The sequence below is a fragment of the Thunnus maccoyii genome, chromosome 10 (genome assembly GCF_910596095.1).
Source record: "Thunnus maccoyii chromosome 10, fThuMac1.1, whole genome shotgun sequence".
Taxonomy (NCBI): domain Eukaryota; kingdom Metazoa; phylum Chordata; class Actinopteri; order Scombriformes; family Scombridae; genus Thunnus; species Thunnus maccoyii.
In genome coordinates this window covers 10,106,447-10,250,625 of record NC_056542.1, presented here as the reverse complement: position 1 = coordinate 10,250,625, position 144,179 = coordinate 10,106,447, and the positions used below count along the sequence as shown (strand labels likewise).

At 39.9% G+C, this 144,179-nt stretch overlaps 5 protein-coding genes and 3 long non-coding RNA genes across 16 annotated transcripts in view; 3 read left to right on the top strand and 5 right to left on the bottom strand.

Moving 5' to 3' along the window:
* Positions 1-11,460: 11,460 nt before the first annotated feature.
* Positions 11,461-14,644, bottom strand: LOC121904902 (uncharacterized protein C1orf232). Its single transcript, XM_042422697.1, has 4 exons — positions 14,564-14,644; positions 13,308-13,385; positions 12,891-12,997; positions 11,461-11,891 (listed from the first exon to the last, which is right to left on the bottom strand). The coding sequence occupies exons 1-4, from the start codon at positions 14,642-14,644 to the stop codon at positions 11,525-11,527; spliced, it is 633 nt and encodes a 210-aa protein (XP_042278631.1). The 3' UTR covers positions 11,461-11,524.
* Positions 14,645-32,016: 17,372 nt separating this feature from the next.
* Positions 32,017-41,558, bottom strand: LOC121905732. Its single transcript, XR_006098458.1, has 3 exons — positions 41,413-41,558; positions 34,820-34,932; positions 32,017-33,251 (listed from the first exon to the last, which is right to left on the bottom strand). It is a non-coding gene; the product is annotated as an uncharacterized LOC121905732 (long non-coding RNA).
* Positions 41,559-45,490: 3,932 nt separating this feature from the next.
* On the bottom strand, positions 45,491-58,805 carry dhdds (dehydrodolichyl diphosphate synthase). Of its 5 annotated transcripts, none has more exons than XM_042424198.1 (14): positions 58,723-58,805; positions 58,241-58,320; positions 56,990-57,106; positions 56,743-56,885; positions 54,338-54,454; positions 54,110-54,211; positions 53,866-53,980; positions 52,516-52,623; positions 48,806-51,681; positions 47,455-47,472; positions 47,222-47,251; positions 46,894-46,941; positions 46,595-46,651; positions 45,491-46,124 (listed from the first exon to the last, which is right to left on the bottom strand). In XM_042424198.1, exons 2-9 carry the CDS (start codon positions 58,301-58,303, stop codon positions 51,439-51,441), a joined length of 1,008 nt encoding a protein of 335 aa, XP_042280132.1. In that variant the 5' UTR covers positions 58,304-58,320; positions 58,723-58,805; the 3' UTR covers positions 45,491-46,124; positions 46,595-46,651; positions 46,894-46,941; positions 47,222-47,251; positions 47,455-47,472; positions 48,806-51,438. The 5 variants fall into 5 exon arrangements, with proteins under 5 accessions (XP_042280132.1, XP_042280134.1, XP_042280133.1 ...); XM_042424200.1 differs by having other exon boundaries at positions 58,711-58,791; XM_042424199.1 differs by lacking the exon at positions 58,723-58,805 and adding an exon at positions 58,485-58,697.
* Positions 58,806-63,843: 5,038 nt separating this feature from the next.
* On the top strand, positions 63,844-86,882 carry ago1 (argonaute RISC component 1). Its single transcript, XM_042424348.1, has 19 exons — positions 63,844-64,364; positions 70,667-70,853; positions 73,660-73,780; positions 75,169-75,350; positions 75,937-76,073; positions 76,428-76,562; positions 76,838-76,925; positions 77,109-77,256; positions 77,431-77,550; positions 77,690-77,812; positions 78,004-78,137; positions 78,429-78,613; positions 78,836-78,995; positions 79,408-79,498; positions 82,810-83,004; positions 83,163-83,297; positions 83,388-83,489; positions 83,656-83,855; positions 84,131-86,882. Exons 1-19 carry the CDS (start codon positions 64,340-64,342, stop codon positions 84,237-84,239), a joined length of 2,577 nt encoding a protein of 858 aa, XP_042280282.1. The 5' UTR covers positions 63,844-64,339; the 3' UTR covers positions 84,240-86,882.
* LOC121905819 lies at positions 75,258-87,873 on the bottom strand. Of its 2 annotated transcripts, none has more exons than XR_006098479.1 (3): positions 87,785-87,873; positions 83,755-83,832; positions 75,258-75,343 (listed from the first exon to the last, which is right to left on the bottom strand). It is a non-coding gene; the product is annotated as an uncharacterized LOC121905819 (long non-coding RNA). The 2 variants fall into 2 exon arrangements; XR_006098478.1 differs by lacking the exon at positions 75,258-75,343 and adding an exon at positions 78,995-79,087.
* On the top strand, positions 87,796-124,628 carry LOC121905817 (protein argonaute-3). Of its 2 annotated transcripts, none has more exons than XM_042424347.1 (19): positions 87,796-88,676; positions 106,900-107,071; positions 107,325-107,445; positions 107,720-107,928; positions 109,939-110,075; positions 112,900-113,034; positions 113,198-113,285; positions 114,164-114,311; positions 114,556-114,675; positions 116,717-116,839; positions 117,769-117,902; positions 118,736-118,920; positions 119,388-119,547; positions 119,773-119,863; positions 120,063-120,257; positions 120,391-120,525; positions 121,096-121,197; positions 121,848-122,047; positions 122,185-124,628. In XM_042424347.1, exons 1-19 carry the CDS (start codon positions 88,658-88,660, stop codon positions 122,291-122,293), a joined length of 2,583 nt encoding a protein of 860 aa, XP_042280281.1. In that variant the 5' UTR covers positions 87,796-88,657; the 3' UTR covers positions 122,294-124,628. The 2 variants fall into 2 exon arrangements, with proteins under 2 accessions (XP_042280281.1, XP_042280280.1); XM_042424346.1 differs by having other exon boundaries at positions 88,589-88,676; positions 116,717-116,860.
* LOC121905820 lies at positions 98,561-104,265 on the top strand. The gene is made up of 2 exons (XR_006098480.1): positions 98,561-102,421; positions 103,036-104,265. It is a non-coding gene; the product is annotated as an uncharacterized LOC121905820 (long non-coding RNA).
* Positions 124,629-142,294: 17,666 nt separating the features above from the next.
* si:dkeyp-97a10.2 overlaps positions 142,295-144,179 on the bottom strand; it is a 6,768-nt gene continuing 4,883 nt past the window's right edge. For all 3 annotated transcript variants that reach the window (XM_042424521.1, XM_042424519.1, XM_042424520.1), the window contains exons 5-6: positions 142,940-143,036; positions 142,295-142,636 (exon numbers count right to left, since the gene is read on the bottom strand). In XM_042424521.1, the coding sequence (XP_042280455.1) occupies positions 142,576-142,636; positions 142,940-143,036 (158 nt within the window). In that variant the 3' untranslated portion in view covers positions 142,295-142,575. The remainder of the gene's footprint in view (positions 142,637-142,939; positions 143,037-144,179) is intronic.

Here is a 144,179-nt window from a genome sequence, read left to right as displayed (position 1 = left end):
TTATTTTGCACTATAAAGAGACTAAAGCAAGCTCTGTATAGTAGAGTTGTTGTATTTGTGAATCTAATTTTAGTCATTAACTTAAATAACATTCTTGAGGCAAACTTACTCATTAACAATAGTGAATCATGGTAGAAACAGTATTCCTGTCCGTGATGTTCAACATCAAGCCAGACTAAAGAAATCATACAAGTTTGGCCTCGACACATTCTCTTCTTATAAAAGACAATGTTTTGATAGGAACACAGGACGTAGACTGCTCTCTTTTGTAGTATTTTGCCTCGAGCACAGCATGAGTGAAGGCCACAGCTGAATCTGAATTGAATCGTCTAAAACATGATACCCAGCCTGTACCTGACACCTAGCTTTAGGACTGGGTCATGCCCTATGACAGTAGTGTGTCCTCCTGGGGAAGAATGACTGATCCAGGTGTCTAATTGGCCAATTAGCGTGTCACTCACACAGGTGTAAAACGTACTTGAAAGGAACAATTAGTCACCTCATTAAAAAAGCTCCCCTGGTTTTCCGAGGTGTTGGATGAAAGGATTAGTCCTGCTGTAATCTTTTCTGATTCTCCACAAGAGAGACACATCAGACACAGAGCACTAGAGAGACAAAAGGTTAAAGATTTTTTTAAAGGGAAGCAAAGATTACACTTCCCTGAGGATTTATCTCTACTGAAATGGTTGTAGAGCAAGGAGACTGGGATTATTTGGGAACTCTAGGCATCAAAATGTTTGGAGGGAGACATCTACAGATCAGATTAGATTAGATATTAAAATGTTTCCACACTAGAGGAGAGCTTTCTACTTTTCATGTTTATTCACAAATCCGTGGATCCCAAATATTGCACTTGATAGATTGAAGTTCAAGCTAAAGTTATGAAAACATATTCTGCAGATTTACCTCTAATCTAAATTATACTTATGGACTTGTATTTATTAATGTATACATTAATTTATTATTCAAATGTTTTTATTGGGTTTTCAAACATTTACATATAATTCCAAAGTTGCATCCCACCCACATCACCCCTAGGAAGACTGGCCAACACACAAAAACACACTAACTATACTAACTCTACATGGTTGTGGTGATCAGTTACAGGCATTACATTATATTTTGTGTAACATTGAAAGTATTGTAGTAGTCCAGGAATGGTTGCTATATTTTGTATCATTTCCAACTTCAGATGAACCATCACCTCATCCACCAGGATCTACTATGTGTGGGAGGAGGGGATAGATTTCCAATAATATAGAATAAGGCTTCTTGATAAAAGCGACAGAAAGGTGCCAGGGCTTGAGACAGAGATTCAAATCACCACATGCTATGCCACAAAACTGACAAATTACAACATATACTACACTGATATGTGGATGATATGTGGATTATATGTATGTGTGTGTTTGTACTGGATTTGTTTTGTTTTTTACACCAAGATTTCATTATATATATATTTTAGCATAAAATTTGACATTAAGGTAAAGCATTAAGTACAGTTTTATCCGTCTTTTAAAACCACATAGGTTATTTTACTGTTTTACATCCACATAAAGAAGTCCCTATAAATACAAACAGCATTGTCCAACAATAGCTCAACCTCCTGACAGCATCCGTCAACTCCTTATCAAGTAGCAGCGTCGACCCTACCACCCGACCACCTCTACACCCAGGCAGGCTGCGACATCCTGGATTCCCATGTCAGAAATAGAGATGGACAGGAGGAGGACGACGACTCCGAGGAGGAACAACATGCAAAGGAACGCAGGAATTTCTGTCGGGGGGTGAAAAGTAAAAGAAAGACCAGTCGAAGGAGAGACGGAGAGGGCTTTAATGACATCTTGATGACAGGCTGGATGGGGGTATGCATGGCTCCTGCAGAAGTGGAGGAAGAGAAGGGTGTAAGACGAGCCATATGGGCTTCATAGATGTGAATAGATGCCTTCTCCTTTACGCTCCAACTCTGCGTGTCTCCATACCTGCACTGATCATACATGATGAGAAACAGGAGCATTCAGGTCTCCAGCTGTGCATCAATTTGTGTAATTTCCGACTTGGCTGGTTATGTTACGGGCCACTGGTTCCCCCTGGGTAGATGTACTGACCATGGAAGCATGATCAGTGTGTGGTGTATGACGGCTGTTCCTGATGTTGCAGGAAAAACACTAAGAAGATCATTTCTTTTTTTCCTTTTATATCACTTGAATTAAACATGTAAGTGGTCATTTAAATGCAGAGTTTCATGGGCTTTGGGATTTTATTAATAAGTTAAGTACAACTATAAAGGGTGCAATGTGCCTGAAACAATCTAGGTTGTGTGATGTGTTGTTAGATTACATATAAAGGTGGGTGTTAATTCCTGGTCTGAACACTCAAAGATGAGGAAAAACTGTTGTTATAGCCTCCTCCTGGCTGCAATGACACCGCCTCCTTGATCTTTCTCCAAGAACTCTTTGTCTTTTAAGTGTCTTCTAAATAGTTTTGGTACAATGAATCATTCAGAAGTGGAAATCACCTCGAAGGAATTCATAGTGTTGCACTCAGTCATACAGAAGAAATGTGACCAAAGTTGTGAAATATGAAAAAAAAAACAGAGCTTGGGAGAAAAATTTATACCCTTGCAGGAATAATTTGGGAAATATACCCATTTATTTCATTGGCAAGACTTGAATGAGAAGATTTATTTCCACTTATGTTTTTATGAGTAAAGTGGATGAAGCTTTCAGCAGTAAATGAAGCTTAGCACGAAGATAATAATAGGAAATAGCTAACCTGGCTCTGTTTAAAGGTAACAAAATCCACCTACCAGCACATCTAAAGCTCACTAATTAACAAGTTAAGTATAATTTATTTAATCAGTGCAAAAACTTTGAGTAAAAGGAACAAGTTATAGTTTTATTGGGGTTACGTGTCAGACTATTTCTTGGCCAGGAGCAGTGACCTCTTTAAGTATCTGATAAACTAACTTCATATTTAGCTGGCATAGAGATGTGGCAAATTTGTGCTTAAGGTGGACATTGTTGTTGGATTGATTGTTTCTGTAAATTACATAGCATCTGAAATCCCATTTCTGAAATCAGAATTGAGATTTCAGACACTGCTAGATGATCCAACAAGCACTTTGTTTTAAACAGATTGAGGTTTTAAGCAGCTGGATGTACTGTTTTACTATTGAAGACGTTTGGCCATTTATCCATGGATCCATCAGATGAGTCTTCATGTTTTCAAGAATAAAACAGCAAGTCCAGTCACCTTTGATTTAATACTTCTAGATATCCTACTGCCCGAATAACCAACGATCGTTTTTTTACTTTGTGATTTTCAGAGTCACCAGAACACTCTCATCTATTAGAAATACAGTTCATGACACAAGGCAATCAATTTATGTCTCCATCATTCTCAAAAATGTCGTTTTTGCTGACACATTTTTTGCATGCCTTTTCTAGGCCTTGTTGGAGTTGATCTGTTCTCACGGTGAGCTCTGTGTGTGTGTGTGTGTGTGTGTTTCTGTGTGTGTGTGTGTATGTTTAGGCTTTAGAGGTTGTAGCTTCAGGTCGGGAGCAAAAGCAAAGAACAACAACCCCAAACAGCTGTAGAAACAGTAACTTGAGCCTGACAGGGACTCTGTGGAAAGCTAAAGAATCGATTAGCATTCCAGCAACCACAATACCCAAATATACAATGTAAAGATATCACACACGCCAGCACTTTTATTGTCTGAGTGACCACAGCAACCAGTGGTCCAAAACAACAACCTGACAATCCGGCTTTGAAAAGCAGTATGATTGATGTAAACTGTAACCCTCTGGCATATCGCTCCCTTAAAAATAACTCCACAAACTATAATTTCGGAGTCAGAAACATCTCAGATGTTCAGTTATATTTTCTGTGTCATGTATGGAAATACCAAGGCTCATGTTCTACAGGCTCAGCGGTCCTCCCAGTAGGTGGCCCCTGTTTAATGGAAATAATCAATATATCCAACAAATACAAATATGACTACACATACAGACTGAAAATGTATTGACTTGTGGTCATGGGACAACCCTGTAAGCGCTGAGCTCTTGTTAGAGTGTGTCTATAGCGGCAGAAAAATCAATCTATTTACAGCAGACAGTGACAGACCTAGATTTGCAGATGGGTGATCAGATTTCAACAGAGATGGAGATAGATGATGGGTGGCAGTGTGTGTGTTTCTGTGTTTGCGTGCCCGTGCCTGTGTGTATTTGTGTTTTTGGGGGGGGGTTGCATTGTGGCCACGGGGTGGCTTAGCAGAAAGATTACCCTTCTTCTGAGAAATAAAGGGGGTAGGAGGCAGGTTTTCTTTTCTAAGGGGGTCCCAAATCCGTACCTAAAGAGCCACGAGATTACAAAACCGAGATTGAGCCTGCAGATTACAGGGATGAAACGTCCCGTGAGAACCTCCCTTAAAGCGTGGTGAGGGATGCAGGATTGTGGGTCTTTGAATAATTCACCTCCCTGCCTCCCATTACAGTACTCTAAAATACCATAAAACCTTTCAGAGAGGCCCTACAGTAAATTATCACCACTTTCCTTTTTAAAAAGCATCTGAGACTCTGATTTTAGTAACATTTTGCAGCGAGTTGTACAACATTTTCACTTCAAAATGAGATATCCCCTATTCAACATGATTATATGTTGCCGTTATGTGCCGTTTTAAGCTCTTCACCTTCAAAATAGTGACAGTTCTGAGGATTAATTACCTTATTTCTGAATATTAAGTGACAAGCATTTGCTAAAAAATGAAAAAAGAAGTTAAAGTGTGCTTTTTAAAAAACTAAACCCTTCCATATTCTTTCACAGGGATCCACACATGGTCACTTAAGGATTAATAAGGCTAAAGGTTGCGAGACAGAGGTCATAATAACCCAGCAGAGAATTAGATATGCTTCAAAAATGTAGTCGCCACCTTTTATCTCTGCAGACATTCTGCAAACACTGCCGATTAACACTGACGACTGCCTTGGCCACATGTTTGTTTGGCTTTTAGCTGATAAAACTATCAGAGTCTTGTCTGGCACAAAGTTGTTGCTAATCTCCCACTCTTCTGCTTGAAAATGACCTCTGTGCAGTTGTGAAGGCAGTAAATTATGACCACAGTACTTATGGGACATTAGTATAATTACTGTAAACAAGAGAGACCATTAGAGAAGAGATTAGCAGCCTCTAAGGTATATTTTATATTGTTTGCTCCTGAGCTGGAGTTCATGTTAAATCTACAAAGAATAATGGTTTACAACACTTTAAAATATTGCAAGTAGAACTGTTAGCGATGTTCAGATTAATCATTAAAATAAATGGAGTAAATTAGCAGAGTAGAGTGGAGACATGGAACAACACTAGCTTGTCACTAACTTTGCTGTTTGGCGCTGGGCAGGTAGTGTACAGTCGATTTATCAAAGCTTTTCTCCTGAAAACATCTGCCTGCTACTGCTGGAAACAAGGTTAATGAGAGTAGTGAGACTAAACCATAACAGTAAAGTTGCAGGCTTAAAACCAAAACAATGACCTTAAAAGACGCTTTAATTTGAGGGTATCTACATCAGATGTACAAACTGTAGTCCTTTATACACACAGTCCTTCTACTGTGTAGAACTGATGAGGAAAAAAAAAACTTAAAAAGACAAAATATTTAACATTCGGTTGCAAATAGAGGTGTGCAGTACATGTACAAACAAATCTTTATCATACTTTACTGAATCACCGTCGTCACTGATTGAATCAGTGAGCAGTGGAGCTCTACTCACTGGGGACTGAGAACACCGTTATCATCTCAACTGTGATTCACACTACGTTACCTCCTCCTTAAAGCATATTAAAAGACAGTGAAAGCTACAGAAACAGCTTTAAATAAAAGGCTTGTGAGCTATTAAACTTAAGTGTAGTGTTTGTAGAGGTTAGTTTTGTACTGAACTGAACGTGACGGCTTGGACTAGCAAAAGAACGTACGACTGAACCGAAGGCGGTCAAAATCAGTGCTGAATACATTCACTTCCTCATGTACATTTGAACAGTGATGCAACTGGTTATCTTAGGTAAAAAAGTGAAACAATTACACACTGCACAAAGTTCAGTTCAAAGAATCGAATCAGCAAAGTGATTTATGATTTCCACCTCCTTTGCAGTTTCAAGTCTGCAACCCAGAGAGATTAACAGACTCTCCTGGTGACGTTCTGCCAGACCTGTGCTGCAGCCATTTTCACTTCTTCACTTAATGTGGATGTGAACCCCTTCAAACACAGTTAAAGCTAAAAATCTGCTGACTTTTAACATTATAGTCATGATTTCATGGTAAACCCAATGTGACATCCAATGGGACAGACATAATGATACAAAATTGTGTGTCTCCTTGTACTTTGAGACTGCACTGTAAACGTACTCTATGTGTGTGCGCATACTTTCCACGTCCTTGCCTCGAGCAGGTGTGGCAATTGTAGGTAGAGCTCAGACAGTGTGTTTTTGTATGTGTGTGCTACTTTACTCCCGCAGGTTGGTTTCCAGATGGGACTGCTGCTGGAGAGTGTGAGTCACCGTGTCTGTTAAGAAGCCCGGCGCAGCATCATCATACCTGAGTGCTACCAGACATGTCTGTCTGTCTATGAGGGCTTTCATGTAAAGAAATGTGTGTGTGAGGTTGGAAGTCAAATATCACCTTTCCTGTTTGCTTTTACAGCCACTCTTCCATAATTTCACCTCTACATCTTCACTCAAACAGACGTCTAATCTCAGATTTTTACAGACAAAACAAGCTGGGGGAGACGACACCTGAGGGCCAAACGTTTATGCACCTTTCTCGGTGACTAATGTTATTTCACATACTTAACAACCTTAAGACCTCGGGTTGTAATCTTGAAGACAAACCTCTCCAAATCTGGCACAGTTCGGTCACTTTGGCTGCATAATTTATGACTTGTGTTGACCAAGAGGAGTCACAAAGGGACATACGTTGGAAATGCAACATCAACTTACAACATAATCACATGGTAGTCTGACCCAAAGTCATCATATTGCGCTACGTTCCTAAAACGGACCTACTGACCTAATGTGGGTTTTTTTTTCTTTCTTTTTTTTCCCAGTATACCATCTACAAAGAAAAGAGTTTTGTGGATAACCAAATTTCCCTCAGAGGATTGAGAAAGCATCTACATATAGTACAAATCTCATTTTAAATCTTTTTTTTCAGTTTGTCTAAACTTATCAAACTTATCTTGAAATTTTAAAAAAATACTGAAGCTATCAAAGAGCCTCTACACCTTTCTACCATTACCTTGTTTCCGTAATTACAGTCAATTACTGCCACATATCATCCTATTCATAAAGATAATGCTACTTAAAAATGTCTCCCATCTTGATGATCCAGCAGAGGGAAGGAAAAGCACTGTGGACAATGTGCAACAATTAAAGCAGGCTCACACCATGTTGTGAGCTGCTATTGTTTGAAGTAATTACAGTGTGCACAACAGAGCCCAGGGCAAGGTGCGAAGCAATTTACTCATCGTTGTTCATCAGCAGAAAACAAGAAAGTACTGCGTCTGAGTGATGTCTTTGCGTAGGAGGAGGAGGGGGGAAATGTTTGTGCTACACCAGGAGCCGAAAGTGAGCCAAATGGCAGAGGCCACGAGAGGCAGGGTTAGTTACACACCTGTTTGAAAACTCTACAAATGATAAGACTTTGTTCCACAACTTCTAAAACGTGATTGAGAGGATCAAACAGGCGCACACAGGTGTTTTCTTTTTCTTCCTGCCAGTCTCTTATCAAGCAAAGTAAATGTCTTCCGTTGGTCATGATAAGCAGCTCATTACTTTACAGCTCTTGAGACACATTTTAAAAGCAGCTCCCACACATGACAGACTTCATCAGCGCATTTGTGTCTCAATGCAGTTTCGCTGTAGTCTGCCAGCCAAAATTGCTGAGTTCCTGATGTGTTCATGCTCTACAAACTCCATTTCCACTGAGTGTCGCTCATTTGGTGTCAAAAAACTGCAATATGGACCTCAGCTCTGCACACAAGCATCAAATAGTCAGCAGCGTTCACCCAAACAAGACACTCTCATGACCCTCTCCTTCAGTTTTTGTGGAATACGTTTTTCTTTCTGCACTAGTTTTATGGTCTCTGACACAGAAATTGTGTGAGTTACATAAATATGTCCAAAAAAAGCTGAGCATGTCAATGTGTGTGAGTGGGGAAAGATATGTTCAGACTCAAACTGAGGCTGACAACTGTGGAAGTCTGGACAGACCTACTGAGACTCACCGACTTTGAGAGGATTAATGATGACAGCCTGAAATCTGACTGACACTGGAAAGACATGGAACTAATGGGGGGTTTGGTCAGCTAAAAAAAGCATGAACCTGAGCTTTGGGTGCATTTGCTCACGTAATCTTTACCTTTTATTAGGGGGTGTTGTCAAATTCAAATGGAAACATCAACAAAGGCCCCTAAAGTGAAGAGGAAACAGTATTGTACCTGAGGAAGCATGGCACAGTGAGAGGAAATGTGTGTAGATCAGGGTAAAAAAAACAGGAAATAAAAGAGGAGGATCAGAGAGAGGTATTTTAAAGTAAAGACAGGGAATTTAACTGTATTTTTATAAAGGATGAGTTTGAGTTTGATAGAGAGGAGGGCAGTAAAACATATAGTGAAATAATGGATACAAGTGTTTTACAGTCAATTGGTGAAGGGCTCCCCCTGCTGGTAGGAGGAACCAAAGACTGGATACAGATAAAATTCAAGCATGAATTTTTCCCAAATATTTTATTTAAATTTTAAATAGAAATGTACAACTCAGATAAAATGGTAGTGGACAATTGAACTGGCAAAATAATCACAAACTAAAACACAAAAATCAGAAATCCGCAACCTAAATAAAAGTCAGTAGTTTCAACATAACTGTCTTAAAGAAGATGGTCTTACTCTACTCTCACTCACTCAGGTGCACTATTTGTCTGTCAAATGCTTTGGGAACATATCGAAGAAAACTGAGAAAAACTAAGAGACAGTCAGTAGAAGGGACGCATAACATACAGCCCTGATAATTTATTTAATTTCAAAGATGTTTTATTGAAATGTGAGATACTGCCCTTTTGAAACAAACCAAACAAACTGTTTGAAAATGAAAATATGAAACACTGTTCACTGTTGATGCTGTTCATGAAAAGGATTTAAAAACAAAGGACAAACTCATCCATGTTTCTGAAATATTATGCGATAAATATTAAGAGCAACAAAGCAAATAGTTTACAATGAATTTAACATTTAAAAAGCTGTAACTAAAGCATTTCATTCTATTGTATTGTAGGATGAGTGCGACTATCTGTAGCACTAAAAAGTCCATACATCACACTAAGCAGTCATAATGCTTTTCCCTCTTGAAACACACTAATTAATTAAAAAGTCTTATTGGTTCATCCTGTTGTCCTGTTGTCATCCTGGTATATTATGTTTGTTATAGTTGTTGTGTCCTCTTTATAATTTGAGAAAAATAAAAAACAGATCAATAATCAGATAATCTATTTACTGTTTATTGTATAACATAACACATGCCTGATGGTCTAAAGCTTATATAACAGACTGTTGGTCAATCATTGAGTTGTGATCAGACCTATATGGTCCATTTTATCTGTATCACTGTCCCTGACATTGATTGTATTGTGACTTACCTGTAAATCTTAATCAATCATACATCATCCATTTTATATCACCAATCCTCTGTTAATACTGCTGCACCAAATCCCTCTGGAGAGAGCTCAAGACTTACAATACTGTCTGAAAAACTTACAACTTAATTTGTATTGTAGGAGCATTAAACTGTCTTGTTCTGTCTTGTAAAAGGGTTTAATTTTTCTACCAGTTTTTGAGGAAAGACGATTATATTTAATTTTATCCTGTTTGGCTGAAGAAAGAAAATTACCTTCATTCGTTCGTCCTTTGTCAAAACTTAGTGCAATAGTCTTTATTATAGGATACCAGAAAACAAAACAACACAATACAACATACAAGACACAACCAAAAAAGAGAGAAATTAATATTCAAAGCCGCATTTTTCCATGTCACAAAATTAGTAATGTTGAGAATTCACACTTTGCACATTTCAGTCTCAGTCACAATCGCAAAATTCAAGTTGATTAAGTCGTCGCGTCAGTGTACCTGACGTTATTTTACCACACACACATTCATGATTTACACATTTGATATAATTGTGTAGAACATTTCCCATTCCTGATGTCTGAGGAAAAAACGAAAGTATTTAGTAAATTCTTACAGAATATTATGTAATAAACATGTCGCACTGCCAAATCTCAAATCCCCTGCCCTCTGAACAGGTTAAGTGAGATAATCCTCAACTAATCCACATATCACTGTCTTTAATCTCTTAATCCAGTTTTCGCAAAACTACAGATTAGATCAAGTTTTCTGGCAGATGTAAAGGCCCCTTTTTGTGGTTTAAGAAGCACTTTTGGTGAGTCAGTACAGCCCTAAGAAATAAGATTGTGCATACCAAGTTCAACACTGGGTAAAATAATGATTCTGTTATATTTACCTCTACAAGAGAGGTTACTAGTTACCCTGTTGACTACAAGCTGTGTCTCAAGATGGTTAAAAGCCAACTATTAGTTCTGTGTGCACCTTAGTTTCATCAATTAGCCTAATTCCCTTTTAGTGCAAACAATTTTAAAAGTCCCCTTTGTGACGCAATCCTACAACTGAAGACACTTTTTTGTCTTTAACAGTGTACAATAAACTATAAAGCCACTTGTTAGTAGCCTTTATTCCAGAGTATTTTAACCTTGTGTCCAGGATTGGGTTGCAACAGCTATTTGTAAGTCCATCATTAGTTTTGTGTGTAAAATCTTTACTAAATTCTTAGTAAGTGCTAGCTAGTTTCAAACTAGTGATTTACTAAATCAGGTTGCACCATTAAAACTTTTGGAATGTCTTAGCTTGTAAAGACTTCAGTAATGTGTAAATGTGTAAATTAAAATGTAGCATTAACAGTTTTAGGAGGGCAGATGATTAAATAAACTTCACTTTCTTAAATGTTGTTTTATCTATTTATGCATATGCATTTCAGAGTTTATCTGATTACACTAACCTAGCTAACTGACATTATTTGAGAGAGTCCCAAATGTATTGGTATTTATTTTATATTATTTGCTCTTAAAAGTGCAGTTTATAACATTTCTCTTTTTTTTTGGCGTCCTAAAATTGTTGGGACCTACACATGGGCAAGAAAAAGTTAAAAACTCTGGAATAATGTAATTTTTTATAGTGTTTCTCAACCAACATCAAGACTGTACCTTGTGATGTGGTGAGATGGAGCAAAACTTTAATAATAGAGAATGCAATAAAAAGGGACTTCTACAACACCTGCCCAGTTTAGTTACAGTACACCCTCTTCCTATGTAAAATATACCTTCCTCCTAAACTTCCCCTATATCATCCTCATCCCACACAGCCACATATTGTTTATATTCTCCTGATTCCTTCTTCACAGGCAGCTAGTTGGTCTTGGTCATACTCTTGGACTTCAGGTCTGCCAACTTGTTGGTGACAAAGTTCCACTTGAAGGAAGCGTCTTCGCTCCCTCCTCCCAGTGAGACGTATTTGGAGAAGCTGTTGTTGCTGCTCCCTCCTCCTCCTCCTTCACTCTCCTCTCCCTCTGTAATCTGCCCATCCTGCCTTTCCTCCCCTCCGGCCGCTATCACCCCTTCCTCACCCTGCCCTGCAGTCGCCTCATTTGCAGCAGAGGCAGCAGCAGCTGCCGCCTCTGCCTGCTTCTTGGCAGCCCAGTTGGCTGCAAAGCTTTCCCAGAATGCTGTGCGCCTAGCGGGTCGTGGAGGCTCCTCCGGCTTTACTGCAAGTGGACTGGGAATTCAGAGAAAGTAGAGGGGTTAGATATGAAAGAAAATCAAATACAAGTGGTGGTTTTGGCTTTGAAGGGTTTAAGGCTTCTGATCTTAGATTTTATTCTAGTGCTGAACTCTCTACACTCTACCAGGCTGAGGTTCAAAACATTTTTAGTTCAACATTTCTTGGAGAGAGAGCTGCACTGAGGACAGAAACACCAAAGCTCAGCTGGCAGACAGATTGGTTAGAAAGAGGGTTTGACCACAGTAAAAAAAAAAAAGGCAAGGGGTGATAAAAGAAATAGTACTACTAGCAGCCTCGTAGATGCCAAGGTCATAAACCAATCCCAGTAAGCATCTAGCATTTAGTGTAGTATAGTGAAGTATTTCAATTAAAATGAGATAAAACTTGGTTGAAAATTTACAATTTTTTGGAGGACTTTCTTACATATAATAACAGTTGTTCCAACAGCATTTCAGTGACTATTTCAATGTGTGTTTAGCATCTGTTTCACATTATAGAACCATTTCAGTGTTGTTGAAATAATGATGATATGTAACTTAGATGTCTAAAAATCTTTAATCTCTACACCAAATTCAGCCCAGTTTTAACCTTGACATTTAGATGTCTTTTGTCCAGCGAATCACCAAATCACAGGGTAACTGGGATATTAAGTCTTTGTAATTCATATTTTAATCTACATTTTAATCAGAGATCTTTATTCTAGGTTATTTCAGGTCGAGACAAGTTGTCAGTTAGCTAACTCTTCCCACTTAAGTTTAACTTAACTACACGTTTATTTCAGCCTCCTTGAAGTGTTGCGTAACTGGATTGGGGTTGATAATTAAACTCCACTCTGATCTCTGTCATAATTGCAGAAAAGAGCTCTCAGAACAAATACTTCATGCAGAGACTTCAAAGACACCTCATAGTCTTGTTTTCACCTACACAAACCTTACAGATGGTGATAAGTGCAGGGCGGACAGATGTCAACACAAGAGACAGATTTCAACTCACTGGTCAGCGACTGGCGGGCTCTCAGTCTCCTCTAGAAGCTGGTGTTCATCGTCTTTGTTGAAGAGAGCTGATAGCCTGTTCCAGCTTTTAGTTCCAGCCCCCTGCATCTGGACACACAACCAACCACACACACAGGGTCAAAGGTCAAAGTAGGTGCAGATTTGGAGGCTTTTAGAGCCTCAGCTGAGCATAGATCTCTGTGATACTTATAGAGGAAGACCTCTTAGCATTTACTATTATATTCTTTCTTGTGTCACAGTGTAGTTGTTACATACAGTGAATTTAGTTAGCAGCTATGCGGCCATTTTATAAACTGCATTTGTCTGTGTGAAGCCTGTGTTTTTTAGGGTTCACTCACATTCTTAAAGTATTTTCTTAATTTTAGAAATATAATATCCCAAAAATCAACCCACGTACTTTCCTGGCCAACTGGGAGACGGCATTGGGTCCCTCATCTTCTTGCACTGGACTCATATCATTCTCCATCTCACAGACCTGCAACAGCAAAACAAAAGACAACATGCATATATTTAACCTGTGCATGCAGAAATGTACACAATTTATTCACAACGTACTGTCACAACATAATGTTAATACAGATGCACAGGATTGGTGCACATAGGATGCCATCTAGTGCATATAGTGGGTACTACAACAATGTCAACATGAAAACACCTAAGGAGACTAATATACACAAAAAAAGATCATCAACTAGATATAGAGTTGATTTCTTGAGCCTAAATTATTGGCAGTTTTCTTTTTCTTGGAAACTTATCATTCCAGTTTTCGGATTGTTTCCATATTTTTTTGGTTTTCACATCAGTGCATGTTCTGACATGAAGAAAGATCATAGTGATTCACTTTAGTTGTCTCAGATTTCACAAGGGCATGTGGAGCAACGTCCACTCAAATAGCAGTGATAACAACTCTGCACATCCATTTAAATGGAAACTATCTCTGCAAACACACACACATACACAGTATTCCCTGTCATCCCTGGCATTGTGAGAGATCGCAGTTTGAAGCTGTTGGCTGGCTCGGTGAGTACACCCCGCGGCCCTGGCTATCTGTCTCATCCCCCCCCCCCCTTGTCAGTCAGTCAGTGGAATGCCAACTAATCCGTTTGTTCAGCTCCCGTGCAGGATCCAGTTTCTCAGCACTCTAGAGATGTGGGTCAACGCAACACTGTCTGTTTCACTGGTACCAAACCCTGGATGGAGTGCAGGTGTTGCAATAAGACCATGAAGCAATTGTATAATGCTCGTTGCATAGCTTTCATGTACAGTACTTCCATTACAAGTTGCTTTTTTGGTGCTGTGAAAACATCTCATATCTGCTAGTGGACTCCATTTGTGACGCTGGAAAGAGAAGAGTTCACGGTGGAGCTGTATGCCAGTAATAAACAATGCCATACATATAATATATAAATGCACAAGAGGAAGCATTGTTAAGGCCTAACATCAGCCTTTAAGTTCCCTTTGCACAGAAAACAGCCTGAATATCAAGCTCCTCTTCCCTGCAATGAATAAGAAATGATCAGCAAAACAAAACCTGATGACTTTCTGACTTCAATGCCAACAGCCACATCAACTCTCTGATAGTTTTCCATATGTACACAAATCACTAAGAGGAGCGCAGGTGGAGTAAGACAGGAAAAAGTTATGTTTCTGTACCTCTTCAGCAGTGTCCTCCTCATACTCAGGATTAAGAGTCTTCATCACTTTGCTCTTATAAACCTTCCACACAGGATTCATTCTTGCACAAATAGATGCTCAATAGTCCTGTGAAGACCTCTCTATGCCTTTATGGTCCACCCTCCACCAAAGTCTCCACTTCCAGCTTCAGCTATCTCAGTTGGGCCAACTTTGACCTGTGTCCATGCATAAAGTTCTCAGCAGGTCTTAGACAGAAACAAAGCGCGGGGAACTTGTTCAGCAGCGAGGCCCGCGCTGTTTCATACTGCTTCTCCTGGTCAGATTATGTCTCGTCTCATCAAACCAACAGGGTTGACAGCTGCTTTCGTCCCCACAGAGTGTCTGAACAGGTAAAGCTGGGAAGCTGTGCTGTGCATGCGCCCACACAGTTGCACACACTAACACACACACACACACACACACACACATGCACACAACCGGCGTCACGGTTCAGAATCCCTGCCTTGGTTACCTGGAAACAGGTGTGGATTTCCTCATGCATATTTCAGAGAGTCTCTTTTCCAGAGCCAGCTAGGTCCATTGTCTGCCAGCGTTGGTAAACTGGCTCCTGTAACCCTGATGCATATGCACGCACACTCACACAAGTACACACACATGCACAGTATGGTCCTGTTTATAATGTAGAATGAAAGCTTATTTGGATGATTTTAAAACTACAGCAGCTCAGTGCCTTGAGCAAGTTCATGTGTTCATCATGTTTCAATCAAAGTTTGCTCTTAACTCTTCTTAATAATAAAGAAGAAGAAGAAAAAAAATGCATTAATCTCTTGTAATCTGACCTGTAGTTTCCCATAAATTTATTCTGTACACGTTCATACCTGCAATTTATTTATGCAAACACACTTTTATACCATCTCACCACACTTATCTTCCACTGTTACCTGGCCACTTCCTTGCAGTCCTCCCCTCTGCTCTCATTGGTTGTCCCAGCATATCAGTCAAAACATTAATCAGATTCATGAACACCGCAAGGTTTTTTGTGACTGGTCGCTTGGCAACCTGAGAGGGCTGGCGAGTGTCGTGTAGATAAAGGGAGATATATAAAGCTTTGATGACTGATTGGGTTTCAACAGCCACCCACAACAAAACAACCCACTACAGAAATATACAGTGTTTAGACACATATGCTAATATCTGAGAAATAAATGTAATGGTAACTAAATACGTCTCAGTTATCTCTTTTATTGCAGCAACGATAACTGCATGGCAACCCCCCCCCCCCAAAACTATATGTTGACTATAACAATTGTCCATTTGGTATACATTTACTGTATGTCAAGCCTTGATGATAATCTTGATTATACAGCAGAGAAATCTGATCTGAGCTCTCCTGCTTCTGGTTTTGATTACCATACAGAATTAGACAGTAATGAAGCTGTAAGATTGTGCAAATCCATAAGATCAACAGGAATTATGAATGCAGTTCTATGGACAAGGGTTAGTTTCATGTTTATACACACATACTGATGGATGTTGGTTATTTGAAGAGCAGCCAGTTTGGTTGTATTTGGAGCACATCAGGTTTCAGATTGCAAAGGACACGCCCAAGTTTCACCAGAATTAACACAACAAAGGCAGTGGATTGTTATGGACGCAGCATGGCCTCTTTACTGACCTACATGTCTTTGTTTTAAGGATTATGTAATACAACTTTTGAATAATAAAAACAGTGCACCAGTGGAGATTTCATTACAAAAATAAAAGAGCACACGTATGAAGGTTTAGAGCAGGAAATCATACAGGACTTTTGCATCGGAAATATCCGTTAATACACAATGAGGTCACGATGAGATGAGGTTGACACATGTCACTGTCTCACTCACTCTGGATATCTGTATTTACATATTATTATCAAACCTCTCACTAGAGATCACAGTTTACTAAGCTGCCTAACCTGCAGAAATCCTGAAATCAACTTTGAGAGGCCAAATTCTTCCTGGAATCCAAATAGTGTGCATTTAACATCAGTAAAGATACATGAGAGAGAGGAACATGGTACACATGGCACACATTTGTGTTTTCTGGAGATTTTAGCTACATCTTATGGCCTATCTTAACCATGTAAGACAAGATTTTTTTTTTGTCAAACTGTTATTTCCAAGGTCAAGAATGACATGATGATGATACATGGTGCAACAATTGTGAGGACAATAAGCCTAATTACTTTGTTTTGCAGTTGCACAGTGCCCATATGAGTATAACATCAACATGCCCATATGAGTATAACATCAACATTACATTCCAATTTAAATACATACACATGCACACAAGAGAAGATGACGGGTGTGTGTGTGTGTGTGTGTGTGGGGGGGTGGGGGTGGGGGGGGGGGGGGGGGGGGGGTTGTAGACCATGGATGCTGTGCTAAAGGAGATAATTCATGGCCATAAGTCCATAAGTTCAGATAAAAATACAGCAAGGATGCAAAAACTCTAGAGATACAAGGTATAGATAGATGTAGTACAATACATTATGTCGAGAAATGGTGTTATTTTCCTGACCACATAATATATATATATAATATCAGAGTGGAACTGGAGACTGGAACAAAAAAACATTGAAGTTTTTTGGATTATTCCACTACGTACTCATTAATTAATTTCTAAGTATCTAATTTTCTTGTTATGCACACACCTTGCTCATATTCTCCAATCAAAGTCTGCAAAAAAAACAATTTTCTTCTGATCACAGACTGCCGTCTCTAACCTTGACGCTGCCACTTCCTCTTTGTTTATACTATCATGCCCATTGTGATCATTTAAATTAATAATTGGCAGAAGTATCCTTCGCTATAAACTCACTAATTGGCAAATTCAGAGCTTAAATATAGACAGTGTATCAGTGAATCCTCCATATATCCTCTTCTTTCCTGGATTTTGTTTCAATGATTTCTTATATTCATTTGCTTATTTATTACTGATAAGTTGTTTTCCAGATTAAAATCAAATACTGTGTAATAAATACTGTCACATACTGCTGCAGGTCATTGCCTCAAATCACCATCAGGTGGCTCAAGAGTCCTTCACAATGTTGAACATCTGGTTTTGGACATAATGAAGAAGCAAAAATTGCCTTTATTTTAAATGTGCCATGATTATTAATATAATTTATCATCACATAACAATCTTCTGATGCTTGTATAAAGTAATGAGGGTTTTTTTCCGCATCATTTTAGTAATGAAAGACAAAATACAACAGTAAATACATAATTAGCAAACATTTAATTAAAAATGTTTAAGTAAAAGTGTCATGATAGCAGTCAGAGGTTCTTTTTAGGAAATTCAAAGCTACAAAAAAGGAAGAGGCTTCATTATTTGGCAGTTTAAAGTCTCAAAATTGTGATCAATAAGTTTGATTTTATGTTTCTTGACAACCTTCACAAACACAAATTATCAACATTACGACCATCATTGTATTGTCCTCTGTCGAACAGTCAGCCATTCTGTTTTACAATATTTGGCCAAGATGCGTCATTGTTTGATTTCTTCCTGTCCAAAGGTCTCTGTGAATGTGGGTCAATACATTTGTTTGTATCATCATATTCTCTGTACACGAGAAAACCATTTGTGTTTGAGTGTTTCCTTGAGTGCTTGCATGTTTGCCTTTCAGCTTGTTGCCATCCACAGAAGCTGGCAGCGGTGGAGAGTTGTCTCCTTACACATTAAAGTCACTTGTTCTATGAATATTAGCTGAAGATGGTTTTGATTGCAATTGATTGCTGACAGTGCTGTCTCTGCATGCAACACCTGGTAAGACAAAAAAAAAAACAAATCTGGGATTGGTTTCATGACAACCAAGATGCTTGCTTCTGCAGAAATTTAAAAAATCCTCCTTTTCTACCGCTGATCTGAACCAAATGCGATACAGTTACTTTTGCTCATGCCTGTGGGGTGCCTGAGTCTCTATATGTGTGTGTATACCCAGGGCAGTGCATCCTATGCAAGGGATGCAACCTTTTTTAGTATTGTGTTATTGCCCTTGCCTTCTTTTTTTGACCACTAGGAGGCGACAGTTAAACAATCCAGTGCTCCAGTGGTGAGCTGGTGAGCTGTGGAACATAATGTACAGAACACAGTGTACATGTACGTTACTCCATCACTGTTTATCCTACACATGCAGAGATGCCACATTGTCAACATGTTCAAAGTCACCTGTGGGATCAACAACAGCTGAGCCCTTTCTGAAGAAAGTCTGCATTATCTTCCAAACTATATTACATCTTAAATGCAAAAGCACATGAGCGGTGTCATTTTGAGAAGATTCAGTTTCATATTTTCATACTTTTCATGTGTTTTCATACATTTGACTTGTATTTTCCATGCCGAGGATATCATTACCAACAGAAATAATAAAGATTTTGGCCAAGTGAAAGCTAATCCGATGGACAAAGGGATGTGTCCCACACAAGAAGGCTGCAGCAAATCAATTCAACCTCTTTTGTCGAGGCAGACTTCCCACCAGCACAGAGTGAAGCACTATGTGGGGTTGCTGTTGGAGGGGAAGGATGGTAGTCTTCGCTGACCTGTCACATGGACAGATTCTCCTCACCATTGAATCTAGACCAGAAGCCACAAAAATAACCAGAGGCATGTCATTAAATAAACCAGAACATATTATCACGAGTCTTGAAAGGATACAATTCATCATTCATTGAACTGAGTTTTATAGCTCCCATTAGCTCTGTGTCCTTATAGGGATGACATCAGCGTCAGTTGGTTGCAATCTGCAACCTCACTGCTTGATGGCACTAAATCCTACACATCTTTAAGTATTTGCACACCGAAAGAATACAAGATTTTGATATGAAAACTTACACTCTCAAAAGAAACCTATCGTATGTGGTGGGATAAGTATTCAGATCCTTAAGTAAAATGTCAAATTAGCAATACAACAGTGTAAAAATACTCTATTACAAGAAGGTACAAGTCCTGCATTCAATATTTTACATGAGAAAAAGCATATAAGTATTGCCAGCAAAATATACTTCAAGTATCAAAAGTATAAGTACTCCCTGTGCAGAAAAATCTCTCCTGTGAGTGTCTTTTTACATCATATTACTGGAATATTTTACTGATGTGTTTACAGTATGTGCAAGCAGGATTTGTGGAGCTTATTCTAACTTCTATACATGCTGTTGGGTAATTTAATTAATAAAAATTCAGCATATTTTGTGTGTAAACTAACTCTCCAACGTAACTAATAATTATTGCTGTCAAATAAATGTAGTAGAGTAAATAATACAAGTACAATATTTCCCTCTCAACTGTAGTGGAGTCGAAGTAAAGTAGCATAAAATGGAAATACAAGTAGCTCAAAACTATATCATTGTTGTGTTGTCGTGTGCTACTTAAATAAATGTGCATAGTTATATCCATCAATACAAATGTGTTACTTGGGATGCTATAGTGTTCTATACCCTAAACCCTAATCTGAGTGTAGTGAACGTGCACTATAGGAACTCTATAAACATCCATAGGTCAGTGCAGGTGAACCAGATGATCCTCTGACATAACACATTACACTCTTTGCTAATTTGGAGTCTAGGACCTTTGCGGCAGGCAGCACCTCACATCTGTGCTCGTCCTTCTCCTCAGCTCCCCCTCTACAGTATCTTGTCACCCCAAGCCCACATGCTCATATCCGCTGGTGTCCATGTAACACTCATCCATTTAAGAGTCTGTTGTTGAGCCTCCTGTGGCAGCTTGGATTGGACGGTGAAATTCCAGCAGTGTGTGTTCTGTATGTGTGTGGCCCTGGGGAGAGATTAAAATGATCATGCATGTGTGAATGCTAACTGGACAGAATTTTTCCACACCAAAATAGATCTGGATGTAAAGGCAGAGCCACCCTGGGAAGATGAAAATTGGCTGATCCTCAAACACAGTATGAGCCATGTGCTGAATGGGTAAAGGGGTGCGACATGGACCCTGTTGCCCTTTGCTCTATTTACACTGAAGGAATACCTGACTGAAATAAAGGTTAAAGCAAATGTGACTGGAAATTTCAAGTTGTATAAATCTGACAGTCACTCTCATCCAAAAGCTGATTGATCATTTTGATGATGTAGTGACATTACAGTATACAGGTCATTAGCTCAGATATGGTCGATCAGCTGCTTGGCCTGCTTTACTGTATATGTACAGTTTGTCCTTTGGTTGATGCAACAGACCACATTAAATAACTTGTTTGACATTCTGATAAATATCCTCATTCACTTGCTGAGAGTTAGATGAAAAGATCTTTGTCTGCGCGGTAAATATGAAGCTGCAGCCAGAAGCTGGTTAGCTTAGCTTTGCGTAAAGCCTGGAAACAGGAGGAAACAGCCAGCCTGGCGCTGTCCAACTGTAACAAAATCAGTCTGCCAGCACCTCTAAAGCTCACTGATTAACAAGATATCCCATTTCTTTAATCCATGTGAAAAAACAATGTGAAAAAACAACTTGTGGTTTTAAGTTGCATCATTTTTAATGGACAGACATGACAGCAGTGCTGATCTTTGCAACTCTCTGCAAGAAATTTCCACCAATTTTGAACTATTCTTTTAAAATTAAGAAATGTTTGCTACCTTCTCTTCACAGGCTCAATACTGTACTGTATATCTGAGAGTGTTTAATCTGATTTACTGTTAGAGGCCTGAAGAGAAGAGGTTAAAGTTTACAATATAACACAAGGAGTAAAGATTGGATTCAGAAACAAAAAGTAAATTTGAGTAGCAGAATTTTTCTTCTTTCCTCGCAACTCCTCAGACTTATATTTAGCACCACTGTTCTATTGTATAAATTCTGTCTTGATCAAGCATTAATCGAAAGGAGGTGCATGAAAAAAAATGATGTATTGGGGCATAAAGAAGTTCTGCAGAGAAATATTCCCCACAGTAGGATTAGGATCATAATCTCTGTCAGACCAACTCAAATCATCCACAGTTTATCTTAATTTTTGTTTGCTGAAACTATGTCATGTCTCATGACAAGTCAAGTGGGAGTTGAACCACATGCAAAATATTTGCTTATACAAATGTAGAAACAAATGTAAATTACATACATCATGTGGCTTAATGGTAAAGTGTGGCGAAGTGTGTCAATCCAAACAACAAAGAATAGTCTCACTGAAAAAATCAAAATGAGATTAAAAAAATGAAGGAAAACATCGACACAGACTTACTCCTACATCTTCTCTGTCTGTTTCTCAAGTCACATTTTTTCTCCATAAACAAATCTGACTATCAAATATGTACATTTACATTGTATAAACAGAGATTTCTTACTCATTATGTTGTCGATCACCTTATTGTGCTGCAGTATACAGCTTTATGAAGACTTATCGGTCACCTGCAAAAGGCAAAATGGACAAATGACTTCTAAAAAATGTCAGACTAGCACCATTGGAGAACACAGGTCCATTTGTATTAGTGTGTATTTGTGTTTGCATACACCCATGAGTGCATTCATATTTGTACCCTTGTATACACACATGCATGTTTAAAAAAACAAGCTGTTATGTAACGCAGCCATTGCATGAACACCACTGGTTGCACGCATTTCCTTCTATGTTCCTCTCATGTTTTATGAGGCCCTGCAGACGTTTGAGTTTCAGCACAGTTGCTTCCCATCGTGCCAACTATTGTGTAACACACAATAAAATGCCCATTCACAGCTCATCTTACCTCCCAAAACAGGCTTTCATTGGTGTTGTTTTTCCTCTGGACTCTCAAGGTTATTAGTCACAACCTTTTTCATTTGTGCACACACACACACACTTGTAGATCTCAGCTGATAAATGTGGGGTGTAAGGCTTTGAATATGTGCCTTTTTGCAGTATTTCGTCTCACATATCATCTCATTGTGTTGTCATAGACTCCTCAAATCAGCATTGCAACAGGCCTATTTGTACACTCACTTGGGGAGGAACGTTGCTAACTATCAACACATCACTTGTAGTCTAATCACTCATAATAACTAATTGTATAATAATAATAGAGGTGTGAAAAGAGGTTCGACATTGCGCAGCATAATGTTGAACACAATGACACAGATAACAATGCAGAAATACAAATAAAACCACACCTATATCCATAATTCTGTTGCCCCGGGGTATGCTGGAAGGTTTTCCCACATGTGTAAACCCCAGGGAAGCTATGATGTATACTCTTTGTTTTATTAAGAATGAATTGGCCAAACTAGACCCCAGTGAGCCAAGCTGTTCATATACAGTTTACATGCTCACATTACTCCAGTTACCGTGAATTACCAGTTAACACAGTCCATCCACCAGCATCACTCAAGTTTTTGATGTGAGCCGCAGGTTGACTGAGTTTCTTAAGTCCTGACCTCTGTGTTTTCTTTGAACACACACGCACAAATAAAACTTCTTCTCACCCATGGCCTACTAAAGGCCCTGCTGAAAGGTTGATCTGTCAGTAAACAGTGAAGCATTCAAGTGACTACCTGCAGACACTGAGGTCTAAAAGACAGATGATTCAATCGCCCTTTCATCAGCAGCGAAAGGATGGATGATGAGTCCAATGACCAATTCAAATCAGTTAAGCAAACCTGTTTCCATGTTGGAGTTTAGATCAGATTAAACCTTGGAATTTGTCAAACATTCTTCTGTTTCATGAGTTTCAGTTAATGTCAGCAGTAGGACAGGAAATTGCTCCAACATTTTACATAATTGACCCACAGAAGGAGGAAAAAATACATTTGTTTCTGAATGTGTCTTTTCCCTCTTTATATGTCTTGATTCAAGAAGAAACCGATTAGCATACTGATTAGAAAACACATATGACAAATTGATCAGGATTCTGCTTTTAGCCAGGCCAAAAAGTCAAAAACTTGAGGCTGGATAGTACGCCAAATTATTAGACAACATTCAACCAACCAATCAACATTCATACAGTAATGTACAGACACAATAATAACGTTGAAACCTGTGTACCTACAGTTTATTATGCTTCAAATCTATTGCTGTTGTTGCTGAGGTTGTGAACTCATGCAGTGATATCCTCAATTCAAGGACTATGGAGGCGGTTTTGCATGTTTTATTATGCTGCACATGAACTATAATTACATGTACTTTACTGTTGACTGAGTCCATGCAGCCATTTCTTCCATTCACTTGTGTGGTCATACTACATAGACTGTTATATGTGTATTATGATTGAATATGAAATGTAGAAGAATAAGGTGAAATAGCACACCACTCAATGACATCAACAGCAACCATTTTCTTGTTTACAAAAAGTAGGGATAGCATTGTCGGTGAGTCAGTCCACCACTTTGGTCCCAAGTGAAATACCTCAACAACTATTGATGGACTGTCACACTAACCCTAATGACTTTGATCCCATAACATTTCCCCTAGTGCCATCACGAGGTTGATATTTTTGGTTTTGAGTAAAATACCATGTGGATGGATTGCCATGAACTTTGGTACAGATGTTCATGTTGCCCACAGAATGAATTTACAACTTCGGTGATCCCTTCACTTTCCATGTGGCACCATCATCAGGTCAAAATGTTTGGTTTATGACCAAATATCTGCAAAAATAAATGATATTCCCATCAGCCTCAGCTGCACTTTGTGTTTATAGAAAAGGACTGTCCTCTTGCTTTCCAGGATTACTGACCAAGTTATAACTGAAAAGAGAAACCAGTGTGGTGTCACAAGCTTCATGCCAGGATAATTCTGTAATTGAAATGTGGCACTGGCATCTGGGTGGAAACATTTTGGCAACAGGACACACACAGGTTATTTTGGTAAGGAGAATCACTGGTCACACAGGTTTACAGGTGATCTATGCTTGAGAGTACTAGAGAGGAATGTTTGTGCTCCAGTTTGTTTACTTAAACAGTCATGAGATACCCTGAAGACACTGAGGAGCTCTTTTCAAAGAGTTGGCCCTTCATATCCAAACACCTTTCTCAAATTGCATAAGTGGTTGCATGCTCGTCTGTGTGCTTGTGTAAGGATTTTTTTTTTAGGATAACCTGTTCAAACCAGCTGAGGAGCAGTTACAAGCAGATTTTTATTGCAGGGCTGGAGGCAGCTCCCCAACAGTGGGCCTGCTGTTTCGCTAAAAAGGAGTTTAAAGTTCACCTCCAAGAAGTAAACACACATACAGGCACATATATAGAAGAGTTTAGAAATATGCTGCTCTACACATGTGTTAGACATACAAAGTTTTCAAGCAGAACACACATACACCTGGCTTCATGTATACAGATTGCAGCAGAATTCAGTCAAGAACATACATAACGTGCATACAACAAATACATTTCTTGGTACCTGCACCAAAATGTCACCTGGGTGGAGTTTTGGTTTTGATCAAAGCGGTTCCTTGTGGTCCTGATCGACGGTTTAAACTCATGTGATTCATTAAAGATGATAAAAATAACACCCATGCATGAGCTCATAGAAAGAAATTATCTTCAACAACAAGAATACAAACCTTGTGTTTTTGACTCCTCTTAAAAGCCCTAGAGCAGTGTAGCACTAGATAAACATGGGCATGCTCAATGTCAGCACAAAACAGACACAAAAAACGTCAGAGAAACTTCATGTAGTAAACAATGTCATATAATACATGTGCTTGCGTGCATGAACATGAGTGTGAGCATGTTAGCCAGCAAGGATGACCAGTGTACATGACAGTGCCATGAATCATGTTATGCAACAGAGCCATATGACCCTAGAGACCAGTTAACTGACAGCTCATCTGACCAATGAGGAGCAGCTTTGATCCAGATCAAATTTTACAAGCAGTAAATTTTCTTGTGTTGACTGTTCCTGTGGTTCCAACTGGATGCAGCCCCACAGTTTACGATCAACATCCATATGAAGCAACGCGTGCCTCAGCAGCCTCTCTTACAAAACGGAGTCTCTCGGATGACCATGCACTCCAAAATTAACCTGCCCTGGCCTAAATTGTATGAGTGAAGAAGAGAAGGGGTGTCTGCCAAGGGAAGATTAGATGGAGGGATTCAGGGGGATGGAGGGATGAGATGAGAGGATTAAAATGTAATAGCTATCATTCAGCTCTGCATTCTCTTTATAGCAGTGTTGGATGTGGATCTCTGGAACAGCAACTGATGTAAGAGGAACTTTATCAGGTGCCAGATGAGTTATAGATACAACAGTGACAGAAAAGGAAGCTGAAAAAGTAGTAAACAGAACGGAGGGTGTCACATTTGGACACAAGCAACACGAATGGCAGCTGAGTTACAAGTTAGAGTAAACAGAGTAAATACAGAAGCTCACATCACAAGGTGCAGGTATGACATGCTGACACAGAAACAAAATACATTAGCACTCCATGTACTGGAGAGCTAAAGCTTAGCTTTCCCTGACTCTGCTGTTAGAAGACCAGCAATGTATGACTAAAGGGAAAACATGTCAAAGTTTACAGAGGTAATGTAAAACTTAGATACATTCAGTTTGTTGCAAGAAAGTCGCTAGATTAAATCCCAGAACCTGCTGGGAAAATTTGGGCAGAGGCAGAATATGAAGGGTTAAAATCCTCCAGTTCCTCAGCAGATCACATTGAGCAAAACAAAACCTATACAGCAGCTCCCACGCTAAATACATGGCTGTGAGGCAGACCATTAAGGAAAAAGCAAACATTTCTGTTAAGCATTGTTTTGCATGTTTTTGACTGCTCATGGTACACACCCAGTGCACTCACTTAACTACTGTAGATGTCAGCGTAATAATCACTCAGTCACTCAACAGTCAGCAGACAACTTGCAGGAGCCCTCAGGTATTTAAGCCACTAGAGCTATTCCCAAAAAAGGCGCGACTTCCTTTAAAGTATGTGTGTTAATGATAAACAAGTTTAAAGATGACTTCTTTTTTTTTTTATTTAAGGGGCACAAATTTTGCACATTAAGTTCAGTTTACTTGTCATGAGAAGTATTACTCAGCTTGTAGACACAGTTGTCTTCTGTGACCATGGAGAAAGTTTTCTAAAGTCTGAAAAAATAACCTTGATGACATCATCTAGGATTGGGTTTGAGACTTGTAACAGAAAGCTTCTGATACTAGCTGAAGGTTGGGGTTTGAAAAAGGTCAGCATTTAGGAGGCAGGGAGGGAACTAATGAAAGATGCTATTGAGTTGCATTATGGGAATTGTAGATTGAAATGTGTATTTGGAGCTTGACCCATACTAGAGATTAAAAGTCAGGATATCTCTGCACTTGCTGCTTCAATTTTTTATCCATTATTTTTCAAATCTGTCTCTCAAAAGTCCCCTGACTTTATGGAAGTGCAATACTACATCACAGGAGTACCTGTTTAAGCAAAATGTTAAATAAAGACTGAAGTTGAAGACTATTAGTGCAATTAGAAGTCAACAGGTGCATAATGGAAAAACAGTGTGAGTACTGTGTCATGTCACACCTTATATAAGATCCTGTTTACGGCAGAAAAGTAGGACACATGGCCCAAAGGCATACCCTCAGTGTGATATATGTCAAGGCCTGACAATGACATGTAACAGAGAAAGGTCAGTCCCTCTGTGACAAACGTTTGGGTCAGATCTTCTAACTGAGCTATAGTGCACCGCTGTGGAGAGAGGGGACAAGAAGTATGTGTGAACACTGGACACTGAAACTTCCACAAAACCTTTCTGACACACTTTTGCAACACATTAAATGCACTTAAAGCCCTTAAACAGACACAGGCGCCGGTCAATTGGCTGAAAATCTGTGGATACACCTTATATGTGACCTATTTCTCCAGGGAAAACATTTCAGAACAATCTCAGAATCTTCTCATAACAGAAATAACTCACAGAAGTTGACAGTAATGAAAGTATTCAGCATTTAAAACAGAGGGACTGAGAGTCTATAATTCCCAAACCACTGCCTATCCCCAGCTCTGGCTCCCAAAGCCGCACAAACCTTCCCCACAAATATAGATGGGAAATCACAAGCTCACTGTCTCTGCTCCTCTCATACAGCGGCTCAGCAAAAAAATGTGCCCATCAAAACCATGTGGGGTGTTGAAACAACATTCTCAGGCTGTGGATTTTGATTAGCAAAGGGAATAGTCTGAACTAAGATGGAGTGAGTTTAAACAGGGATAAATTAATTCATAAAATAGGGAAACATTTTTTAATCTTTTGGTTAAAATAAGTTATCTGATTGTTTTCCCACCACCATACCACTTGCTGCAGGATACTATTTTACTCAAAGGTGTCACTTGATTTATGTGTTTTCTTCAAATTCTTCAAATAATAATAGGAAAATGTTAACAATTGTGTCAAATTATTATTTTTTTAGTTTTGGTGAAGTGTAGAAGGGCCCTTCTTTCCAACTTGATGATGTTTGACATCCAACATTCACAATGCTCATCATCTACACCACTATGGGTATACTGATTATAGCCTGGATTGTTTCATCACATTTTTACTTTGACAGTGCTGACACTACTTGCATGACTGTGCCATCGCTGTGGTTTACTGAATCACCACTTCCTCCTCCAGTGATTTCCATTTTAAGTTTCACAACAGGTTCTGCAAATGTCCCTCCCCCCCACGCCATATGTTTTCCTGAGAAATGTCTGAGAAGCTGAAGATTTATGCAAAATTCAACTATGGTTTTGGTATGGTAAAGGGTGAAAAGACAGTACATTATAGGTTGTGTGACAGAGCAGGAATGGTTGTAAGATGTTTAAAAAGCAAAGCACAAGCAGCTCTGCTGACAGCAAAGTTGACAGGTCGATCCCCAGCTTCTCCTGTCCAAATGTAAAAGTGCCGTTGGAGTGTTAGCGTGTGAGTGGATGAATGAGAGGCAAATTGTAAAGTCCTTTGACTGATAAGATAGAGAAGTGCTATATGGGGGCGAGGGGGGCCTCTGGCCATATGAATCTGTACCTTTTTCATAAGATTTTTTCTTTTTGCTAATTTGTGCTTATTGGGTTTTTGATATACACTCCAGATATTACACATATTTCTCTTCATGGGATAAGAAAGATCTTTGCTCCTCACCATGGGTGCCTGGTTATGTTTTAAAATGGGGGAGCAAACTTGGAAAGATAAATAATGTGTGAAAAGTGTCAGTTATGTAAGTCTCACAGTCAATGCGTGACAGTTGGCAGCTCTGTTTTAATCAGAAACAGTGGTGCTTTGAGCTAAATGCTAACGTCAGCATGCTAACATGCTCACAATGACAATACTAAGAATGTTTACAATGTTAACCATCTTAGTTTAGCTTGTTAGCATTCCAGCATTTACTAAGTAGCACTGCACACAAAGCACAGGTGGGGCTGATGGGACAGTAATTAGTTTAATCATGAACGGACTGACATTTCCTGTCGTAGAGAAACGCTGTTAAATAAATGCTTTTTCTTTTTTTGTTATTTAAGTCTCTACAATATCTAAAAGTTGGCTTAAATTCTTTTAACTGTTATAATGTGAACTTGTCTGAATTTTTTGCATGAATCATAAAATATGTGACACTACATTGGTCTCAAAATAAATGCTTACAATAGACAGTATTTAACAATTAAGCTATAGAGACAAGAGAAATCCGCTTATTTAAAAATAATTGAACAGACATCTATAGCTGTGCACACTTTCCATTTTCTGTTTGTTCTTAATAGATGGCATCAGCTGGCGACAGTCGTAAAGCAAAGTTCCCAGTGGGAAAAACCTTTGAGCCCATAAATAGAGAAAAAAACAACATTAGAGACCACAGATAAGCAGCTTTTCTGTAAATCCTAATGAAAACGGAGCCACAGGGAGATAGAAAAATCAGAGTGAGATTAGGAGGCAGAACATGGCGTCCTACATCACTGACCTGACAGGCTAAAGGGCTGATATAGAAGACCTAACTGCTGTAGGAAAACTAGAAACTACAACTTTACAATTGTCAGGTAAACGTATATGGCACATTTTCTGGGCAGGTCTCCTATGGATCATAAAAGTGATTCAAAAACAAGATAAACATTCACATATATTGAAAAATATATTTATTAAAAGGGCTTCTAATGACTAAAAGTGTATTATTTGAAGAATAGAGTCTGTGATGTTGCAGTAGATAAAAACGGATGCAGCTGATTGTGCTGCAGGGCGGGGGTGTCTGGGATCTGAGAGACACTGTGTTCTCTGCAGTCTGCACATTGGATGCCAGTCACAACAGCGGATCCCCGGGCAGGGGCCACCCAGAGTGAACCTCCATCCAACGCATGCGCCACTGGGGCACGTGCACCCTGCCGTCTCCTCACTCTGCCAGTGATGCTCCTATGTGACCTCCTATGTACTTGTGGTCTGCGCACAGAAACAGGATGTGATCTGCTTGTGCTCGGGCATTTTGTGTGTTTAATAAATGTCTCGAAGAAGTCTGAGCATAGCAGAGACTTAAATTATTCATCATGTGTGCCTCTTAATGATTGCAATATCCTGTGTACACTTGTATCAAATACAAGATGTCAATATGGCTCTAGTGAGAGTTATTATGTACTCATTCGTGCACTGTTTCTACTTTTCACCAGCCTGCTTCTGAAAGATTCATAAGAAATAACAAGAAAGCAAAGACTTTATTTAATTGTATTTATTGAACATAAAACAGCAACAAAACATAAAACATGTGCATAGGTGGAAGATGATGCCTTGTGAGGCTCAACGACTTCATCCCCCATAAATTGGGGTGCAACAGCACTTTTTGACAGAAAATAATGCTACTTCATAAGCTCATCCATTTTATATTTATTACCTGTCTAGGATAAGGTCATTTCATACATACAGGAACAACAAAATCTCCTACTGCCATACAACAAAAGGTCTTTCCATGCATGCACAAGTTGAGTATATTTATCGTATTTGTTCTTCTGAGAGATTGTGAACTCAGTGACTGGATAATTCAAGGTGACAGTCATCTGAGAATGAGCTTCACAGTCCTGTTTGCGTTTCTTGTTCACACCTGCAACTCAATTCCATTCATTCCTGAATAATTGTTTTTTTTTTTTTCAAAGAGCTTCAGCCGTCACAAACACCTACAAAGTCATGTCATCTATAAAGCTTCACTTGACTTTGACTATTAAGGCTCTCTGAATGCCTGAGTTTTGTGAAAATCAGTTAAAATGAAGACAATGGAGCCCCGATCTCTGCCCCAAATAATGATCCTCCCATCCACATTCCCCACCAATGACCTTATCCCCATCCTTTTGTCTCTGTGGTTCATATTCAGGCCGAGTTTGGTGACGCATCACCGGTCGGCCAATGGGCGGTCTTCGTTAAGGGTTGTGTCCTGAGCTAGCATCACTGAGACGCCAAAGTGATGTTTTTACCCAGTGATGTGTGAGGTGGATGCGAGGGGGAGGAGCTTGTGGCGTGGGCAGAGGGGCACGTGGCGCCCAACGAGGTCTCAGCTTGTCACAGGGCATCACATCAGACAGCGAGCAGGCATGCGCACTTTCTAAACTCCCTGCCCTGTGACACCAAGGGAGGACATGCAGAAACGCAGACACAAATCTGCCTCAAACCTGTCGGTGCAGCTTCAGAAGATGGGACTCAAGTGCCAAAACATCTGGCCAACATGCCACACTTATATGTTCCCTAAATAACAGAGATACCTAGATCTACAACAGTATGAGGAATGTTCCATGAATCTTCTGTGAGGTGGTGAAAAATGGCTGCTATGTTATAACTATTATCGGTCCAAAACCGCATATTAGTTCTTCTGGCTAACGTCTATAGAGAGATAACTTTAAGGCAAGCAAGTAAATATTCACAAGGCAGCCAACAGAAATCATCCCTGATCTGTTCCAACATCCTATTTCCTTCAGAGTTTTAGAGCTTCAACTCCTCATTATTAATTTTTAACCACTTCAAGGTCTTTCATGAGGAGCATTTTGGTTGCCCTTATAAATCTTCAACACATGTTTCATCTTTATTTTTTTTCCTCAAAGCACACAGACTCCATAATCCAAGCTCCAGTATAGCAGACAACATGCTGACAGATAACGATGTCCAGCCAATGCTTTTAGAACTTAAAAGCATCGGTTGTCTAGGATGAGCATGTTCTCCTCACACCTCAACTTTCATTCTACGCAACTCTTTTGCCATCAGAAACAGCCACTTATACTTAAATGCATTACATACACAACCACATTTTTGCTTATTAAATTTGGGCTCACATGTGCAGAGAGCACACTGGCAAACTGAAGAAAAAAAAAACTCCCTTAAAAGACATAACGTGTGCAAGAGCCTGACCGCTTCCTGTTGCATGCAGATGACGCCACAATTCTCTGATACAGGAAATACTGTAGCTCTGCAGCACGAGCTTACAGTGCCAACCTAAGGACTGCTCAGACTCAACTCAGTGATTGCTTGAATTTGCAGAGAAACTGAGTTATGAACTAATCTGGAGTTAGCTTTCAATGTTTCAAACAATACTACTAAACATCCACTGTACATCTCTTTCAAAATATTCACAGCTTTATTAAATCATTACAAAACAAAGTAATACATTCATTCATCAATAAAAACAAGAGACTCATGAATTTTGCTTTGATTAAAAGTCTGCACACCCATGCAATGTTCAGTAAAGTTAAATGTTTGCATTAACATGTAGTAGATACTGCAGGAAGGGTTCTTATCAAGGTAGCCACACATCTTATTATCTTATAACATGTCTTCATTGATTAAAACAGTGTGAAATCACAGAAAAGAAAACACCATTTAAAAAAAAAAAAAAAAAAGTAGTGAGTAGTTGTAAGTCCCTTTGCAAATCTATTGTAGTATTTAAAATGTTTCTGCAGTATTGTGCAAATATTCAATGAATCTCTGACACCTGACAGATACATTTCACAAGTATATATATTGACAGTTTCTTAGTACAGCTCCCTGTCTGTTCACAAGGCTCTGCAAGGTTTTCCCACTGAAGGACAAAATACAGAGAACCTAAAAAGGGTTGAGCCAAACTTTCTTGCTATTTAGCCGTGTTTTGGGTCTGCCATCACTTCGTTACAAGGTACATCTCAATTGCAGACAACCTTCCCTTAAAAAGGCATTACTGTTCACATAATTTAACCCTATTTGGACAAGATTTGAGCACTGGCAAAATTCACAGTTTTCACAGGAGGTCCCCCATCCCCCCCCTCTTTTCTTTAAGCTCAGAACAGTATTGGCGGCATCTTGCAAGCATGTACCTTTGTAACGACTAATGGTCAGACCCAGTTGGCAGTCAGCTGGTTTTGATCACCCACCCAAACCAGTCCATAAACCCAGTCCTGTCCATGACTCCAAGTGAGCCATCCCCAAAAATCCCTCAAGGTCCTTACAACAGAAAGTGTAGAAAACACTGGCAGCAGCCCTGAAATCTCTGTGCATGTTGAGTGAGGGATCCCAGAAATTCAGTGTCTGAGTGTGACTATGACTGTGAGGTGAGAAAAGTGCGGTCCTGGAAGACACTGCCATGTCTCTGTTTCTCCATCCTCGCTCCACCTCCTTCACTTCTCAATGGCTCATCCATCAACTCCAAGATCAGAGTGGTCAAGTCTCTTCAGGGTGCAGGCTGGGCCTGAACCTTCTCCGTCATCTGTTTGGCACTGTAGTAGGACAAACTCAGGCCCATGATGGCCAGCATCATGGCTATCTGGTTGATGGTACGGTCTTGTGGTTGAGTCTGCACCTCACCAGCTACTTGCCTCTGCAGAGACAAAAAACAAACAGGACAAATGGTCAGAGGTCAGCCAACAGTGGAAACAATGCACCATTCAGAACATGTTTGTCTTGTCATAAAAGATACTAAAGCCTGATTGGCTAAATCTTAAAAAAAAAAAAAAAAGAAGCAAACATTCAACAAATATTTTGTCCTAGGAGGCTTCTGCCTTAAAATAAATCTGCAACTTAAGTTCCCCAGCCTTCTGCCATGTGACCTAACTTTTGGCAAGAACAGTGATTAAACATTTAGAGGGGGAGAGCTTTTAGCAGAGCAGGAACACAAAGTTCTCTGCACACGGTAGAGAATAAGGTTTTGTATTTTTTAGGGCAACTGCCTACATTAGATCAGAAAGCCTGTGTGGTTTCTAAATTTACACCTCCTCCTTGCTCTCTATGACCCCTCTGAGATAGGAATGTCAGCATTTTCACAGCTCAGGCATCTAGCATACCCCCTCCGTTTGAAAGTACAAACACACACTACATCAGTCAAGACACCGCTACTGGTGATACTGGTTGTACGGACTCCACTTCTTAGCAAAATGCTAGTGGAGCCCAATGGAAACATGATTAGCACTGATGTTTACAGAGACAAATGGAAGTTTTTAGATCATGAAAGGTTTTGTTTGAACACTGAATGATCATTGTCTTAATTTATAGATATTGGGGTCAAAGAGGAAAACATTTTCTGAAAACCTAAATTCTGAAACTGGTTGTTTTAACATTTTGTCTGTCTACAAGTGGTTGAACTGAACTGATTTCATGGGGAAACGTTATCGTGGAGCACAAAATGTCAAATGTACAATAAAATTTTTAAAAAAATCAGAACAAGATGTCGAAATTGTGCTACTTGTCCTTATGTGAAGAATTTAAAAATCACACTGAAAAGTAGCCCTTGGATAGTGGAAACGCCATTATAACTACTCAGCATTAACAACGCAAATTTGCCGTCATGCAAGTGTGTCAAGTGTTATGTAACAGCCATTCACTTTTCTCCGGTCTGTTAAGCTTTTGAGTCAGTGTAAAACCATACAATGAGACAGCCATTGTCGTCAAATTAGTGTAAATATGTGAACAAAAACTTTACACAATGGCCGAGACATATGGAGGGTCACTACTGACGAGTGGATTATGATGACTGCGGAGGAACAAAAGAAACACAGGAAATGATTTCACAATGATTAGCGTCGCCCCTAATTATATGACAGGTTTTGACATCAAAGCGGATTGTGGGCCACAGAACAGCCCGGTGCCCCTCGTCTGAATGCAGCTCAGATTAGAAGTACAGTAGATGCTTGTCTGAGCAAAGGATAAAGACGACACTGACGGACAAGCTGACGGCTAAAACCTTGTTTGCTAAATACAGCAAAAAATTTGAAAGTGAGGCCCGTGAAGCTTTTCTGAGAATTTATAGATTCACAGATGGTTTGGTGGGTGTTGAAGATTAGTGATATTTTGTGTCACTCACTATCCTTATTAGAAACAACCATCATTTGTACTCTGAAATTAAGAGTATTTCAATGTTCATTTTGTAAACTGTGGTGAAACTGTGCATACCTGGAGGAGGCGGAAATATCCAGGGGTCAGTCTGCCCAGTCTGATGATCATGTCTGCTGATGTGGTGTGAGGTGGGTCACAACGGAGGGAAGAGCTGGGATGGCTCTCAAGATCTGCAAAGAGAATGAGGAGAATATGGTCAGCCTCAATCCAACAGGAAACAGTAACCGAGGACAAAGTGACAAACTGAAATACAGTTGGAAAACTAAGATATCTAACAAAACTAAAAGAGGTCTGTACAAGTAAATTAAAAGTTTCTAGTCCGGTCTTGATGGAAACAAATCCAGGCATTAAAAAAAAAAAAAATTTAATAGGAGCCTCGGATACAATTGACTTTTCCAGTCAAACTATCAATACGTTTTATTAAATGTACGGCTGCCAAAAAAGGAAGAGAACACTGCTCTTGCAAATAAACTAGAACCATCTGATCCATGCATGAGGAAGGAACATCTCTTGCCTCAGGCCAGGGCACAAAACTTTACTGTGGACAGATTCAATATGATCGACATGCAGAGAATTATCCAATATATATAAGTGCCCATATCAGATGTTTCACATCTGGAATTATTTCAGATCTGACCTACTTGATACAATTTCTCTTCATTCCACAGTTTCTACCGGGATGCCTTCAAAAGCCCGCTATAATCAAATTATCATGTTTGAACCAGATCTCGAGCAGAGCAACAGTGCTTCTATTCATGCTGCGTCATGAACTGAAGAGGCAAAGAATAAAGAACAATTAGATTTATTCACTTATGGGTAATTCCATATTCAATTTATGAAGAAAGTGGTGTTTTATTTAATCGTTGGACACCAACTGTTGACCAAATAAAAGCACATGGAGGAATGGACTGTCCATTGAACCATGACTTTAGAACATAAAGTACCCAACAGGCAGAAGCCAAGATTTAGCTTTAAAAAAAAAAAAAAAAAAAAATTCTACAAACAGGATCGTGTTTAGTGGTGCAGGGATGGGAGAAAGGCAAGATATGAGGTCATCTTAACAAGCATCCCAGCAAGACTAGATGAAGACACAAACGCACCAAGTGTTAGCTTCAGTAACGACCACCAGGGAGGTCATTTTCAGCTGGGATTTGACCATCACACCTGAGATCAAGGCGCGCAGGGAAGGTGAGGAGGAGGAGGATTGTGGGCAAGGTAAGACATATGTGAAGCATTAACGTGCCGACCTGATTGGAGTTACACCCCCTTGCGAAAAGAATAAATGCAATCCAAGCTTAAAAAAAGTTGTTCCTGTGTAGAAGGTCTTGTTGATGAAAACCCAAACAGCTTGGGATTTCTCACCTTCTAGGAGCTCTCTGATGGCAAATAATAATAAAAAAAAAAGTCCAGTCCAAATTCCAGCAGGACCTTCTACTTCCAAGCCACGCTGACAGATGCCAAACAGAGTGATGAACTTGAACTACTGAGAGAGCTAATGCACTGTGCTCCGCCTTTTATACAGCCCCGTTCTCACCCAACCAGATCTGCGGGCTTCCCTACAATACACACCCACTCTCAAACACACACATACACACCGCCGCTGTCGAAGTGCATTACTCTCAGTGGGCTGCTTTCCCAAAACACACCCCTACCCACCTCTCTTTCTGAAACTAGAAAAACCCTGTGTGAGCTGTCGGATATGATTGACTCATTTAGTAAACACCGGGGAGTAATACAGACAAAACGAAAGGAGTGTGACGGTGTGTTCTTAACAGAACATGCATGTCAAAGTGTAGTATTTCATAACCGGCTTGAAGTCCATTTAAAGCTCAAACTGAGCCAGAAATTAAATGTCAGAGCTCAGGATTGTCCATCCTGAACATGACAAACCTCCCGACCAGAAGCTTGGTACAATGAGTTCCTCATTTATTTATGTGTGTTCTGTTGCTCTAATGATTTGTCTGTGTTATATAATCCTTTTCCATTTCACTGAACAAATAGTTGCAGTTTCTCTCCATGGATCTTTCAGTGGTTGAGACAGCTAATGTTTACATCATGCAATGTGAATTTTGGGAGTTTTGACAAACATGGCAGCCACTGGACCTGAAATTATTTCTTAGTTGAAGTAGCGCGACTGAATACATCATCACACAAGGTGCTATCAGGACATTTGGATTTGAATAGCTAAATATGCACACGCAAATGTGAGTTTCACTGTGAACACACACCAAGAGGCTTTGGCTCAAAATCAAAAGTTTGGCTCAAAATTGTGTCAGATCCACCCCAACAGTCAGTTACCTCGAGACTCTCACTTTATTGGAGAAACAGGAACCAGAGAGAAGATTTAACCTGCATTTCTGCTTTTGTAAAGTTGTGCATAAGGAGAAAAAGAGAAATGCATTATTGTGGTTACCTGAGGCTCCTTTAATAAACATTTTCCAGTGATCAATTGGCAAAGTGGATGGATTTCTAATAGGTCAGATACCTGCAATGTGACACGCTGCAAGCGACCGTGATCAGAATTAACGATGTGGCCACGTTGCCGTATGACAGAGACAGTAAAGGGAATGATGTTGGCTTCATCTACACTGCAATAAAACGCTTTCAGTTCTCTCACCTTCTGTGTTTTTTGCTCACAAACCAAAGTTGAACAAAACAACTTGAATGTTGTGTAATGTACGAGCTGCTGTCATTTAAATATTCTAGACGACAACGATTAGTCGATCGACAGAAACTTAATCGCCAAATATTTTGATAACTGATTAATTGTTTTGAGTCATTTTTTTAAAGACAAAATGCCAAAATTCTTTTGTTCTGGCTTCCAAAGTGTGAATATTTTCTGGTTTCTTTAGTCAGTAAACCAAATATCTTTGGATTGTGGACTGTCGGACGGGATAAAACAAGATATTTTAGTTTACATCTTGGGCTTTGGGAAACAGTGATTGACATTTCTCATCATTTTCTGACATTTTATAGACAAAGCAACTAGTCGATTAATCAAGAAAATAATTGACAGATCTAAATGTAATGTAAATAATCGTTAGTTGCCGTAAAATATTGGTTTTAGTGTTATAACAACCTACAGTTTCAGTAATTAAGTTCTTAGATAAACGATGGAGGAATAATAATAAAAAAACATCTTGCAGCTGTTGCATTGCAAGATACAAAACATCTCTCTCGTGTCACCTTCCTTTGCCAATTAGTTGACTGCGTAGATACTACAGATAGTGTGAATGCTTTGGCTTTGTTTGCAAACAGAGCCTTCACACACACACACACACCTCAGGTATCACCTGCTTGTAATGGAAACAGTGATCTTGTCGTTACACAAAAGCGTGCAGTGCTGTGCTTCAGGAAAAACTGGACGATACAGCGGTCACTTTGGATTTTCTGTCCAGCCATGATGGCCATCACTGGTGAAAGTGCCGAGTTCATATATTACATTTCTGTAAAAATCCACAATACAGACCAGCAAAACAGACGGATGTAGTTTTTAAAAGTAAATGATGTTCAATATCAAAAAGGACTGAAACTGAGCTGGTTAATATTCATCATACCAGCATATTCTCAGCTGTAGTTCAAAGATGTGTGTAAAAGGAGGAGTATCACATGTCATTAGTCAGATGGTAACAACTTCTGAATGTATTAAATGCTTATTGGCAGCTGACTCAATAGTTGAGTATTTTAGGAGTGGTTCATTTCATGCTTTGGCATGAGTCCAGGTGAATCACCTGTGAAATAATCAGGTTTATCTGAGGCGTAACATAAACACAAGAGGGTGTTCCCTGTTTGTGCATCACTCATGGCCACATTTCAAAAGACCAGCTGATGATTAAAGGCTCAGCAAGTGACCCTGTGGTTGCCAATACTGACAGAAAAAGAGACGGACTCTGATTACCCATATAAGACTGATTTTCAGTTACACAAAGCTGCTCTGAATCTGACTTGTGGAGGAAAAAAAAACTGCAGTAAAGGCAGAAAATTGTCTCATCTTTCCATCAGGAGAGGCTGAGCAGAATGCTGAGAAAACACAAAGAAGGGTGGGCCTGAATTCACTTCAGTTTTTTTTTTGTACAATCTCCCTGAGGGAGATGATGGGTGTCATTATGGTCATACTTGTGATGGGCACGTAAACATTTACAGGGTACACTGTGTACTTTACTCGAATCAGCCAATGAAATCCCATCAGTATTCCTTTCTTCCTCTCTTGGTCCCGCCTTCTCATGTCACTTTACTGCTCACGGCAGCCAATCCACCCAGAGCAGGGGTTCTCCTGTGAGTGAGCGCGGACAATAACCACGTGAAAGACGGAGGCATCAGCGGTTGATGCAGAATTATCGACGGAGTAAAAACCTTCTCCCAGGCAACAGCGGCTCACGATTACATCATCATTGACCCGATTGTATAGTTGTGCAATTGCTGTCTGGGCATCCTCCACATTCATGATCATGGCATGTACATGACTGTTACCATGGTTTCTCTGTGTCACCAGGGTGGACTCGCAGCGCTACAGGCTCAAGCTCTTGCTGTGACTGGAAACCACAGAACGATGCATGTCTGTGGGCTTTCAAATTAATCTTAGAACTTCCAAACCCAAGTCCATTGTTTTAAACACACATTTGTGTGACCAAGCCCTGTCCACACCCACAAAACTTCTACTGTTGATACTTAGATATAAAGAGAGCAGCAAGTCATGCTGAATTCTTTAGAAATGTGCACAAAAGACATTTTTCCATATGGTACAGCCATGTAAAAATGTATCTTGGGGTTGAATATCACTTATTAGAAGCTACAGTGCAGAGTGGAAACAAGTATATAATATTATATACACGTTTTTGGTGTATACAATGAGTTTAAAAAAGTGTTTTAGGGGAATGTCAGAGTTGTAGGGATTAATACGAACACCCAGAGGCAACAAAAAAATGTGATGTCCCGTCGAGATACCACGTTAAATGTTGTTTTCCCAAATAAGTTACACGTAAGCAGTCAAGAGCCGATGATTCTCCATTTTACAGCATGTTTTATGCATGTGTGTGTATGCACGTGTGCGGTAAACCACTTGAAATTATTTTTTCCATGGGTAGCAGATGTACCTAAGGTGTACATAACAATGAAACACAAGACGCGGCCTCCATTTTGGGGCCCCGGCTGTGAAGGAGCCAACATGGCAGACCCACAGAAACAGGCTGGGGAAAGTTGGATTTGGAGTAGTTACACAATGAAGCTTTGTGAATTAAATTAGCCGGACCATATGCTTCTTAATACGCAGAAAAGTAGCAGTGTTTGCCCACCTACTGTTAAGCCATCTACTAAGCTGACGCATGAGTGTAAATCCAATCAAACATGGAAAGTAACCCAACAAGTTGAGACTCTAAATCCAATCTGAGATATCCAAAAATACAACAATTGACTTAACAGTTCAAGCAAAAAAAAACAACAAAAAAGAAGCAGAAATGCAACCATTTTTGGCTTTATGCGTCATGCGAAATGCCTTTGTGAAATTGATTTAAACTGGTTTAAATGTCAAAAATGTCCCAAATCTCCATCCTCATTACGGATAAGAAATTTAAATTTAATCCACAGTAAATTATACATTTTCACTCCAAACTAGCTGCACTGCTAATAGCAAACCCTACAAGGGAGGAGGGAGGGGTGGCAACTGTTTTCCAGTCTCTATACTGTCAGGGTACAAAATGTACAGATGACATGTCATGAACACTTAGGCTCAACATAAAAAGGTCAGGTCAGATAAGCAGTGACACAGAAAAAATAAAGCATTTTAAAAGATATAAACACATTTAATATTTTAATATTTGTAGGATTTTTGGATGCAAAAAGCAACAAAGCAAAAAGAGGGTTTTAAGGAGTTAAGTTCACACTTGCGATTGTCAGAGTGTGAACCCCCATTAAAGATGATGAAATGATTAAACTTGTACAAAGAAAGTGTTGATCACTAGACATTATTATTCTTACAACTCTATCTAATGAAGGTCCACATGATCTGCAGATGAAAACCCATCTACTTCCCAAATGGATAACTTGGATAAAATGCATCTCCAGTACATTTCTAATTATTTAACTTTTTTAATTTAGTCCCAATACATCACTGAGCTGCATGATATGCCAGCTCAGTACTGTATTGCTTACTTTTGCACATATCAAACCAGATTATCTAATTAATCAAACTTTTTTTTTAGAGATGCTTTGCCCTTTAAATTCTCCGAAGCCTCATGACCCTCTCGTTTACCTGATCCTCATTTGATCTCATGATTTACTTTTATTTTGGACGAGAAACCTTTCCATGCAACACTTTTACAAGTTTAAATGTCTGCAAGACCAAAAAAACGAGTGATATCTCCCCAAATCAGCAGTAAAAAAAAAAGGAAAAAAAACGCCTTCACACTTTCTTTAAAGGGCGATATCCTGTATGTGTGAACACGTGGTGTTTACGTTTTAAATGAGAGTAAAACTGACAAACAAACCATATCAACTTTTTTAACCAAAGAGACAAAAGGCTTTTCTTTTTCAATCGGGCGCTTAAAACTGTTGCAAAAAACCAGTTGAAGACGCTTAATCCTCAACTTTCACATTTTTACTTTTAACTTTTTCTTTTTTTTTTTCTTGCAAAAAGTGAAAAGCTGTATTCTTACCTGTAATTGCACTGGGTTTCGGGACAGTTTTGGGGGACGGACAGCCTGCCCTGCGTTAGGATGGATAGTACACAGTGTTCACGCTGTAGTCTTTATATAGGAGGACATGTTCTATATGGAAGGGGGTGGGGCACTAGGAGCCATGCAGCACACACAAGGCACACCAGTCTGCATGTGAATTACACACGACCCCCACATATGAGCGAAGTGAGCTCGTCCACTCTTTGTTCTCACGTGATAAAACGTGCTGGAACATTTTGTCTTTTTCATTCATAGGTGCTGTAATATATCTATCATGAAATACCACAACATACCTGTACATGTCATGTGTTGTATGTTATATATATGTTTAGGTTTATGGCTTGAATGAAATGGGGGTGGGGGCATTTTTCAATGAACAGGCTAATGAGATAAATGAAGGCAGTCGTGGAAAACTATAAAAACCTACAGTTTGGTTGCTCATTGGGGGGGAAAAGTAGCTTGGATGTGTTTGGCGTTACTTTGTTACTCATTATAAAAAACTATTGGACTATAAAATGTACTGTGCATGCTTCAAGTGTTTGTTTTGCACATTGGATGTAAGAAAAATTCTCCAAAATACGTCTAAATCAGTTGATATTGAAAGTTGATGACAAAAACGTATTTGTAGCTGTTCAGGAGCCTTCGATCATATCACACGAGCTTCCTCTTTTCTTTGGATTTGTCCAGTTGTCCCTGGAGAGATGTTAACATTTTCACTTGATTGACCTTGTTACATTAAAGACGTTGGCTTTATGCTGGCTTAGAAGGGGAGAAGTGGTGGGGGGGGTCACATTAATCCTCCAAAAATAGATGGACAACCACAGCCGCATATAATACCTAAACTTAACACTGTTTTAAATAAAGTTGCCTACTTTTTGTCACGTGGAAATATAAGGTTCAATGGGACTATGGGTGCAGAAGCACACATAGAGTATTTGAACCAAAAAAACATGTGAATGCCAGAGACATAGATCTTGTCAAGGTGACCCCCCATCTTGTTGGCCCACTAAATGTATATGAACCCATTGACTCCAGTCGACATGGCTGGGGTGAGTGGGTCCATAAACATTCCTTAGGTGGGGGAGGGAAGATGGTGTCCTCCACACTATAGCAACACATACTTATTGTAAATGCGCACTTTAAATCACTTTTCTGTCACGTCACTCCATGTTCGGTAAAGCCGGGGAGAAAGGTGACACCAGGACTTCTCGCACCATGTTGACTTGAAACAACCTCTTCCAATCTCAACTGTTAAACGTATATGAGAAGTCTATAAAGGAAAAGCTGATATCACTGAAAGGGAAGATCAAGGGATTTTATAATATATTGTGTTTCTTTGTTAAGACTTTGGGAGAAAGAGCTTGGCATGGGATGTAATGATGATATATGGTCAAATATTTGTTACAGAGTTAATTTCCCATTTACTAACAATAAAATTAAAGAAGCTAATTTCAAATTCATTCATATATACAATATCACACCAGTCAGGATGCACAAGCTCTCTAAAGAAAATTGAATCAAGTTGAACTATACGTTTAAATTCATTCAGTAAAGGTAAATATACTTGCATGTGTCTTTATAGTTGGTTTTCCTCAGTTTAATATCAATCTAATGCACTAACGTAGGTGTTTGTTCCTGCGGTTTTTAAATGTAAATAACATGTATGTCTTTAGTAAGTACAGTATGTCTCTAGCTGTGTTTCGGTGCAGCCGCCTCCCTGCCTGTGACATCCCTGATATTCTTCTCCTGGTGTCACCTTCCACCCCCTCACCGGCTTTACCACATGTGGAGTGACATAACAGTTAACCAATTTAACATACAGTATGTGCGCTATATTTTTCTCCCAGGTTAAGAACTTATATGACCCCACTGACTCTAACTACAAGGATGAAGGATGTTACAGTCACCTTGACAAATTACATTTGAGTTGGATGCACAAACACAATTTTTGGAGGAATATTGTGACATTTTTTGAGTAAATTTTTTTAAATACAGCCAACAAAATATTTTTTATGCCATCACAGATGAGAAGTCCTTAAAGTTTTAAAAAAAAACCTCTCCAAAACAGCTACTAAATGGACTTTGTGGTGAGACCAGCTGCTGTTTCCAAGGTCGAGAATGAACTTTGAATCTCATCATTTTTTCTCTGTTGCATTTGATAAAATTTGAATAATCCATAAATTGAGCAGTCAGTCAAGTTGCAGTCTGGTAATTCATTAGAGAATAGATAAGATTAGACACAGTATCACCACGAGGTCCACTCAATGGCTTGTTGTGGAGCTTTTCTACTGTAATCTTCTTCAGAGTTGATGTTCTAATTTCATTTTTTTCTGAGCTCTTAAATGACTGTTTGTCCATGTTGGCTTGTAAATTGAGATTGAAAGAAGTTAAACCAACATAGACGAGAACTCCTTAAAGTGCTCAGACTCCATCTGCTGAGGAAGATCATGTGAACTGAAAGGTCCAGAACAGCTATAGAGTGGACCTTGTCGTGAGATTGTTTTTGTCAATAACTGTTTCCAAAATTGAAAAAATTCTGGCTCAAAACAATAGAACAGAACAGAACAGACTCCTGAGAGTGTACTTCCAATATTTATTACAATTTTACAAACAAAACCAATGTACAACAAACATGACAAATAGAAAAAATAGTGCAATTAAATATCAGATTAATATATTAGAACAGATATAAACACACACATGACATTTTTGGCTGATAAAATCTTTCAAATACATACACATACAATACTTTACATACATACAACATATATAATTATACATATGAGACATTTACCCTGAATCATAATCACGTTAATCAGATATTTGGGTTAAAATGGGAAGTAAACTTTTCCTGCAGTCCCTTATCTCACTGTTAATGGGAGCTCACAGGACATTAAATGCATCAATTAAACTGTAAAACAGAGCAACATCTTCATGGTAGGACCAAGCAAAAGTATTGGTTAACGGTTTCAAAACAATACGCGTCATATTTGACCGAGTTTTCACAGGCTGTACAAGTTAATGTAGAGGGTGACCCCAGCTGGTATAAACAGTAGTATCTCCCCTCTGTGCAGTGATGCGACACCGCCCTCTACCGGTGTTACAGTGTGAAGACACTCAGGTTTGCCACAGGTGGGAAACCAACAAGCAAATTTACTTTTTAGAGTATTTCAACTTTGTGCAACATCCATTACATTATTTCAGCGTCACTAGATTTCTCTGTTGAGAGCAGGTCGAAGCAAAAACAATGTAAAATGCTATTAAATGCACCAGTGTATTCAGGCTATATCAAAGACTCTTTCATAAATGTACTTTTAAGTAGATTTTGTAGCTTTAACCCAGTCTGTCTTAAAACAGCAGTCAGGTGTCCATATGAACACTGAGTCAGACATCATTCCTCCTGTTCATGCTGGTGATTGAGAAAAGCCAGTTTGCAGAGCAGTTTCAATGTAAGTGATCAGGGACAAAATCCACAGAGTATCTTATAAAGTTAAGTCTTTTTAGTGTAGAATATCCTCTTTGTGTTACTGTGCGTCCACCACAGCCCAACAAGGAAACATAGTCTAGAAGAAGGCTGTAGTCTTGGATGATACCAACTTGATTAGCCTTGATTCAGACTACTGAAGCCCCATAAAAGTTTGGATTTTGTACCGTCTCTCACATCGGAAATGCATGAGTGGATATCTTGAATGGCCAGTAAAACCTGTTTAAGTGTACTTACAGACACCTGACTATTGTTTTAAGACAGACTTGAAAACATGTGAACTTATCCTTTAGTGGCCTACTTGTAATTTTGCTTCTACTTGGTTAAAGGATTTATGTTCTCAAGACTGCTTTTTAAATTTTGACTCAACCCCTACAGCCAAGAACACTGACAGGTATTTATTTAAGGGAGAGACAGACATAAAATAGAAATTATGCTGTCAAAAGCTGAGCCTACCTGGCACCACCGTCCTCGGCCCTAAACCACATAACAAAACATTAGATTTTACTTAATTACTTTCTGAAGGGAAGCTGGGATTTATCAGTATTCCAGGTTTTCATTTCACAAAATAAAGACATTTTAAAATTTTTTATTCAAGAACATTTAGATCAACCATTGAATTCAGAAAAGCTTCCTTTCCCCCTAACAGGACATAACTTAACAGAACTTCTCATCAGATGTTCGAGTTCACATCATACATGTTTGGGATGTATCAAACTTTTGACCTACGATAATTTTTTTTTTTTTCTTGTGGCATTTTTTTACTGACTAGATCTCATTTCAATATACAGTGTTTCAAAACATTTGGTAAGCAATTCTTTTTATTAGTTCAACATTAACACACAAGGAGAAAAGGCAAAAATTCCTATTCTCCCTAGAATTTTAACAATATGCTTTAGCTGCCTTATAATGTTTAAAATTAGATTCAAAATCCAACGTGTTGGAAAATATCTATTACTCAGCAGTTTAAAAAAACAGCATTAGACAAACTAAAAATGCCACGTCTACAAGATATGGACGGTAATGGATATGGATGTGAGAACAAGTTTTGTTACATCAAGTGCAAGCCCAAAACAAATCTATAAATGACATTTGTAATATAAAACTTGGTAAAAAATACTTATTTAAAACTGTACAATCACCAAGTACACAGAGTGAGCACATCAACCGTTATTCATTTGGCTTCAGTGGCTTCGGCCTTTGGCTCCTGGGGAAAGAAAATAAGAAAGCAGCACGTTACAAGCATGGTTTGTCTTGGCAACATGACAGTACATTCTCTACTGTGACCACCATCATGCTGTGATTTCATCTTATTCAGTATGTTACAGGGTGCCAGCAAGTTTCATCAAGTCATGCACATCATTTAAAAACCATTTTAATACCACATGGAATTGAAAAAAGCTCATTAACTTTAAAAATATAACTCTCTTATAAATGATTTCAAATTGCTGACAAAGAGACAGGGCGACTGCATTTATGACAGAAGTGCATCAACAAACCATTTTATTTATTTTTATTAAATATTTATATGATAATAATAATCCAGCTCCACTTAAGGGCTTAAGTTTAGGTGGCATCATTTCAGGCATTTCCAGAGCAAATTATATAAACAAAAAGAAGAAAATTTATGTTGTGTAAGATTTACAGTGGATTTTATTCTTTCATCAACAAACAAACCTCAGCCTTGGTGTTTCCATTTTCTGCTGGCTTGGCCTTCTTTGCTTTGGGTGCCTTCTATAAAATAACATGACAATATATTACTAACAGATTAGAGCTTTCTAACCAGTATTACAATTACCACATGCTTCAGAATAATGAACAACATTTAGAGTACCAAAACATCACAACTGTATGTCAAAGGTTCCCTGGAACTGGTGCAAACTCAGTTTCCCTTCCGAGAACTGACGGCCATAAATAAGTTTCACACATGACATACAGAATTCAGAGGAATCAGTTAATAGTTATCAATTTCATACTTTTGCAGCAGCTTTTTTCTTAACTTCCACTGGTGCAGCTTTAGGTTTCTGTAAAACAAGAAGAGAGACATTTCAACTTATTTGCAACAGCAGATTACACAACAGAAGTGCACTGGCTATGGTGAAAAATAATGGCTGGTGACACTGAGCATGTTTCTAATTTTGTGACCATCTCTAAAAATCATCCTTCTGCTTTCATTGCATTCAAAACACTTAAAATAGGATGTTACTTCCCCTTATCACTAATAATAACTTTTTTAAAACGGGATTTTGATAAATTGGAGGGACACCAATCGAAATAGCAATACTGTGTTTCTGAGAAGCTTACCAAAGCCAGTCGTGGGGAAGTTCTTCTTTGCTGTAGAGATAAAAGGAAGAAAAACGTTAGTGAAACCTATCAGACTATACTTACAGTAAAAGCAGAATTAACTACAAATATCAGAAGCCCCAATCTATTGGAAAAGTAAAATGCAGTCTTAATTAATTTCTGAAAACCACCTATTTATAATATTCTTGCAATAAAAAAGCATCATAACAATATTAACAAACATGTTTACAAACCTCAGGTGGGACAGCTTGCTGGAAGACAAAGAACAACAAAAAAAAATATATCACATTTTGAGTTTGATTACCAGCATTATACATGTCAGCTGATAACAACAATCTTAAAAATCACACAATATCAAGATGTCAGTATTCCTGCAGCCGTAATCTTGTACACCCACATACACAAACACAGTTTAAAGACAAATTGAGAAACTTGCACATTCTGATCTTACTGAACATCACAAAAGAACTTCCCGCGCATATTTGAATTCAAATTTGGGCTGTCCTGTCACCATGACACCGCTTTGGCGCCCTGACAGCTTCCTTTGTTTTGTATCAGTGCGCGCCGACAGACAGCTGTTGGGAAACTGATAAGATTACTCCTTTACTAATCTGTTACTACCACTAATAACAATAACAATACTGATCATAAATGCAGCCAAACGCAATCATACAGAGGTTGCAAATAAATAAAAAATGTGTTTGATATTTAAGAAAAGCTGTTAATAGTTTTTATTATCTTTTTTTTAAAATGAATAATTGGTATTTTAAGAGACCAACACACGCTGCTACAGAATATGTAATCTCGACACAAAAAAAGAATCTTAATCCTACTGAATCAAAAATACTTATCATGCAGGCAAACAAAATTTCATTTCACATCGCTACATTTGCTGTTATGCAAATTCAAATGCACGATAACATCTTCAAACTGGCAGTTAGATATTTACAAAGGCCATTGTTGATTAAATGTATGACATGTTAATCCTGTTTTAAACTGTATGCATGAACAAGTTCGACTTTTCTTATTCAAAACAGAGTGGAGGAAAAAAAAAAGCCACATCCCCTCCCCCCACTCCTTCCTCAAATTGGCAGGTTGTGCTTGAACTTATTTTGATTGATAGATAACCGCTCGCCATTAGGTCATTTGCCCAATTTAAAAAATGCGTTCAAGGTGATAGCTACGCATTTAACTGCATGGGTCGAAAGTTTGTTGTTTAACCCGTCGTTTTTTTTTTCCCTCCAACCGACTGTCACAGAGATAACAGGCAAGACAGTGGTTTAATTTATCAACGGCTGCACTTGTGAGAGCTGTTGCGCAGGACGTGGAAATGTTGTTATGAACGTTATTCGTCTGGAAATATTTTTACGTTGTCAGCCAGAACATAAACCTAAATAATTTTCGACAAACGGGGAGGATGCCTGAACAGGTCCTCACTATCGGGTCCGCCATAGCTGTAAACGTTTGTTGGGGATGATGACGTTCCTCTGATGCAGAAATATCAAACGCAACCTACCGTTCACCTCAAGTTATCGACACGAACCTAATTCGCGGAGTTAAAATAAAGTAAAATAAAAATCTTACCTTCACTTTGCCCATGTTGTTGGCAGAAAATGCACAAAAATATGACCGTAAAAACGAGCTTTTTTCGGAGAGATCTCAGACTTCAGCCGACCAGACGCTGTGTAAAATGGCGAATGTATAATGCAAACGAATGTTTTTGTAGTTTATACGCTGAAATATAAGAACGAAACCGGTTTGAACCAGTTTAGTATTTCCAAGTCTGTCATTGGATGCAAATGCGTCACGTGTTTACAGGCACCGCCCACTTGTTAAAGAGGCAGGAGGCAGTCTGGAAAATACTGATCAGTGCCGCGAGGGGGCGTAGCGACCGTTTCTGAGGGATCAATCACTGGGTTGTGATCGAAGAAAAGATACTCAATTATACAGATATTAGGCACACTTTACTTTCACACTGTTAGCTGGATTAACCCAACTTTTTGTGCTGACAAATCTTGCATTGACAGAAAAAAAGCAAGTTGAATGAAGATTTCCTGGGCAGTGGTGGAGGAAATATGGCTAAATTTTATATCCACAAACATAAATTTTCTAAATCCTCAACTAGTTTGCTGCTTTCTTGTTGCTTTCTTTGCAGTAATTAAAACTTCCCTGCACTCCTTAAGCCATATGAAGAACCACAAAAATGCCTTACTGCTGTCTCGACACTCAGAAGTCACTTACGTAAACCTGTAATCTTTATTTATTTTATGTATTTACTTATATGATTCTATTCCTGTGTCTTGTATGTTGGTCTATGTCTTTTATGGTTTTGTCCAACTGTTTGTTTTGTGTGATGGTTTTCCTGTATTCGTGTGTTATTTGTGTGTGTTGTGTATTTCAATATTTGGCCAATGAAGTTGGGGGAAAAAATCACAATTTTTTTGCAACCAATTGCACTCAACACAAGTAAATATTTTAATGACAAAAAAGAAAGAAATACAGCTGTTGGAGATGTATTCAAGTCCTTTACTTAAGTAAAACCTACTACACTGATTGAACTCAAAACTGTACGTAAGTACAGTCGAGTACAGTAGAGTACATTTTAAAAACTTAGTTACCTTCCACCACAGATTATTTGATGTTTATAACTGATGCATAAAATAATAAGCAGAATTTTACTATTGTAATTGACCCAGAAAGGGCTAATTTACTTTACATACAGTTGAGTAGTTTAATCTAAAACAATGCATTATATGTAAGAGGGTGATCATATGTTTTGCATGTAAAATATTAATTTGTAAAGTACAGATCTAAGATAAATGTTATCAGGTAAAAAGTAGAATATTTCCCTCTGAAATGTATCGGAGCGGAAGATTAAGTAGCATAGTACTATAGTAAATATACAAACATGCCACCACTGTTCATAGAAGACTTTCAAAGTCCTAATTCTTGTCTTTGAGATCTTATACTAGTCAGTGAATGAAGGAGAAAAATTGGCTTACATAGAGATAAAATTGAGGATTTTTATAGGATGTGGGCAGATTTGTTTATACAATTAATAATTTAATGACAGACCTGGTGGTGAAGATGCTTATGATCTGGGTTCTTACTTATCTTTTCACTCCAAGTTTGTCTGCCACTGGTATTACAACAAGAGTACTATTCAGAATAGGGATAGAGAAGAGGATGTTGACAAGAATGTACAAAACTCATTGTTTACTTTGATTGTGCTTCTAAGATGTACATTTAAAAAAATATACTGTACATATTTTTTGATTTCTTATTATTATTATTCCAGATCTTATTTATTTTTCCCTCTGTAATTACTTATTTATATTTAATGTTATGCTTGCTACGTTTTTAACTGACAAAGTTGTATTACTGGGGAAAGAAAGAATGTTTTTTTGTGCATGTTTAGAAGTGTTCTGTTTTTTCCAAATGAACAAAAACCTATAAACACAGCGTTGGAAAAAATATTAGTGTTTCTTTGCTTGTGCTATTTTACTTACTGGGAGGGATAATTTGTCAGTCTTTGTATGCATGTAATTTGCTATACACCAGGATCATGGACCTTGCAAAAATTATATTTTGCTGCAGCACAAATTAAGATATTAGATACTGATATATTAAAAGCTAGATTGACACAAGAACACTTGGGGCGACTGTTCAAAACCAGCTGTAACTTTGGCATGTGGCGTAAGTACAAAGGAGTGAAACATACATCATTTAATGACATCTGACATAGTTTATTCTGTTTCAAAAAGCTGGTCAAAATCTAGTTATGTCATCAACATCACACTCAACAACTGGCACTTTCTTTAGGCCTCAACAAAAATGCAAAACTGTATTGATTTAATCTGGAGAACTGCGTTGGAAACATTTCCAAAACACAGGATCCCTGGCTTTCACTCATAGAATTTGAGCTTCCGATCAATGGCATGCATTTGACAGACAATTTACACAATTATTTAACTACATCTTGACCAGACATTTCCATGTGTTAGACTTTTTTTTAAAATCTACAATCATAAATATCACAATTATTCTACAGCCCCATAGGGGTAAAATTTCCCTCTCGTCTTGTACACATCAGTAACAAAGTGAAACCCTTCCCAGTTACTCACTCACTCTTCCCTTTTTCACAGAAGCCCTTTTGGGAAGAGGAAAGGAGAGGTTTCATCCCCACTTCAACATAGGGTTTGTTCTTTAGAGCCTTCCTAGGCCAAGATGGCTGAGCTGCATAAGTCATTAAAGAAAGAGTCTCTCTTGTGCTTTAGTGCGTCTAGGAATTCCTGAACTCGTTCTTCCCGGCAGGCAGTATAGTGCAGCAGTGCCTCCTGTCTTCTCTGGGTGTCGACAGGCTTTCCATTCCCATGATGCTGCAGGTGTTCTTCTACGCGGGCACGATCCGCCTCTAGCTGCTGTAGGGCCTGATGCTCTCGATGGAGGTCTCTTGCTTTCTGAAATACACACATTAAATTCTAATTAGTCATGTATAAGTGGGAATTGTTTCAATAAGCAATTACTAAAAAAGATTCCCCTTTTTTATGACAATAATGCAATTCTTTGGGACTCACAGTGCTCTCTACATGTTATGCAAACTACTTTATAAAAAGGAGTATTGCTAAATTGGCCTGGCAGGAAAACTTATCTTTTTACCAAGTGTGCTGGAGTGAAAGAAGTGAGGCAATAAGGGAACAGCCTTTGCAGCATTGCAACAACACATGCAATAATTGTTTTAAATGTTTAGAGACAGAATACCAACCAATATTGGGATTTACAGCAGTTGGACAAAATAATGGCAACATTTTACAATCTATCATCATTGTGGAAGATACCCATTTGGTAAAACTGGCAATTATTTGGTTTTGATGATTTGATGATTCAGTCATTTTTGAGGCCATCGTTTGATACTCTGTGGAATATGTTTCCAGGATTTTGATGTTTCTCTCCTTGCCGCATTATGTCACAGTGTTTGCAGCTGATGAACCAGCAATTGTTTTGGCCGTTAGTGAGATGCCAAAGTAACACATTGACCCTCACCTTCACTGACTGAAAACACAGGTATTAGGATATATGCTTTATAAAATACAGTCTCAAAAACAAGAATTGAGTTAAATTGTTATATTTGGCAAATAACAATCATTATGACCCTCTCCCAATCTATATTTATTGCAAAGCCACTTTGTTCTGAGGTGTTCTTGTTATTTTGCTAAGCCCCTTGTATACTTTTTCCAATACACACTCCCATATTGGTAGCAACACACACATGGTGTCTCAATAAAAGGGCTTACCTGAATGGATTTGTGATTTAACTGATATTGGAGAATGGCTTCACATAAGTTCCAGAAAGAGTACTCTGGCCACAGGACTGATTGAAACACTAGACATGAGTGAGAAGTCTGTAGGATGGAGGATAAAAGAAAATCAATGCAAGTCACAGAGAAGCAGCTGTAAAGTGTTTGACAGTATGATGCTTTGAAGGGTATACTATGCAGGATTTTCCTAAAAAACAACATATAGACTCATACAAAAGTAACCCCTCTCAATCATCACTTCTGACCCACTAGAAGTGTGTGGTGGTGTATTTATCTGCCCTCTGCCTGTATTTTCTTATTATTTTGCTGTGTTTGGGATGTTTCTGGGCGTCAACCTTTGGGCAGTGGGTGTGTAGCCCCCAGCCAATAACAGCGCACATCGTGTGAGGTTGGGACTCATAGCGTAGCGACCAGGTTACATCGCTGTCTCAGTCTTTCTTCTCATCTCCGCTCTGCTCTCTGTCTCTGTGTCATGGATGTATAAAGAGCTGCAGGTCTGTGTGTCTGCTTGACTGAGGGTGGGGCTGAGCTACACACACGCAGAGCAGAGAGGCCACAGCTCTGCATTCACCCAAAATAAAGCAATACTGCACCTTATCGCAGGGGTGTGCAGGGGTGTGGGCGCGTCTATTTGTGCTTTAGAACGTAACTGCTGTGAAATAAACAGAAAATAACGTTTTATTTATCTGATTCACAGCTTTGTTTTCGCCAGTGCTGCTCACTCTGTTCATTCACTCTCTAGCTCGCTCAACCACCGCTGCTCTCTCTCTCTCTCTCTCTCTCTAGCTTGCTCATTGACCTGGGGAGGAGGGGCCAACTTTGAATGCTGTGTTTACAAACACCAACTGACAAATCCTGCATAGTATACCTTTAAGTGTCCAAATTATTTAAAAGAATTCTTCATTTGGTTAATACTGTCTATCATAGGCCACACCCCCTAATCTGGTGGATAATACAGTGTTGTTACAAGCATAAAAGCAATCAAGAAAAATCTTAAGTGAAAACAATAGTCTGTCTTTCCTAGAAAAGATCCTAACATGTTCAGATATTAACAGAGAGAAATTTGAAATCCAACAAAAATCATATATACTTTGAGCAACATAACGTGAAACACAAGTCTAGCTGCCAGGGTTACAGCTACTGTGCCAGAAAAAAAATAGTTGTTACTCCTAATTAGCAATGATCCTAAAAATACTCAAAACACCTGTCTCCAAATCTTACCTTGCTGTCTCTAAAGTGTAAGTGAGATCTCTCAAGGAGCCTATTAATGAAAACAACTCATCTTTAATTGCTGTCATTTTTCAATGTAGTCATTCTCATCCTCACCTGCCAAAGCAGGAAGTCGCTGAGTCGCACCTCTCCAGAGGTACGGATGAGCAGGTCAGGGTTGGGAGAATTATTGCTGTACAGACACTCACTCAGCAACGCTTCTGAAACATCACTTTGCACGACAGACACACAAACAGCTTGTTAAGGCGATGACTCTCCAGGTTTTCCTTTTATATGCTATGTTGCATTATGTTTCTGGAATATAGATGAGATTAACTCAGTTGTCTTTGCCATTGTTTACCTTGCATTGATCAGGCCCTGCTCCACTCCCCAAGCCATTTCCCTGACTGCATTGGTGATTTCATATCTTGACGTGTAGGCAAAACACACATTAAGGAAACATCTGCAAAACAAGCATATGATTATCTGTAGTCTTTTATAATGTATAACATAAAATCAGTTTCACATGGGTAGTACGGTGGCAAAGTTCTGTCACAGGGTCATAGATAAAATCTAATAAAATGCATACTTATTGTGAGCTCTGGTTGAGAACACAGCTTTGGCAATCAGCTGCTGAAGGTCTTGTGGCAGCATATTCAAATCCCCCAACACTCGGATACACACACCATGCTTCTCCAGATTGTCCCTACATAAAGACAGAGACAAGAGAGGTGTTGGGAGGAGAAGAAAAAACAAGAAAAGCATGAAGAAGAACAGGGAGAACGAGAAGACTGCTCCATTCATAGAAGGCTGTTGAAACGTGTCTGTCTGCATTTCCCACCCAGAGACACACATGGTGTCTACACTTAGAAATTTCTGCCATGTAGTCAGTGAGCTCAGTTTCCCTGGCGTACTCTGCAGTCCAGTGTCGTGCATAAAGGTGATTTGTCGAATGTTGGTGTTGAACGCAATAACACTGACTACCCTCCTATATAAACTATCATCTTGGTGGCAGCAGCTTTGTAGTTATACTTTGATTTGAAAAAGAACTTATTTTAATTCTAATTATAACTATGCTAATTACCGATCTGTTAACTCCACCTTGAGTGTTTTGTCAGAGTGATTGTTATATGGGGTCCTTAGCTCTTCCTCATGCCTCTGTGTGCCGTTTTTTTCCTGCCTCTTTCCTGGGAAATGACCATGGAGGCTGCACTGCAAATTCAGGAGGCTTATCTCTGCCTGGTTACAGCAGTTATAGTCAAATCAAGTGCACCAGAGCAGCTGCCCCACAACTAAACTGATATAACAGCTACATGAGTCGAATGTTTTACCTGCAAGACTTGTGTTTTAATGCTGTTGTTCATCATTTGTGATGTGAAAACATCAGAGAAATAAAAAGCTTCTGTCCTGGCATTAGTTCAGTTATAAAATCCAAATGCACCGCGGAGCATCTCTCTTGCCGGCTCTCTTGAACGGCAGAGAGGAGACGGTACAGACGCTGGTACGTGCCGGTTTAAACAGGAGTTTAGCCGACTTTATTTAACACCAGAGCTGAGAGCTCGGAGCAGGAAATATAGTCGCTTTGTGTCGCACTGCTGTCCTTCGCTTCCATCATCTCGCGCCAATTCATTTTGAAAGAGCAATGACCAATGAGGAAACTTCAACACGGCTGGCTGAACAATGGTTTAACTTCTTCACTCACTCACTCACTCAGTCACTCATGGACAACCATGGTTATAAGGCTGATCCATGGCTGGTAAAGCCAAAAATATTATTGGTATCAGGACTAATTAAGATTAAGCCCAATATGACGCCACATTTTCTACAGCATTATTGTTGTAGGAATTTGAATGATGACATCTGCAACGTGTTTAGTGACAAATCAGGACACAAACCAATTACAGATTGTAAAAAACATTACACAGCATCTGTAACATCACCAAAAAGTTTCTACACAACAGTTCTGAAGCTCGGACTTTAGGTTTTCTTCTTCCTGTCGCTGTGGCAGTTGAGCCAGAAGATTGAATGCTGGGCAACGAAGGGGAGCCAGAGTGGAAATGAGGTGGGGTGAGCAAGTAGCAAGCACCACAGCTGAGTGAGACAGCGTAGTCCTTAGCTTAGCTAAAAACTAACTTTGACAAAGGGTGAATTTCTCAAAAATGTGTCATTTGCAAAATATTTGTCAATATGGGAAAAAATTGAGACAAAACTAATGGCCATTTGTGGAACTGCAGTTTAACACACCCCCACATTAGCTTCAACAACATTCAATATAGTTGTCAACTGGTTAAAAAAAATGTTTTGTTTTTTTTGTCTAGATGACATTTACATTTGCACTAAGGACCACATTTAAAGTATAAGTAGAGGTGAAATCCATTGGTGTAAACTTGATATTCTGGGGGTATTGCAGTGAAAAAAGTCAGTATTAGCCAAAATAGCAATAGAGACAATAGACTATTGGCAAATATATTGTGCAACCCTAGTTATTAATCAGATTTTCTTCCCCTTGGTCATTCTGGCAGCACTCTACAGTATATCTTACTCAATGGCAAATGCAGGTGTTGTTGTGTCAGAGTTGCCAACTTCTGTCATGTCTGATTACACCAAAATATCCTGTGGATGTTTGGAAAAGCATCTATGAACAGTATTGACTTCAAAACATCAACAGAGAGCTGAGATGACCTTTGAGGAGAGCAAATATGCCTAGAAAAAAAAACAGCTCTGTCCCAACTGGTTGGCACCACTCAAAGAGTTTTTGTTACTTTTGGCTACTCACTACCCATCTGAAGCCTGATTTGATTTTGCAAAGACAGAAACTGAAACATGTAAGTTTCAGTCTTATACCTAACTTTAACTCCACCGCATTTAGTCCCTGTCTACATTTCTTTAAGGAAGCTGTGAATCACATGATGTATAAAATGTGATTTGTTCCACAACAAACCGCAAAGGGAAAAAGCTATTTTAAATCTTTAGAATCATTAATACAAAACTCACCGTTCCTCCAACAGCCTCTCAAATTTCTGCTTGGCCAGTTCCATCAGCCCATCCACCTCATCTTTAGTGCGCTTGAAGTTCTCAATGCTGAAAGCGTACACTGTAACCTCTGGGATGTTCAAGTGCTTGCACCAGCGTAGTGTCTGGAGGGGGCAAGGGGTTACACATTAATTAGCAACTAGTTCATTTTTTCCCCCCAGATGACATGTGTTTGAGAAGACAAGTTTTAAACCTAATGCAGCCTCACCTCTGCCAGCTTGTTAAAGCCCTGCATGTGCCCTTCCTGACGCTCCATGTTTTTCTTACGTGCGAAGCGGCGGTTACCATCCATGATGAAGGCCACATGTTTCGGCATGGGTCCTGCCTGGGAAACACAATGCAGATCAGGGGAGTCAAGAGAGAGCTGGGGTATACTGACTGATTAACTTGTAAAGTTAATCATGCTGAAATTACTTGATTAAAAGTAATTGGCAACAATTGTGATCAATTAGTTGACAAAAATCCCAAACATCCGTTAGTCTACCCAAACATCCATTAGTCTAAAGTCATTCGTAGTTCTTAGATTTCCTCATCCTTCTGTAACTGAAAACTGAATATCTTTGTTGCAAGTGGTTTGATTCTTGGAAATTTTGGCTTGACAAAACTATTTTAACTCGAGCTCCAGTTACTAGCATTTTCCAGGGCTTTCAACAACATCTCAAGAACGGATGACGTTAGGAGCAAACAGTCCATCCACCGATTCTCACCATATGAATGAAGAAAGAGTTTTAATCAATCCCCCAAGTTGTGACTGTATTTTCTGTCCAGGTAGCTGGACATGACATGACAAAAAATGTAAATGTGATATTATATGAAAAAATATAAAATAATTTAATGTAACATTACTACGACAAATATAACCAATTTCTTTTTTATTGTTCCATGTACAAATTGAGAACAGATGTAAGCCTGCAGTGTTTACTTTCTACATTCTTGCATTGACTCTTTGCACTGTTTTGTCATGTTTTACACTAGTCTGCCTTGTGTTTGCATACTTGTTATGCACCTTATGTCATCTTTTTGTTCTCTTTTCTTTATGTTGTCCACCTTGTTTGCACTACTCAATGTTAAACGTAGCACCACTGGCCCCAGAGAAATTGCATCCCTACTGTGTGCTTGTATATGAATGGGCTGACAACACATTTCTCTTGAGTCTTGAGTTATTTTGAGTTCTTGAAATATTTCTGGCTCCTATGTTTGGAAGCCCGACTTGAGAAATCGGTTTAACACATTTTTTTCTTTTATTGTGCAACAGTCTGAATATTTCTTCATCCAGATTCTGGAAACACCTCCAGAACAGTGGTAAGTGTTGTTAAACGACCCTCTGGATGTTTCAGGGTAATTATTTTTCAGAAAAATGTAGGCTTAGCTGTGTGACACAAATGTAACTACAATAGACGAGAAGCACAAGCTGGGGCTAGACAAGGAGGTACATTAGAATATACAAATTTAGACTTACCTTTAGGATATTGGCTGAAATCTTTTCCAGCAAGTTTAATTCACCTTCCTTTATCCACGACATTTTCAGGCTTTAACGGTCTGGAAACAGTTGATGAAAATGTTTCTTGAATGGTTTTTTGAATGTCAACCTCTCAACTCTAAGACTACACTTGACAGAAGAAAATATAAACTCACAGTTTAAACGACAACAAAGTTACATGAATGCCTCATTAATGTGTCATATTAGAAATATATAATTTTACATGGAGCCGGCGTTGGATTTCTCCGTTAACTGCCAGCCTGGCTGCTCACGAGACATGCAATGAACTAACGTTAACTGCTATGAGGCTAAAAAAAAAAGCACAAACCTAGAAACAAAACGTCTACAAAACAACTAGTCTTAACGGCAACTGTATTATTCATTCAAACTATTGAACCACACGCTGTCCTGTACACAAAATGACTAGCATTTTATCACATTTCACAAACCTTCCAACTCACTGATTTTTACGATGACGACCTCTTCCGCGTTGGAGTAAAGTGACGTCAGCCGCACAGTGACGACTTCCTGTCAGAGGTAAGTAGATTTGCAAAGCATGTGGATGGACGAAATGGCCGTTCTGGTGTTATTATTAGATATTATCAGATTTGAATTAGACATAAAAACCTGCAGTAATCGCTTAAACAAAAGTCATAAAAACTGTGTTTTTATTTAAAAAATGTATTAATGTAACTGTTAATTTATTTAACAGAGACAATACAGATAAACAATGTTAGTCTATATAGTGACAAGCAGTAATATTTGAGACCCAAGTGGTGGAAGACGTATAAAGATCCTATAAGTAGAAATACCACAGCACAAAAACACCCTATTATACGTACAAGTATTTAAAAGTATTTAAATCTGACTGACATAGAAGTGCAGTAGTTCAAAGTATTACCAGCAAAATGTACTTAAAGTATAAAAAATAAAAGTATAAAATGGTCCTGTGAGTGTTATATTATTAGATTATTATGCATTATACAGTATAATTGCATTATTATTATTATTATTATTATTATTATTATTATTATTATTATTATTATTACTGATGCTGTTGAAAGTCTTCCATGTCTGCAATGACCCCTGTTGAGCTCTGAGAGGAGCAACAGACTCACCTCTTGTGTCTGGAGTCAACTAGACACAGGTGAACTCAATCTGCCCTGAGTCTGAACTCCCATAAGGAGGAGAAACCATTGTTCTGTTTAGCTCTGCCACCAACCAGACTTGTCTCCCCTTACTTATTGATTGATTGATTGACTTTATTGTACACCTGAGTGGAAATTTGTCTTTTGCGCTCTCCCAGAGAACAGCAAAATTACATTCAATACACATAGCACAACACACCATTAAAAACATATCGAATATACAACATACAATAATACAGATTGGCAGGTGGCAGCAGATAGGTTGTATAAATAATACCAGAGAGTAAATATTATAAAATAAGAAGTGTTCCCTGATGCAGTCATTCTGTATTAAATGCCTGTGTGGCATGGGGAATAAAAGACATCTTGTAAATGTTCCTGCTGGCCCTTGGGACCCTGAATCGTCAGCCAGACGGGAACAGCTCAAACTCTGAGTGTGGTGGGTGTGAGGTATCTGCAGTTATATGTTTAGCCTTTCTGTGTACAGCACTGTCAAATATATTGCAAAGTTTTTTTTGTGACTTACTAATCACCTTCCCTGCAATGTTAACAATTTTGGAGAGCCTGTTTTTGCTCTTTACACTCAAGTTGCTGTACCAAGCTGTTATGTTAAATGATAGAATGTTTTCAACTATTCAAGTCATTTCAAGTATGTGTTGGCTAATGCCAGAGCTCCTCAGCTTCCTGATTAAAAACAATCGCTGATTACCTCTTAAAAATGCTCTCTTGAGTTCTCATTAAAAACTAGGGTCTGATCAATGATTGTGCCTAAAATGTACCATGTTGTGCTTGTAAAATGCATCTAAAAGTGAGTAATAATGTATTGCTTAAACTTTAGAATGTATTGAGCTATTCTGTAATGCTTATTAGTTTGATAATTGCATATGCTTGTTTAGTTCCATTTATGGCCAATTCCAGTGTTTAACTGATGTATTCTGTGTGTTTGAATATTAGTTTAACTCTGTTTTATGCCAAATGAGAATTTGAGTTAATAATTTTTGTAAGATGAGTAAATACATGGAACTGTCCTCTAATGCCATATGTATTTCTCTGTTTGTGTAATTTATACAGGCTCACCACTTGATGAAGTTAAACGAGAAGTTCACATTGAAATGAAGTTCCTTTTTGTGGAAAAGGAACTGCTGCCCTGCTCTCCCTAATTCCAGAGCCTCCTGTCTGATACTTCATGTCCCAATGGGCTCCAGCCCTCTCCAATTAGGTTATACCTAAAACAGATGCATTAGTGTGTAAGTAGCATTTTACGATTGCAGCTGGTCAAGGCTGAGCTCATTTTAATTGCTTTATATTTTGCTGGGTATCTCATCTGTAACAATAAAAAACATTTATAACTGATTATATGTTTTTTTGTGTAAAATGTGTATCAGTAACTATAGCTAATACTTCTTCCCTTGAAGTATAATGTAGCATAAAATGGAAATGCTGAAATAAGGTACAAGTACCTCAAAATTGTATACATACAGTAAAAGTACTTGGCTACTAGATTTCATATAACAAAATTTAAATGTGTGGATAACTTTGTTATACAAATAATGTGAGCAGATGAATTTCATTTATTTAAGTGTTAATAAACATGTAGAGTATGGTGACCAAAAGTGCATCAGTATCTTGAAAAGTGACATTATGAGATTAAATAATAATAATAAATATTGACAGTCATCAATACGCAGTAAAATGTGCCAAAAAAATAGTAACAATATTTATTATTTAATTTCCTAATTCCACTTTAATGACATTCCCTATAATAATAACAGACTGGATGCAAAAATCAAACAAAATTTATATAGCACTTTATACATAACACAGCACACAGAGGAGAGCATAAAAACATAAGGAAAGGAAAAACAATGATAAAATCACACGTCACAAAATGCACACAGAGAGAACAAACATACAGAGGCCTCAGAAGAAATACAGGAAGAGGGTACAAGCCAAAGTGTATTTTCAGTTGACTATTGAAATCCTAGAATAGATGAACCACGGTGGGATGAAGAAGTCTGAGTGATGCCAAAATATAAAGAGTTGCAGTAATCAAGGCGGACTATCTCTAGGTCAGAGGACCTGAGCTTGACAACTGGAAAATGACTCGATTTTTTGCATGTGATTTCACAAAGAGGGAACAATGTGCCAAGGTTAGGACTAAACAGGGGGATCCAAATGAAATAATTGAGTCTCATTAAGATGTAGAAATTTCTCAGCCCATCCAGGATTTGAAGACATGAAGACACGAATTGAGATCTGTCAGTTTGTTATAATTATACACTTGTTGTTGACATGGTGTGTGTGTGTGTGTGTGATGTACTGCTTTATGTAATTTATGTGTCTTGTCCTGTTTGTTGACTGCTGCTCTGTCACTGTGTGTGTTTTAATTGTGACCCTCCGAGGGACTGCAGATGAAAATTAAACTAAAATACATCAAATTGAAATGTTAAGTTTTAATATTTTAAATGGTTCCTTACCAATAAAGAAGAGATAAAACAGTGAAAAGAGAGGTTGTGTTTTTGGATAATGTGAACTCACAGGTGTGTATAGATGCAAGCATAGAATATTGATTACTAATTGACACAGTGAAGGATTTGTTGATTAAATATTAACGAAAATTGCAGAAACACCTGATAACTGAGAACGGAGTTGCCTACTGTATCAAGGGCTGCACATAGGTCTAAAAAGAAAAAGAACTGATCAGCAATGAACTCTATACACTGTGAGAAGTAGGGTGAACTATCACAATAAGCTGAGTTTGAAAATTCACAGTTTTATTTGTGTTTTATTGACTGTGTTTATACTTGCTGTATAGTGGCCTGGTTTGGTTGTCTCGGTCTGATAAATAATAACAGGCTGGCTAAGTCGGTCAAGGTGGCCAGCAAGGTGATTGAGGTGCAGCAAGCCTTCAAGATATTTATTGTAAAAGGATTATCAGTAAGGCTCAGCTGATTCTTAATTGTGCTGATCACCCACTTCATAAGGAGTTTGACCTCCTTTGTTCAGGCCACGGCTACGGGATGCTCAAAACAATACACTGCACTTAGATTTTCTTTAATTGTTGTGGCTGGTGAAAGGATGAATCTCCTAATGTAATACAGAGATTTTCATCTTATCTAGAACTGCACTTCACTTGGCTCTATATTTGGCGTCTTAATCTTCCACTTTTATATATACAGGAAGGTAGTAGTTTGGTCTGTAGCTTGATCTGCTGCTGTTTTTAATTATATAAAAAAAAAAAAAAATCCTTGATAGAGATTGTTGCTGTCATATTGTCATCAGTGTATTCCTGTCACCTGTGTGTGCAAAACTAATTTCCTTCTGTATAGTAATAATGTCAGAAGTTTCACTATTATGTTATCTGTCTGTAGTCATTTGTATGATTAGTTATTTCATAATGTCCTGTTTATTGATGATGTTGAACACATTGGGTCTCCCAGTGGTGGAAAGTAATTAAGTACATTTACTCAAGTACTGTACTTAAGTACAATTTTGAGGTACTTGTACTTGAATATTTCCATTTTATGCCACTTTATACTTCCACTCCACTACATTTCAGAGGGAAACTACTACTTTCTATTCCACTACATTTATTTGACAGCTTTAGTTACTCTTCAGATGAAGATTTCACATAATGGATAATATAACAAGCTTTTAAAATACAACACATTGATAAGGATTAAACCAGTAGTTTCCCACCTTTTTGGTTTTTGACATCTTTCAAAAAGCTGTGTAGAGTCAGGGTCACATTTCAGATGTCTATGAGTTGCTAACAGTTCCACCAAATAGTGATTTTTCCCTCTGAACTTCTCAAGTGGTTTCATTTCAACAAGTGTTCAAATGATCCATTACTTCACCAAAAGTCAAAGATAAGAGAAAAATTCCAAACACTGAAAACAGATTTGTATATCAGAACTTTGTTTTTTCGTCTTTCTTTTCCCATTAATCATCTCAGATTTATCTGGTGACCCTTTGGAGGGGCCTGACCCCTAGGTTGGGAACCACTGGACTAAACTATCTAACTGTGTATAAAGTAGTTCAAACTAGGTCCACCTCCACCAGCGACAACAGTAACTTGCTGCTTACACACTGATGCCTCAGTATTAATAATCTAATGATGTTGTATATGTTGTATATATGTTGTATATAATCATATATCAGTCACTGCCCAATAAGTACTTTTTACTTTAACACTTTAAGTACATTTTGCTGCTAATACTTATGTACTTTTACTGTAGTAGGATTTTTCATGCAGGACTTTTACGTGTAACGCAGTATTTATATATTGCTGTATCGGTACTTTCATGATCTGAATACTTCTTCCAACACTGGGGTCTAACAGAGAGTCTGTCTGCCCTGACACACTTGCCTGACATTTGCATATCTGCAGTGCAGTTCCGCTTTCAGCCTCTGGGGTGTGACAGTAAGATCATCAACAGTTCCCTTGCACTTTTTTTAATGGCAAAGAAGAAGTTTCAGATTTTTGGGGGGTGAGGGTGAGGGGCTGGCCTTTTTTGTTCCGCTGGAGAATCCTGCTTGAACGGTGAGCAGGAGCACAACAGACCGAGAAGAAATCACTCAACACCGCGGACAATCGGCTAAATCACGGCGCCGGGGGGGACCAGCCCTGCCCAGAGAAGGAAGGCTGGGTATAAAGAAGACGGTATCGCTCCTCCGCTCTGCCGCTACTGGCTCCAGGGTCAACGGGCAGACAAGCAACTGGCAGCTATCGCCGTTAGCCTAAACTCCTCTGCGGGTCTGGGGGGTTCTGGTAAGGGGCAGGGGGCGGGGGTACAACCGAGAAAGGAGAAGACTACACGCCGAGAGGAGGGGGCTGGAAGTCTGAGACGCTTCCAGCCTGAAGGGGCCGGCGGTTTGGCCACAGCACCCTGGACTAGCTAGCTTGTACCCGCGCGGCTAAGTGAATGGGATGGAGCCGGGACCGTCTGGTGCTGGTAGGTTTATTTTTACTTTAGTAGCCATCATGCTATCAATCCGGATCCTTGAGGTATGGCTGCAGCTATAGGCTGCAATTGAAAAAGCGGGGCATCGTAGCCTGGCCTCGGCGTCAGGGGGGATGTACGAGGAGGCTTGGTGACAACTCCGTCTGTTGCAACGTTTAGAGAAGAGAGAGTAGGGAGATGGAGGGGCTCCCTTACAGTATGCATGCACAACACTTAGTATAAAACGTTATTATTTATCCAGATTTATAGCCACAGACAAGCGCTGACAATATCCCCAGCCATGCGCGGGGGCAGGGAGGTCGTGGGAATCTCGGTGAGGAGGGACGAGGTGAAGCCCGCCTTCAAGCAGCAGCCCAGCAGCATCTGGCTGCACCCCTCACACCAGCCTCCCTTTTCACTGACAGCTTCTGGTTGCTCACAGCCCCTCAGGTAGTCTTTGCTCACAGCCCTCAGGTAGTCTAGACAGTGTTAAACACCAATGACTTACATGCACACACATGCACAGGCCGAACATCTGCAGAGAAAGATGAATTATTTATTTATGTGAAACCAAAAATATTCCTCAATTGTGATGCCTGCTCGTCTGCTGTTGGAGTTGTCAGACGCTGGTTTTAGATTTGGGAAGACTGAAAAACGTGCAGTGCGTTGCATTTGTGTGTGTGTGTGGGGGGGATTTTTCTCTGCATGCTTCAGTTAGAGATTTACAACTAGTGCTTATCAGTATCAGCAGTGATCATGTGTGTTTTGCAGTTTTCATTGATGATACTGAGGTGTGGAGGCAACCAATTAAAGCACTGACTTTATCAACTTTATGCCCAGGTCTGAAGTCCATTTATTGTTGTGGAAAATCTTGAGCTCTGCCTTTTATAATACAGCCTTGAACTGGTGGAGGGCAGGCTCAGAGTTTGAATGCTGGCTTTTTTTTTTTTTTATACAGAGATAGTTTTGAGCTCACAGATCCTGTTAACTATCTGAATGCTCTTTGGATATGTCCAGACTGTCTTTATTTGCACAAGAAGGCCTGAATTTGAAATTACATCGTCATTCTAGATACTACAACCGTGACTTAAGTTGAAAAGGCTTGTTTTTATTTTTTAGGATGGGGGAAGGGTCCCCGGGGCCCCTCATCTCAAAGTCTGTTTTTGTGTTTGAAGTGTAATGATTCAATGTGCTATTTTCCAAGATTGAACTGACTGCCATGTTTAGCTCATGGTCAACAGCCAATTGTTCAGAGAGCCAACTAGTTTGGCCAAAACAATTGGTGCATAATTGGCCTGTTCCTACTCATTCATGTGCTTGGACTCTTGTGATGTCCTGACGAGGGATGGGGTCTTCTAGTAAACATCCACTATTTCATATTTTGAGATTTGAAAGGGTCATTTCACTTTTATTTTTTTCTGTTTTTTTTTTTTTCTTCACTTTGTTCTTAAATTTAAGCTCAGTTGTTCTCATCTTTTACCATTACCTACACTGGAGATACTGCTGAGCTATTACTGTCGAAAAATGAAGCTAACTAAAAAAAAAACCAACCTGTGTGAAGTACTAGTCATTTGAAAATGTGTTGCACTGCAAAGCTGACCAAATGATCCCAAAACACAGATTTGGCCATTAATGACTGAAGTGCACTACAAACAAACATGTTTCCCCCAGGTAAAATAGTTATTCCCACGTGGTTTGGGCTTATTTCTTGTTACGTCACTGTAAAGACAGTAATAAGTGAGTGTCTTCATGTTGTGATGCAGCACCAACGCTCTTTATGTCTTACCGCCCGGGAAAGACTGCTATTGTCTTGGGATATGTGAGAGCCCTGGCTCCCCTTCTCACCATCTGCCTTCACTGGCACGAGGGCGAAGTGTGTGTTATTGTGTGTGAGTTTGCAACGACCACAACACACTGTACACACCCACATATTCACACACATACATGCTGTTTTGCACACAGTGTATGTGTGCTCATCACATGCCTGGTGTCTGTGTTTATCGTATTTGTCAGATGTGTTGTAGCGAAGTGTGATTCTACATACTCTGCTAAACAGAGCATCTTTCTGTGTTTTATGGCTAATTTTACTCCTCCTGTCATTTTGGCATTTTCAGAAGTATGTTTGACCCAGGGATTTCCATAGCAGCTATTTAAAGCAGGGCTTTTCCAGTTTTGGATACACAGGCGCCCTGGCCCAATGTGGGAACATGCTCACTGCAGTACCAAAAAGGCCAAGGTCTCTTCAGCATGACCACAGTGGCACCCTGCCTCCTCCTCCCATCTCCTACAACAGCCCCACACACATACAGGTCCCCCTGATATCCATGACAATGCTGTGTTGCCGTGGTGTCTCCATGGTGAGGCTGGGAATGTAGAGGGGGGCCCCCTGTGTTTGTGTGCATGAGTGTGTGTTCGCCGTAGCAAGGGCACTCCCTCTGTCTGAGTGTGAGATGGAGGAGCAGGGCAGCTGGGGTCTTTGTTGTGGTGGAGGAGGGCTGTTCTCTGGGGACCCAGAGGTTAAAGCACTGGGCCCCTCTCAGGCAGGAGTCACAGCTAGCCTCACATTTAGCACCCAGTCTAGGAACTCTTCTGTATTGACATCAAGACTGGCTCAGACTTGTTTTTAAGACGTAATGCTGGTATGGATCATAATAGGGACTTATCAGTGAGATTGAAGCTGCTACTTGTGTTTTCATATGAAAGTTTTCTGGCAGTGATATATTACCTCTTTAGACCTAGATTATACAAGCCGATGCCAAATTTAACTTAAAAAACACTCATGAAGTGTTGGATACAGATAAGTTTCAGAAATTAGACTTACTTTAAAGAGCAAAATATATCAAGGGCTGCAACTAATGATTATTTTGATTATCAGTTATGCCGAGTTCACATACGACATGATTGTAGCCCTGATTTTCCACTTGCCAAGAGTTTTTGGAGATTGCTGACAAAAGCCCCAGATCAGAGGCAAATTGGCATTTGCACGGCGCTGGGAAATCGGCGCTCGATCGCTGATGTATCGCAGATGCCCAAAAGATATCAAGCAGGCTAAATATCTGGACCTGTCAGGGAGTCCAAATCCTGAACTGTGAAAAGTGTTGTGACTGGCAATGAGGGCAGCGACAAGCTACAGCCAGTGAGAGTGAAAGGCCCAGGGTGAGGGTAAGTCTGGGGGAGGAGTTGTAACAACAAGACAACATCGACAAGCACGTCTATGGAGCTAATCTCCTGCCAAAACTTAAACAAACAAAACATGTTTTACAAATGCCCTACGATTTACTAACAAACACAGTATGGTTTTCAAATTCAAAACACCATTAACAAACTAATGCATTTTGTTTTGCAAATACAAAACATTCCTATTAAACAAATACATACATCATGCTTCAGAAACAAATACAGCATGTCTTACAAGTACAAAAAATATATCCTACAAAAAAAAGAAACGTGACTTTTGGCACAGTCTTTCTGCCGTGATTATGCTTAGGATTTTCTCACGAATGTCCTGAGTAATTCACAGAGCAGATTGAACAGCCACTTCATGGAGTATTAAAAATTACATGGCTTCAGTCCTTTCTTAGGAATGGTAATGAGGTGTGGTTTTCATTGCCTTCACTTGTGTTCAATAAATTGGGAGGTATAGTCCTGTCACACTTGAAAACAATTTATCAACATATTTTCAGCCTTCACAATGTCCCACTTTGGAATAATAGAGTCATATTAAGTAAAATAAAATCTATATTTATGGAAGACTGGAAGATATGGAAGAAACAGATATGGTCAATTGTGCATCTAATGCATGGAACTGGTAATATACTTGAAATTGGATGAGTTTAATAATAAATATAACTTGAATTGCTTTTAAAAGCTAGATTAAGGTGACACAAAACATTCCAACAGTACTCATTCAGTTAATTAAAGACAATCTAGATAAAACTCCAATGTCTAAATTACAAAATATAGACTATGTGGATTTTTTTACATAAAAAAGGTGCAATCATTTCTTAGGCAATATTTGGTAAATGCAATGTACCCTGGATTAACGAAGAGGACACTTAATCTCAAAAACTATGGAAAAACTGAAATATTGGCTATAAGAACAAAATTCCTAAGATTTCCAATTCCTAATAATATCATCATCCATAACAAAGTACTATATACATATATGTTGCTTTGCCAAATTACCCCCAACGTGGAATGCACGAAAAATGAATTTTCTCTATTAAACAAATATATAAAAAAGGTCAAAAGCGCTCATGCCTGGAAATTCTACTTATGTCTGAATATAATCTATTCTAGCCCCTTGCTCAGTTCCTTATTTTTATTTAATTATTATTTTAATGGCTCAACTTGCTCTGCTTGTATATTCCCTCTATGTCGTTGTTATTTTAACATTGTGGGCAGCGACAGCTGGCAGTGGCTGTTCAATCTGCCCAACCCAACCTCCTGGCACACTTAAAGGTGCAGTGTGTAGGGTTTAGTGGCATCTAGCTGTGAGGTTGCGGATTGCAACCAACTGAAAAGCCCTCCCCTCACCCTCCCCTTCCAAGCGTGTAGGAGAAACTACGATGGCTGAGAAACTCAAGAAAAGCGCTAAAAGGCCCTCTCTAGACCCAGTGTTTGGTTTGTCTGTTCTGGGCTACTGTAAAAACGTGATGGTGCAACATGGCGGGCTCCATGGAAAGTGACCCATTCCCTATGTCAATGTAAAGGGCTCATTCTAAGGTAACAAAAACACGATTATCATTTTCAGGTGATTATACACTAATTAAAACATACATATGAATATTATATTCCATTTCTGCCACGTCTGTTCCGCTACGTTCCACTAAATCTTACACACTTCACCTTTAAATTGACTCATAGTGCCACCTGAATTACTCTGGACAAGACTGTGCCAAAAATCATGTGATTTTTTTTTTTTGTCTTTGTAGGATATATTTGTAAGACATGCTGCATTTGTTTCTGAAGCATATTGTGAATTTGTTCGATAGGTACGTTTTGTATTTGCAAAACAAAATGCATTAGTTTGTTAATGATGTTATGTATTTACAAACTACTCTGTGTTTGTTAGGGCATTTGTAAAACACGTTTTGTTAAGTTTTGGCAGGAAATTAGCTCCATACATGGCTACAAGAAAAGTTCTGCGGTCTGCTTGGACCCAAGAAATGGAGGAAAATTTAGTTGAACTTTGGCAGGAGTACCATTGCCTTTTCGATGATTGCTGGATTCTTGCAGACATCCATTTTTGGAAGAAAAAAAAAAGCTGTCTCACGCATGGTATCGCATCATTTCTCGTGTCACTTCTTCCGTGTGTTTTCTTGACAAAACGTATTTTGGAGACCAGACAGACTTGTATGGGATTCCTCCTCGTGTAAGATCTTGTAATGTGTGACCTCCTGTTGCCGATTATTCACGTAGTATGCAAACCACGACGACTTCAACATTCCCGATTAAAAGACAGAAAGTTGTGTAGTGTGAACAGTACAATGACCTGACAACTTTGAAAGTCATGTAGTATGTGCTTGGCATAAGCCTGTTGATTATTTTCTTAATTGCCGATTAATCAGTCGGTCTATAAATGTTTAAAAGACTGTGAAATACGCCATCATATGTTCCCAGAGCCTACTGTCCCATCTTCAATTGATTGTTTTGTCTGATCAAAGCAGGGATATGATCAGAAGCACTACACAACTGTAGGAGTCGAATACCATCAAAAGTCACATTTTGCTATGTAAAGAAGCATTATTTTAATATGTCCCTTCTCTTCTTGTTCTCTTCTCCCCCTTCTCCCCCTTGTTCATCCTCATTTCACCTAATCTGGTTTTTGGTGCTCCTCTTTTTTATTCCTTGTCCATATCCTCTTCTATGGCCCCTTATTTTATCCCTTCTATAACATACCTCTCTCCCCTTCACTGGCCTCCAATCCACAATTTGCTGCTTAACTGCTTCCCTCTTATTGTTTCTCTTTTTTCCTATCTCTCCTCTCCCTTTTCCTGCCTTCCTGTTGTGCCACTCATTCTGTCCACCTATCACGTCCTCTCGGTCGCTGCCTACGCTTCCTTCCCTGCTTATACCCACATTTCTCGCCCTTTTTGCCCTGTCCTCAACCACTTCCTTTGGCACTTCTCACTCCTCGTTCAACCGTTCTTTATCTCTCGTGGCCTGCCCTTCCTCTGCTTTAACTTGTTCTTTTTCTGTCCTCCCCGTTGCTTCATGCACATCCACTCCCTTCATTCCTACCCTCTATCCTTAAACCTCTTCGCCCCTGTCACCTGTCCTTGTCAATGGCTCCCCATTCCCTGTTTGTCCAGTGCCCATGGGGGTCTTCCCCCCACCCCTGCAGCAGGTGTTCCATGCCCCGCGCCGGCCAGGCATGGGTACCGTGGGCAAGCCCATCAAGCTGCTGGCCAACTATTTTGAGGTGGAGATCCCAAAGATGGACGTCTACCACTACGAGGTGGACATTAAGCCTGACAAGTGCCCCCGACGAGTCAACAGGTAACATAAGAAGACTGGTTAAACCTGCCACATCACTTATTTTCATCCTTCATCTGATCATATTGTCACAATGTTCCTTGTACTTCTTGTATGTGATGTCCCACATTGATCTGGAAGATCATGTGTCATAAGTGGTTGTTAACTAGCAAGACATGCATTTTAAGCAGTTAACAAGCAGCTGAAATGTCTGCAGTTTGAAGTTGGATAATGATAGCCCAACAGCCACGTGTAATCACTGTTATCAGTCTGCAGCAACAGCCACTTTCAACATGAACAATGCAACTGAGATTTAAATGTATTTATATGTAATTCTCTGTAACAGCAATTTATCAATTTAAACAGCTTGGTTTCCATGTTTTTATTGACAAAAAACTGATGCAGTTAAGGCAGAGGTCTTTAACTCTTAAACAGATTTTTACAAACGTTAACATGTGTTATGTTTTGTATGTTTGAATTGGAGAGCTGCATTAAATATATAATGATAAATCAAGGGCCAAAACCTTGAACAGTGTGACCAGTTTTAGACATTTCCATCCAGTGAAACCTATTTTCCAGGCTTCATATTACATTGTATGCTCTGCTTTATATTGAAGGGAAAGCTTATGTCAAAATCAAACCAGGTTTGACTCCAAAAACCAGGCCTTGAAGAACAAAAAACAATGTGAGAAAAGTCTATGAATCTATGCATCAGATGGCAAAAATTAAACGCTATGAGTTACAGATCATCTTAAGCAGTAGGAGGCCTTCTCTCCCTGCTGCAGCAGTGTCCGAGTGACCGGGTCTGGACAGATGGTGGAGTCGAAAGTGAATCATACTTAACTGACCCTTTCACCTTGACTGATGTTCATGCTGAAGAGTGCGCTCGAAGAAGTCCTCGTATCAGATGGTTGAACAGTTTGCCTTCAAATGCAGGAGGGAGGATTCTAAGGGTATCGGATATAATAAATATACTTTAAGTCAACTTTGTGATATGATGCAGCAACAGATATTGGCAATATTAGGATGGAACATTAAGTTCAATGCTTGTATTTAACAAAAAAAAGCAAAACAGGTACTTATAAAGTTATTCTATTTACGGTTCTATTTATGATCTTCCTTTGGTTCACTCAATAACTATACAGGCTAGCATGGAGGATCAGAAGATTCAATATTAAATTTGTTTCATGAAACTTTTAGTCTCTAGACAGTTTTTTTACTGACCCCATCCAAATGTTTTTCAGCTGTAACAAATTAAAAACAATAAAAGAGCTGCCATGTTCTTGATTTGTCACATTTATTACTTAAATCTGAGCTAGAAACAGCACATAAACATAAACAATAAAATTCAGGAGGGAAATGTGGTTGTTGTCTGTCTGCCTTGCTGATTTTTTTTTTTTTTTTTTTTTTTTTCATCATGGCTCTCCAGAGAGCCAGTTCCTTGAAAAAGACGGTCAATTCTGCCTTTGAGGGTAAATTGCAACACAGCACACAATACGTTTCTTCGTGTTTGATCCAGTAGAATCCATCTTCTAAAGAAGGCATGAATGTCATTTTATCCTTTTTTGCTCATAGCTTTCTCCGCTTTTGGTTCCACACTGAAATTGTAGTGTCATGCTTGTGACTGTGAGGTGGCTGTCAACAAGATATGATTGGCTATCATGTACCACAGATGTCTTTTGTGTGGAGTCAGATGTCGGGAAGGCTAGAAGCAGGGATTTAATGCGTGTATATAGGCTAACATGGTTTTTGTCAGTTTTTTGGCACCAGCCCAGTCACTGAGCTCTCAGGTTTACTGTCCTGATTTGGCTTACCAGTAGCCTCGGGCCATTGGATAAACATCAAAAATCATTTAAGCTGGAGAAAGAAGGGTGTGAAAGAGAGAGAATCTGAAACCTAGAAAACCTCTATTACTGCCACTTTAGAAGAGTAGCAAAAGTGCATTCAAATAATAATAATTATTCTATGTTTTCTCAATCCAAAAACATCATCTGGCTATTTGAAGCCAGATGTTATTAAACAAATATGAGGTAGTTATTTTTGTTGATGTATGTTTGAATCTGTTCTTGCATGTTTCCTCAAGACAGATTAATTACTTTTCTCAAAAACTAAAAGGGATAACTTGTTTTATTGTTTATTAACACAGCTGTGAACCAATAATAGTGTCCTCATATAACATTCTGTTTTTGATTAAACAAACAGCACTTCATTCAAATCGTTCAAGTTCTCAGCAGAAAGACAAAATTGTTCAGAGAATCCTTGAGCTTTGTTCCCTTTCTAATGAACAAGCATGTGAAGAGAAACAAACAATTGAAGCAAGTCAGTAATCTCTTAATTGTAATTAAACATCATTGTGGGCTCAGGGAAGATAAAACGAGAATCCCTAAAAATTAGAAGTGTTATTACCATCTTCTCTAACATGCAGCGGAGGTCTTTGAGCTTCAGTCTCCTTTGGTTTAAGGATTTTAGACAAAGAGTCCAAGAAGGCATCCAAAGGTCGAGCCCTTTGACCTTTCCTTTTCAGAGCGGCACCTCATCCCCCACACTTATATGAAGGCCAAGGCACCGTGCATTGAAAGGTGGCCCCCCGCCCTCACCCTCACTCTTTTTGTCCTTGCCTCTCCCCCCGTGACCATGAGATATTGCATCCAGCAGCTGCATCCTGTGTGATCAATATTCCATCATCTTGAGAACTGCCCCCTCCTGATCACAATAGATCATCCTGATCAGGCGACGGGTTTAATTGGCGGAGCTGCTCCTTTTCTGTCTCCCAACTCGGTGTAATTGGCGGTGCATAATAATGCCACATTGTGTTTGTCGCTTTCTACAGGGAGGTGGTGGAATACATGGTGCAGCACTTCAAGCCCCAGCTCTTTGGCGACAGGAAACCGGTGTATGACGGCAAGAAGAACATCTACACGGTGCTAGCGCTTCCTATTGGGAGTGAGAAGGTAGATGTTTGCAGTGGTTTGCACTATTCAGTGTTTTTAATCCCCTGTAAAGGATGTATGTCTACCCCAGATTTAAAGACAACACCACAAACACCTACTGTTTTACACAACACTCACTCTCTGGTTGGAAATCTTGACTTTCAAGGTGTAGCTGAATATTTGAGTACAAAGTGCTCTATATCCTATAATTTCCTGGCAATTATCTATAATCAACTATGTAAATCATGAAAAGACCAAAACATACAATTAACTGATTCTACATGTAAGTACTATCTGTGTAGCCAAAGCTTGATATAACTTATTCCTTTATGCAACAGGTCTTCATTGTTAAAAATGACTGAAAACAATGAGCCACACTGTTGCATGGGATGACATCTTCCTTCATTACAACAAAACAAGGGTGCTGTTTATTTTGGGTCGGTATCACATATGCTGTCCCGCTGTAAATACTCAAAAGTGCACCAAATCTGTGACTAAATAATCCCCAACAAATGTTCTATTTACTCCTGTTTCTGCAAAGTAAGAGAAAAACTACAGTGTACAGCTGTTTCAGGAAATTATTTGGCTCTTTTTTTTTTTTAAAGTTTTTTTTAAGCCTTTAACCACAGAAGCTTCACTTAGAACAATATTCCCTCTTTTCTAACCCTAAACCACTCTGTGAAACCACAGTCTGATCCGCTGACCTCTGAGTAGCTCCACTGGAGCAGTTTGGGTTAAGTGGTGTGCGCCTCAGTATTGGTAATAAGAAGTAAGGGGCAAGTGCTGCTTTTTCACTTCCCCACCCAGGTCATCATGCTGGTCTGGGGATCGAACTGGCGAATAACTTCCAGTCACAAGCCAACTTCTCTAACCTTTTAAGTGACTCATTTTAAAAAAATTTACATTTGCAGTAGCAACACTTGGGCTTCAGACTGAGAGTCACAGACAGGAAGAGTGAGTCAAAAAGTCCAAAGAGACAGACTAATGCAGTTTATGTTTTGGTCTTTTCATGAGATTTGTTGACAATAAGAAGAACCTAGAATATTGCCAGCCTTATCGATTTAAATATACAAACCTATGTACTGTGATATATGGTCATATTTAGGAGCCTGTAAAGCAGCATAAACAAAAACACAAGAAAGAAAGACCATGCAAGCCCATTATGGGTTGTTGTAATGTTGTAAAGTGATGTGTAGTAAGCAGGAAACTGTGCTTATGAATGTGAAATAATTTGTTAAATAATAAATCTATCTGAAATGGGGTTTATCCTGCACTTACAGAGCCTGATAGTGTGCATTTCTTATTAATAGTTTATCCTTATTCAAGGTCTTAGTCACTATGCTCCTCCTGTAGCCTTGTTCTTTACCTGTCCTGTCTGTTTCTGTCCTTTCTGTCCTCTATCACTTCAGGTGGATTTTGAGGTAACAATCCCTGGTGAGGGTAAGGACCGAATCTTCAAGGTGTCCATCCGTTGGCTGGCCAAGGTGTCATGGCGCCTGCTCCAGGAGACTCTGGTCAGCGGCCGGCTGCAGGTCCCCCTCGACTCAGTTCAAGCCCTGGACGTGGCCATGCGCCACCTAGCCTCTATGAGGTATGCACAATTTCCCTCTTATTTACACCAGCACAAACACATACATGAATACGCATACTGCTTCACCCACTAAAGGAGTTCAGGTAGATAAGCAACAGTCAACATCAACGCCATGTTTTTGTTTCATTCTCTGTTGACATTATAACCGTGCAGCCTTGCAAGGTTAACTGGGTTGTTCTATTCACTTGCATCAGATCATCATAGCTCCAGGGGTCAGAGTCACTAAACAAAAGATGCTTGTTAGCTGAGACCTGTGTGAAAGTGTCCACTGAACAATGCTGAGCAGCAGAATACAGAATACAGAATACATACTTGATAAAGACTTGACCTGAGAATGATCAAAAATCGACAGTGTCAAGTCACAGATGTTTGAGAAAGACTGTTTTTGTCAGTTTCAGAGGAAGGCTTTTCTTCCCTAAAACTCTAGTTTCGGTGTTCCGTGTGTTGTTTTTTTCCCCTAACTTCCTATATGAGACAACAACTTTACTGGACATGAACACTCACACTGAGGTCATGTTTTGAATTCGGTTAACTCATTTTGCACATTCATCATTTTCAATTTCATCTCCCCATTTCCTCCAATTAGGTACACTCCAGTGGGCCGCTCATTTTTCTCCCCACCTGAAGGATACTACCATCCACTGGGTGGGGGGAGGGAAGTCTGGTTTGGCTTCCACCAGTCTGTACGCCCCGCCATGTGGAAGATGATGCTTAACATTGATGGTGAGTCACTGAGGACGAGCTTACCAGAGTGCATGTAGTCATTCAATGATGTCAGTGTGTTTTACTGAAATTGCATGACTGGGCAGAAACAGGGAGAAAGAAATGTTAAAAGTAAAATCTACTCTGGGACCAAAGAGGAGTTGAATCATTCATTTATTTTTTATAATTATCATATCATAATTATAGGCTGCTCCTCACCTTTCTGTGACTCCCTGTAACATGATTTTTTTCTCCAGATTAATGCCTTAAATGTTGATGTCAAGGCTCATTTAAGTTGTTGACAACCATGCGCCTTTGTGAAGTTGCTCATCCCTGACTTGAATAGATTTAATGCTGCTCTCTGTCTCCCTCTAGTGTCTGCCACGGCCTTCTACAAAGCCCAGCCTGTAATTGAGTTCATGTGTGAGGTTTTGGACATTCGCAACATTGATGAGCAGCCCAAGACTCTCACTGACTCACAAAGGGTCCGCTTCACCAAGGAGATTAAAGGTGGGTTACTCAGCAAATAACGTGATGAGCTCAAACCGAGAAAATACCTCGTCTAAAGCTCTTCCTCATTTTATAACTAACCAATGTAATTTAGAAATCTCTGTAGAGCCTATAATTAAGATAAGATAAAGCCACTTGTTATCAGCAACCTTTCCCTTTTAACTTTGTGATTGTGGTGCTCTGTTATTTCACGGGAACCTCTTTTTTTTTTTTTTGTCTGTCTTTCTGCATCTGTGTTAATGTGTGTGTACCCCACTTATTGTTGGCATTACCAGGCCTGAAGGTGGAGGTGACCCACTGTGGCCAAATGAAGAGGAAATATCGCGTATGCAATGTCACCCGACGTCCTGCCAGCCACCAGACGTAAGTACAACTGTAGAGAGCATTACATTATGTTAATTTGCTGTATAATAAGCAGCCAGCTATGTATGACTGCTTTGTACATTAAATCAAATACACCCATTGTTCATGTTAATGCCTACATCTATGAGGACGTCTCCAAATTAGCTGCATATTACACATCATGTTTCTTCTCTTTTCTACCAGGTTTCCCCTCCAGCTCGAAAGTGGGCAGACAGTAGAATGTACAGTGGCCCAGTACTTCAAGCAGAAGTACAACCTGCAGCTAAAATACCCCCACCTTCCCTGTCTACAGGTGGGACAGGAGCAGAAGCACACTTACCTGCCCCTGGAGGTGAGGAAGGGTTCAAGGATAATTTAACCGTGATAACAGTTGGTGATTTAACCACTAGTGAGGGTTGCAACAACATGTATGCTGTCTTTAAACTATTTTGTGGTACATCCAGGATGTGTCGTATATGAATAACCAATGTCTACAACCTAATGACTTTGGATTTACTCGTTCCAGGTTTGTAACATTGTAGCAGGACAACGATGCATCAAGAAACTGACAGATAATCAGACCTCCACTATGATCAAAGCCACAGCTCGCTCGGCACCTGACAGACAAGAGGAGATCAGCAGGCTGGTGAGTTGTAAACATCACTGGTGGGCGGAGGACACATCAACTGACGTAACAATATTGTATAGGAAAGTATGACTCAGTGATTTACAGTGTAAGTCACAGAGACAATGATATATGATGGATTTCTTTCACTCTCCCCCAGATGAAGAATGCAAACTTCAACCTAGACCCGTACATCCAGGAGTTTGGGATCAAGGTGAAAGATGACATGGCTGAAGTGACGGGCAGGGTGCTTCCAGCCCCTATCTTGCAGTACGGAGGACGGGTAATACATAGTTAATTTATCAACTCAAATGAATAGTTATATTTAAAGTTATGATAGTGAGAGCCTGGAAATAAAGGCTTAAAAAAAAACCCAAAACCCAGAATCTTTTCATATACGGTAGTACATAATTTTGCTGTGGATCTGACCTAATTTGGTTTAAACCTTCTCTCCTTTGGTCCTCTCTTCCACAGAACCGTGCCATAGCTACCCCCAACCAGGGAGTGTGGGACATGAGGGGGAAGCAGTTTTATAATGGCATCGAGATCAAAGTGTGGGCTATTGCCTGCTTTGCCCCCCAGAAACAATGCAGAGAGGAGGTGCTCAAGTAAGTACTAATGAGTGGTAGCAATGGGAAATACCTTATATGATATTCCCCAAAATATTCTATGGCTGTATTGCATTTGATAGTGGTAAGTTATTAGATGCAGTTTTTATTTTGATGTTTAGCAGGAAAAAAAAATGCACATTTACCATCTCGAAGAAGTGATTTCTTTACACACATTACACTCTACTGTACAAGACAGTAGAACCTTCAATACAAACAACGAGCAGTGAAGCATTAAAACCTTAGCTTGCTTAGCTGAATTCTCTCCCAACTGTTCTGATTTCTTCTCAGGAACTTCACAGACCAGCTGCGTAAGATCTCCAAGGATGCTGGGATGCCAATTCAGGGCCAGCCATGTTTCTGTAAATACGCCCAGGGAGCAGACAGCGTGGAGCCCATGTTCAGACACCTGAAAAACACCTACTCTGGACTGCAGCTCATCATTGTCATCCTGCCAGGGAAAACTCCTGTCTATGGTAGGAGATGTTGTTTTTTGTTTTCTTAAATATACAACATGGTGGGTCTTGAATGTGAATGATTAAGTACAGAGAGAAAAAAAAGATTTTAAAATAGTCTATAAACTGCTAAAACATCTAAAGACATACTCACCTGTTAAAGCGTCATCATCAAGAATCATTACCAGTCCCTAAGGATCATGGTGTTCTTCATGTCCCCTTTTTCCAAATTGTCCCCTTCAGCGGAGGTAAAGCGTGTGGGAGACACTCTCCTTGGCATGGCCACGCAGTGTGTCCAGGTGAAGAATGTGGTGAAGACGTCACCTCAGACACTCTCCAACCTCTGCCTCAAGATCAACGTGAAGCTGGGAGGCATCAATAACATCCTGGTTCCTCATCAGCGGTGAGATTCTGTTCGAGCTGCTGTTCGAGTTGTAACCTCGTGTGAGCCATTCATACCAGGCTACTGCCACAGGCCTTGACCTGGGAATGCAACTGTTCCATACATGTCACTATTAGATCATATAATCATAATAAACTTTCTGCAAAAATGTATTGGATAGACATTGACAGTAACTTCAAAATAATGTGTTTTCTTAACTTAATTTCTATATTAAAAGTGTATTTGGTCTCCTTATGCAACGACCTACACTTAAACTTGAAGTATTTGAAGCCTACAGCGTCCTGCTAGATGATCTATATTGACCCATCTCAGCATTTCAGCCTGTGATGATAATATAACTCCTCAAAAACAACCCCACACCGCCTTCATGATTAAGTATAATTTGCATCTCCTCCTCCGTTTGCTTTTGTAGGTCAGCAGTGTTTCAGCAGCCGGTTATCTTCCTGGGAGCAGACGTCACGCACCCTCCTGCTGGAGATGGCAAGAAGCCCTCCATTACTGCTGTAAGTCTCATAGATAACACCTTAACCCTTAGAGGCCTTTGCATTCAAATTCACATCCCTTCTTCTCGGTTGATTTACTCACAAAGGATTCATCGCAGTGAGGTGGAGCACATATCAAATGAAATGGCACGACTTGAGCTTTCCAACAATGCTAGTTGCTTGTCTATGCAACGAAGTATTGGTGGGAAAAATAATTTTGAATTTATATCAAATTTAATCATAGTTACAATCTGTATATAGCTCTGCGTCCATCTCTGCACCCATTAATGTTGTGTGAATTACTCATGAACTCTTCATTGCATGGATGTGGAACACATATCACACACCAAAGTAATCATGCTATGAAGACAGATCAAACCTCTGCAAAGTAATATCTTTACTAATTTCTTTACCCATTTTCACACTCCTGCTTCTTGGTTGAATAAGCCACAAAGTTTTCACAATGTACCACATATTAAAATAAACAGCAGAACTCACCCTTTCTGATGATGCTCGTCGTTTATCTGTACGACAAAGCGTTGAGTAATCCGTTTTTGAAATTACAGCAAATTACTGCACGGTCTCCAATATAGGGCTGACATTACATCCCACATTGTATGAAAAATAAACACAAAATATTTTTTTTTTTCATTGCAATGATTCAAAAGTTGTGGTCAAAGGACCTGTGCAGGTCACCTGTGCGCAAGTAGGTTCATGCACATATGTGCACATGCATAAACACATTTCTGTTTGGCACCAGGCACATTTTTTTCAAATTACTAAGTCATAGAGTCAATCTGCCCTTCATAATTATGGAAAGATATCCCTACTGCCAGCATTTTATGGTGAGAAACATAAAATAGCTCAGGGCTCAGAGGATTAATTAAACAACACTCTCACATTAAACTCAGTCTCATTAAAAAGAAGAGACTCTGCAACTACTGTGTGTTGTACAAAGCCAGCTCACTTGTTAAATCTTATTATTATTGTAGATATTTTATTGACAAAATGATTTGTTGATTAATCGGTTCCCTGATAATAACTACAGTGATCTTCTGTGTTTGTTATTGTGTATAAAATATGGATTGTATAAAAACATGAAGTCACTCATCGGTTTATGAAGAGACGTTTTTAAAGCCCAAGATGGTAAGAAAGAGTCACTTTGTTACCATCTTTGTCAGTTACTGGAACCAGAAAATCCAGATTTGCAAAGGACACAATTTTGCAAATACGCCTAAAAACATATTTCTAGCTGTGCTTTAGAAGGACTCGATGCTAAAAAGACATGCATTAGAAGAAATTAATCAGAGATTGAGACCTTGACTTTTTTTAGTTTAAGAAAGAAGTTGAAGTATTTTTCTGTTGACCTAAAAACAGGGTTTTTTAAAAAAAAAAAATGATATCAGCGTTTACAGTGGTGTCTATTATAAGAGGAACTTCATCTGAAGGCCCTGGCTTCACTCAGGTCTGGTGGTTGTCACTTGGTATAGATACACAAACAAGTCAGAGTAATGTATTTACACATTTCACCCAATCAGCATTCAGAATCAATCAGCATGAATGTCAGCCAGATCCTGTCCACCGTCTCTGTTTGTCATGGACTCAGCAGCACCAAATAGAGCAGCTTTGACACAACCATGGCTAAATGTGGAGTGAAACTACAGTTTATCTGGTAAATAAGTCGTCTTTAAGTACAACGGATGCTTTCCAATGCAAGAACATAAGTCATCCTGCTGCCGTCTTCAAAGCCCTTAGAAACTTAGTTTAACTTGTTCTTTATTTAAAAGTATGCACGTTATGTTAAGTGAAAGTAAAATACTAAAGTAATTTACAGAAGTATAAATAATTGCCATAGTGTAGTCTGGCTTCTCTGATGACTGTCCAGATGCTACGTCGGCAGGGGCATTCCATTTATAGGCAAATGAAACGAGGGCATGTAAATGATGCAAATGACCTCAAGATGTCATACAAAAATAAACGCACACAATTGCGGTTGCTTGGTGACAGTGGCATCGGTGCACAGCGATTAATCTTACAGCCATAAACTGTATGGTTGAGGCAGTAAAGCTGCATAAGCAAATCAGAACACTGTAGAGCAAATCTTTTCACATTCAGCTCATATGTGAGTATTTATTATCATTTTGCGAAACCTTGAATCCTCATAAAAATGGGGAGTTATGTGTTTTTTTTTTGTTTTTAAACTGTTAAATAGATTACATATATTACATAAACCTTGGGCTCAGATAACTTGGGAAGGACATTTGTAAAGAATTGTGACATTTTCATAGGCTAATCAGTTAATTGATGAAGTGAAACAATAATAGTTTAATGAATAATTAAAAGTATTATTAGTTTCAGCTTTAATAAGTGCTGTGTACTCTCAGGCCGTTCATAACACTTATAAAGACGTAAGACTGTGGAACTAAAGTCTTTTAGCCGATTAGAACATTTCAACACACCAACATGTTTCTTTTCTGATGCTTTAAAACAGTGGTAAATAACCCAAATCACTCTGCTTTGAAAGACCATTTCATGAGAAACGTCTGCAATCAATTAGACGTTTTGTTTAGACTTGGATACACAATAAATGAGGCTGAACAAAGAAAAAAAAAAGTATTAAGAAAGGAATTAGTGAGGGATAAGGTGAAACAAATGGCTCATCACTGACTCATGTTCAAAAAGGAAATGACGTCAATCCTCGTTTCGCCCTTGACCTCAGCTCGGCTGTGGTTGGCTGCATTGTTGCCTAGCAATTATGACAAACTATTGAGTCACACACACAGAGAAAGAGGATGGGAGAGGAGTGGCTATGTCTTGATCATCACGAAATCTGGTGAAAAAATATGATTTGTAGTGCAGTGTAATGATTCTGAGGGAAGAAAAATAAAAGGTTGATGTGGAGCCTTTACTTCCCACCAGCAGCCACTAGGGGATGCTAACGTACAAAAACACATTGGGACAAATGCTTCATAACTACTGTATGAAAGAACAAGTAGGCTGTTGTCATGTGAGGACTGTTATTACACAACAAATAATAATAAGTATGATGTCTTTGTGTTTCTTATTCTTTTATATATATATATATCTTTTGTGCAGTGACTCAAGAATAATACAAAATTGAAATTTAGGAGGAATAGTACAGATGATCTGATGCAAATTTGATGAATCAGGCCACAAATATTTTTAAATTAGTGACAAAATATTTTTCTTAAAGTGCCTTACAATAACCAATCACACACTTTTTTGCATATGTGTTGCCAGTGGGAATCTAATCACTAACCCTGACAGTGCTATGTCCCCCCTCTCTAACTCTCTTTCCCTCTCTCTTCCAGGTGGTAGGTAGTATGGATGCCCATCCCAGCAGATACTGTGCCACAGTGCGAGTCCAGAGACCCAGGCAGGAGATCATAGAAGATTTGTCTTACATGGTGCGTGAACTGCTGATTCAGTTCTACAAGTCGACCCGTTTCAAGCCCACCAGGATCATTTTCTACAGAGATGGAGTTCCCGAGGGACAGTTGCCGCAGGTATATGGGATTGGATGATTTTTAGACTCTGATGGATTGTCCAAAATGTGCTAAAATGTGTGATTTCCTATTTATTGCCCAATTTGTATAATGACACAATGTCGGCAAAGGGTGTTTCAGCATTTTTCTCTGATTGTAAATGGTGCTCTTTTTCGTAGATTCTCCACTATGAACTCCTGGCCATCAGAGATGCATGCATCAAGCTGGAGAAAGACTACCAGCCTGGCATTACCTACATTGTGGTGCAGAAACGCCACCACACACGTCTCTTCTGTGCTGACAAGTCTGAAAGGGTGAGCTCTCTACTTTTCTCTTTTCATACTTGCATGCTGGTTTTTATGTGTTTTTTAAATAATTACAATCTTTTGTTTTTCTTTTGATAGATTGGGAAGAGTGGGAATATTCCTGCAGGGACTACAGTGGACACCAGCATCACTCATCCCTTTGAGTTTGACTTCTACCTGTGCAGCCATGCAGGCATACAGGTAATAATGACAGAAAGAAAAAGTTTTAATACTGAAGTTTTTGAAATCCTTGAATGGATTGTAATAAACTGAATACCCCTGACCCCAGATCCCATGTATGTCTCCTGCTAAGCCATTTTTTTTGCTTACTCTTTTAATTTCACTTTCATCTCTTCTCTGTCTCCAGGGTACCAGCCGGCCATCTCATTACTACGTCCTGTGGGACGACAATCGTTTCACGGCTGATGAGTTGCAGATTCTAACCTACCAGTTGTGCCACACTTACGTGCGTTGTACCCGCTCTGTCTCCATCCCTGCGCCAGCCTACTATGCTCGTCTTGTGGCCTTCCGTGCCCGCTACCATCTGGTGGACAAAGAACACGACAGGTTAGTGATATTATGCATAATATAAAACAGGATTTCTTTTAAGACCCACTGCACATAGAAACAGTGAAATTGATCTTTCATAGTACTCATTTTGATGCCTAAGGGATACACCCCCTAGTGACACATCTCAATCATGCTCCTCCTTTAATCAGTAGCTTTCTTACTGAGTTGAGAAACTGTGCTATTTGTGACTTTTTGTAATTCTCATCATTCTCATAATCACACATGACGGGTCATTGAGCTTTGTCCTGCATCTTCTCTCGTTGTCTTTGCAGTGGAGAGGGCAGTCACGTGTCTGGTCAGAGTAACGGTCGGGACCCCCAGGCGCTGGCCAAGGCTGTTCAGATTCACCACGACACCCTGAGGACCATGTACTTTGCCTGAGCTACACCAACCATCACCACCATCGTTCCCTCCCACCTCATTTCTACCTGAGTGGGCAGACGGCCCACCACCACCACCTCATCCCCATCCCTTATTCCCAATGACTACCCACTACGCATACTCCACAGACCTGCCAGTCAATCACCCAAATCCAAGAAACATAAGGCCCTTCACCTGTAAAACACAGGCAGACTCTACAGCCTCATGCACTCAAAAGGTTATGAATATTATTATTATTGTCATTTTGTTGTTTTTACTTTACCAGGACTATTGCTCTTTTTATGTTGAATTTTTAAAACGTCGGTATTATTATGTAATTGTATTGTACGCTACCTTCACACTCCTATGTATGCAAGTATGCAATACGGATGGGAGGAAAATAGGCGATAAAAAGAAAAAAACTTTTTTAACTGCCACCACGATGCTGCCTCTTTACCCATCTGAATGCCGGATGCCAGTGTTCCAAGCCCCTTAGTATGGGGATCCTCCAGAGGGGTGGTACTAGGCACGCACACTTACATGTGTCATTTTAACGTTGTCATGAACTACATTCATGTTTTTGAACAATGTTATTTTTTAAACAGCCTTGAGGAGTCTGAGGTATGGTACATTAGCACTTAGCGTTAGCATGTAGGTGCCACCAGTCCTGCACATAAGAGTTTGTTAGTACATGAGAGGCTAGCCCTCTGGTCTTTATATTAGCAGAGACTGAAAGAGCAGGTGTAGCATATCGTAGATACATGAGTGAATTCCTGCCGCACTCTTTGTGCTGGTTGGCCAGTCCCTTAGAGAATTAGCCTATAGAGGCAAGCTTAGCGTAACAATAGAGGGACCATTTGCATAGAGTGTATCAAATATACTTGCACCCCATGCACCTAAACCAGCATTATTAACCAGCCAAAAGTGATGCCAACCAATGGAAAAGGGGCACTTGAACAGGAGGATAATTTTTTTTATTATTTTATTATTTTTTTTTATTTCTGTATGCATCGCTCTTTTAGGATTTACGAGGCACTTTTTATTATGTATTGATTTTTATTTTACTTCAAAACGGTGAGACTGGTCTGTCCAGAGGCTTGACACACAGACTGCTTTGAAGTTTTCACACCCAGACTTGCATAGCTTTCAGAACAAAGAGGTAACTAAGGCAATAGGCAAGGTCATCACTCCTCTCTAGATTTGAATGCAGGCAAATACAATGTCTGTGATCACTTAAGTGCTGCAAAGCTGAACTCGCATTCAGCAGTTGACCTTGCTCTGATCATTCTGCACATTCCAACATGTATCGGTGGAGATCAGGCCACAGTGAACTCTAAAAACCTCCACCCGCGCACTTCTTTGCGTACCTATACACACACACCTATCCTGCACCTGTCCCATTTTTACACAAAGCTCTTCCCTCTGCAGGCATTTACAACTCATAGCCTGGATAGCAGAAGCACACAAATCACAGTCCTTTCAGTCTCTTTCTTAGCATGTAGAGACTTATTTTCTTCAAATGCACTTGTCCCCTTATTTCCCTTCCAAGCTAAACTATACGGACACCCACCCACTCATCACCCTTTCCATCCTCTCCTTCTCCCCTTGCTGTCTACTCTCACTTTTAACATCGCACACCTTCAGCATCCCCTGCCCCAATCCCCTAGCTTGTGTTAGCCAATCCCCATTGGTGCTCTGTGTGCATGGGCGGCACAGATAGGGGATTGCTACAATGGACAGGGTGGGCCACTTTTACTACTACTTAATATTCCCTGCCTTTACATCTAGTCACTTTCTGGATTTATGAAAAAAATGCATGTAATTATTTTTTAAGACTGGATATTCTGAGCCACCTTATTTTGGTTTCCTTAGAGGTAGGAGCCTCGCGCTCACCACTGCCTGTCAGTCGTTTTGCCTCGATTGTGTAATGGTTATTAAGACTGCTTTTTTTCTTTGTCATTATTATTATTATGAATATTGTGACTAGTGTCAGAGTGTATCCTCAAGAGGGCACTGTGGAAATGGTCTCAAAATTCCACCTCAGTTGCCCTTTAAGCGCCTCAAATCTTGTCTGATGGTCAGAGCCCCTTTGAGCGGAAAGGGATCAAAAGATAAGAGATCAGATGAGTTTCATTTTTAAATCATTGTTATGAACTTGCATAATCAAAATGCCTTTGTACACTGTTTTACTGATCCTTCATTGTGTCCAAGGTGAATTGTATATATAAATATATAATAACCTGTTATGTATTTTGGCTCACCGATTGCCGGGCCTTTCACAGTTGGGGCAAGTGTTCTACCCCCTATTCTGTGCTAAAAAGAAAAAAAAAATCAGTCTGGGGGCATTTCCAAGCACCACTGAATCCAGATGCAGTTCTTCACTCACTGAAGCCACAAAGCACCTTGCAAAGTGGGGAGACGAAATGGCAGTCACCCTGGAAATGCATCATGTGGACACTGGAGAGTCCACTCCTCTCCACACAGCCTCACTGTCTGACTAAGCAATATTGAAGCCACTGATCAAGAACAGTCCTTGTCATAGCACTTCCCAATAGATTTGAATGAAAGGACATGGAAGCATATTATTTTGGCTCTGTATGTGATAGTATGGGAACTCTGTTGGGGAGGGTTATTTTTTAAAGAAAATAAAATTGTTTTTTATTACTCCTGGTTTTGTTTTACTTACTTATATCTTACAATACTGTATGGTTTACTAGATATCAGTTTAATCTATACCATAGATTGTATCTATATGCTCAGAAACTAGCACCAAGTCAGAATAGAATATGAATGGATTGCAGCAAGTTTACACATTTTACATTAAAGAACAGGTTCACAATTTTTCAAGTGTGTCTTTAAACAACAGTCAAGTGTCCATATGAACACTGAAAGAGGTTTTCCTCGCTGTAATCGTTCCTCTTGTTCATACTGGCTATTAAAAGATCCCCTTCATATGTGCTTTCAAAAATCCAGTGTCCATGCAGTTATTTTGTGCAAAAATGTATTTAAAAGTTTATCTGAAGCTTATATGAAGCTTCAGCAGTCTGAGTTCGTCATATCATGTGGGTATCTACCACATTTACAGTCTTTTTAGCATCAAATTCCCTTTTTGTGTTTCCTCAGACAGTGTTTCCCTGTTGAGCTGCGGTGGAAGAATAGTAACAAAAAGAGGGACTTTGGCACTAAAAAGACTAATGTTGAAAGATATCTACTTGATTTGACTCATATGGACAGCTGAAGCTTCATATTAGCTTCTGATAAGCTTTTAAATAGATTTTTGTACAGAAGGAGGCTTGTGGATTTTGGCCCCCATCACTAATATTGTAAATGCATTATGAGGGGATCTTCTAATGGCCAGTATGAAGAGGAGGGATGATTATGGCAAGAAAAACCTCAGTGTTCATTTGGGCACCTGACCATTGTTTTTAAGACAGACTTGAATCTACTACAGCTGATGATAGGTGGCTCAAAACTCTTCTTAATTCATATATTCTGATTTATGAAAGGCTTTTCAAAAAGATATATTATCCACTAATTTATTCATAGTATTGTAAACGTAGGGTTACCTTTGGATGAAGGCGGAGCTGGTTCTTGACGTCTGCTGACAGAGCCACAGAGCCCACCTCTTCCTGTCGGTGTCAGAAAGGCAACTTCACCATATTTAGCTGGCTTGCCGAAGCCCTGCAGAGTTGATCTGTCAACCAGACTGAAAATCTTGATACTTATCGGCGGATACAACCCGGTGCTGACAGCTTTATTCTCGCACCGTGACACACACTATAGAAGACGACATCGTTGGGATACGGTGCTTGGGAAACGGAGCCGTGTCAGCGGCTGTTTTTAATGCGATAAAAGTAACCGTCGTCTGACAGAATTCCAACTATCCAACTGCCGAGCTAGCCAGCTAGCTAATTACTGTAGCTACGCTCGCTCGCTTTGCCGTAGATACGAATTTATGTCGTTTCTGTTCATGTTCAGATATCGGTAGGAATTTATTTGGACTCATTGACCCCGCTGTGATGATCTCCTGACAGCTCCTCTCGTCCGTTCCTGCCACTTTTCTAACCCTAGCTAGCGAGCTAACTTGGGCTAACTAGCAGGTTTTTTACTGCCTCAGCGTCGCGTTGAGCAAGCAGTAAGTAAGTTAGCTTTCGCCGTGGCAGTGAAATCCGATTGGATACGTTGACCGTGTATAAACGGCGGCGTGAGGACACGGGGACGCCGAAGATCCGGCCCCGGCCGGCGAAACGACCGTACCTAAAGGGCCCCTTCTGACAGCCTGCAGGGAGGGGAGCTACAGTAGTATAGACCGGGGCACCCAGCCACTCAGCGCCGCAGAGGCGTTGCACTGCCGAAGGAGGCACCGGATTGAACGGAGGAAGAGTACCAGACATTTGACAACTGTGATCCGGGAAGTGAACCGGGCAGGGACCTCATGAATGGAAATCGGAACTACAGGTAAATGATTACGTAGAGTATTTTTTTTCCCCACCAAGCTGTGGACTGTTTTATATGACATGTTTCAGTAGAAGACGGTGGGGGTTGTTTCAGTTGTGCTTCGCAGCCACCGTAAAGCTTGAGGGTGTTAAACCGTGGCCAGGGAGTTTTTTTAGCCTCTGTCATTTTGCCTAAACATGAGTCACAGTTGAAATGGTTTCATTTAACGAGACTTTTCGTCATGCGAGAGTCAATTCAACTTTTCCCCTTAAACTTTAAAGTAAAAGTAAAACATGTGGCTGTTGTAATCAATGTATACATCAAGTAATTTCCCCCCCGAGGGTACAGATGAGTTAGAAGTAAGTTCAGTCACTGTAATTTCATCACCATCGGTCAGGTGTGTGGCTTCATCTACCAGGTGCTGTCAAGCCTGGTATTCCCCTCGGTTATCAGAAAGACACCCACACCATTAACTTTTATTATGATTTTAGTTCTCATGGTGCAGAAGGAGATGTTGAACATATTCAACTCAAATCTAGTGTGGCCAGTTACCTGAGAACTTATGACAGTGAGTAATTTATCTGTCCTTTAAAGGCCCTGGGGTCATGGTCACCCACTGACCCCACACTGACCTCAGCATATTTAGCATTAGCTATGCCCATGCTGTGTGCGTAAGGTATCTGTCTAATGCTGTTTTTTAATTCCTAAAGAGTGAGTAGGTAACCACTATTTTTTATTAAGAACATTGACAGGATCCATGGTTGTATTTTGAACAAATGGAATATGTTGAACCTGTGATTTACATATTCGTTTTCCCACCTACAACACCACCCTCAGTTGAAAAACATCTAAACCTTGCTGTTGAATCTGTTTATGTACTGTAGTAGTCTCACATAACCCTGAAAATTCCTGTCCCGACCCTCCAATGATAAAAACTCTGCACCTAGCTCATGGCCAGTAAACAGTCTCTTTCTTGGTCGTAGTGGCAGTTAAACAGTCCCAACTGCCTGGCTTTGTGTCAGCTGTGGAAGCTTTCCACTTATGTGAACATAAACTGAATGCCAGGTACTCTTGATTAGCCTCTGACACATGATACAGCAGTTGATCCCTCACCCACCTCCTCCTCCTCCTCCTCCTCCTCCTCAAGAGGAGATCCCTCTCTGCTACCCACTGCCTCATTAGTGTCTGGGCTCCTCTCAGTTGGGACACTTCCCAGTGTCTGTAGCATAAGGGAACAGGAGGTGTTTTCCCAGTAACCAAGCACCTACAGTAATGTTAAACAGTTGTGTGTGTTGAGGCAGGTGTGCGAGCCCATGGTATACTGTGAACTTGATTAAATGTGGTGTGTTCTCATCAGCAAAATACCTAGCTTATGACCAGAAAGAAACACCTGTGTTAAGCGTGCACAGGATTTATAAAATGAAAATTTTGTCACGTGTTTAGGCTCAATCACATTAGATATAGACCTAGTTGCATATAGACCTGCAACAGTTAGTTTATTAATCAATGAGTCAATGGACAGGAAAATAATGGCAACTATTTTGATAATCGATCGATCAAAATGCCAAACATTTCAAGTAATGGAAATGAGAACACATCAGATGTAATATCATGAGGAGTATGCTGCCACTCAGCCTTACATTAACTGTGTATGGGAGCGAGGTTGATGCTTTCACTTTGGGAGACATTAATGCCAGTCAGAGGCATGTTTCACTGGATAACTTTGTGTATCCTCCATCTAAGTCTCTACAGGATCTTGATATTGTGTGTGTCGGTGTTTGTTTACAATTGTATATCACCAACTGCCACAGGCCCACCAGCGAGCCCAGTGCCTGGGTGAATGATTAAAAGGGGGGGGCCCTCCATCAGTCAGTCAGTGGCCTGGAGAGTGGTGTGGGAAAATACGAATTGATCGCACAGCCTGCTTAGAAACTTGACAGTCGTTTCTTCTATCCGGTAGTAGTATGAGCAGCAGCACATGTGGCATTAAACCATGGCTCTGGAGAGATTAGCACTAGTGATATAATGAGTGCAAGGCTTTCGAGCCTTAAGCAAATCAAATCTATTTTGATGTGCTAACCCTGTGGTATGCCCACGAATAGCTTGTCACTTGATATTGATGCGATGTTACATTATGGCTGAGTTGCAAAGCTTGAACTTGTCAGAATTTTCAGATTATGGGTTTAATCTCACATTTCATTAAATCAACCTTAAATTAGGGCTGGGCAATATGTCGATATCATATCGATATCGTGATATGAGACTAGATATCATCTTAGATTTTGGATATCATAATATCGTGATACGGCATAAGTGTTGTCTTTTTCTGGTTTTAAAGGCTGCATTACAGTAAAGTGATGTCATTTCCTGAACTTACCTGACTGTTCTAGCTGTTCCATTATTTGCCTTTACCCACTTAGTCATCATATCCACATACCTTAAATGGAAAAATGAATATCAAGGTGTTCCCTACCAGCTGAGCAGTTTGGATGGATAACCTGTGATTGTCAACTGCACTAGAATTGAGGTGATTTTTTTTTTTTTTTTTTTTTTTTGTCATCATAGCAATCCTTTCTTGTGGTGACAACCGCTGTACACATATATGTACTTGGTATATTGAAAGATGTGGCTTACTGGAAGATAATGAATGAGATGTGGCAGATGTAGTGCAGCAAGGGGATCTCCCTCACCCTGCACCTGTCACACTACACTTTGCGACCAGGTGGGATTTGAGTTGGCTGGAGATGACTCAGCTTGGTATAAAAGACAGCCTTGGTGGATGTGGGTCCATTTACAGTCCATTAACACAACATTTAAAAGAAACGGCACTAGTTTCAAAGAGATGCTCTCTTTGGGGTATTTTTGAGGATGTCTAAAATTAGCACACTTTCTGTTTGTTTGTCCTATTGATGTCTTATTCTTATTCTTGCCTCGCTCCCCATTCTTTACCCTCCTTCTTTCTCACACATCTGTGTTTCCCGCTCTTTTTTTTTGGTTCACAGACAGTTACCACCCTCCCCCTGCCCCCCCCTTTCCCTTCCTTGGTTACTGCCTCTATTTCCCTCTCTGTGGCTCAGTGGGAAACTCTGCCTTCCCTGTCATTCTCCTTGTAGGTTGGTTCTATGTGGATTTTGTGCAGACAGTGGGGTCGGCTTTGAGGGAGGGCTTAGTACTTGATTTGCAGTCTCTCCCCATAATACTCAGTTCATTCAAGCAGCCCACTGACAATAGACAACCCCCCATCCGCAACCCCAGCCACCCATAAGGCTAACCATTGCCATATTGTTGGAGGTTTCTGTGTAGAATGCAGTTTGCTGTTGCTCTTTGGGCTCATTGTGTCAGAGAGAGATTTCCCCTTGGCTTAATTTTACCAAAGAAAATGAAAAAAACTCTCCTGTTAATCCCTCTTAGAAGATTCAAAACACTCATTGTTTTTGTTAAGACAAAATCAAGCTTCGGTTTTGTCTTTCAGTGTATCCACTATATTCACGGTGCACCGCTGCAGAATGATTTCCACTCGCACACTGTGCAAGCGTGATAACACCGACCGACCACATTGACTAGTGCATCAAATCTCAGAATCCTCCCTCTCTTTTTATTCTTCAAAGGACATCTGTGTGAAAGGTACTGCTATAAGAGTAGCGTAGCTCTGTTAAGGAATAGCGGTGCGGTAATGTGTGTGTGCATAGCAAGTGTGTGGTCGAGCGAGTGCAGAGAGCGAGTGGCAGAAAAGTGACGGTGAATGCGAGCAGAGCAGAGCAGGGGAAAAGGTGAGCAGTAGGTTGTCAGTCGGGCAGTAAATGTACAGTTCAGACTACAGCATGTGAGGTAATAAATGCTGCAGCTTCTTAAGACCAAGAAAAGTCTTTTGCTTCCACCACTGCTGATTACAGTGAAGGGGTTAGCCCCAAAGTTAGCGACAATGGGTTAGCCTAACCTGACCAGGCTCCCCTTAAGGTGGAGGTGACAAGCAGTCAGCCCAGGGGAAGACCTGTCTTTTAAATAGAAATCCTAAATAGCATCAATCTAACCAGGACAGGTGCTGCTTGATGTTAAATCTCCACTGATGTATCGTCCTTCCGCATATTTTTATTCTTTCTTTCTCATGCTCCTTAGATAGGAAGAAAAAGTGTTGTTTCAGCTGAGCACCCAATTAAAATACAATAAACACCAACAAGTACACGCTTCAAATATGTTGTCTGAAATGCTTTTTCTATTGTATTGTCACAGGGCTACAGCTGTGGGGCATGTATCTTTTATGTTTTGCTGGAAAGTCTTAATCATGTGTTGGTGTTGTAGACTGAGAGGAAACACTGCTGGCCGACACATGCTGTTGTCAGAGTGTGGGGCTGAAGGCAAACTCCTGCGAGTGGGCCGGGTAGCGTGAGGGAAAAGTCAAGGGATTGTGTGCGTGCGTGCGTGTGTTTGTGTGGAGGAGGAGGAGGAGAAAGGCTTGAGGTTGTGATGTGTCACAGAGATTAGAAGCCAGAGCAGCCAGACCACGCTTCTTTTCCACCACCACCACCACCACCTCCTCCTCCTCCTCCTCCTCCTCCTCCTCCTCCTCCTCCTCCTCCTTCTTTTCCCCTTCCTGAGATCTGTTTTTTGGGGGAGCTACAAGGGGCTCATTTTAGGGGGAGGTTGTGGACAGGAAGAGAGGGACTTGGATGGAGAAGTATGTGCGTGTTTGGTCGGGGGGCTTACTGGAGGACAGACAGACAGTCGGTCTATTTATCAGTAGCGGAGAGAAAGAGTCCAAATATCTTCATTATTCAACACAGTCTTGAAATGAGGATTGTTAATAGTTTTATACCAGCAACTTTTTCTCATATTTAAATGCATAATATGTCATTTCTGCTGCTAGGGGTCTCTCAATCAAAACAATAACAAAAGACGGAGTTTGATGACGTCGTGAAGTAGCGAGGGATCATGGGAGTTGTTGTCTTCGTTTTTTAGACGACCAGCTTCTCCTGGTTCGGATTCCTTCAGCGTTCGTCGTTCAGGAGATTAGTCCGGGAGCTGAATTATCCGCAGACTCTCCTCCTCTCCAAAACAAACAGACCTGGTGATTAACACCGGTTAAAAACAGTGAATATAGCAGTTTCACGTTAAAAATCAGTGTTTCTCCGACGCTGTTCGGCAGACACAGGATGTCTGGAGGGGCTGCAAGCCGAGCCGCCGCTAACGTTTGCTCAGCTTGTTTCTCTGACGACTTAAGACTCAAATGTTCAGCAGGTTTTTACTGGGAGCCAAATTATCCGCAGAGGTCTCCTCCTTTCCAAAACAAACGTACACGATGATTAAAACAGGTAAAAACACTGAATAAAGCAGTTTCAGGTAAAAAAAAATCAGTGTTTCTCCGAGGCGGACACAGGATGTCTGGGAGGGGCTCTGTGCGAGCCGAGCTGCTGCTAACGTTTGTTCAGCTTGTTTCTTGTTTCTGTCAACTTAAGATCCAGACGTCTGATGATTAAAACCCTTCATCCGGTTAAAAGATATTTCGTAAACGTGCGGCTTCAAACTGAATAAAAGTCAAATTATAATTGATAATATAATATATAATTGATTTATCATCTTGTGCACGTATACTCTTTGGTAGAGGGGTATGACACCATTGAAAGGTGAACAAATTGAATGGACGCTTACCTTGATTAAAATGACAGATTTCTCTTGGTTTGAAAATTATTGGAAACATTCGGCATAATGTAAGTACACAATTCAACAAAATATATAACATAGGTCTAGTCATTTTAATGCTGAATAGTTACATATTATAGCTTTAAAGTCACAGTCAGTATTAAACGTAGTAGTTAGTAGTAAAATTAGAGGTATATTTATAATTGAAAAGTGTGACTTAAATGTTTCACAGAGGGAAATATTTATGAAGCTTATGACAGTCTTCCTTTCATCCATCTGCTAATACATTAATCAGACATGATGGCTGGCTATCATCATTTACCCAAAAAACAAGCACACTTTGCCACGCCATCAAAGCACTACTTACAAGTAGTTGATTTTGTCCATATTATCCAATTTTAGGTTAGAGAAGAAGAAGAAGCTCTATGTCTGTATGTCTTTGAATATATTGAAAATCAAACGAAATACTGTATGTTGTAGATAAACTTCGATCAGTCAGCTGAAGGATTATGATTAAAAGTTTTTGGTCCGATTTTGTGGATTAAAAAAAAAAAAGAAAAAAAGAAAACTGTCCGCAGCCAGGAGAGTCATTAGAAACCTATATTGTTTCTGGAAAGACATGTTAAGTTTGAGCTGCAGTTACAGTTGACACAAAGGAGTCTTGCCACAGATAACTACAGTGTAGGTTTTGATTTATCGTTCAGTGTTGGATTTCTCCTGTTGATAGCACCACCGCAACACCAGGCGGATGTATCATATATGATCAGGCTTTGATTATGTGGCCCACAATGACTATATTTACAATCTTTCATTTACTCTGTGATGTTAGCGACAGTTGGAAGGTTGTTTCGTTTCTGAATATGAAACTATTCTGTGGGTTGCGTTGAGCAGAATGTTTGCAGTGGAAATGACTTTGTTAGATGTGGGTTAATGAAAAGGAGAAAATAACTTCGCCTTTTTTTTAATTTTTTTTTTTTACTTGTTTCATGTTCTCTTCCCTCTCAACAATCTCTGATGGCATCAGAAACCTGGAAGAGGAAACATAGGCAGCCCAAACTGACTAAATACAGTTCTTGCGACATGTAGTTTCATTTCTGAGGAGGTGCACGTCAGCTACGCCATCACTTCCAGAGCCTACACACGTAGCTACTGTAAGTGTGGCGTAATCCCATGGCTAAATACTGAGGATAAGTGGGAAAATATTATTTTTTATTTGTGATCTCAGCAAACTGACCCTTTTTAATGCAGTAATCTGAATATTATCTTGTTTTGGCTAATTAACTCATTAGAGTGCATGTAAACTCTCAGAGTGACAGAGACCCAAGAGGCCCAAGTCAGCATAAAAAGTCAACAAGCCCTGGCCCCCATCCACTGTTCCACTCAAGCTGGACTGGCAAGACTCTGAGGACACAAGGCTCTATTTAACATGCCCAAGTGGATTCTCCTGGTTAGTGTAACAGAGCTAGTACTTTGTGTGTGTGTGTGAATATATATGTGTGTACCCATCACCTATCTGTGCCAGTGAGACTGTTGGGCCTTCCATAATGCTACCGACTCAAAACAAGCTTTTCACTATGTTGATTCTTAACCCCCTCCAAATCCCCCCCACTTGCTGCTCACAGAAAACACTTCCCTCTCATGTACAAGGGTTGGGTCGGTTTCTGGTTCTGCCAGTCCGGTCCGGTTTTGCCAGTACGAGCTTAAACCGGTTTGATTTTATGCAAACGACTGAACCGGCATTTGTCATCATGGGGCCGGCTGCTGCTGTCCACCCCAGCTGGATGGCAAAGACGAGCCGGAGGAGGTAGGCTGACCCGGGCTAAGATCTGCAGATCTCACTGATGACCCGGATAAACCCAGCTGGGCTGCTTCCAGCTCCCAGCAGTCTGAAATCAGCTTGTGTTTAACAAACCGCAGATACAAAGGGACACGATAAATCATTTTACCAGCCTGTGCGAGGGCTAGCAGCTCGTTAACATGGCTAGCATCGTTAGCATAGCCGTGCCATGCTATGCTGTTTGTAGCCTATGTAGACTACACACAACAGCATCCAGGTACAAGAAGAAAAGTTAAGTTGAATGATTGTTGTGAGAACACAATGTGTAAATCAGTTGTCCTGACTATGGTGCCGCTACACTCTCATTTTTGGGCTCTCCATTCGGGAGCGGCTGAGTCCCGTGCAACATCTAGTGGTAAATTTCAGTATTACCGGTCCAGTCTGGTATTTGGCTTAATATCAAACTGGTTGGAAATTTTTTACATCGGCCCAGCCCTATCATGTACACTCCTTCTCTGTTTTCATTCTGGCCTGTTCGCTCACACACATGCAGTCTGTCACTCTGCCTCAGGTTCATCCTGAGGGAGATTCAGACATTCTTACACGTTGTTGTGACTGACCAGGCCCTCTTCAGCCTGTCAGTGTGTGGCTGCCTGCTGGTGTTTATCTGTGGCAGAGAGTGGCAGTGACTCCCATGGGTGCCAGATGCAACACTCCAGAGTTTGATGAGGGGAACAGAAGGGAGGAGTCTGACTGCGTGACCGCGTGTGACGTGCATCAGCCCTTCCACGCCAGCTATCACTGTCTCTGTGTATGTCTATGCGTGTGTGTGTATGTGTGTTTCTAGGGTTCTGCCTGCTGTGACTGACGCCATTGTGCCTCGCCACTGAGCACTCACTCTGTTCCCACAGCTCAGGCTTCTCTGGATTAGAAACACAACAGCTGTATTGTGTGTGTGCGTGTGTGTGTGTGTATGTGTGTGTTGCTGTGGGTATGTGTGTGGACATGTGCACTCGTTAGCAGCGTGGACGTTTGTGTACTAGGGGGGATGTGGCTGAGGGGGTTAGCAGGGACTGGATGTCAGCCTAGCTTCTCACTATCCAGTTATTCTGGCTCACAGCCCACTGTGTACAGTGTGACTGTGTTGTGTTGCAAAGCAGTAGAGTGGAAAGAGTTCACATTGCTGAGATGTTTCTGCAGAATATTCATATGCTAAAAAAGGCACCACAAGTATTGGTGTATTTACATTTATTTCACTTTATTCCAAATGCACTATCACAGTATAGCACTGGTGCCTCATTAGCTGAATGGTATCACTCAGCTTGGTTTACAGTTGGTTAACTAAATTATAATATACTTGCACTGACCACAAATTACCCATTGATGCAAAGAAACCACCAAAGCAACTCATTAATGGCACTGGCTGCACATATCATTGATTTGCATGTATATTTTATTCTATTTTGTCCAGATGTGTCCAATAAAGAATGAATAAATCTTAGGTCCTTACCAATGAGCCTTTTCAAACTATAATATTAGTGTTTACTGCACGATTATACCAGTGCTGGAGTTGAACCATACTAAAGAAATGAAGAAAAATGCTGACAATGCTGGTTACAAAGCTTGGAGAAAGCCTTCCTAACCTTGATTACATCGTCTACATTGGAAGTTAGACTGCAGCTATTCACCTTGCCAGTTGACTTGTGTAAAACTGATCCTTTAAAAAAAAAAAAAAAAGTGGCAGAATATGTCCACATGCAGTGTTGCCAGCTAAACCGCAGAAGCAACACACAAAATCAACAAGCTGCTAACTGGAGCTGTGTGTTCAGCATACTGAGCATACTGACGGACAGCAGGAAAGTGGATTATGTTGCAGGACTTGTAGGAGTAGTTTGAGAAGTTTCCATGGACGTTTCAATACTGTATTTCTGCCATGAAACATGTTATTTTTGGAGTACATTGTAAGTGACAAAAATGTATGCTAACCACAGCGGCTGTTCTCTGAAATAGAAAACTACCAGCATTTAATAGCCACCTTTCAAGGCTACGGGGCCTAAGCATATTAAAACATAGATTTGGTTGTCCTGGTTTGTATAAGATATCGTCAACATTAAAATATTTCATTATAACTATCTGTAATTGGAAGTACTATAGTTGGCCCAGCAAAATATTAATTGAAAAACATAACCAACATTTATGAAAACAGTATAATGCAAATGAATGATATAATGAATCCTTATATTAAAGGATAATTTCTTTCTTAATGCAAAACCCACGCTGCCTTTGAGTCAGAGTTATTTTGATTGTTCTTCTGGCAATAAATGGAAAAAATACAAATATATTTTCCAATATATATATAAATATATCGGAAGAAAATACTTCTGAATGTGACTGTGCAACCAACCAACAAGCCCACAGCTTGAATAGCAATTTGTTTTCAACACCATGCCACAGAGTTGCTGCAATTTCACTAAAATAAGTAAGGAGTTAATTTTATTCACGGTCAAGAGGGGTTACCCCATCTCTGTTGCCTCTCACTGTCTGAATGTACAGGCTTAGGAAATGAGAAACAAACTGATAGACAGGGGGAGGATAGAGTTTTCTCTCCTCTGTTTGTTAAAGCACGTCCTTCCTGTAATTATCTGAAAGTGCCCACACACACACGATGTGCAGCATTTCTCAACTCAACCAGGGGAGGTTTCTTTCCTTGAACCCTCGCACTCACCGTACAAAGAGTCAATAAGCTTTTGATATGTCTGTGTGGATTTGTGGGTTGAGTCCTCACTATTTGTCATAGCCGTCTATAGCATGTCACACGCCAACAGCAGAAGTCTCCCTGGTGGTATCCCTGACAGGCTCTTGATCAGTCTTCAGTGTTTCTGAATTGCTGAATTTGGACTGGTTCCTGTAAACTCATGCAAGCCTCTCTGTTTGCCAGTGGTTGTACAGCTTCCCAGACACCGTGCAAGTCCTGAGAGTAGCCATTCTGACAGATGTCTTAGTCATCTCATAACAGTTACATTGGCTACATGTCTTGGACAGTTTTTTGTTTCACGTGCATATTGAAGGCATTAGTATGATCTGTCCGCAGGTAAGGTACCACATGAGTTGCCTCTGAATCCTGAAGCCTGAGAATGAAGTACACCGCTGTCCCAGTCTCCCCCACCTCCATCCCCGTCTTCTGACCCCCTTGGTCCTGCTCTTGTGGACAAGCACGTTTGTTATGTCTGTTTGTGAAGGGAACAGGGACACAGTTTCCAAGAAGGAGCGATAGGAGGGAGATATCTGATATGTTGCTGAATGAGCGGGGTCAGGTTGGCTATTCTGAAAATGTTGGAAAACACATCTGTGTGACATGCTGGGTAGATTTTCAACATCACAGTATGTTGTCTCGCCTGCCATGTGCGTGATGTTGTAAGGTCCCATCTGTGTTCACAGCAAGCAGTAATCACTTAAGGAGGCCAAAGTAAATTTTAATCTTAATCTGCAGGTTCCTTAAATGAATGCTATATACTGGTTTCAAAAAGAATATCAAACTCCAGCCTCTTTCCCAAAATATAAAGTCAGTTTTTTTTTTCCCACAAGAGGTTTGGGTCTCGTCTGTTTTTTACGAGTTCAATTTTAACTCTTGAGGTTTTCTAACATTTCCCCACATGCATGACACATTCGTTCGTGAAGAAATATGAACAGTTTCTTTGTAACCATTACAGAGGGATACTTAAAAAATCCCAACATAACAATGTCTCAAAGGGTGTCTGCAAGCGACAAAATAACCCAGAGGTCTGTCATAATCACAGGAAGCCCAAGAATGCAGCGACCAGCTAGCCAGATATCATGGTGATGGGACCAGTATTTTGATTAGACCCACACAATTTGTTTGTTTTGATGCTTGTCTGCATCTTGTCAGATTACCACCAGCCAAACACAAGTCAAGACTGCAGGTGGTGGGGTAGACTGCACTATAGGGTGCCTTTTTTTTTTTTGGAAGATTGGCCTTGGAAAATCTGCTGTGGGGAATTTGTGTGAAATTTTGTGGCAGTTTGTCACTGCGGACGCATCTGTTTTTAAAAACGTCAGGAAAAGCTCGTGTTTGTGCAAAATGCCAAAAGTAGTAACTGTCTGAGAAATATGAGAAATACAAGCCCGTTCTTTGAGTGTCTGTGCAATACCACAACACAAATTACTGTATGTCTCTGTGTTTAGGTTTCATACTGAAACTACACCAACTGGCTGTGTACTTTTGTGTGCACAAGTGGGTGGAATACCAAAACTTAAACCTCTGTGGTGTGTTTTTTTTTGTTTGCTTCAAATTTTCCTTTTTCTTACTATAAGACCCTGTCATTGCTACTGTATTTCATCTTCTGCTGAGTCCAGGATCAGGATGCTTCACTGTGTGTTTTTCTGCCCGTGGTGGCTCTCTGACTCATGCTGAATGGAGGCCAGTTCAGAGAGGCAGATGATAGCCGGAAAACACCAACCCTGCCCACTCAGTAATCCTGCCACTCCCTGCTATCCTCCTCCTACTGGCCGACTTTACCAGGCCCATCACAGCACAGAAAAAACACTGCTCTCAGTAAAGGAGACACTCTTAAAGTCCTTGACTGTTTGTATCCAGGACTTTTGTAGGAGATCTGAGGGTTCGTATGATCAAGGAAAAATCATTTGAAAACAGCAATTCCCAGGCCTGGAGAAGTTTTGGAAAAGTAAATAAAGTCATGGAAATTTTGCTTCACAAATACCTGTATAATAGAGTATATGTGAGAAAAATCTATATTGGTCAAACAATAGGGTTGGGCCAATGTAAAAATTTTCAAACAGGTTTGATATTAAGTCAAAAACTGGACTCAGATGTTTACAATTTGAATGTTGGCCCTATGGAACCTAGTCTCCAGGTCATGGAGGTGGTCCAGGAGTGAATTATTCTGTGTCTGCAGTGAATTTATGGTGGTTTCAGCTGCGGTGAGTCTTTCAAAATTTTCCCCAGCCAATGCCTCTGTGTGGTCGAGGCGGCTCGGGGAAGCATTTATTTGTTCGCAAAGTGAGTCTACGGAGGACAGGATGGATTGACGTCTTAATCAGGGTAGACATATCTTCTCTGAGACTGCCTCGCTGTCTGTCCAGCTCCGTCATCAGGTGGTCTGAGTACTAACGTTAATGTAATACAAGTTGGATTTAGAGGAATCAGGAGAGGTTGCTGATGTAGGCTGGTTTTTACTTTGCCAGAACATCTCATAATGACAAATGCTGGTTGTGATGACCCCCCGAGTCATCTCGTGTTGTTTTGTGGTTCACCTGTCTCTTTGTTCACCCTGCAAGTGGATCATTAGGGTAATCTGGAACACCTGGGGGCCCTGGGCTGTTCCCAGGTTATTCAAGCCTGGCTGCAGTGCATCTTCCTCCCTGTCTGCCATTCTGCCTCGCGGCTGCTGCAGCTGCAGCTCTCTCTTCCTTTCCCCTTTAGGCAACCATTTGTTTGATTTAGTACGTTGTGCTAATTTATTCTTATGACTTTGTTTTGCACCTTACAACACACACACACATCTCACACTCATGCATGCCATACACTACTGATGCTACTGATATCTACACCCCAAACAAGGGACCATTTCGGGTGCTGTGTATCTATGTACTTTTGGACTGGCTCCTTCTTTTGAGAAACTGACTTTGTCCAAAGTATTGAAGCAAAGATTGTATGTCATCTTATGTTATGAAAGCCTGAACCACTTTTTACAGGCTAAACAGTTAGACATGCATGTCAGGCGATGGCACAGGCCCGAGGTGAAGACTAAATACATCAGCTCAAGATATCACTGAGAAAATGAGGAACTGACTTTCAGGGATCAGAATCATGAATCTCATCCATCTCATCTCATCAAATCTCAATGGATGAGCTCATCTTGAATTGGAAAGTGTTTGAAGTACTCCAGAAGCAAATGCAGAACGATGTGAGGAAGTCACTAATCAGCATCGGTTCGTGCGGGTTGCACATACTGCCCAATGTGTTCAGAGATAGATGTAAACCCACCGGATGGGAAGTTGAACACGGACTCTCTAGCCTGTACTGGCTGGTCCACGATCGTCCTGCCTGTCACAGGGATTTTATGACAGCAACTGGATGTAACACGCCCATGCTTAAGTTTTGCAAGCACCAGTGGATTGAGAATGTCAACGTGTCACAGAGGATTGCTACTCTGGCCGCGTGTCAAACACTATATCGAGATGGTAGGGAGAGGTGAACTACCCGATCCAAAAGTGAAAGTGGGAATATTGCAATTGCAAGAGAAATCAACCCCTTCCTTACCATGTATCAAGCAGACCTTCCTCTCTGAGGACATGTACAAACTGATTAAAGGTAAGAATAAACATATTGATGTTTTATTTTATACATTGCAGTCTATTAGAAACACACACAAATATATTTTCAATTGTTTTCCATTTTACAACCCCTAATCCAGAGCTAAATGTTGTATAAGTGTAATAGGTTAATAAAACATCATAAAGCTGTCCTAACAGGCTTCATAAACAGTCACAGGCAATTTAACAGCATTGTTGTCCATCACATATTTAGCTTTGGTTTTCATTTGCACATAATTTCTGGAAGAGCAATTGGTAACATTTATTGTTGTCTTAATAGATACAACAACAAAAACTGGGAGAAAATGATTGCACCTTAACAACGTGGAAGTTGCTTAAAGTTTATAATTTTTCCCTTCCGCACTCATTATAGCATAGGATAAAGACAACATATGTAGTATCTTACATAAGGAATTATGTATTTATTTTTAAATGACTAAAATGAAATAAATGATTATTTAACGTACGTAATATAATCGGCATACAGCACTGTAGCTATGAATGTGTAATGTTCACTCATTCGGTGTGTTTAACTCTAATAAAAGAGAGACACTCACAAATTAAGAGTGATCAAACTGAAACATAAAACCCCTTCGTTTTAATTGTTTGCAGATTCAGATTTCTGAAGGAAAAAGACCCGCAAGAGGCCACATCCACACTGAAGCTCCTCCATGTCCCTTTTCAGGACAACAATCTGCACAAGGACAGTTCTCAGATTGATATTGGATTTGCAGCAGAAGCCACCCTGATCCAACTCAGGCCTCCCAAAAACATTTCAGAAGCAGAGACTAGAGATTTAAGATGGACTGCAAGAAACTCTTGACCACACTCCTTGAAAAGTTTCTGAAAAAGGCTCCAGTGTATCACACGTTAGTGAGAAGCATGCAGTGCCTTGACCTGAGATGCATGGCTGAATCTAAGGAGCTGTGCGTAAGTCAAATTAAAAGAATGTCGCACATACTTGTTGAAGCTAAGACCACAGATGAGGAAATGCATGATGATATCCTCAAAGAGTTTTGGGAGTTCTGTTATTCGGCTGCTCTTCGGGCTAAATTCAGGGAATTTGACCCCAAAACAGATCGGACACCCTGCTGTCTGAGACAATGGGGACAAAACCATAATTTTCCAGAGTGTGGGATGTGGTCAAGATTCTACTTGTCTCGTGGACAGACCAGTGTTGAGAGAGGATTTTTCCATTAACAAATAATTGTTTGTGGTGAAACAGAAGAAGTCTCTGTTGGCTCAGAGGCTCATTGTTGACCATGTCAGGTCTTTTGGGGGCAAAACTACGGTAGAGATCACAGAAGAGCTGCTCCTTTTAGCTGCAGGAACCAGGCAGAAGTACCATGGCTACCAGGATGAAGAGAAGAGAAAGACTGTTGACCTGAAGCCACAAGCAAACTGACCTTCATCACCAAATGTAGTTTCCGTCAAACCGCAAAAGAAAAAAAAGCTGCTGAAGATTGAAAAGCATATTGATGAGAAGCTTGCAGAAATGAAAAAATAAACTGTGTGGATTGTTTTGGGGGGATTCAAACAGGGAAGGTTATCTTCTGTTAATGCTCAATGAGGTTAATGGTAAATAGGAGGCATAGTTGGTTTAAAATGTTATTATGTATTCAAAAACACAATTTCTTTCTGAAACTACGGCACTTTGAAGTTAATGTCAGTGTTAGTGGGCACTTTTATTTCTTTATTTATTTTTCAAGCATTGTTTCCTCCCAGTCATTTATGTTAATTAGGGCTACACAATGGAGTTCTTAGGGTTTGAGGACATTTTATTCTGTAAACCTATTACTGGTGTGTCAGCAGTACTTAAATAAATGTTTATTTTGTATCAAACCACATAGTTTGTCATTCATTTGAGTTAAGATATACAGTGGTACATTTTGACATGGATTTTTATTCTTATTTTTCATGTATACAAAGACGTTTCAGAGAATGTATGGTCATGAAAATTAGCCCCAAAGGCATGGAAAAGTCATGGAAATTTATTGGTTAAGATGTGTATGAACCCAAATTGAATGAACTGGAGATTGAGACAGATCACAATCTATGGTAGACAAGCACAATTTCTTTAGCCTCAATGAAGACTTAGGAGAATATGCCTTCCTTCCTTTTTGTCACTCTTTGTGTGTGAAATTGGGCTTACCTCACAAATTTCACTCAGGGCCTCAAAGGAATTACCATCACAAAAGTTTGTGTGGACATAGTTTTGTGTGAGAGAGACAACCGTGGCAGGAATTCCAGACTTTCCTCTCTTTTTCATCATTTTATCCCAGCAAGCTTCTTCTTTTTTTTTTTTTTTCAAACACGAGGCCTTCACCCTCCATCAACCCTGTTAGCTTCAACTCCACAGGGGCAGAAAGCACATACAGTACTTCCAAAGACCCGACTGTAAACAAACATGGTTGCTCATGTTGTCTGCTATTACCTCACAGAAGGTGTCTGTTCTGTTTTGGGGACATTTTTATGAACTTCCCCTCAACCCTAGCATCACCCACACATGAGTCTATATGAGTCAAATCGGTGATGAATCACACTCCACCCTGACTCTCATTTATCAATGACACATTTTGGGCAGTTTTTTGGTAGAGATTTGAGAGTACAAGAAATACGACTACGGAGACAGATCTACACAGTTGAATAAAAAAGACCAGGAGGTCGGAGGGGGACGTAAACAAAGCAACACTTGCCTGGTAAATGGATGAGTTGTATCAGAGTTTAACAATCGCAAGACTCACAATGGTATCATAAGATCAATCCAAACATTGTATTGGTACATCAGCAAAGCTATTCGTTTTTTTCATGTGTGATGTGGCAGGCAAGCCTCAGCAGACCCAAAAATAGCACTAACATGAGTGTGGCACATTAAGTTGAACAGAACTCTGTGTTTCAGGATCAAAGTGACTCATGTCTAAGACATCTCATGGCCTTTTTGTGAGTGCGTGTGCGTGCACGGTAATCGTTTTTTTTAGAACAAATGTGGCATTGTGTAACTTTTAAGTAGATTGTCTAACGTGTCGTGAGCAGCACTAAAGAACTAACAGCCAATAATGCTGTCATGTATCGGTCTTATTTCATAACAATTATAGAAATGAGTGGGAATCAGTTTATCAGTTGACTTTATTAATTTAGTCATTTTGCATTGACTTTTTATACTGGTCCTCATGACAAAAGCCTATTATGAGAAGTAACAGAACTCAATATTAGGAGTTACAGCATCTGAGGTGTGAATATAGTGGCATTTCAACTCCTTCATCTTAGAGAGCTACTTTTATTTCCACCACAGTGACAGTTTTAGTAGAAATCCTTTCTGACAAAGTCATGTTAAGTATGATGTTAAAGGAGGAACACCATTGCAAGCATTTGTCTTGCATTGTAAATGTATGTAATTGCTATCAGGACTGCTTCATCTCCAAGTACAGATACCTCCTGATACCAGAGATGTAGGCGAAGCCCCTGAAGTGAGCCTTCAGTATACGTGTTGTTCCATCTCAGTACAGCTGTTTGCTTTAGAATCGGTGCACCATAAAACGCTCATGCATGTGTCATAGTGTTTACGCTGCTGAGTTTGTTTTTTCATCATGGGCGTGTGTGTTGTTCATTTTGAAACTGGCTTTATTCCCTGGACACATTCATTATATCATCTCTGTACTTTTCTCAGATCAAATTTAAAGTGTATTTTACGCAGGGATATGACAGTATGGGTTTATTGAGAGTGTAGTGGAGGTGTGTGTTTGTGTTGTATTATTTTTTAAAATGTCAAAGTCGGATGTGTTTGTTGTCGGTGTTTCCCCCCCCCCCCACAGTAGCACTGAAGTTACTATGACTTTTGGAATTTCACTGTCTTTCCACCATCAGGCTCTTGTTATCTTGTTACAATCTTGTTATTTACTGCATGTGTGTCGGACATGTGCAGCATTGTTCCATTTTATCTTTTGTATAATGTCAGTTTCCTTTTCTTGTTTTTTCAATGCCAATACTGATATTGTAGGGTTAAAAAAAACTGATAATGATAATCAGTTAGTGTTCCCTTCATACATAAACACAAACAAATTGCTTTGGCAGAGGATATCTCAAATTTACGTTTAAAATTTTTGTGACAAAGATCTACTAAGGCAGGATATTATAACTCAACAGTACATTTTGAACAGTAAAATTAACTGAAAATGGAATAATAAAGAACTCTGAATGGACCCCAGACACAATAAAATGTATTTTGAATAAAATTGTGAAAGTTATGAAATGTAATGTTTATCGATTGTTTACATTTTTGCATATCTGCCAATAAATACCATATCTGTGATATGGTAGGATCTGTCAATAATGTCAGCATGTTAATGTGTCAGCTGAGCTATACATATCTGTTTAATATAACATGATCTGTAATATTGTTCAGTGTGTTTTAATGTATGCACTGCACACTCTCTCTGATTCCCCTAACGTATCCTCTATTCATTGTTTTCCTCGCAGGAGCCGTTGGGGCCCAGTCCCTGTTCTCCATGCCTCGGCGGCCTGGCTATGGCACCATGGGGAAGCCCATCAAGCTGTTGGCCAACTGCTTCCAGGTGGACATCCCCAAGATGGATGTCTACCTCTACGAGGTGGACATCAAGCCTGACAAGTGCCCACGGCGAGTCAACAGGTAGGATGGACTCTCTGGCCACTATTTTTATTTTCATCTTTCTCATACACTTCCTATTATATAATTCCCATTTACAAAACATTTAGCTGTTGTCTAAATGTGCACACACAGTGTTTTGCTAAGGGATGAATATCTGTTGATAGAGACCATACAGCTCACTGATGATGTGATGTTTTAACACGTTGATTTTTTTTTTTTTTTAATTACGTACGGTGTAACTGAACATTACTTTGTGTGTGTGTGTGTCGTGCAGGGAGGTGGTGGACTCCATGGTGCAGCACTTTAAGGTGACAATCTTTGGGGATCGCAGGCCAGTCTACGATGGGAAGAGGAGCCTGTACACAGCCAACCCACTGCCTGTGGCACCCACAGGGGTGAGCCGGAAAAAAGATTTAGACACACACAAATGCAAACACACAAAACAAAAAAAAGACTGTTTGTTCTACATACACGCACACAGACACACGATCTCAACAGCTCACCATCACATGAACCGAAAAATGCTGTAAAAAAAAAAAAGAAAGCAAAACAAACACATACACACTTCTGTCGCATACACAAATATACAACTAACCACTCGAAACCTACCTCCACTGAATGATTTAACATTCTCCGTGCCGCCTGCCCTCTTCTTGTTGTCTCCCACAGGTGGACTTGGACGTCACTCTACCAGGTGAGGGAGGGAAAGATCGCCCCTTCAAAGTTTCCATCAAGTTCGTGTCTCTGGTCAGCTGGCACATGCTCCACGAGGTGCTGACTGGCCGCAGCATGCCTGAGCCCCTAGAGCTGGACAAACCCATCAGCACCAACCCTGTACATGCAGTGGACGTGGTGCTGCGACACCTGCCATCCATGAAGTGAGTTGCTTGTTTGTTTTTTTTTCCTGCCTTTTTCATAAAGGTTAAGACTTCTGGAGGCTTATGTGTTTTATTGTTATTAATAGATCATTAGTAGATTTAATTATTTTAGTGTATTCACCATCATAAATATAAAAGGATCATAACACTGACATGTGCCGCTCTCGCACACCCTGCTGTTACTGAAATTGTTTAGGGAGATCCCATAACATACTTTTCATATCACACAGACTAAAAAGCAACCAATTTGTGATGCATGTCCCGAACTATTATTCAATTCAATTCAATTTTATTTATATAGCGCCAAATCATAACAAAAGTTATCTCAGGGGACTTTTCACAGGTTTAGACCATACTCTTTAATTTACAGAGACCAAACAATTCCCCTATGAGCAAGCACTTGGCGACAGCGGCAAGGAAAAACTCCCCTTTTAATGAGAAGAAACCTTAAGTAGCGTCAGCAGTATTATGCTTTAATTTATTTTACTGTTCCTGTTTTCAAGTATTGGTAAGCAGAGTGAACTTTTGTTTCATTCTTTAAAGAAGAAATGGTCTTTTAACACGTCTTTAATCCTCTATCAAGTGGGATAGTGTCACAGAGGGACAGCACATTAATCCTCGCCTGCTCCCATCTTCAGTCACCAAATAAAAAGCCAAAATATAAAAAAAATCAAACACATTGTAAGAAACAATCCCTCTGATACTCGTAGTAAATACCATATATTTGTTTTGGCATACTGGCACTAATATCAGCAACTCTGATCCCAACGGAAATCAAACACAGCTTATACGAGATCACGCACAGTGCCATACTTCACCTCATCCCATCTTCCACTCGATATCACTTTCCCAAGCCCCGGCAAGAGCACAGTCCAACACCAGTTCCTTTAATGAAAATCTTTTTTTCAAAGCATTATTAAAGAGCGGTTGCATCGACACCTTTCATTCGGCTTTGTTCGCAGGGGCCCGGTATTACATTAGCATCATGACACGTTGTCATGTCCAGGATTCAGCAAGAAAAATGTACCCTTTGTACAATTATTAATGTGCCTCCCGGGCAACATAAGAAGAGGTCGATAGGTCCGGGTGATGACACCACCACCCCCCCACCCCACATTACTGTTGTAGTTTCAGGACATATTGAAGAGCAGCTGAACGTGACACTGTATAAACACATATTGACCTGCATTATCAATTCAGGATGTGTCAACTAATCTTATATTTCCTGTCATCTCCTGCGCCCTTTCATACTTACCCTATGTTCTCATCCTTTTCTCTTTTTTTTTTTATGCCTCTACACCGGTGACGGCCGTTTGTCCGTCCCATTCTCTTGAACACGATATCTCAGGACAGGAACGCCTTAGATCTTTGTGGTCAAAAGTCAAGGTCACTGTGACTGCACGTCCGTCCCGTTCTCTTGTGACGCAATATCTCAGGAACACCTAGAGGGAGTTTCATTACATCTGGCACGAACGTCCACTTGGACTCAAGGATGAACTGATTAGAATTTGGCGGACAAAGATCAAGGTCGCTGTAACCTCACAAAACACGTTTTTGGCCATAATTCAACAATTATTACGCTAATTATGACGAAGTTTCACACAAATGTCTAATAGGAGGAAATGATGAAGTGATTTTTTTCCCGCCATTATTCAATGCCGTAACTGAGGAACAGAAGGGGAGATTATGACCATATTTCACATTTGGTCGGATACTGAATTGGTGACACTAATCTTGGGTGCCCACCTTGAAACTGTGGTGATTGTATAGATCCTCTGTGCTGATGGGTTTAACATGTGTGTGAAGCATCCACGTTTTAGTAGTAGTGGTTAATACCTTTGATTAAATTCATTCAAAGTTTTTACTACAAATATTATGAGTCTGAACAGACATAGATGTAAAATGTAATCGGTTGGCAGAGGCATACGACCACAAGGCGGTATTTCTCTTTCCTTTATTCTCATTGCTCTTTTCTTGTGATCTTTATAATTTATACTTTTCTCCATCTAGGTACACTCCTGTGGGTCGCTCCTTCTTCTCTGCTCCAGAGGGTTATGACCATCCCCTTGGAGGTGGAAGGGAGGTGTGGTTTGGCTTCCACCAATCTGTGCGCCCCGCCATGTGGAAGATGATGCTTAATATTGATGGTAAGAACCAAATTCTTACTTTGATTTTGCTGCAATGCCTTCTCAGAACTATATTATTGCCCCAGAGCTTCAACAATGTACAATACCTGTCTCATACACAGAACAATGTTCGCTAATACAGCAGTCCATATTTTTAAAATATTCATAAAAGCACAAGATTCACATTGTTTTCTTTGTACTCAATCTTTGTTTTAAATATAAAAAATTCAACTGTTCTCCTGTACAGTCGCACAGAAATTGTTTTCTCTGTTCCTCTGTCACAGCTGCGGAAATGAGATTTTAATAATTAAACAGATAGATTAGAATGACACGGAACCTCCATGATACAAGTTATTTTTAGAGATTTGTGCGTGATCAATTTGCTTTCAGTGATGTGATGTTTGAGGAAATGTAATCGCTGTAGTTAAGATAAATGTAACCTGGCAATTTCACACTCATGAGAATGTTGTTTCATTGGAATAGCTATTTCATCGAACAAGGTCTACAGAATACTATCAAGGCTTTTTTTTTTTATCATTACTGAGGCTGGAGCTGTAGTACAGGACCAGAGAGCCAGATATTTTTTTCAATGAAGCAGTGCAGCTTCTGTGCGCTTGAGATTGAATTACCAGAGACCAGACAAAGAAGCTGCTTTACTTAATATTTTGGTAATTTTCCTGATATGAAACACAAATCTACTAGCTGCTGTTGCTTATGATTGCGGACGAATGAGTTTAGGCTGACTTGGTGATGGCGTTGATCCTCCTCTGACATCGCAGGTTTATTAGTTGTGGAGCAGCAGATTTAATTTAACAGAATAAAGCCAGTTCTGCCGGCTGAGAACCAGTTACTTGGAAAAGCATGGAGCAGCTCAAGATCTAGTTTGGTAATAGGTTCCAGCACTGGCTCCAAAAACTCAGTTTGATGATCTGGAATAGTACAGTACAAAGGCAATCTGATGTTATTTGAGGAAAATATGTGTCAGAAAGGGTGGTGGAGAATGTGTTTTGCCACATGAACACTGCAGGAGGTTGTTGGAGACCACGTCTCTACTCTGGAGAGGAACTTGGATGAAGTTGGGTTCTTGGCTGGTTGGGAACTGAGTAGTCGGTTGCTGTGGAGACAGAGGGAAGCTTGTGTGTGTGTGTGTGTGTGGTCATGCCTGCATGATTGAGACTGGGATCAGGAGGGTAGCTGTGTGGAGCGTTTCCTTAAGACAGCTTTTGTTTGGCGCTAAGTGCTTGAAGTCTCTGACTCTATTTGAATCTCTCCCTCTCTACGCTTTCAGTCTCTCTTTGTCTCATTTTCCCGCCCTCTCATCCTTGGAAATCAATTGGGCGCTTCAAGTCTCTCTACTCTCCACCAACAAACTAGAACTCCAACTGTGTATCTTTTTGAGTGCCAAAAAAAAAGATATGCTATCGGATGGCAGATTATGTTTTCCTCCCTCATTTATATAGAAGCTCATTTTAAAACACTGGAAAAAACATAAGCCCCTACTTTGTAGACATGGGAGGAATTGATGATATTATTTGACCATAGAAAAGACATTGTCTGAAGATGGCAATAAAGGAAGCAATTCAGTGAGGTATTAAAGTACATTTGCGATGCCCTATAAGATCCAAAAAGAAGTTTGGCAGAGCTGGGAAGGGGGGAAAATCGAACTCTTAATTGTAGCAAAGCATTTGTTTTCTAACTCTTCTGCATGCCATTGTGTACTAGTATGATATGAAAATGACAACTCTCAAGCCATATTTAATGACATGTGCATGAAGGCAACAAACACTGACTCCTGCACTTGGCATCATGGGTGAAGAAAAACACTTCTACCAAATAATTGTAATCACACAGAAATGAGACCTTTTTCAATTTTACATTTACATGAATGACTCAGACACTTCTAAACAGAGAGAAATCCAAACACAATGCGTGGGGAGGACAGTTACGAGCGATGTCACTTCCTGTGCCGGCGGTGAAAGGCTCTCATGTCTCATGGGGCAAACCAGAGGTGTAAGAGTGTGTGTGCACAATCCAGTTATCTGCCTCCTTGTTATACGTCACTCATGGATGTGCGCTCGCAGAGCTTCCGTCAAACACACCGTCACAGACAGGTTCCTTACATCACAGCAGCTGAGCCACCACACTCTCTCCATCTGTCTGTGTCCATTTTTGGATTTCTTTGGATCTCGCTTTGTTTTTTTTTGTCGTACGTGTTCTTGTTTCTCTCTTATGTCATCTGTCCTGTTCTGCAGTCACACCTATAATATTTAAATGTCTCAGTGCCACGGAGTGTACACAACAGACCAAACTAACAGTAGAGAAATGTCAGTGTTGAAAATCAGAATGACAATATTAGGTAGATATATTGCAAACAGGTTCCGTGTTCCTACTATGTTTATTCAAGCACTGCGACCGACTACACAAACATAAGCCTCTAAGAACTTCATAATAATAAGAACACATATTCCAGATATGTTACAGTTAATTTGGTATTCATGCATTAGCTTTGCTTGAAGCTGTGTGTCAGTTGAAATTTCAAAGTAACCATTTTTAGGTTATGAATGGATTGTAAACTAGTGAAAAGTGTTTTTGTTTGTTTGTTTGTTTGTTTGTTATTTCCCCCTCACAGTCTGGGTCTTGTAAAATGCTAAAGAAAATCTGATATGAAGCCCATTAGTCTATAATGCCAGACAGAAATCATAAAACATTTAACATTTCTGTTTTTACCATGCCATTTAAAAGTTAAACTATGATGTATCAGTAACCATTGGTATAACATATAAAACATATCACATGTAAATAATTTAGTTTTTTAACTGACTCTTGTTCTTGCTTTATCTTGCAGTATCTGCCACTGCCTTCTACAAGGCCCAACCTGTCATCCAGTTCATGTGTGAAGTGCTGGACATCCACAACATAGATGAGCAGCCTCGCCCCCTCACAGACTCACACCGGGTCAAATTCACCAAAGAAATCAAAGGTAAAGAGTGCGTCGGTGAGAACACGCCGCATGTGAGAAAGAAAGCGTTATGTCGGTTATTATGTGAGAGTTTGAGTGGAAAAGAGGGAGAGCGCGCATGTCGCAACAATTCACACACAGACGCGTTCTTAATGCTACTTTAACATTTGATATTGTTCACCAGGTTTGAAGGTTGAGGTGACGCACTGTGGAACAATGCGGAGGAAGTACCGTGTCTGCAATGTGACCCGTCGGCCTGCCAGCCATCAAACGTGAGTCAGCCTCTGGGCGGGCGAGGGAACAGGAGATTCTGGGCGGAGTGGGAGGGGGGGATGTAACGGGGGCGGGGTGCACGGACCACTGAGGATGTGATCACCAAATCACTACCAAACAATAATAATGGCTGACTCATCTCTCAGCCATGGCCTCACCGTTAGTCATCAATTAGTGAAGTAGCAGTTTTAGTGCAGTGTTTTTATCCTTTTAAATGGCTCCATATGGCCATCAAAAAGAACGGCCCATACCTATGGGAACGTAGCGTTTAGCAGTATGCTATTAGAATACTATATGCTAAACTATATTAAATCATGTAGTGATTGTGAGGTTTGATGGAGGAGATGGCTATTAACTAAGAGTTATTATTGCATGCTCTGGCTATGATTTTATTATATTATATTTAAAAGTCAATCACTATTTGTTTACATTAAGTAATCCAGTAGTCCATCACAGATTCCATGTCTGAAAGGGGCTATATGTATACCTTCCCTACCCTGTCATTATTGGTTAGTCTGTTTCTGCTCTGCTGTCACTGACATACATACGGTCACAACATAGTGCTGTGCCACAAGTTAGAAGCTGTGATGTATTGTTCCAGTCCACTTACCCCCAGTCTGACCCATTTTACGTTGTGTATGTGCCACACAGTAAACATTTAGTGCTAGACAATTCAATAGCTTTGCGTTAAGAACAAAACAGCCTTGCAGCAAAATATAGATTGGACTGATTTAGCTTGATACTAGCCGATGTCGATCAATTAAAATATGCTTTGATCAGCTATAATACAGTGTTATAGATTAGCTATGGACATCCTAATAGCGCTAAATGCCCTCGGTGGAATAGGTTTTGACACAAGATGCTCTTTTCTCTGCAGGTTCCCTCTACAGTTGGAGAACGGTCAGACTGTAGAGCGTACTGTAGCCCAGTACTTCAGGGAGAAGTACAACCTGCAGCTTAAGTACCCACATTTGCCCTGTCTACAGGTGGGCCAGGAGCAAAAGCATACCTACTTGCCCCTGGAGGTGAGAGAAAACTAGCTGATATTCTTCTTTGTTATGGGGTGTCACATCATATTGTGCTACAAGTACAATGAAATTTGCAATGTATGATCTACTGGGCAGCTCCCAGCTGTGCCTGTTGTATTGTCTATATAAATATGAAGCAGGGCAGCTGCTCAAGTGTGTGCAGAAAATCTTTTCCCGGCTCAAATGATCAAAATTGCATGTTCAGCCTTTTGTTTAAGCTTTTGCCTTTGTTTCCTCGCAGGTGTGTAACATTGTAGCTGGTCAACGGTGCATCAAGAAGCTGACAGATAATCAGACCTCCACTATGATCAAAGCCACAGCTCGCTCTGCACCTGACAGGCAGGAGGAGATCAGCAGGCTGGTGAGTTCTGGAGACACCTGCTGAATCCAGGTCTTCTCTGTTACTCTTACAGACAAGCTGTTTGAAATTACATTGAGTGGCAACTGTTGATGAGTAGGTTTTGTTTTAATACTGTAGTAGCCGAATATCACTTAAACATGAACGGACTATAAATTCAAGGCTGTAATAATTATTTAATTGCATACCTGACAAACATTTTTTAAATTTTTTGAATGAGCATGCGCTTGAAAGGTGCTAACAGTAATTATCCTCTCAGGTGAAGGCATCGAAGGGCAGATTTCATTGCGAGGATATTAGGCATAACCCTCAGTGCCTTTTGATGTGCTGTAAGAACCTTATAGATGGTCAGCTTTTGCTTCGTGGCCTCTCCATCCAAGCACAGACAACGTTGTGTGAGCTCGAAGTCTGCCTGTGCATCATATCCTTCCCTAACTTGCATCTTATCTTGAATTAACCTCTGGAGGAGAGCGGATCCATTTTCATGCATATTTACTGTTGCATATTTAGATAAATAGCCTACAACTACATAGATGCAGTGAGTCCTTGTTGCATAATCTGTCATAACTATACTCTTATTATTTCAATGATGTAAAGAAGAGATTTTATAGAAACAAAATAATTACACTTGAACTCCTACCAGAAGAGCGCTCGCTCTTCCTCTTGCCAATGGTTATTCATATCTGAAACATGCATCATATACCTTATGCTATAAGTACCCTGGGTAGGTACTTGGATTTTCTTGCCCAGACCCTCTGCTACTCTGGCTAAAAATCATAACTAAAAATACTGATAATGAATTCTTCCGGTTCACCTTTTGATAACAAAGATCATTTCAAATTGCCCCATTTTAGCATTTTGTCATAATGTAAACTGGATTTTTCATGTTTGACTCACTATATGAAAATCCATAATAAGGAAACAACAAAAAAATTTTATTTTGAGGACAAAATCAAATGGAAAACGTCTGTATTTCCATGTTTAAAACATTGTTACAAACATTGATAATTAAAAAAAAGCCCTGTTTTTCATTTTCCGATCTTCATTTCAGAAGAGGAAATCGATTGAGACGAATGTACACGGATTCAAATAGCTTGTTTTGTACCCACCTCTGCCAGATTCTCATTTTATATTGTTAACAGAGGCATGTCTGTGTGCTTATCCATCGCATTTGGCAATTACAAGGCAGGCCTACCAAGGGTCAACAAAATGCCAGAGTCGTAAGGGCTTTAATGTGTTTGATGCTGCTACCGTGTCTGCAGCTTTGTCTCTGGCCACGATCACATTAGCAGCGCACATTTAGTACCTGTTGTTACCATATTAAACCACGTCTCTCCCTATCTCTTCACTCAGGAGCAAAATGACTGGACTTGCTCACAGGAAATCATTGTAGACATCACTATGTGGCGTTTTCATTTAGATACACCATTGCTTGACACTGCTCGGTGTGGGTGGAACATCAGAGGTTCAGAAGGCAGTAAAGGACAGAACAAGCAGATAAGCTGGAACAATATAATAAACTCCATAATACATTTTGAGCTGCGGTTACAGTCATTTTGAAATTGGGTGCTGCCACCTGACATTTTTTGGCATGTCACCAATTTCCCTTCCTATTTTTTGTCTGTCTACCAAAGGTGACTATAAAATCATGAAAATGCTAAAAAAATTTTAATTGGAAAACAGAAATAGCATCCAGAGGCATAACAGAAAACTGATACCCATACATACACCAGAAAATATCGAAAGCAATGCCTTGTTAGGATAACAAGCATAGACGTAAGGGCTATCTGTCAATGATGGCACTTGGCACAGAGGCAAGCGCTGTAAAGATCATATTTTTTATGCAAGGCCCCACTAAACCACTGCTGCACTTTGGCTCCATTTAAAGGGGAATCAGAGCTGTGTCCAAATATGCTGATTTTTTTTTTTTTTTCCACTATATAACATCCAAGAAATGATCTTCGCTCGTAATTCACAACAACTCATTGAAGAAAACGTTCTATATGTACAATTAACATTTTTTTCTCTTTTTTTGTCCTCGCAGGTGCGCAGTGCCAACTACGAGGCAGACCCCTTTGTGCAGGAATTCCAGTTCAAGGTGCGCGACGAGATGGCCCACGTGACGGGGCGAGTGCTACCCGCCCCCATGCTGCAGTACGGCGGCAGGGTGAGCACAGAGCACTTTATGGTACCCTTCCTTTAAATCACGCCCATTCTCTCTGTTTGTCTGACACGCTGTCCCCTTCCTCAGCCTTTATTCCACCGTCTTTAAAGGGGAACTAACTCACTGGCTTCCGTTTGTACTTCATGGTGTCTTTTTTGCTTATTTTTTTTTTTGTGGTTGAGTCTTGATAGTGCAAATTTTTTATCCCACTGCCGCAGAGGTTATATTTGAACAAACCTCAGGAAATTTCCAAATCATGTTTGAATAAAGTATTTGAGACGGCGGATCATATGGGCAGATATAACCAAAAACTTTGCAAGCATTCGCCTAAAAATAATTTTCCTTATTGAAGTCAAGAGGTAGGTTGAAGAGGTTTTGAAAAAATGGGATAAAGAAGAAACTTATTGAGACTGAACCACATTGTTGATTAACATCTGTCTGTCTGTCTCCTCTGTCTTCTATTTTAAAAGGTGAGGAGACATATTGTACATTTGGGTGTGTGTATTATTGAAAACTATGACGTTATTATGCACACGACGTTGTGCGCCATACACACGCCTAATTACATCTTTCATACTGTAGATTGTATCACACTAGCTTTGCAATAAAATACAAGGTGGTCACAAAACTTGATATTTCTTCTTCTGATATGAAAGTTAAATGTTTTCTCTGGTGAGAACGAAGACTTTTGGCACATGCATGTTTCTTGGAGTGAATCGTTTTTTTTCTGTGTGTGTCTATTTCTGTACAAAAACGAATGTTAATACATTTTGGTGTGGCTGAAGAGTGTATGTTGGGTTCTATGGGTTCTCAGAAGGTGTGTGTTTGTGATCGTGTGCCTGTTCGAACGCGAGTCCGCGTGAAAAGAATGAATGCGAGTGTTGGCCCACATAATCGTGAGTACATGTGGTGAGACTGCAATGTTGTTTCAGAACCGCACTGTAGCCACGCCCAGCCATGGGGTGTGGGACATGAGGGGGAAGCAGTTCCACACCGGGGTGGAGATCAAGATGTGGGCCATCGCCTGCTTCGCCACACAGAGACAGTGTCGAGAAGAAATCCTCAAGTGAGATCCTTCGCTAATGTGTTTTATTTCCTGTCTCAGAGATTCTGTTGATGCTTTGTGCACAGTGATGATGCTCGTTCAACGTTAATTAAGTATATTTATGAAAAAAATGAAATAACTTGGTAGACATTTTTCTATTAAAACCGTATATCTATTTCACCTTCCTCATTCATTTGTAATGGTTTTAGAGGAATCATTTATATATTTTTGTCTCCATAAACTGTAAACTGGCATGAATTAATCATTTCTGTTGCAAATGATTACTAATCTCTTATCTCAGCAGTGTGAAGCAGTGATGTTTTATATTTGTTCTTTAGTAGTTGATACCAGAAAAATGGTGCAGATTAATAGAAAAATACATTAAATATGTCAGAGTTAGATGAAAGGATAGATATCATCTGTAGTCTCTAAAAAAAACTAACCCTGTGCTGCATTGCAGTTATTTAAAAAAGAAAAAACACTGGAAAATGGAAAAATACAGTGATACTGCTATTCAAGAGACACAACACTACAAACAAACACTTCACAACTTTATTATAGACTGTAAGTTTTATTTTTTTTATTTTATTGATTGTAGGAGAAAAACAAATATAAATGGTGATAAATGGTTAAAGAGATACATAAAAATAATAAAATGGAAAACATTTAAACTAATAAACTAATGTCAACATCTCCAATATAAACACACAGTATTTTATGTTGTGCAGAGAAGATTTAGCAGCGTCCATTCTTATTTTTTTCAAAGCTGAACCACAAGAGGTACAAGCTTCCAGTTTTTCTATCACCATTCTTCCTGACTGTTTACCCTTCGCTCCCTTTCCTTCCTTGTTTAGGGGTTTCACAGACCAGCTACGTAAGATCTCTAAGGATGCCGGGATGCCCATCCAGGGCCAGCCATGTTTCTGTAAATACGCCCAGGGAGCGGACAGCGTGGAGCCCATGTTCAGACACCTGAAGAACACCTACGCTGGACTGCAGCTCATCATCGTCATTCTGCCGGGAAAAACCCCTGTCTACGGTTAGAAAACTGCTTAAAAATACATATTATATAAGAGTCCAGATATATTTTTGTGGTTAAGACTGTGAGGAAACATTAATGATTACTATTCTGGCAAGTGCTGGTGCAATATTTTGTCTTCTTTAGTTTCCTAAATGTATATCAATGAAGGAATCATTTCTAGTAGTTTTCTGCACACTCTAGGAAAAAATAATCTTTCAGTTGTATTTTATACTTTTTATTGTTTGGATATTTTTCTCAGAGTGTGAGTCCTGAAATCCTGTGCTTACATGTAGAATTGCTCTCCTATCTATTTATAATTAACTATGATTGAATTCTTGTGACGGTTACTTGTGAATGAGATTACTGATCATTGCAGAAATATTGTTCATGGCCAAATGAGTTGAATAGAATTCCACTGCTTTCCTGAGTCTCTGTGTTAACGGCTAGTGTTTGATGATTGCTTTTTTTTTTTTAACCACCCATAGCGGAGGTAAAGCGTGTGGGAGACACCCTCTTGGGCATGGCCACACAGTGCGTTCAGGTTAAGAACGTGGTGAAGACGTCGCCTCAGACGCTCTCCAACCTCTGCCTCAAGATCAATGTGAAACTGGGAGGCATCAACAACATCCTGGTGCCTCACCAACGGTCAGTCATGCTCTTCCTCTCCTCATACACAGAAACGTTGCACTTATGTTTTTTGGCTTATAATAGCTTGTCATTTGTGTCCGAGTACGACTATTTGTCACACGTACATGAATCTATCCGACATTTGTGCAGAACACACACGTTGTATCATACATGGAGACACTGTTATACATTATGATGTAACTCAATATTAATTCCTGTCTTTGTTTATGTCTTGATCAACAGACCATCAGTGTTTCAGCAGCCGGTTATCTTCTTGGGAGCAGATGTTACACATCCACCTGCTGGAGATGGGAAGAAGCCTTCAATTGCAGCAGTGAGTTCCTCTTTCATTTTCCACCTGATTTGTTGGATGAACTTTTTAACTTTTTTGTTACTGTATCTGACATCACAACTAGCATTTCAAGCTGATATCTCATCTTTCTGTCACCCTTCAGCACGTCCACGTCTCCTCTTGAATCCGTCATTATACCTTCTCACTCATGCTCCATCTGTTTCTCCCCTCTCTCACCCAGGTGGTAGGCAGTATGGATGCCCACCCTAGCAGGTACTGTGCCACTGTGCGGGTCCAGAGGCCCAGGCAAGAGGTTATCCAGGACCTGGCCTCCATGGTGAGGGAGCTGCTCATCCAGTTCTACAAGTCAACTCGCTACAAACCCACCAGGATCATCTTCTACAGGGATGGAGTTTCAGAAGGCCAGTTCAGACAGGTCAGTTCCCAGTTTCTTTCAGGTTTTTCAGTATTTTAACCATGAAATTAATGTTATTGGTTGCCTAATAGAGAAATACAGGGAGTAGTTTTTATAAATATTTCATGTTGAATATTTTTCTCTTCCTCCTCAGGTGCTGTATTATGAGCTGCTGGCTATCCGTGAGGCCTGTATCAGCCTGGAGAAGGAGTACCAACCAGGCATCACCTACATCGTTGTGCAAAAACGCCACCATACACGCCTCTTCTGTGCCGACCGCAACGAGAGAGTGAGTCCCTTAACACACACACACATGCTTGACACAGCCATGGTACCCATTAAAGTCAGTACAGTGTGTTATGTTTTAGTCCATATTCTTAATTATGCTCTCTGCCAGCACGTTAAGTACTCGGAGTGGGCCTCCTTATTTACCTTTTGTTGTCAGTTGGACTGTTCACCCTCCTAACCCCCGTAATTACATTCGATTAAAGCATTAGGGCCCAATACAAACCGAGAGCTCTGGAGTGGCACTCAAGGCCCCCGGAGTAAGACCATGTAACAACCTTGTTTTTAGTGCAGGCACTCCCGTACAGAGCCTTAAGCTCTCTGGAGCATTAGGCTTTTAATCGGTTGGTTGGGAAGCACTTGGTAAACCTTTGCCTCGGTCAGTCCATCAACTAGTCCTTTTATCAGCAATTAGAATTTTTACTTCCTTGCTTTGAAAGCTTTGTTTTCTACCGCTCCGTGTGTCTTCCATTTTCCGTTCTATTTGTTTTTGTCACGATGATGAAAAGTGAGGAAGAAAGATAACAATGAAAGGGAATTCGGGGCTAACTAACCTCAACTCTCCTTTCGTCAGGTTGGACGTAGTGGAAACATTCCTGCTGGTACTACCGTGGATACGGACATCACACATCCCTACGAGTTTGACTTTTACCTCTGCAGTCACGCTGGAATACAGGTCAGACCAACCTCTGTCTTCTCTTGTCAACTCCGCTGCCTTTTCAGAAGTATTGCATCACACTCTAATCTATTGCATCGCCGCACATAGATAGTGACAGGATTCAGAAATAAAATGCCAACAAGAGAAAAGAGGAAATACTCCATGGTTTTTTTAATTTTTATTTTTCATTTTTTTTGTAATTATGTACCCAAATTAGAAACTGGAGGCTTTTTTTTGCATATTCATTTTCAGCTTAAAAGCTTGAAAAGTTTACTGAAAGGTATGATGAGATTTTATTGTTGCTGGTAATAACTTTGCAGAGCCAGATTCTGCAACACACTTACCCACCAGTTCACACCTTCAACTCCTAAATTGCCTATGGGCTGTTGTTATTCTTGAAACTGTAATGGTCTGTATACAATGGTATACATTATAGTTGGTTTGTGGTGCTGATAGCACCCCTATAATAGTAAAATATCTGTTCTTCAAATATTTATTGTTCGACTGTTTTTACTACTTGTTTTATGTCTGAGTGTAGTGTAGTAGATTATGTGAGCTGACCAAAGCCAATTCCTATAGGTTATGTTGAATTGGCATTGATGTATTGAATTGTCAATCCCTATCGAATGATCATAATACAAATGTGTTCTTTGATTTTCTTCTCCCAGGGCACCAGTCGGCCTTCCCACTACCATGTACTGTGGGATGACAATTGTTTTACCGCTGACGAGTTCCAGCTGCTCACCTACCAGTTGTGCCACACCTATGTACGCTGCACCCGCTCAGTCTCCATCCCCGCGCCAGCCTACTATGCCCACCTGGTGGCCTTCCGTGCCCGCTACCATCTGGTGGACAAAGAACATGACAGGTGGGGAAGGAAGAGATATGTTCGGATTGCATTTGTCATTCATTATTTGTAGTGTGCTCCTCTTTTTCCTGGCCTGCATTCCATTATTGTTTGTCGTTTGTCCATCATAACAGATCCTCTCCTCTCTCACTCTGTAGCGCTGAGGGCAGCCACGTGTCTGGTCAGAGTAACGGTCGGGACCCCCAGGCACTGGCCAAAGCTGTTCAGATTCACCATGACACCCTGAGGACCATGTACTTCGCCTGAGCTACACCAACCCTCCCCAAACCATTGCCACCCTTAACACACATCAACACACAGACACAACCATGCACGCCTGGCTTGCCAGTCAAGGAGTCCTTATAGGTGCAAGTCTCCCCCCCTCCGCCCCCCGCTCCCCCTTCCCACACACACACAAACACACACACACACACACACACACACTGACACACACACACACACACACACACACACACACACACACACGCCTAGTCAATCCGGACCTGACACTGTGCAGAGGAAAGCAGGGAGGAAGAAGGGGAGGAGGCACCCCCACACTGGACTGAGGATGCAAACGCTGCTTTAAAAATAAGAGAGGAACTCAGCACTATTATGCAATATTAAACCAGCCAACTAGTTTATTTCCACCCTTATCAGGCCCCCTTTTCATCGCCCCTCTTATCTGTTTTTCCCATCTGTCTCCTTTACTTGTGGCCTAGTGGGGTGTTTTCCTTGTTTGTTTTGACTTTTCCTTTCCTAATGTCTACACTGCAGTTTGGCACAGTCTCTCTTTATAGTCTACGAAATCTGCTCCTCTGCCATCTACAGTACCTCAAGTCAGTTTGAGCAGCAGCACTTTTACATTCTGTCAGTTTTACTGTAGTATTTTTTCGTTGTTTCTCCCCAGTGTTTGAAACGAGGGGGAGCAGAGAAGGAAGGGTCAGATTCTGGAGTTGTTAAGTGGTGTTTTGATTTGATTTCTGAATATTGTTATTTCATTGGACCTCACGTCCTCCCAGTTGCCACTTATTTTTCCTAAATTCCTCTTGTTTCCTTTCTTATTCTGTCACTTTTCACTAGTATGTGAAATCACCAGTACTTTGTATGGAGCGACTTGTTCTTTTTGAGCACACTGCCACCTGTTGGCTACGAGGTATAAATGCCCCCTTATAGTCACTACAAGGAGTTGTTGCCTGTAAGGTTTCAGATCAGTTTTGATTTATCTTAAGAAGTCAACTGTCACATTTAAACAGGGGCACAGTTTATATTGGCTGATATATCAATTGCTCAATTGCAGCCATCTATGGATTTTATTTAAAGTATAACACTGTTATTTTATTCTGGTTGTTATTTTTCTTCTACATTATGTGAAACATTTTATGATTCTAACTTTTTTTTTTTTTTTTTTTTTTTTTTAATCATTTAAGCTTATGTTTTTAATCTTAGCAATGGTCATGCATTCATTTCCCTCAGTGCTTTATCTCACATTTCCATCCCTTGTGTTTGAAATGGTGGGTAAATAGAGATCACGTCGATGGTTTCCTCTAGTGCAATAATCAGCTGAACGAAGGGAAGAGGATTTTAGGGGACATAAACGACTCAAAAGAACGGTTACATTTCATTTGGAAGTGAATGTCCTCGGGAAAGGAGAAAAGTTTGCCACTTGCAAGGCACTTTTATGTATTTCTCCTCTGTGAGATGATTGATCAGCATGTTCTATGAATTTGCCCTTGCTGTTGGGCAAAAATGGTGCAACTGCAGTTTTGGTGATTTTTCATGTTTTTACTTGAACTGAAGGATTTTATGCGCCTCTGTGGTTTGAGAATACTTTATCATCAATGGGCATAATCTCAAAATTCCTGATCATCAGTTTGCTAATGAGGCTGATTTTCTTAATTCCTAAGACTGACCCATTTTGGAGATCAAAGCTTTTCACCTGATGACAGCAAAGTGAAGTACAAAGGCCATAAAGAGGTAGTATTCAAGTGCCTGGTGGAAGTGTTTAATGGTCAAAAGCTGCATAACTTATTATGGGGATCCTGTTTCAGTGGGTAAAAGAATCATAGCATATTCCAGCGAATGGGCAGCATATTATAGGTTAAAGTTGTTTTTTTTTGGCATTTTTGCCTTTATTGGACAGTGGGCAGCGAAGAGGCGGACAGGAAACAAGGGGAGGGAAAGATGCATATGAAATGAGACAAAGGTCCCTGGCTGGAACCGAACCAGGGATGTTGCAGTTATGTGGCATGCACAATGACCATTCGGCTACCAGGGCACTCCAGCATAAGATAGTTTAAAGCAAGAAAGTTTCACCCAATGCCTCTTATTCGTCTCAACACCTGTCCACTGACTTTTCTATACATCTCATTGAAATCATCCTAAGATCAATGTATTTATTATGTTTGCCTACACAGCAGTGTTAGCTGTTGGCTTTGCTTAGGAGCAGCAATCAAGCAAAGCAGGTTGAGTTGTCTTTTGCTTAATCTTCACCATACATGGATCCAGCTGCTACAGTGTGTGTACCTAACGGGCCAGGTTCATGGGCACGGGGTCAGCCTAATCATAAAGTGATTCTTTCAATAAACTGTTTGTTTCAGTAGAAGTCCGGGACTAGTCTTATTCCTGTCCATGTAACCAGCCCAAAGTAAAAGTTGAGGCCAGCTTCAGAACAAAGCTGAGGAGTCAAGTGGATGACAACATTTGTACCAGAACTACAGCTGACTGTTGATTAGTACTATGAAATGTGTGTCTGGATTGCAGTCACCACTTTGCTCCTCTGTGCTGCTGACGGATCTGAAGCTCGTCTAGGGGGGGGGGGGGGGGGTGTGTTTTTAAAAGTTATCTGCACTAAAAGAAGCATGTGTTTCGGGACTGAACACAGGCGTGGTGCTACTCTGTCTGAATTAGAATCTGAAGCTGAACTTCTCTGAGACTCTTTTATGAGTTGGTGGGTAGGTTAGAAAAACGGTAAACCTCACTCGCTGAGGGACACGGGAGGGTCCCACTGCTATGGTTGGCGCGGGAGCTCTAGATTAAGGATTTCACTCGGTAGTTGTGGTCACCATTGAGAACCAGTAAACGGTACAGTGGCGGACATTCGAAGGCAGGGGCTGCCTCTTGGACAGCGAGGTATAATGTTAGGGTCCTGCACCGGCTGATGCATTTGACTACCTTTCATAGGCTAGCCTTCCTGTGTGGAAGCCTCATGATTTCACTAGTGTCTGAAAGCCTTTTTAAAAGCCAGATCAAAAGTATATTTGTACATTTTAAATTATGTAATGCACACCACTTATTTTTGCTAACAGAAAAGAATAATGTAGTCTAATTATTAATCTTAGTAATAAATGTATCATGATAAGTAACGGTTAAAAAGGTATAATAACAAAGTTTTATTATTGCAATAGACTGTCACTGTATAACGTATAGTGTATGTGTGAACAGTGGTGGGGTTGTTGAAACTAGTAACGTGTGTTTGGACTGTCATACTGTTATTGATAGGAATGTGGACTTAAACCGCCTCTTGCTTTGATGTTTGGAAAAAAAAAAAAAAACTGCAAGATGTTGAATGCTTATTTCTCTCCTTTATTTTCCTCTAGATGTTCATACAGTCGGAGGTTTGTCGTAGAGGAAAGAATCTTGAAAGAGAAAATATTACATACTGTATGTGAACACCGAAAGGCTTTGTATTGAGATACTACATCCCTATTGTGACGACATATGGTAGAGTAGAAGTGGAGTCGATTGACATCTTGAGCAGAGTTTCCGCTCTCAAATGTTCTTGGGTTTTTCTTCAACTGGTGCTGATGCCTGCTCCTTATCAAGGGGGGAGAGTGAAAAGGAACGGGCAAGTGGTTTGGAAAGTGTTGTTGATCCATTTCAAGGATGAGTGTGATCCAAGTATAATGTAACAAGTGGTAGTAGTTCTCCATTCCTTTGTGTTAAAGCCTGAGGGGGGGGGGGATTTACACCGGATTGCAACCTCTGTTGCTTTCTTCTCCTCTCTGCACCCGAGCCACTTCGCGCGCTCACAAATACAAAGAGTTAGCCTCCCGGTAAATCTGCGGTGTGACAAAGCCTGTAATCTTATTGTTGCTCTCTTTCCCCCCCCCCTGCTCCCGACCATTTACTCCCTGTGCCAGAGGACTACATTCCACGGCCGCACAATCCCATCCGATCCCCCTGGGAGGCGTAAGAAAGATTAGAGCTGAAGGACAATAGTGAGGTCTGGTCAGTAAGATATAGTGGGTTCCCTGATTCATTCAAGCATGTGCGATTCAGGAGGACTCAAGGCTGATAATTGATAGCTTTGTGAGTATGCGGCAGGTTATGTTGGAGGTTGAACAAGTCTGGAGGTTGTTTGCCAGAATTAGAATCCATTTCTAACTCGCTATCTCTGCTGTCTGTAATGGATGTTAAGTTTGTGTGTAAACTACACTCTTGAGGGCAGTTGAACACATGTTTACATAGCAGATGTGTTTGCCTCGCTTACAGCTGAAATGTCATCAGCTCTGCTTCGCAAATATTAGCTAGTAGAGAAGTGACCTAACATGGGCAAGACCATTTGGGCCTGTGGAAGTGAACACTTGAAGGGATTACAATGACATTATTCAATTTGCCTATTTTTCTTCAACAGACATTTGTGTCACATGGCAGTGAAAAGTCTCGTTTGTCCTTCCAGTTCTATTAAAATTACTTGTTAGATTTGATTGAAATAAAATGGTATACTCGGCTCGTAGCTTGCAGCTAGCTGTGGCCTTTGGCGCTCAATTAGGACTGCTACGATAGAGAAATCTTTCGGTGGAAGCTGAAGAACAAACATTTTACCTACAAAGAAAAATGGTGAAGAAAAATAGCCAAATTAACTTTGAAAAAGGTCAGTGTCTCCCTTTTTTAAATGGAAGTGAAGGTGTATTCCATTTTGAGTAATCGATCAATATCTCTCCGATTTTGGTTGCTCTCTATTTGCAGTGGAAGGTAGCAATGGAGTGAGGAAAAAAAAAAAGTCCACAGAAAGTGCCTTTCCTCTTGATGGTGCTGTAAATTGAAAGATAAAAATGTAAAATCAAAGAAACAGAATCTCCTTTTCAAGAACACATTGCAATGCAGGAACGGCTGCATTTTACACACACTTACACTCACTGTACGTGTTTGTTTTTTAGAGATGGCAATGCAAACTCGTGTTTCATGTATTTAGACATTAAGCCTACATAGAAATAGAATATATGCCAAGTATATGGTTGTGGTTGAGCTTTTGCTTACTAGTGCATTTAGTGTCTTGGACCAATGGTGTCGTTGGTACAGTGGAATGTGCGTGTGGACGGGTGGGTGGGTGGTTTGGGGGGGGTGGTTGGGGTCATAGTTGACACTAGCGCGGTGTGACACAGCCCAGCCCACGAATGACAAACATAGCACAGCACTTTAGAGACTGCCACTCTCACTCAGACACATAGCCAAGAGGTTTCAATCTCTGTCCCTCCAGTCCCCTTCTTCCTTCCTGAGCGGGAGGAGGAGAGGATCCAAACCTCAGTGCAAACGAGGAGTCGAAGGGATGTGTGTTACCAAACGAAGCAGTCTGTCATTAAAAAGTGTGCCTCATGCTCTTGTGACTTTGTTGCTGGCTCGGTTGAGTCAGCCTCGGGTGGTTGTTTTTTTTTTTTTCCCTCTGAAACCACCACTTGACACTTTGTTACAGCTAGGGCTGGGTGTCAAAAAATGATATCAGTACCTTCCAGATTTTTGGCACCAAAATTTTGAAGCATCCCAAAGTTGGAAAAAAAAAAACAAAAAAAAAAAGTGGTCCAGAACTTTTTACAATAGATTCTTGCACTGAGGAATCAAGGTTTTCTTCTTGAAGGGCATTTTTACTAAGGAAATTGACATACGTAGAATCTAAAAGGCAGAAAAATAATAATTAAGTCTGTTGCACAGTGAAGTATGCTTTCATTCAAGTGTCATTTTTCCAGCACGTATAGAGGTGAAATTAACAGAACCAGTGTCAGTATTGAAACTTTCCTTGCGATGCCCAGCCCTAGTAGCAGCCCATGGCATTCTCTCATCTTAGTGCAATGCCCTGCCATGTGTCTTGTCCCTAATGGAGGGAATGTGTGCCCAGCAGTATCCCTGTCTTGAGCCGGTAGGGTGTCGACTGAAAACTTAAGGGTGGTCTGTAGTTCTGTGGGTACCTTTTCAGTCCAGGGGGTGAAATCTTTCTATTACAAGAGATCTCAAAAACACTGCACCTCACTTACCTTGGTATGCTGCATATGTTATACTACATGAAAGAAAACTGCAAATTGCTTTTATTATGACATATAATGCTTGAGTAATGCCTGATTGCGATATTCTTATACAGTAACTATTTTAGAGTCAGAAGAAGTATAACTGTAAAAATATTCTCTGTTTTGTCTTAACACTTATCCGATTTTTGAAAAATTGTTCTTGAGCCGACTTTTGTTTTGTTGTCCTATTTAAATGTGTTGTTCTTTAAATATATATATGAAATATATATATGCGGAATATTTTATGGTGTATTTATTGAGAGTGCGTTTAAGCGGCTGGAGTCTCCGCATCATATTGCAGCATGGTGGGGGCGGAGCCAGGAGGACGAGGCCTTAGCCCCTCCCCCTCCATGTTGACGCCTTATTCTCCTACACGCAAGCACAACAATATGGAGGGGGGTGCGAGGTGGAGGAAAGGGAAGAGGTGGATTTGACCTGTTACAGAGCCCCGAGTCAGGTTCTGGTGGATATTTACAGGTCAACTCTCCCTTCTTCTTCCTTTTCTTAATATTACTTACCCTCCACTCTTCTTTTTTACCACCTGAGAAGGTCAAATGCCAACCCCCACATGTTGCAGCTCATCTCTGACGAAGGGAACCATTTCTGAACCACACTGACTTAAGTGTCGAATAGCTGACTTTTTTTCATCCCAAGCTGCTAATTGGTACGTTAGCCATGTCAATTCCCCGAGCCAGTAAAGGGCAGGTGGGAGAGCATAAAAGAAAAAAAGGCGGGGGAAGGAAGGAAGGAAAGATATCGGAAAGGCAGAATTCTATGGATTATGGTGAATATTTTAGCGTAGGCATTGCATCTTTCCTCTTAAAGTATCTCCTGTCAAATTATATTTTTTTCCTTGTGCCAGAGCAGCATTTTACAGCAGGAACAGGTCTCATTCCACAAGAAAAGACATGCCTCAGCCTTAAGTGCGTTCTTACATAATCGTGAGATTTATATGTGACTTTTGAAATGCCTGCGTTGGGTGGCCTACCAAGAAAACAAGCCTACGTACTTGATCTGCCCTGATTCCCCAACCGGCATCCTCATCTCTTCTCATTTCTCATGTAAACCACTGACATTGCTACAGAACTTGGTGAACTCTGATGTACGAATAAGTGTAAGCTTTTAAAAAATTGCTCTGTCCCGTTTGTACTGATGTCAGATCAGAAACCAGGTCCGGGTCAAACTGCATTTGGAAACATTTCTTGGCGTTTGTTTCAACCTGCACATCAGATGAGCAGTGCTTACTGCCAGTTCAGATATCATCGTATACATTCTGAATGACATGAAACGTGCTAATTTGACTTTTATACACTTTCCTGTCTTTGTTATTGGGTATCATTTTATTGTCGTCTAAGAACAATATTTTCAAACACAGTTTGACCCGGGCCGCACAGGAACCAGGAGGTTCCCCAGAGTGCTGGATAACAGAGACCTGTGCCTGTATAATGAACCAAGGATGAATTGTGTTGTGTTATTGCTGTTATTTTCTTTTCTTTTCTTTTTTTTTTTTTTTTAAATTTCTGTTGGTTGTCCCCCACCTCAACTGAGGATCAGAGACATGGAGCTTTTGAGTGTTGTCAATCCTGTTCCAAAGCAAATAGGCCCTCTGCCCTTTTTAAACCAAATCATTTTGGTTTAACAGACGTTTACTGTAATGTTTACTCCCATGGCTTTTAGATGGTAACCTGTTTTCATCCCATTAGCATTCCAATAATGACTTGGAACCAAATATTGCAAAAGAGATTAGGCTCCTGATGCCGTTTTCCCTTGTATACACACTGGTTTTGAAGGTAGATATGTGACCGTGGCCAAGGATTTCAAACATTTTATGTGTACACTGATTGTTCAGATTGTCATAATTTTTTTCAATGTAGCATCAATCGTATTTCTAACTAAAGATCATGGGCTCTGATACCTCCTGAGTGAGGCACCAGCAAACGGATGTATACGTTGAACAGTGAACCTTCGCCACCAGATGATCCATGTCTCAGTCTCTCTGTATGTTGCAAAGGCTCTGTTGTACCAACAGCTCTATTCCTTTCAGTTTTAAATGTCTCTTTTTTTTTTGTAACTCTCTCTTTATAGATTGTTGGCCTTTTAGTGTTGCTTTGCTTCAGTTTGAAGTGTATCTTTGACTAATACTTGCAATAAAAAGCTTTGCTTTACCTTGGTAAGATGTCATACATGTGTGAAAAGTGAAACTGAGAAATAAAGTAGCAACACATTTATTTAGGAACGTAGATTATGAATGCACTGAGTAGCAGCAGAAATGTGTATGCCTTTAACAGTAGCTACAGCAAGGATATTGATCAAGTAGTAGTTTTGTTATACCCAATATTGATCATACTGATTTATACAATATAAATGCATATCAGTCAGATATCAGTTCTGCAATAATGATCAAATAATCAGAGACCTGACTATTGATTTTTTTAGTGTGATGGTGTTTTACCCAAAGTGAAATATGTACAACTAAAGAAATACATTTACAAACCTTTGCTTACATTTATATCAAGCTTTTAAAAGGCAAACACTATGTCAGCTTTAAAGCAGAAGGCTCAAAATCAGGGCCATAGCCAGGATTTTAGAAATAATGAGGTCCAAAAGTTATCTTAATTTTTGTTTATTATTTAGACTTCTCATATTGTATGTTTTCAGTGAACTGCCCTGTTATACTTTCTGTAATTTTTATTTCCAAACATTAAGGTTTAAAAGCTATTTCAAAGCCTTCTCCACACTGCCGGGAATACAATTCTGGAGGAGAAATGCTCAAGGCTTTATTTAAGATCCCACAGGTTTACTTTAGATTGGAGTCTAGAGACTCAGTGCACACTCCAACCCCTAATCTCTCTCTCTCTCTCACACACACACACAGTCATGTTTCCATCACCTCAGAGGACATTATATTGACTTATCCTAACCTTAACCACAACCACTACTTGCCTAACCCTTACCCTAACCATAACCCACAAACTTACCTTAATTTTAAACCAAGTCTAAACCTTAAAATGAATTATTTACGTTAAGGGGACTTGCTTCTTGTCCCTATAGGGGGAGTTGAATCCCCACAACATGAGGAATACCTGGTCCACACACACACACACACACATACACTACTGCATGCAGACCACATCCAAGCAGGCACCCAGTGAGAGTAGTCAGTAAATGTTCAGCACCAACCAACAACAACCAAACTGACACACTTGTTGTTCCCACTAACGAGCTGAAGTGTTGATGGTGTGATACCTGGGCCAGGGAGAGGTAGAAGGGGGGCAGCAGCTATGGTTGTGAAAGAGAGGGACTTTTCTAAAAAAGACTATCAAGCTTCTCTACACAGCCATGGCAAACATACAAAGGTGAATCCACTTATTCTCCCTCTTTGGACAGTGCCGGTGTGTACCCTGATTGATCGACATCTCCCTCTCCAGATAGTTTGTTGCACCTGTTAGGGTAGGACAAATTACACCTTTATTAGTACATAAAATTTGATCTCACATAATTCCCAACATAGTTCCCCACAATGTCAAACAAATAACTGAAAATATCCGTGTGGGTCTTTTAAATGTTTAAATAATTGAAACCCCCTAAAATCTTTTTTTTTATAGGGCACAGATTTTTATTAGCAACATGTCAAATTTATTTGGCTCAAAAGGCTGAAGAGCAGGATGTTTTTAGCATGACCCGGATCATTTATAGGCTGAAGACAATGTAGCCCTGCAGTATTATCATGAGGATCATGTAAAGTAGCTCCTACCCTCATTTCACAGTACACTTCCCTTCAAGATGGAGGAATATCATGCTGATTCTCAAATTCATCCAGAGGAAGGATCACTCCTCTGTTTTATAGGTCATGTATCCTTTTTCATGCACTCACACTCTTATTAAGCGACACCCTGAGTTTCATACAGTTCCACAAATGCTCAGTAAACTGGGAATCACCTAAGAAATTAACTTTTCCCACACAAATTTGCCAAGAATTCAAATTGTCAGTGTTCTACACTCTGTCCCAATTTCTGACTAGTCTAATACTAACTAGAACTGAAACAATTAGACAATTAATAGATTAGTCAACTGACAGAAAATTAATCGCAACTATTTTGATAAATTCATCATTTTCAAGTAAAAAGTAACAATCATTATTTTGTGAAGATCTGTTTCTCAAATGTGTGGGTGTTCTGGCTTCTCTCTGTTTTAAATAATTGTAAACTAAAAACCTATAGGCTCTGGGGAATTTTCAGTAGTTTATATATATATATACATATATAGGAATTAGGGGTGTACAAATACGTTATTTGGCAAAGCACAAATAGTGTTTTTTAGTTGTTTTTTTTACAAATATTTGTTTCATACAAATATTTTAAAAATTATTTGTATTCGGGAAGAAAAAAAAACCCCATGTCAAATAACAGCGCACAGGTCGGTTACATCGCTATCTCTGTCTCTCTCCTCTGCTTCACTGTTACGTCTATCAGCAGGTCACCTCCACCTGCTACATTACGCACATTTCCTAATGTGGACATCACCCTCGGAGTTTGGGGTGTTCCCCAGAGATAAAGCTGAGCTACTGACACAAGCAAAATGCTTTCAAGGGACTCTCCATAACCTGTTGTTCCCCTTCTCCTTTCCACAAAGTTAGGTTGTAAAAAATAGGCAATAAATGAAAAGTGCAAAGCCAGAATCGCCTTTGAAGTTCTTCCCTACACATTACACAGTGTGCTGTCTCTGTGTTATGGGTGTGTTAATAGGTAGAGGTCTGTCTGCAATGAGGCGAAGAGTTAAGTTTTAGCTCAATAGTCAGCGCAGTCATCTATGATCTGGGAGACTCAGAGTTTATTCATGAACACTTATTGTAACACTTTAATTTTCTAAAATTAAAAGTGTAATAAAAAGAAAAACAGGATTTTTAAGCCTCTCCACTTTTATTTGAATACAAATACAAATACAAATAATTTTGCTGGCTCAACAAATACAGATACAAATACAAATACCGGGCTCTCTGCACATCCCTAGTATGAATAATTCATGTAGAAAATAATTAGCAGGTTAATTGATAATCAGATAATCATTGGTTGCAGCCCCAATTCTAACTAAGTGTTTTAGTGATGTAGCATGTTAATACAAGAAAAAAATACTAGACAAAATGAATTATGCATAAAACCTACATGCACACTAAAAACACTCATTTTTTGAAATGGAAAATAGTAAAAACACAGTCAAGGAGGTGGTGTGAAAGCTCTGACATAAAATTAATAAATACAACAACAGAATAATTATGAATGTGTGCATTTGAATCCACATTTCTGTCAGTTTTTTGCCATATGTCTTCTATCTTTTCATGTAAGTACATATTTGTGTTACATACCAAGTGATAAAATAGTGCACTGTCAAAATCAGTACATAGCATATTTTATAACATTACTGAAATGTGGAATTGTGACTTATTGCTGGATTCATAGCCACATTTCTCTTTTCTTTTATGGCAGTTAGATTTCATGATAATGTAATAATACCAAAACATATATTATAGGAGCGTTATCACTTTTACTCTTGTATCAAAATTGGTTCTGTAAAGATGTTTGTTTCTTCACTTTAGGAAAATTTGCAAGAAGCTTGGGACACATTACACTACAGCACAGTGTAATGAGAGAACAACAACCAACAGAAAATGATCAGTGCTGAGCAGCAACAATTCCCCTAATTAAAAACAAGGCGAGATGGATGCTCTGTGAGAAACCAGATGCTCCGCAGGGTGGGAGTCAACACTGATTATGTTCACATCCAACTGTCATAAACAGCAAGGTCCCCCTGCGCCCAGCCGTATCCAACCGACAAAATGATGGTGTTAATTTCTGCACATAATTTAAATAAGGGAGAGCCACTGTTTAGTCAAACAGGCATGTGGGCGTAAATGCAGCTGCCACAGTTTCTCTTTGCCCGAGAGTGACACAACATTCATCCCTCATGATGCTACAGTAACACTGACCAAGTCCACTGTTAAAAGTTAAATCTCAGGGGACGAAAAAAAAAAGACCTTTTGGCCACTTAGGGGCAGTGGAAAAAGCTGTAAACACAATATTCACATATTGTCACCTTTAAAGGACCAGTGTGTAAAGCCCTTTTCACACACGCACTGCAACCCTGAAATTTTCCGGATATTAGAGCAGAGGAGCTGTATGTGTGAACGCAAATGTCCGAATCAGTTGGAACAGACATAAACGGGCTTTACCCTGCCAGGTCCTTAGTGCAAAGTCTGTGTAATGTCCGATTGAGCCCATGTGTGAATGTGCGAGCGAGTGGGCTACAACTGCTCGCTGCCATAAGTGCAACAAAATCCGACAGTAAGGGAGACGGTACAAACAATTTATCAAACAACTGTTAAACAAGCGGAACATACACTTAAATACGACATCTTTGACCTCCAGCAGCCAACTCCCCTCTTCTCCACAGACACTATTTTACATATATGACTGGCGCTGGATAAATGCAGCAGGCCAGCCAAGTTGCATTGTCCTGACTGGACCTGAACACTCTGTTGTGAAGCTAGCGCTAATGGGAGATTTCTCATTACATAAAAGCAGCTTTATTTCTGCTAAAAAATGTTTAAAAACGCTGAGTTACAATGGCAGAATACTTTTTGCATCATGTCCTGCCTTCTGAACCCCTTGCCTAAACCAAACAGAGTATTTCCAGTAGGTCAAAATGCATCTCACATAGACAAACTCATGTTGTGTGTTACATGTGTGAAAAAGCAACACAGGAAAATGTCTGGACCTGATTCTCCAGACATTGTACGGAGTTCGTATGTCAAAATGGCTCAAGATTTAGTGGAATCTAGTGGTGAGGTTGCAGATTGCAACCAACTGAAAAACCCTCCCCTCACCTTCCCTTTCCAAGCATGTATGAGAACCTACAGTGGCCATAAAACTCATGAAAAACGTAAAAGGCCCTCTCTAGAGCCAGTGTTTGGTTTGTCCTTTCTGGGCTATTGTAGAAACATGGCGGTGCAATATGGCAGCCTCCATGGAAGGGGGCCCGCTCCTTATGTAGGTATAAAGGGCTCAGTCTAAAGTAATGAAAACACAACGATTCTTATTCTCCTGGGATTATGCACTAATTAAAACATACTTATGAATATTATATTCCATTTCTGCCAAGTCTGTTCCACTAGATGCCACTAAATCTTACACACTGGTCCATTAAAAGCTGGTATGATGAATGTGTAAGCAAACAGTTGCCAATATAAGCATACTCCAGACACGGAGCAATCAGTTGCAGTTGGGTTTCTGTCCACCTGATGAATGTAAGTCCAATATTCACTCTCCTTTTTGCTCTGTTTTGGTGTCCACTGACCCATTTTTTTTTCACTTCAGTGCTCCGTACATTACTCCATCATTTGGTTGCATAGCGCTCCCTATACGCAAACCTAAGGGGAAAAGTCAAAACTTACCTGTTATGCAGCAGTGGGTTGTATTTTCAAAGACATTTTTGTTATCTTATAGATATGTACTGTCTGCCAGGAATAATAAAATATTTGCCTGGCGGGCGGAACTTGAATATTCAGACCAAAGCATGGTAGACGTCTCTGAAGATGCTGGATAGCAGGTAAAAAAATACTTTAAAGACTTTGCTCTTCTCTCTGCAGCTCTGTCACCAAATCAGTGTAATGTACAGAGAGCTGAAGTCACAAAGTGAGCTAAATCTCCACCAACTCCTGAAGTAAATATCTGGCTCTTTAATAGCTAAATTATCCACTATGTTCACCAGCTAATTGCTTTGTCGATTTGTCCCTTTGTGCTGTGCAGGTAACATTAAGCGTGTTTATTGTCACTCAAAAAACAGCTGCCTGCTGTGTTTGGAAATGAGGTTGATGAGAGTGCTGAGACTTAACAAAACAGTAAAGTTGTGGGCTGGAAAACCAAAACAATGAGCTGAAAGACACTAAAATGCTTCCAAAATCACTGTTTCTTACATTGCACATTTCCCCCATTGTTTATATGAAAATATGGTTTTAGCTTTAAAAAAAATCTGAGCATCACTGTTATAATATCAGTGATTTTATGTATAAATTGAAATGCTGGTAAATATTTGGTTGTCTTTTTGCACCAACTGTAAAAAATAAAGATCACAGCCTTGCTGCTGCTTCTGGGACAGACCATTGGAGATGTTAATTCAGTACTTTTTGAACATGCAGTTTAGTGAATTATTCAGCTTACATCCCTTTAAGAATCTATCTAGTGGTGAAGATCTGTCATGTTTTTAAAAAAAACATGTCCCCTGTTAGTACATTACATCATTTTGCCATGTATTGATGCACCAGCAATTCAAGCAGCTAACACTTTATCATAATTACCAAAGCAGCTGCATAATTAAAACAAACACCAACTGAAAATATGTGTCAGCTTTAATACAGGCCTGAATCACCATTTTAATAAATGAATTTACAACATAATTGAATATACAAACTGGTTTGACAGCCGCTGCCTGAACTGCACAGGTGTCTCTCATACAGCTGATTAGGTGAAGCCTTCTAAATCCTCTCTGTCTATTGTTTGTTCTGTCTGGCTATAAACAGCTGCTTTGACTGAAAGCTGTAAATTACCATGTTACACATGCCCTTTGTTGGTGTTCACTCTCTTTTCTTGTTTTTCTTCTTCTCATTTCTTTTTGTTTTCCTTTTTGTGTCTCGCTGTCACCTCCGCAGGTTTCCTTGATTTGCTAATGATGATTAGCTGCATCTGTAACACCTTGACCTGGTAGTTATAAGAGGAAGAATTCTGGAGAAGAGCGGGGAGCTCTCTGCTCAACATTGTGTTTTTATTGTTGTGAGTTTGTTGTTTTAAAAGTGGGTTGGAGGATTCTGGTTGTCTACTATTTTAATTTAAGGATGTGCTTTTTGGCAACGTACTGGGAAAACAGGAACTGTGCACAAAACACCTTATGTGGTATTTTGTGAATAAAATTTCCACTGATGAAATGCAGTCACTGGGGAAAACACATGGACTGTATCATCCAAATTCTTTAGTTAACAAGTTGCAAACAAAACAGACTTGAGGGGGTTGAAAATTCAGTGAAGAGGTTTTTCATCAGGGAGGCTCTGATAGAAATATTACAGGAAGTCTTAATGAGATCAAGATCTCTCCTGTGATATGTAACGAGACCTGAGAACAAATTGCATATATTTAAGATCACAACAAGGCGAGAGCAATCATCACATTTATTGCCCTCAGAAGTGCTATGAAGGAAAACTAACCAAAACTCTTTGAACTATATTGTTATCTGATTGTTCACTTTGAACTCATCTAAGGATTTTAATTTACTTAATATGTGGTCTTTCCTGTTGGCTTTGCAACCATCCTTGTCCCTGTAGTTCCAAATCTCACCAGCAGTGGGAGCACTTCACCAAGAGAAAGTCTGGCTTGAGAAGAAATGTATGGAGCTGAACACTGTGCTCTCTGTCAGGGCTCACAAACAGTATGTACAATGGGATATAGAGGGTGTGTCTGTGTTTTGGGAGGTGAAGCCAGAGGACAGCCATCAGAAGGAAGTCAGGGTTAGGGCTGAATCAGGGAAAAAAAAAAAATGTGTGGACATGTGTATGGGGATATATGGAAAAGATTAGACACTGTGTTTTTTTTTTTGATGGCACAATTCCCAAAGTACTGTTTTTAGTTTTTCTTTCTATCTTTTTTTTTTTTTTTTAACATCACAGGATATTATGAATCTATTGTGTCAGTGCTGTTTTCATTTTACCTCTAACCTCCATCACTGCTTCTGTCAGGAGGGTGGACGATACACAAGCAAAGCAACTTGAGTCACAGGCTTCACACGACTTTCTCCTCCGTCCCATGGATGACAAATGACCTGGTAGCACAGGGAATTATCACAGATGTCAACCTTGCAAAAGAGGATCCACCAGCTGCAGCCGGCCATCACAGCACTGCGTTTTGGCGTCTGCTGGGCACCATCAGCAACAAATATTGATTTTAATATTTCCATAGTCTTTGCATATGTAAGCATACCCTGTGATTGACTGTTTGCTGATTGAATGTTTGGCTCTGAAGGTTTCTGTAATCTATTTTCATGTGCTTTGATTACTTTTCCTGAGCATCTTTTTATCATTTTAGCCAAAATGACAGTCACTTTAAAGAATTAATTTGACATTTTTGGAAAAATTATGCTTATCTCTGTGTGTGTTTGGTAAATATAAGGCTTCAGCCAGAAGGTGGTTAGCTTAGTATAAAGACTGGAAACATGGGGAAACAACTAAACTAGCACCTCTAAAACTTACTTTTTAACACGTTATATCTTATTTATTTAATCTGTACAATAAACCAAAGTGTAAAAACGACAAGTTATGGTTTTAGATGGGGTTATATGCAGAGCCAGGCTAGCTGTTTCCACCTGTTTGCAGTCTTTATGCTAAGCTAAGATAATCAAATCGGTTGATAAAACATTGAACTACTGCTTAGAGCTCAAGATGTTAATAACAACATGGTTAGATTGTGAAATTACCATCTGTATAAATAGCTGGTCATGTTTTCCCCATCCCCTGACACAGTCATACCAGACCAGTCATTCCACTTTTGTTGGCCCTTCGCTGGTTCCTATCTGTGTAAACATGAGTATGAATAATTTTGGCAAGGAAATCCAACTGTGATAAGAACAACACTGCTGGAATGCACAGAGTCACGTTGAATAATTGGGGTCAACAGGGGGAAAACTGGCCGCTGATGTTTCTCATGAATGTGTCATGGATCAGTGCACTGTTCTTTACAGCTGCACGGAGAACAATACATCCCACGAACAACAATCTGAATTTATGAATCCGCTATTTTGTGTGTGTGCGTGTGTGTCACATCACTGAAGAGATGGTGATAAGATAATATTGAGCTGTCAGGCATCAACAGACAATCATTTCTATTTTATGGACTGTGTGAATTATGACGGACCGTTCTAACAGTCTTTTTCCAGCCATTATTCAGTTATTGTACACTTGTCAGTCCTCAGAGTCTGGCAATGCATCTGTAATGAGTTTCATTATTTAGAGAAATTTTTGATGGATATATTGCTGCAAAATTAATGAGAAAGTACCCACTCCAGTCTACACCATGACAGTTTACTAATATCACATTATTATGATTATTATGGATTTATTTATTTATTTAGTTTTCAACAATAGCAGCTTTGTGGAGTAACTGCCAGGTTACAGAGTAAAATCATTTTTTAATATTTTTGACCTTTTTCTTTCTAGATAGTTGGCTCCAGTTTGGTACTTTTGTGAAGATACTGACCCACAGTTTGTAGTAAAAGCCAACACATTCTAACCTTAATATTTGACATTTTTGCTTTTTAATTCTTTTGACTCATGCACATACAGTTTTGTTATCTTACCCAGCCCACACTGACTCATAAGACACTAAAAACACTGTTGCAGACAAGAACACAACTTCTTACATATAACAAAACATTGAAAACAAAGAACTTCTGTCCCAAACTGTTCAAATAAAATCAACCACAGAAAGGCTCTCGTCCTAAAATCTAACTCAAGCTTTTTATAATAAATGCAGAAGAACTCACCAGAAATAAAGGACATTTTACTCAAGCCGCGTTTCTATCACAGGAGCCTTTCCCCGGAGGACTAAGAACCTTTTGAGGATCTCAGTTCCTCTACTTGCATTAACACTGGAGGAACCAGGGTCTAAATGAAGTTCCAGGGAGATTGTTTTACCCCCCAAAGAGTCACTTCTCACTTTCCAAAAGTACAAGAACTTTGAGGGCGGGGTTTGCAGCACTGACCATTGCTTTGGTCAAACAGGCACTGCAGCTGCTTCAACTTGTGTACTGCCCCATTTATAAAACAAGGAGGTACACTAGTATGATAAGAGTAGTCCTTAAAGGTGCCCTGTAGAGTTTTCTTGTAAACAAACAAAAGATTTAGTGTTATTCACCAAAATGCACTGCATGTATCCTTGAGGTCTAACAAAAGTGCTGAATGCGTTTCCTTCCTATGAGTTTTAAATCCTGCGTTGTTTACATGCATGTTTACTAGCTTGCAGTCTTCTTCTTCCCTGCCTTTGTTAGCGCATTGCTGCATTTCTTGGCGCATTACAACCACCTGTAGATCATTGGAATAGTGTACGAGACAAACAAAACAAGGACCCACTCGTAAAAAAAAGTGCTACAAGAGGTCAGAAATTCCACTGGGTAACTTAACATCATTACAATAAAACATTAAATTAACTTAATCGTCAGTCTCACCTAATTGAATCAATTAAAGGTCTTCAGGACCATAAAACCTACTTGTTTCTATAGCTAATGTAACTGCACACACATATCTTTGAGAAAGTTCTGCTTTACATAAGCAGTAAGATTTTCTTTCTAAATAAGTTTTCTTTCCAGTTTGGTCCAACTTCAGAGGAGGCTCTGTGGCTTGCAGGTTCAGCCACATATGATGGATGTGCTTCTAATGCTCCTCCATCTCCTCTGTAGTCTGATAGGAGGCACATGAGGGCGCACGGTAGACTCCCATTATAATGGGAGCAGTGCTAATGAGCTTGTGACAGAAGGGATTTTGGCACAAATCTGGGCGAGGGAGCTGTTTGAGAAATGTTCTGCCCTCTTTTTTAATGCTTATACCAGAAGGATAAGGTGCACACATTCCAGTCTTTTGATGTATGTTTCATATATTGCCTACATTTGCAACTTTAGTAGACCTGCATGAGACTTCTTGTTTCATATAGGACAGGTGCATTTAGAGGGCAGGCATGATATTTCATCATTGTCTTCCCCACCTTGGGATATAGCCTCAGGGAGCTATAAGCTGTATCTACTATTCCTGTATCAGTTTTAAAGTTTTGGCAATAGTGAGGGCTTTTGTAGCTATAAATAGAGTGTCTTCCCTTTTTGATATATTTCAAAATATCAGCATAGAAAGGAGAAATAATCTTCGGATCTTTTGGCTGAACTCCCGAAGGCACATCTAAACTTCTGTGGCAGATGTTCGATTTGCTTTTTCCTCCCACATCTGATCTAACTCGTCCTCTATTTGACCTCTGCCTCTCTGGTCTAGTTTCCTCCATGTGGTCCAATGTAGCTCCACTGAGCACAGCAATAACACTGTTGGAGGTGAGAGGGTTCATTTCTTCTGTAGTGTGATGGGTGTACTGTGAAAGTTAATGTTGCCAGTGTAGGTGATAATGTATCCACAGGGTTATCTTTCACACACAAGCTGCACTTTCTGGATAAACACAAAGAAAACTGCAAGGAGCAAAAAAAAGAAGAAGGAAAAAAACAAAAAAGGTGATCCTTTGAAGTCACACAGTTGGATCCTCTGTGGCTCACAGCAAACTGAAACCACTGCATTAAACACCAAATCAGCAAAAAAACAAACAATGCAGAGGATTTAAGTTTGAGATCTACAACATACAATTCATGCACAGATTCTCCTGGAGTCAAACTGGAGCTGAATTCACCCAAAGTATTATAATGCAGGAAAGAAAAATGATACATAAATAGTTGAATTTCCTGATTATATATCCATAATTGCAGGTTTTGCATATTTTCATGTACTATATGCATTTTTGTACAAGTGCTATGTACTTAGATGTGCTGGTATTCTAAAAGTGACAAAGAAAATTATACAAAATATATTTTTCTGAACAATTTTGGGGGAAAGATCTGCATTTTTTTTTCTCTTGACAAGTGAACCATATTTGTAATTTACCTTTTCTACATACAATTAAGCCTAATTTCAATAACTGTTGTAAACAGTTAAAATAAATGCACATCATTCTAATGGCAAGTTCAGTGTCTAAGATCATATGGACTGAAGGCAACCAATTAATTTATTTTCAAACTTAAACTGTGTGTTTTTTTTCAGATTTAGTTAAGTGTTGAATCAGTGTGTGTTTTTGTTTTTTTTTTGGTCACATTATATGCAGGAATTCAATGCAGAGAGAGAGAGAGAGAGAGAGAGAGAGAGAGAGAGAGCTTACAAAATGATTATTTTATTAAATACACAGTCCAGCAGGAGGCAGTGGAAAGACATCGCTGGCACTTCAAGCTGAATATCCATTTTTAGATATGTTTCAACTAGCCAGCAAGCAGTTCACTCTTCACATTGTTCCACTGCAGTGTAAGGTCATACTGCTCACAGGACAGGAAGTTCCTCCCTCATAGTCCACTACATTTCCAGTTCTCCTCTCTGAGACCTCTTGAGTAACAGAAGTGTTTTTTTGTTGTTTTTTTTTTTTTTAGTGTTTGGGCCTTTTTTCAGATGGTGTCATCCAAATGTTCATGCAGCCTTTCTCCTCTGTTATTGTGCCTGTGTCTCCTGAAAAGAAACAAGTGTCCAATTTAAATCAAACAGCAGTGACAAACCATACACTGGCTCGAGTAAACATGACAATTGTTTTGTCAGCAGACACGGCCTGGCCTGTCACGCCTCATGTGTGTCACTTCTCATGTGGGAGGACGCTGGGTAGTATTTTGTTGTTTGCATTTTGTATCCACAGTTATTTTTTTTTCTGGCCTACAAGCAGTGTCTTATTTTCTCTCAGCGTATGGCTTTATCATCAGAATAGCCTGAAATGAGATTTGTGTTGTTGCCTGCCAGTATGTATGTGCTTTACTGTACCTCCACAGCAGAAAAGCCAGCACTCCTCCAAACAACAGCAGGAGAACCAGACACACTACAGCCGCCGTTGTCCCTCTGCTCTCTGTCTCACAAGGTGCTGTCAAGCAGGACAAAGACACCCGACGGAAGGGGGGAAAAAAAAAACAACCAAAGGTCATCTGACGTGGCTGAAAGGTTCACTGCAACAAGTCTGTACAGTCACCGAAGACTAAAGCAGCAACAGCTAACAGGATGTATCCTAAAATACGCCGTCTTTGGATCATCACGTCTCATGGCAGATACAAAGAACTGCATTTGTTTCGCCTGTTTAGCTGCAGTGGGAGCAGCAGTAGCAGTAGTGACGGTAGTGATTTATTGATTGTACTGTGGAAAATCCTTTATCACTGAAACACCGCCAGTGATACAATACACAGAACAAAGTGCAATCAGGACACGGCTCGGATCGACGCAAGGCATGCTATAACAAAGTCTGAGCTCTGAACTGACTTTAAATAAGATGTCAATGAGCTTAGATAGGTCAGTGGAGGACAGAGAATATAAATCATTTTATTAAGTAAAAGCAGCAACACTACAATTGGAAAATACTCCATTGCAAATGTACAAATTTTACTTGCATAAATGTACATCTCTACATTAATGCAGAAAATACTTACAAATGTACACAAGTATTATGGAAATGTTCTTAAAGAATCAAAGTTTAAAGTCCTCATTATGCACTTTCAGAGTGTTATATTATATAATGTATAATTGGATCAATATGACTGATGCATTAAGGTGTAATCAGCATGTATACTTTTGTAGCTGGTTGTGATGGAGTTAATTTTAAATCCTTACTGGGTAGTTTAATCAATTACAATAAATTATTTGCATGCACACTATTGGTTGAACATATTTTTTATATGTAAAATGTACAAAGTGTCTGTTAGATGAATATGAAGTAGAAAGAATACTGAAATTTTGTGGCCTAGAAGTAACACAAAATAGAAATACTTGTGTAAACAAAGTACCTCAAGATTGTACTTTCGTCACTTGGGGGAATTGTGGTAAGTTGTACACACAACATTGACATATCATCACCTTGAAAAAGTTGATATGGCAAATGTGTTAGGAAAAGGTACACATCCAGCAGACACATGTAACTCTTCTTTTAGCATAATTTTTGGTCTCCACCAACTTGTGAGTAGGGCTGCAAACAATTATTTTCATTATTAATTAATCTGTGGATTATTTTCTCGATTAA

Coding starts and splice junctions, on each gene's coding strand:
- ago1 (XM_042424348.1), top strand. CDS start 64,340: ATGGAGCCGGGACCGTCTGGTGCTG. Junction 64,365..70,666: donor GCCGGGACCGTCTGGTGCTG/GTAGGTTTATTT, acceptor CTGTTTGTCCAG/TGCCCATGGGGGTCTTCCCC. Junction 77,551..77,689: donor AAGAGGAGATCAGCAGGCTG/GTGAGTTGTAAA, acceptor ACTCTCCCCCAG/ATGAAGAATGCAAACTTCAA.
- dhdds (XM_042424198.1), bottom strand. CDS start 58,303: ATGTCGTGGATAAAGGAAGGTGAATTAAACTTGCTGGAAAAGATTTCA. Junction 57,107..58,240: donor TTTCAGCCAATATCCTAAAG/GTAAGTCTAAAT, acceptor TGTGTTTCCCAG/GCAGGACCCATGCCGAAACA. Junction 52,624..53,865: donor GCGACTTCCTGCTTTGGCAG/GTGAGGATGAGA, acceptor TCCATCCTACAG/ACTTCTCACTCATGTCTAGT.
- LOC121905817 (XM_042424346.1), top strand. Junction 113,035..113,197: donor ATTCACCAAAGAAATCAAAG/GTAAAGAGTGCG, acceptor ATTGTTCACCAG/GTTTGAAGGTTGAGGTGACG. Junction 119,864..120,062: donor AGAAGCCTTCAATTGCAGCA/GTGAGTTCCTCT, acceptor TCTCTCACCCAG/GTGGTAGGCAGTATGGATGC.
- LOC121904902 (XM_042422697.1), bottom strand. CDS start 14,644: ATGAATCCTGTGTGGAAGGTTTATAAGAGCAAAGTGATGAAGACTCTT. Junction 13,386..14,563: donor AGGAGGACACTGCTGAAGAG/GTACAGAAACAT, acceptor TTGCTGTTGCAG/GTCTGTGAGATGGAGAATGA. Junction 11,892..12,890: donor AGCCCGCCAGTCGCTGACCA/GTGAGTTGAAAT, acceptor CTGAATTCCCAG/TCCACTTGCAGTAAAGCCGG.